This window comes from Homo sapiens, chromosome 12 (assembly GCF_000001405.40).
Source record: "Homo sapiens chromosome 12, GRCh38.p14 Primary Assembly".
In the NCBI taxonomy this organism is placed as follows: domain Eukaryota; kingdom Metazoa; phylum Chordata; class Mammalia; order Primates; family Hominidae; genus Homo; species Homo sapiens.
Genome location: NC_000012.12, coordinates 67,637,378 through 67,781,556, shown reverse-complemented (window position 1 = coordinate 67,781,556; position 144,179 = coordinate 67,637,378). Strand labels below are relative to the sequence as shown.

Sequence of the window (144,179 nt, the reverse complement as noted above, 5' to 3'; positions counted from 1 at the left end):
TATGCATCAAGCAAATATCTATTTGGCACCAGGCACTGTTCTAGGGACTGAAGATATTGTGGTGAATGAAATATTTTAAAATTCCCATCCTGGCCAGTCACGGTGGCTCACACCTGTAATCCCAGCACTTTGGGAGGCCAAGGCGGGTGGATCACAAGGTCAGGAGATTGAGACCATCCTGGCTAACACAGTGAAACCCCGTCTCTACTAAAAATACAAAACATTAGCTGGGCGTGGTGGCGGACACCTGTAGTCCCAGCTACTTGGGAGGCTGAGGCAGGAGAATCACTGGAACCTGGGAGGCGGAGCTTGCACTGAGCTGAGATTGTGCCACTGCACTCCAGCCTGGTGACAGAGTGAGACTTGGTCTCAAAAAAAAAAAAAAAATTCCGGTCCGTCCTATGGAGCTTGCCTTCCAATGGGAGAGGCAGATCATAAGAGAAATAAATAAAAGATATAGTATGCAAAATAGTGTTAAGTGCTATCGTGAAAGGAAAAACAGAGAGGGGAAAGGAAGTGTGTCTGGGGGAAGGGGGCTCATTTTAGACAGGCTGGTTGGAAAATGCCTAAACAGAAACTTGACATTTCAGTAAAACCTTCAAGCGAGGGATGAGCCACAAAGGTATCTGGGGAAAAGCATTCCAGACAGAAGGAAAAATAATTGAAAAGGCCCTGAGGCAAGAATGTGCTTGGCACGTGAAACAATAGCATGGAGGCCACAGTGGTAGAAGTGGAGGAAGTGAGGAGTGACTATGTAGAGGAAAGATGGGGAACAGGTTCAGCATGGCTAGGGTTTCATAGGCACCATGTGAACTTTATGACTTATTCTGAATGATATGGGAAAGACATTGGAAAATTGCAAACAGAAGATTTACATGATCTGACAGGTTTTAAGTGGGTAGCTCTGGCTACTGTGTTAACAATAGACTATAGAGGAAGCAAGAACAGAAGTAGAGAGACCAGTTAGGAAGCTGTTCCTCATAATCTAGGCAATACATGATGATGGTTTGGCCAGGATATTAAAAGTGAGTTGATAAGAGTAGTTAAACTTGGCGAGGCCCAGTGGCTTATGCCTGTAATCCTAGCACTTTGCAAGGCTGAGGTGGGCGGATCACTTGAAGTCAGGAGTTTGAGACCAGTCTGGCCAACATGGCAAAACCCCATCTCTACTAAAAATACAAAAATTAGGCCGGGCGCGGTGGCTTACGCCTGTAATCCCAGCACTTTGGGAGGCCGAGGTGGGCAGATCACGAAGTCAGGAGATCGAGACCATCCTGGCTAACACAGTGAAACCCCGTCTCTACTAAAAATACAAAAAAAAAAAAAAAAAAAAAAAAAGCCAGGCGAGGTGGCGGGCACCTGTAGTCCCAGCTACTAGGGAGGCTGAGGCAGGAGAAGGGCGTGAACCCAGGAGGTGGAGCTTGCAGTGAGCCAAAATCGCACCACTGCACTCCAGCCTGGGCAACAGAGCGAGACTCTGTCTCAAAAAATAAAAAATAAAATAAAATACAAAAAATTAGCTGGGTGTGGTGGTGGACACCTGTAATCCCAGCTATTCGCAAGGGAGGCTGAGGCAGGAGAATCTCTTGAACCCAGGGGGCAGAGGTTGCAGTGAGCCAAGATCATGCCATTGCACTCCAGCCTGGGTGACAGAATGAGACTCCGTCTCAAAAAAACAGTGGTTGAACTCTGGGAAATATTTTGAATGTAGAGCCACAGGACTTGCCAATGAATTAGATGGAGGGCATGAGAGAGAAAAAGAATGACTTTAAGAGTTTTTGTCTGTGAAGATCAACGAATGTGGTCATTTCTTGAGACAAGGAAGATTGCAGGAGAAGCAGGTTTTAGGGGAGAAAATAAAGAGAGCCATTTTGGACATACTAAGTTTGAAATGCTTATTCAATATCCCTATGGATAAGTTAAATGGGCATTTGACACATAAATGAATCTGGAGTTCAGGGAAGAGGTCCAGGATATGATATGAAATTGGAAGTAATCAGAGCACATAATATGGAATTTAAAGACATGAGGCTGGATGAGACCACCAAGAGAGCAAGAGTGGAATGCAAAGGGACAAGGTTCCTATGCTGACCCCAGGACTTCTCCAGTATCTGAGGTTGGGGCAATAAAGAAGAATCAGAAAGGGAGTCCCACAGGAGCTCCCAGAGAGGTAGGTGGAAAGCTAGGCAATCATGAGGTTTTGTTTGTCAGGTGAAGCAAGTGTTTCAGGGAGAAGAGCATGATAAAATAAATACTCAGGTAATGACAAATAAGAACGCTGTTTGGATGGAACAACTTAGAGGCCAGTCGTTGACCTCATAAAAACCAGTTTTGGAGTGGTGGGGAAGAAGCCTGATTGGAAAGGATTCAAGAGAGAATGAGAAGAGCAAAATGAGAAGGCATCGAGTGTAGCTTACTCTTTCCAAGCAATTTGGTATAAAGGAAGAAGAGAAATGGAATGGCAACTGGAGGAGAAATTAGGCCAAGAGAAGTTTTTGTAGTTTTTGTTTTTTTGTTTGTTTTGTTTTGAGACAGGGTCTCGCTCTGTCACCCAGACTGGAGTGCAGTGGCGTGATCTCGGCTCTCTGCAACTTCCTCCTCCCTGGCTCAAGCAATTCAAGAGTTTTGTTACTGTTATCTTTAATGGAAGAAGTGATGCATATTTGAAGGCTGCTGGGAATAATCACACAGAAGGAGAAACACTGATGATAAGAGATGAAAGGGCAGAATTGGCAGGGCCATGTGATCGACTAGGCAAGAGAAGATGGGATTTAGTGCAAAAATAAAGCAGCTGACCTTAGCCAGGCCCATGGACACCTGAGTTAACAGGACAGAACATTGGACACAGATTCAAGTAATGAGTCTATTCAGCTGTGTGCACCTGTGGATGTCTCTTAGATTATTTTGGTCTTCTATAAAACGGGAAAGTAAAATAGGAAGCGAGGTCATCAGCTAGAGTAAGAATGGGAAGGTGCTGAAGGTCCAAGGAGAAAAGAGAAAGTATGAAATACTCAGAGGTGTCCGGGCACAGTGGCTCACGCCTGTAATCCCAGCACTTTGGGAGGCTGAGGCGGGCCGATCACGAGGTCAGGAGATCGAGAGCATCCTGGCTAACAAGGAGAAACCTCGTCTCTACTAAAAATACAAAAATTAGCTGGGCGTGGTGGAGGGCGCCTGTAGTCCCAGCTAACTCAGAGGCTGAGGCAGGAGAATGGCGTGAACCCAGGAGGCGGAGCTTGCGGTGAGCCGAGATCATGCCACTGCACTCCAGCCTGGGCGACAGAGAAAGACTTCCGTCTCAAAAAAAAAAAGAAAAAAAAAAAAAAAGAAATACTCAGAGGCTTGGAGGGTGAATAAATGAGAGAAATGGAGTCTAAGTCCCGGGCAGCATTTAGGACATGCTAGTAGTTAATGATCACAAATTTAAAGTGAAGTCAATCAACATGTGTGTTTTTCTCCAAACCCCTTGAACTGAACCTATACAGGTGCCAAACAGGCCTAAGAACAGTTTTCAGTAGAGTAGTAGCAAAAGAAGTCAAATTGGGATGACTTTAAGGGGAAATAGGAGGTGAGGAAGTAAACAGCCCAAATTTAAACAACTGGTTCCATAAGTCACAATAAATCACAGCTAAGAAGGTCGGGATTGGTGGCTTACGCCTGTAATCCCGGCACTTTGGGAGGCCATGGCGGGCGGACTACTTGAGGTCAGGAGATCGAGACCAGCCTGGTCAACATGGTGAAACCCTGTCTCTACTAAAAATACAAAAATTAGCCAGGTGTGGTGGTGCACGCCTGTAGTCCCAGCTACTCGGGAGGTTGAGGCAGGAGAATCAGTTGGGAAGCAGAGGGTGCAGTGAGCTGAGACCGCGCCACTGCACTCCCACCTGGATGATAAAGTGAGACTCCATCTTAAAGAAAAAAAAAAAAAATCAGAGCTAAGAAATGACACAATATGTGGAAGGAAATGTGGGATTGGGAAATGTAAGGTATTTTTGTTAAAGGTAGAAGATACTGAAGACTGTTTGTACACTGATAGAATGATCCAGAAAAAAAGAAATTGACAACACAGAAGTGACAGAGACTCATGGAAGGGATAAAGTCCCTCAAAAGGGAACAGGATATAGAACACAGATGTACAGGAACTGGCCTCTGACGTGCATAGGTGTAGATTTATAGGGAAGATCGGCAGGAAGATCAGGTTATCTTCTCTGAGAGGTTTTCTTTTTTTTTTTTTTTTGAGATGGAGTTTCATTCTTATTGCTCAGGCTGGAGTTCAATGGTGCCATCTCGGCTCACTGCAGCCTCCGCTGCTCAGGTTCAAGTGATTCTCCTGCCTCAGCCTCCCAAGTAGCTGGGATTACAGGTGTGCACCACCAGGCCTAGCTAATTTTTTTGTTTTTAGTAGAGACAGGGTTTCGCCATTTTGGCCAGGCTGGTCTCGAACTCCTGACCTCAAGTGATCTGCCCGCCTCGGCCTCCCAAAGAGCTGGGATTACAGAATGAGCCACCACACCCAGCTAAGAGCTTTTCTTTTCTTTCTTTTTTATAATTTGTTTCTCACTGACAAAAAAATCACATGTATTTATTGTGTACAAAATGTTGTTTTGAAATATGTTTACATCATGAAATGTCTAAATGAAGCTAATTATTATATGCATTACCTCACATATTTATGGTGAGAACACTTAAAATCTATTCTCTTAGCAATTTTTAAGAATTCAACACGTTGTTAACTGTAGTCACCGTGTTGTAGAACAGATCTCTTGAACTTATTTCTCCAAACTAAAATTTTTTTGTCCTTTGACTGGCATTTCCCCCGGCAATCCCCCATACCCCCATCACCCAGTAATCACCATTCTACTCTCTGTTTCTATGAGTTCAACTTTTTTACACTCCACATCTAAGGGAGATCAGGTTGTATTTGTCTTTCTGTGCTTGGCTTATTTCACTTAACATAATGTCCTCCAGGTTTAGCCATGTTGTCCCAAATGACTAAATTTCCTTCTTTTTAAAGGCTGAATCATATTCCATTATGTATATATATCACATTTTCCTTAGCCATTCATCTATTGATGGACATTTAGGTGGATTCCATATCTTATCTATTGTGAGTAATGCTACAATGGACATGGGAGTGCAGATACATCTTTGACCTACTGATTTCATTTTCTTTAGATTTATACCTAGACTGGGATTACTGGATCCAATTTTCTTAATAATAAGACAAAGTCATTCATTGAAAAGAAGAGGGGAGATGTGGGAAGTTGGAAGAGAGAGCAGATTGTGTGAAATAACTATCTGAAAGAATAGGCAAGTACACTCACTATGGAAGCATAGTAGAATTCCCGGCCATTGTCAGGTGTTCATTTGAGGTTTATTATCCAGAATTTAAGGTTAAAGCATCAATTTAAAATTAATCAGCCTGGTTCTGTTATTTTCTTCAACAAGTAGCTACTGAGCACGTGGAGAGTTGAGTTCACCAGGGAAACCTACAAGCCTACAGGGCTCCATCCATTTAAATATCCTATCTTTAGAACCAAGGGAGGGTGGCAGAAAGGAGAACCAGAGAGTGACACTATTTGTTATTCAGACTGCCCATCCCTTTAAATGATTTTCTATTTTAAGAGCCTGGATGTCAATAGTGCTTAATTTAATCAGCTTCTTACAGGTTAAGAAGGAAATTGAAAATCTTAGTGAGTACTGAGACAAGTTTTCATCAGAAGCTCAGACTAATGAGCTAAGAGTGTTATAGGGCAAAGGAGGATGACTTATCTATTTATTCCAGAAAACAGTTATGACCCTGCAGGACAAATTCTTTACCCTGGACCCTGTTTACCTGGCTCTTATTAGGGTCTGCCAGTTGCTTGTCTTGGGATCTTTTCTTCCCACGAGGTATCATTTCTTAGACTGGCCTGCAGAATCATCCCACTAGCTCTGAGGTCAGTCCAGACCTTAAGACAAGGTGATTTTAGGAGCTCTTGTTCAGAACTCAGGGGGTTCTAATTTCCTTACTCTGGCATACAAGCCTTTCATATAACATGGCTTCAATCTACATTCTCAGGTTCATTTCCCACCACGCCAGGCTGGTTGTAGATCCTTGATGACTTCTACCTTCAAAAATCTCCCCTCTCCACCTGTGACATTCTTCATGGCCTTATTCACCCGGGGAGCTGTTATTGTTCCCTCCAGGCTCCTCAAATTTTCGGTCTTCAAGCTTTCTCTAATTCCATTCCTCCTTAGTTTTCCCATCAGCACTTAATATCTGGCTCTCCAAGCACTTATCACATCACGTTGTGATTCATGTATTTGTCTATATAATGTTTCTTCAGCTACTATGTCAAAAGTATCTCTGCAGGCCCAGCACTTAGCACAATGCCTTGCATATAATGAGCACTTATGTTTGACAACTAACAGCATCAGATCCAATTTGCTGTGAGAAAAACAACAACTCTAGAAAAAGAGCTTCTACCTTTTTCTTAAAATAAAACCCCCAACTGATTTTAAGATCTATAGCAGTTTGGCAGTTACTATAGTGAAGCAATTAAGTTTTGGGGTTCTGGTCAGAGACCTGAGCTTAAATCCCAGCTCTATCACTTACGAGTCAAGTACCACTTGGTGCCTCAGTTTCCTCATGTTTAACAATGAACATAAGAGATTGGATTTCATAAGCTTGCTGTATAAATTAGTGGAGACAGTGCATGCAACGTGCCCTCTCAGTGTTTGCAGTGCTTAGCATATAATGGGCAATCAACACTAGTTATAATGATCACTTACTATGAATTATAATTCTCTGGAAGTTAGATTCTTACTGATTTATCTCTGAATCTTTGCCTAGAAATCTTCACTATTTTAGTTCCTCAATGAATGCATCTCTGCCTTGCATTGCCCCTTTCCCTCCCCAACCCCCCGTTCAAACTACCACCCCAAGATGATGGTAGGAGCCTAGCACCTGGTTAGCCAATCTCACCATCTTCGCTGCCGGCCTGGATCTCTCAACACTACCTTCCGAAGTTCCCTAATGTCATACTCTATCTTCCTGCCTCTGCAGACACCATCATCTCTGGTGGGGTGTCCTCCTGACTCCAGCTTTTCCTGGGCTTCCCTCCCTGGCTATTTGTATTCCTTAGCCTTCCCGGTTGCCTTTCCTTGCCTCCTCTGTTGAATCTACTCCATCTCCAATATCTGCCCCCACCCCCAGCTTTTCCACCTCCCTCTGGGTCTGTACTGAGTGTCAAGGTTAACCCTATTTCCCATCTGTGGTCACTATGTACGTCTTCTATTTGTTGTGAACACTTTTGCTGAATCCTATCACTGCCCCCAAGAGAGTGTGCTGACCTAGCTAAATTCCTTGAGATTCTTTTCCAACAAGGATCCCCAGATAATCACACATATTAGATTACACTACACTTTGTTACTTTTAACCAGGGTTATCTAAATAATCCAATCATCTCCTCCTAGCTGGAGCTCAGAAGTGAAAGGATTCTGGCTGTAGTAGATGGTAGTGAAAAAAAACAAGGGCTTTGCCTTTTAGTCAGATGATCTTCCCAGCCAGAGCTTTAGGCCTATGTGATATTTTGACTAGAACTCTCCACTACCGAATAATCTGGGGAAATTAAGTAGATTTACAGCAGATGTAAATATGTGGAAACAAGGAGAACTCCATATTCTAAATGTTTACATGTTTCCCAAACCTCAAAGTTAGAAATGACCTTAGTCTATTCATTTAAACTAAAGTCTCAGTCAATTGAAATGGCAAATTTAGCCAAGACAGACAGACAGGAGAGAGAGAAACAGAAAGAGAGAGAGAGAGAGAAAGAAAGGAAGAAGAGGGAGAAAGAAAAAAAAAAAAGAGAAAGAAGCAAAGCAAAGTGAAATGGGCCCAAAAGCTGCCCTGGACTGATCATTTCTAGATAAACAAATTACCCTTAAAATAGAGCTGCCATGAGTCAATTAAATAGGCATTTGCTTCCATACCATTAAATGTGTTAACAACTTTATCTATAAGACTATTTTTCCTTAATTTTTACTCTCATAGAATTTTGTATAAATTTGCATAGACTTATAAGAAATCACTTCATACATAATAATTATGTCCTGATTATATAATTACATTCCATAAAGAAGACATTTCTAGACCTAAGGACCTCTATCACCTGAAATAAAATACTTCTACTACCAAAAATTCCTGCAAAACAAAAGGGAGGTGATTATTTTTATTTCCTAAGGGGAGAAATCATAGGGCAATAAAATTATTCCATTCATCCTATTAGTGGTTAGTTAACCAGATATGGGAAAGGAGGTGAGTTCTTAGGGGAGAAAAATCACTGTTCACAACATTTTGAGTGATGGTTCTTTCAACAATCACAATTCTCTTTCTCCATGTTAAAAAAGGAGCGGAGCCGAGAGGGACTGCATTATGCTTTCTAGACTTGCAAAGGATGCCATCCAGACAATGTGGAGAAGGTGGGGGGAAGAAGAGCCCAGATCTCTCCTAAGGCTTCAGCTTAAAGCTTCCATGGGGATTGGAGTAGAGATTCACTACACATCTGCATTCCAGCAACCCACTCCCACGTTTAAGCTGCTATTCCCAAGTGCCTGTTACTAAATATAGCTCCTGCCTTTCAGACTGACAGGAGAGCTCCCGCTGTGTACACCCAGAGCTAAATCTTCACACACTCCTAATATGGTTAGCCCAGCAGCCTATCAGCCCTTGAACGCAGAAGGGAAGCAGTGCTGCCTTTACAGGCTTCCTAAGGTTAACCCTTTCATGGAAGACAGGATGGAAGACAGATTGACCACTGGGAGCTGAAGATTCTCTGGTTACAAATAATAATGCATAAAATCGACATGACCTGGAAACCAGGATCCAGTCTGCTTTCCAAATACAAATACTTATGGATGGTAAGCATTAGATGGAGGAAGCAGGGCAAAAGGAACTGCCTAAACCCCATGGGTCATTGACATGAAACAGGTAAAGAAAAATAAAGGCGGGAAAGAAAACATTCTCAGGAGGGTGGTAAAGGCAGTAGAAACAAAGGGACTGACCAGTGTGTGCCACCCCTTCCCCAGAGACTGTTCTGTGGGAGCAGCTGCTGCCCAGGACAAAGAGGAAAACAGGTGTCCCTGCCTACTTTACAGCAGACCCCAACAGAGAGCACAGAATGGGTTCCATGGGCCGCTCAATATGCTTCCCAGTATTTATGAGACCCCTGTCAGGCCTCTGAGCCCAAGCCAAGCCATCGCATCCCCTGTGACTTGCACGTATACGCCCAGATGGCCTGAAGTAACTGAAGAATCACAAAAGAAGTGAATATGCCCTGCCCCACCTTAACTGATGACATTCCACCACAAAAGACGTGTAAATGGCCGGTCCTTGCCTTAACTGATGACATTACCTTGTGAAAGTCCTTTTCCTGGCTCATCCTGGCTCAAAAAGCACCCCCACTGAGCACCTTGCGACCCCTACTCCTGCCCGCCAGAAAACAAACCCCCTTTGACTGTAATTTTCCTTTACCTACCCAAATCCTATAAAACAGCCCCACCCTTATCTCCCTTCGCTGACTCTTTTTTCAGACTCAGCCCGCCTGCACCCAGGTGAAATAAACAGCCATGTTGCTCACACAAAGCCTGTTTGGTGGTCTCTTCACACCGACGCGCATGAAATTTGGTGCCGTGACTCGGATCGGGGACCTCCCTTGGGAGATCAATCCCCTGTACTCCTGTGTTCTTTGCTCCGTGAGAAAGATCCACCTACGACCTCAGGTCCTCAGACCGACCAGCCCAAGGAACATCTCACCAATTTTAAATCAGGTAAGCGGCCTCTTCTTACTCTCTTCTCCAACCTCTCTCACTGTCCCTCAACCACTTTCTCCTTTCCACTCTTCAATCTCTCCCTTCTCTTAATTTCAATTCCTTTCATTTTCTGGGAGAGACAAAGGAGACACGTTTTATCCATGGACCCAAAACTCCGGCGCCGGTCACGGACTGGGAAGGCAGCCTTCCCTTGGTGTTTAATCATTGCAGGGACGCCTCTCTGATTATACACCCACGTTTCAAGGGTGTCAGACCATGCAGGGACGCCTGCCTTGGTCCTTCACCTTTAGCGGCAAGTCCTGCTTTTCTGGGGAAGGGGCAAGTACCTCAACCCCTTCTCTCCTTGTCTCTACCCCTTCTCTGCTTTTCTGGGAGAGGGGCAAGTACCCCTCAACCCCTTCTCCTTCACCCTTAGCGGCAAGTTCCGCTTTTCTATGGGGCAAGAACCCTCAATCTCTTATTTCCACTCCCCAACCTCTTATCTCTGTGCCCCAATCCCTTATTTCCATGCCCCGACCTCTTATCTCTGCACCCCAACCCCTTTTCCCACTTTTCTGGAAGGTAAGAACCCCCGAACTCCTTCCCTCCATTTCTCTACTCTCTCTTTTCTCTAGGCTTGTTTCCTTCACTATGGGCAACCTTCCACCCTCCATTCCTCCTTCTACTCCCTTGGCCTGTGTTCTCAAAAACTTAAAACCTCTTCAACTCACACCTGACCTAAAACCTAAATGCCTTATTTTCTTCGGCAATGCCACTTGACCCCAATACAAACTCGACAGTAGTTCCAAATAGCCAGAAAATGGCACTTTGAATTTTTCCATCCTGCAAAATCTAAATAATTATTGTCGTAAAATAGGCAAATGGTCTGAGGTGCCTGACGTCCAGGCATTATTTTACACATCAGTCCCTTCCTAGTCTCTGTGCCCAGTGCAACTCGTCTCAAATCTTCTTTCTTTCCCTCCCGCCTGTCCCCTCAGTACCAACCCCAAGCGTCGCTGAGTCTTTCTAATCTTCCTTTTCTACAGACCCATCTGACCTCTCCCCTCCTCGCCAGCCCAAGCTAGGTCCCAATTCTTCCTCAGCCTCCGCTCCTGCACCCTGTAATCTTTTTATCGCCTCCCCTCCTCACACCTGGTCCGGCTTACAGTTTCGTTCCGTGACTAGCCCTCCTCCACCTGCCCAGCAATTTACTCTTAAAAAGGTGGCTGGAGCCAAAGGCATAGTCAAGGTTAATGCTCCTTTTTCTTTATCCCAAATCAGAAGCGTTTAGGCTCTTTTTCATCAAATATAAAAACCCGGCCCAGTTCATGGCTCGTTTGGCAGCAACCCTGAGACGCTTTACAGCCCTAGACCCTAAAAGGTCAAAACGCCATCTTATTCTCAATATACATTTTATTACCCAATCTGCTCCCGACATTAAATAAAACTCCAAAAATTGGAATCTGGCCCTCAAACCCCACAACAGGACTTAATTAACCTCGCCTTCAAGGTGTACAATAACAGAAAAAAGTTGCAATTCCTTGCCTCCACTGTGAGACAAACCCCAGCCACATCTCCAGCACACAAGAACTTCCAAATGCCCGAACCGCAGCGGCCAGGCGTTCCTCCAGAACCTCCTCCCACAGGAGCTTGCTACACGTGCCAGAAATCTGGCCACTGGGCCAAGGAATGCCCGCAGCCTGGCATTCCTCCTAAGCCGTGTCCCATCTGTGTAGGACCCCATGAAAATCAGACTGTTCAACTCACCTGGCAGCCACTCCCAGAGCCCCTGGAACTCTGGCCCAAGGCTCTCTGACTGACTCCTTCCCAGATCTTCTCGGCTTAGCGGCTGAAGACTGACACTGCCCGATCGCCTCGGAAGCCCCCTGGACCATCACGGACGCCGAGCTTCGGGTAACTCTCACAGTGGAAGGTAAGCCCGTCCCCTTCTTAATCAATACGGAGGCTACCCACTCCACATTACCTTCTTTTCAAGGGCCTGTTTCCCTTGCCTCCATAACTGTTGTGGGTATTGACGGCCAGGCTTCTAAACCTCTTAAAGCTCCCCAACTCTGGTGCCAACTTAGACAATACTCTTTTAAGCACTCCTTTTTAGTTATCCCCACCTGCCCAGTTCCCTTATTAGGCTGAGACACTTTAACTAAATTATCTGCTTTCCTGACTATTCCTGGACCACAGCTATATCTCATTGCCGCCCTTCTTCCCAATCCAAAGCCTCCTTTGTGTCCTCCTCTTGTATCCCCCGACCTTAACCCACAAGTATAAGATACCTCTACTCCCTCCTTGGTGACCGATCATGCACCCCTTACCATCTCATTAAAACCTAATCACCCTTACCCCACTCAACGCCAATATCCCATCCCGCAGCACGCTTTAAAAAGATTAAAGTCTGTTATCACTCGCCTGCTACAGCATGGCCTTTTAAAGCCTATAAACTCTCCTTACAATTCCCCCATTTTACCTGTCCTAAAACCAGACAAGCCTTACAAGTTAGTTCAGGATCTCTGCCTTATCAACCAAATTGTTTTGCCTATCCACCCCGTGGTGCCAAACCCATATACTCTCCTATCCTCAATACCTGCCTCTACAACCCATTATTCTGTTCTAGATCTGAAACATGCTTTCTTTACTATTCCTTTGCACCCTTAATCCCAGCCTCTCTTCGCTTTCACTTGGACTGACCCTGACACCCATCAAGCTCAGCAAATTACCTAGGCTGTACTGCCACAAAGCTTCACAGGCAGCCCCCATTACTTCAATCAAGCCCAAATTTCTTCCTCATCTGTTACCTATCTCGGCATAATTCTCATAAAAACACACGTGCTCTCCCTGCCAATCGTGTCCGACTGATCTCTCAAACCCCAGCACCTTCTACAAAACAACAACTCCTTTCCTTCCTAGGCATGGTTAGCGCGGTCAGAATTCTTACACAAGAGCCAGGACCACACCCTGTAGCCTTTCTGTCCAAACAACTTGACCTTACTGTTTTAGCCTAGCTCTCATGTTTGCGTGCAGTGGCTGCTGCTGCTTTAATACTTTTAGAGGCCCTCAAAATCACAAACTATGCTCAACTCACTCTTTACAGTTCTCATAACTTCCAAAATCTGTTTTCTTCCTCACACCTGACGCATATACTTTCTGCTTCCTGGCTCCTTCAGCTATACTCACTCTTTGTTGAGTCTCCCACAATTACCATTGTTCCTGGCCCGGACTTCAATCAATCCAGCCTCCCATATTATTCCTGATACCACACCTGACCCCCATGACTGTATGTCTCTGATCCACCTGACATTCACCCCATTTCCCCAAATTTCCTTCTTTCCTGTTCCTCACCCAGATCACACTTGATTTATTGATGGCGGTTCCACCAGGCCTAATCGCCACACACCAGCAAAGGCAGGTTATGCTATAGTACAAGCCACTAGCCCACCTCTTAGAACCTCTCAACAACATGCCCGAGTCAGGAAACTAAAATACCTCTTAATCTAAATAGACACTTTCACTGAATAAGTAAAGGCCTTTCCTACAGGGTCTGAGAAGGCCACCGCAGTCATTTCTTCCCTTCTGTCAGACATAATTCCTCAATTTAGCCTTCCCACCTCAATATAGTCTGATAACAGACGAGCCTTTATTAGTCAAATCAGCCAAGCAGTTTTTCAGGCTCTTAGTATTCAGTGAAACCTTTATATCCCTTATGGTCCTCCGTCTTCAAGAAAAGTAGAATGGACTAAAGGTCTTTTAAAAACACACCTCACCAAGCTCAGCCACCAATTTAAAAAGGACTGGACAATAGTTTTACCAGTTTCCCTTCTCAGAATACAGCCCATTTAAGCTCCTGTATAGACGCTCCTTTTTATTAGGCCCCAGTCTCATTCCAGACACCAGACGACCAACTTAGACTGTGCCCCCCACCAAAAAAAACTTGTCATCCCTACTATTTTCTGTCTAGTCATACTCCTATTCACCGTTCTCAACTACTCATACATGCCCTGCTCTTGTTTACACTGCCGGTTTACACTGTTTTTCCAAGCCATCACAGCTGATATCTCCTGGTGCTATCCCCAAACTGCCACTCTTAACTCTTGAAGTAAATAAATAATCTTTGCTGGCAGGACTATGCCGAATCTCCTTAAGCACTCTCTAATCAGACATCCTGAGTCGTCCCAATTCTTAGACCTTTTATACCTGTTTTTCTCCTTCTGTTATTCCATTTAGTTTTTACAATTCATACAAAACCGTATCCAGGCCATCACCAATCATTCTATACGACAAATGTTTCTTCTAACATCCCCACAATATCACCCCTTACCACAAGACCTGCCTCCAGCTTAATCTCTCCCACTCTAGGTTCCCACACCGCCCCTAATCCCGCTTGAAGCAGCCCTGAGAAACATCGCCCATTCTCTCTCCATACCATCCCCCAAAATTTTCCCAACACTTTACCATTATTTTGTTTTATTTTTCTTATTAATATAAGAAGGCAGGAATGTCAGGCCTCTGAGCCCAAGCCAAGCCATCGCATCCCCTGTGACTTGCACATATATGCCCAGATGGCCTGAAGTAACTGAAGAATCACAAAAGAAGTGAATATGCCCTGCCCCGCCTTAACTGATGACATTCCACCAAAAAAGAAGTGTAAATGGCCGGTCCTTGCCTTAACTGATGACATTACCTTGTGAAAGTCCTTTTCCTGGCTCATCCTGGCTCAAAAAGCACCCCCACTGGGCACCTTGCGACCCCCACTCCTGCCCGCCAGAGAACAAACCCCCTTTGACTGTAATTTTCCTTTACCTACCCAAATCCTATAAAACAGCCCCACCCTTATCTCCCTTCTCTGACTCTTTTTTCAGACTCAGCCCGCCTGCACCCAGGTGAAATAAACAGCCATGTTGCTCACACAAAGCCTGTTTGGTGGTCTCTTCACACGGACGCGCATGACAACCCCACCACCCCAAGGACAGGGACTGTAAACTCCCAACGGGGTAACCTTGCCTGCTGCCTAGATGGAGCTGATTTATCAAGATAGGGGAATTGCAACAGAGAAAGACTTTAATTCATGCAGAGCCAGCTGTATGGGAGACAGGAGTTTTATCATTCCTCAAATCAGGATAATTTAGTAGGTAGGGGGTCAGAAAGTGGGGATTGCTGATTCATCAGGTCAGAGATGAAATCATAGGAAGTCGAAGCTGTCCTCTTGCTCTGAGTCAGTTCCTGGTTGGAGTCCACAAGACCAGATGAGCTAGTTTATAGATCTAGGTGGTGCCAGCTGATCCATCGAGTGCAGGTTCTGCAAAATATCTCAAGCACTGTTCTTAGGTTTTACAATAGTGATGCTATCCCTAGGAGCAATTTGGGAGGTTGAGAATCTTGCAGCCTCCAGCTACATGACTCCTAAATCATAATTTCTAATCTTGTAGCTAATTTGTTAGTCCTAAAAAGGCAGTCTAGTCCCCAGGCAGGAAGGGGGTTTGTTTTGAGAAAGGGTTGTGATTGTCTTTGTTTCCACGCTAAACTATAAACTAAGCTACTCCCAAAGTTAGTTCAGCCTACACCCAGGTATGAACAAGGACAGCTCAGAGGTTAGAAGCAAGATGGAGTCGGTTAGGTCAGATCTTTGTCACTGTAATTATTGTCTCAGTTATAATTTTTGCAAAGGCAGTTTCAGGACCAGTCTATATTTCAGAGTGCTGATCAGAGGCTAAAGGTTCTGGAAGAAATAATAAGGAAGCAGCAGCCAGCAGTTAGGCAATGAATTTCCCTAATAACTCACTCAAGTGTTAGAGTGAAATACTAAAATCCTCTTCCTTCCTCTGGAGAAAAGAGAAATCTCTGTGCCGGCTTCCCAATAAGAGGACTGTTAGAACTGGTGAGTTCCTTTCTGAGACAGAGTGATGTATAATAAAATGAAGTTAAGTTTCAAGATACTGTTGCTCAGTGCACAGATTTTTGCTGCTGCTTCTCAGCGTTTCACGGGTGTCCATAATTTGGTAGAGGGGTTATATGAATGGAAGATGGAAAGGGTAAGGATTTTTGTAAAGAGCATCAAGTATTTATTCCCTCAAGGGTTCAAATGTGGGTGCTCTTGAAGGTGGGTCTGGTCCCACTCCTCACTGCAGGCCAACAAGGCTGTGATTATTTGCCTTCTGAAGTCCTGTGTTAGAAAAATGGTTTTCTACATTTTTATCAAGGCCAGAATCCCAAGAAGCACATTAGAGGTAATTCTAAATTAGAAGTGGCAGTGGTAGGGCTTATTTGTAACAAAAAGCATGACCTAAACTGCTGGATATCATCCTATTCCTAATGAAAAATGGTTGGGCACATGCAGTGAATTTCTCTGCTATCCAGCCCCGCCCAGGTTTGTGTCTGTTCCACTTACTACTGCCTCTCTTGGGTGGCCAAGGACCCCACCTTTTGTCCCACTCAAAAACCAGGGTGGTTTTTGAGCGGGACAGGTAGATGGGAGCTCTGCGGAGTCTCAGGTTGCAGACAGGTGTTCTTCTGCTGAGGGCTGAACCCCAGGCAGCTGTGGAAGAAAGCCTCCGTCCTGGCACAGGTGAGAACTGCCTCAAAGTCTCTTTGCTTGGGTAATGAAAAAAGAAAGAAAGACGGCCACCTGCAGCTTTGGCTTGGCTTCCATGTGGCTCTTGGCCACTGGCCATGCTCTGTCACCTCTGCATTCTTTTCTCCCCTCCTAGTAACCCAGATCTGGCCCTTCAAGGGCACCTCCCACCTAAGTCTTTCTGTTTTCCAAGAGGTAGGGTGGGCAAGATCTTCTACCCTACTTCCCCCCTCCCCCATAACACACACGGTTTTCTTCTTCACCTTTGTTGTTGCATAAATTCACAAGTGGGACACTTAGTTCCTCTCAAAGCCTTTACTTTTAATCCGAATGGACCCTACAAGTAAATAAAGAAACAAACCTGTAATTAGCCATTTATTTCCCTTATAGTTTTAGATACAGCAATCCCAATTCTTCTTGTATCAATGTGGAAGCCTCTAGCAACTACAAAGAGTATCAGGAAATATGAGGAAGGAAGAAAAGCATAGAAATTAATAGATCTCGTCTTGTACTATCTAATAGACACTATTACAAAAGGAAAAAATGGCATGCAATTGGCAGAAAACAAACACCAAGAGGCAGTTAACAGCATTACTTCAGGCTGGACGTGGTGGCTTACTCCTGTAATCCTAGCACTTTGGGAGACCTAGGCAGGAGGATCCCTTGAGTCCAGGAGTTCAAGTTTGCAGTGATCTATGATTTTGTACCATCACACTCCAGCCTGGGTGACTGTGTGAGACTCTGTCTCTTAAAAAATAAAACATTTTTAAAAAGACTATTTATTTTCAATAAAGCATAGATAAAAAAAAAGCTTTGTCAAAACTTCTTTCAATACCCATATTTGTAGCTCAAATGAAAAATTTAAAAAGAGGTTAAGAGATACTTCCCTCAAGTTCTTTCGGTGGTTACAGTTAATGTCACTAAATCATAACCTCAAAGCTACAACCGAACTTTAGCCAGCCTTCCCTACCCCATACAGGGTTGGGGAACATATCTATAGCGAAGGTTGGTACTGCTTTGGAGCTTTGCATGTCAGGAGTACCAGATCCTTTAAAAAATGTGGACCATGAACCTAGCATGTTCATATTTGTAAATGGTTTATATTAAAAATTAATATTAACAAATAAGGTTTCTTTACTTCATTCAACAATTATATTTTGAGTTCTGCTCCATGTCGTTCTTTATTGTTAGCTGATAGAGATAATGTAATGACTAAAGAGTTCCTACTCATTGGAGCTCTTAGTGGAGGAAACAGATAAATAAAAAGTAAAAATAAATACTGATTTTCATCATTACTATGAAGGGAATAAATAGGGTGATATGATGAGTAAGAGAATACCTGCCACAGGGGCATTATTTTAGAAAGTACAGTCTGAAGAGAAAGACCTCTCTGAGAATAGTACATTTTGAGTTAAGACAGGCCTGGAAGTACAAAGGTCCTGACATAAGAGCCAGTTTAGGATTAGGACCAGAAGCAATATCAGTGCAGGGCTTGAGTCTTTGGCAAAACAAGGGGAAGGAGGAGAGAGATAAGGTTGGTCAGTAGGGAGAGACCAGACAAGGCCACAAAAAAGTTGACATTTTAATTCTAATTTCAGTGGGAAGGCATGGAAGAGATTTTAGCAGAGAAGGAATGTGATCTGAATTCCAGGTTTAATGTCAACAATTTCTAAATTGTGCTCTAATTATTAATAACCATAGCTTTATCACCAATGCGATGACCATGTAGACACCCAGAAAACTGTGGCGCACCTGCATATCATCTTAGCCACTCAAGAGGCTCTTCCAAGTTTAGCCTCTTAAAGTTTGAAAATTCTGCATCATCAGGAACTGAGTCGTTTCAGAAGTTAACCTGTATCACAGAATCCCAGGTAGAAATGCTCCTTTCTTCTCCCTCTGGGTCAGCAGCTAGTAAGTGTCTTTCTCTCTGATTATATCCAGGAAAGTAAATAGCTCCTACAGCCAACCTAGGTACATGAACTGACCCACCAGGTTATACAGGACAGCAGTCACCAAACTTTTTGGCACCAGGGACTGGTGTCATGGAAGACAATTTTTCCATAGACAGGGTGGGGGGTGGCGGCGGTGCGGGAGGGTGTGATAGTTGAGGAGGGTGAGGGAAAGTGACGGTGAAATGGGGGTAGAGGGAGGGATGGTTTCAGGATGGAACTGTTCCATCTCAGATCATACCGGCCATTAGATTCTCATAAGGAGCACGCGACCTAGATCCCTCACATGTCCAGTTCACAATAGGGTTTGTGCTCCTGAGAATCTGATGCCCCTGCTGATCTGACAAGAGGTGGAGCTCAGGTGGTAATGCTCACTTGCCTGCTGCTCACCTCCTGTTGGGTGACCCGGTTCCTAGCAGGCCAGGGGCCAGTATTAGTCTGTAGCCCGGGGGGTTGGAGAGCCCTAATACGGAAGACCTGTTACCCTGATCTTGGTATCATATTCCAGGCCTAGGAAACTAAACTGGTAAAGACAAGCAAACTCCCTATTTCAGACATCAGGCCTGGGAATAGACTGTTTGTAAAATGGTACCTGAAGAATATAATGATTTCAGCAGCTGTGCTTTGGGTGAACTTTCTTCCCTCCGATTTTGGCTAATATCTTGATGGCTTTTTTACAGCTTCTGATACCACAGCTCATTAGCACTTAGTGAAAACATCTATACTGAATTCTTACCTTCCTGAGTCTAACTTAACTTCTGGTGACTTGGGGGTGAAGAGAGAGGGGGCTGACAATATTTAATTTGGAATGGGCTGAGATATATTTTTGTGGGTAGATATTTTTCTCTGCAGGATTGACCACCTAAATGTTCAAGAGCTACAAATGAAGAATGACATGCTTCCCATGCCATTGGCAAGGCCTCAAGGGTCTCAATAAAGCATCACTTAATATTCATGAGGTTTCTTTCATGCATGCCCTCCTTAGTCTCAGGCTACAGAGCGGGTTAGGTGGAGGTGCTTATGAAGTACTCTCTGATGAACAGAAGCATAAATCTTGAGTTTAATTAGTAATGCTATTCAGCTCCAAGACGAGCTGACATGCCCTTTGTAGGGCTTTGAGTTGGTAAAGCCAGGGGATCAATATCACTTTAAAGGTTGTTTCTCTCTGTTCACACATAGAGCACAACAAAGGAAAGAATTCTTCTAGGAAACAGCAGAGAGATCAGTTTCTTCAAAAGTGGGTGAAGATGTAGACAATGACCATTTTTCACAACAAACATCAGCAGAACAATTTTGTGTTTTAAACACAGATTTAATGGGTGGGTTTGTGTGAATGTGTGCATTTGGCAAAGTTCTCAAGAGCTGTTCTTTCTTCATGGGGGAAGAAAAGAAACTCTCAGCAAAGGCCAAGGAAACTATTTCAGCTAAGAAAGGAACTGCAATGGTTTGTAATGTAACTCATGAAATAATTGTAGCCAGAGCCAGAAAATGCAGTCATTGGGAAAGCCTCAGTAAGAATAAGACTGTGAGGGGCCCCAGACAGCTGTGCTTTCATCTTTACCATCTCTACTACAGGAAAATGACCTTACAACGACTTTCAAGACCTATATTTCTTTATGAAAGAAACTATTAGCGGGAATAAGAAAATTATAGACGGGGCCTAAAAATGGAATAGAAGAGGAAGTTCTTTTGAGTTTACTTAGAAAGAAAATAATTAAACTCCTTTGAAATTATCTTTTATCTTAAAGTACAAAAGAGGCCCTTGGGGAGGGAAGAGACCATAAGCAGGACACATGGTCAGATCAGGCCTTCACAGGCCAATTGCTGAAACAGATGAAATTAAAAGCCATTGATTTAATTAGGTCACCTTAGCACTTTGATCAGGGAGACCATTTACCAAGTGTGACGTTGCTCGATATTTGGCTATTACAACAGAAAGAAGAAAAGACGGATCAGTGGTTGAAGAAGCGCTCATGGATATGCACAGAGACAAAGTGTATAATGAGCAAGTGAGTGTTCCCTGTGGTTGCTGGGGTCTGGATTTGCGTTTGCTCTCCTCAGATGCCCTTCTCTGCCTTTTTCTGTCCTGTTCTGTACCGCAGAGGCGGCTAACTCCTACACACTGTCTAGGCTACTGGACCATTGGCTTTCTATTGGAATTGCGACTAGAGAGTGGGAGGAAAGACAGATATGGGTATTTTCCTCTGCTCTGCCCTCTACTTTCACTGCTAAGCTCTGACAAGGCAGCATCTTCTCAGGCCACTCTCTCCAGGCCTCTAGTTCTCAGTGGGCTCTGGGAACACCATTCCCCTACCTTTCAGCTCTGCAGGTGATAATGGTTTTCTGCTCTTGCTAATCTCTGGTTGCCTCACCATCTCCCTTCACCCTACTCACACCTTTCACAATAGCCCCTCTTACATTTGCTTCACTCAAACCTCTGGAGTTGAACTGTTTTTTTCTGCCAGAACACTGACTCATATAGTCCTAGATAACTTGTCACACACACAAAAAGACTACAATTGTAATCTAAGGCAAATGGCTACAGTATACCATTGGTACCTTATTTAAATGCAATGCCTTCATGTGGAAAATAACATGACATTAGTACAGAGGTCAGATTCGGAGTTTGTCGTTTTCTCATTGTTTTCAGCAGGGGTCCATGATCTTTCTATAGGCATAACAGAAGTCTGGGCCAGAGCTCCAGATATCCATTATAAAATCTACATTACTAGGAACCCAGAAAGATAAAACAAAACAGCAGAAGTTAGTTGTAGCAAGTTTTCTGAGTAGTGTTAATGTTACAGTCTTGCGAATGCACCACAATGTAGCAGTCTCTTGTTGTTTCAGGTATCCCAGGGTTCTTTGCCTCGTGACCAAGAAAATTAAGGAGCGTGGACACAAAGGGTGAGGTTGGAATGAATGTTTAATAAGCAAAAGAAGAAAGCTCCCAACCAAGGAGAGAGGGCCCAAAACAGGGTTGCCAACTATGAGGCTGAGTCCAGGGTATGAATGGACTGGGAAGGGGAGGAATGTGCTGACTGGTCTGCAGGCTGTTTTGGAGAAAGCACCACTTAGAAAGAGGTATCATAGTGTAAAGAACCAATTGGAGGCAAAGGCGAAGGTTTGGCTTGGGACCTTGGCCTGGGACCAATCAGAGGCTGAAGTGATGACTCAACCTATGTAAATGAAGACTTAGCCCACTGCCAATTACAGAAAGGTAGGCATATGTAAAATAGGTGAAAAGTAAGAAACCAGTAGGTGAAAATAAGTGACTAAGGCATGCCAAGGAGAGAGAAACATGTCCAAATAGGGGTAGAATTTGTTCATCTGGGTTTACCGAGTAAGTGTTTCCATTCAAGGATGCAGTCTCTTTCTTATCTGGGGCCCGCAGTTTGATTTTCAGGCTGTTCTTTGTTTGAATGAATTTTTACCAGGGACTCACCCTAACTGCCTGCCTGACTGGTTTCTTACTTTCTCCTCTCTCATTAAGAGAGTTTAGGACCCTACAAATATTTCCCAAATAACCATTTATAAAGGAATAGAGACATTGTGCATTTGCTTTTCCCCGGCTATAAGAAGGTAGTTAAGGCAAGACACTGGTACTTAGACAAAAGAGAGAGAGAAGAGGAGAAAGGGGAAGAAGAGGAGAGAGGAAAGAAGGAAAGAAAGGGTTGAGGGTGGGGAAAAGAGAGAACTATAAATTCTTTCTTAAATTTCAGCTAGGGCTAGTAAATTTTCTTTTTTTGAAAACTGAATAATTTTATTTGCAGAATTAATGGCAAGATTTTTGCTTTGTAAAAAGGGCCAGCCTACATAGATACTTAATTTATAACCTGGAACTGAGAGGCCTTTCCTGAACAACTCTATCTAAAATATTTCACCCTCTCCCATCCTTGGTCCTCCACCATAATCCACTGCCCCATGATGTGTTTCATTGTTTTCACCAGGCACTTGGCACCACCTAACATTACATGACGGTGCTTATGTGTTTGTTGATTGTTGGTCTTGCACCCAGAATACCAGCTCCATGAGGCCAGGTGTGCTGTGTGCTGGTTCACCAGCACCAGGTAGACCGTGGGCATCAAGGTTCATGTGAACAGGGGAACCCAGCAAGGCTGGACCCCTGCAGTGGTGATTTCTCCTGAAAGGCACGTGGATGGGTGGTGTTGACCAAACAGCTGTGATTACATTTTCTCTCAGGAAGTCTGAATCCAGGACACTTACTTACTCAAAGGCAATTCTCTCCAAAAATTACTTTTTTGTGAAAACCTGTTTCAGGGCTTGATTCACATGTTGTTCGTGGCAGAGAATGAAGTGTCTCTTTTCTCTTCCTTAGTGCTGTGTTTTCTTCCTATGAAAAGAAAAAAAGAAAAGACTCCAGATGGAGAGCCTCAAATTGTCGGCAGATTTGAAACTCCCCTGGAATTTGTATTGGTGATGCAGAGTTTGGTGCAGACTGACAAGTGAGTAATCTTCTATCTTATCGCTTCAATTTCAGGCTTCAGAGATGCCCAGCTCTGTTGTTCAAAGAGTTTTATTAAAAATTTGTGAGGAGGGGAAAGCAGTCTCTGTGGGCCTGTCTGATTTCATTATCTCTGACAGAGCATGCAGATGGAGCAGAGCCAGTGGAAGTCCACAGACAGCCATTCATGGTGCTGGGCTAAAGCAAAGGCCTCCGGAGCCTCCCCGCACTGATCATACATGTTCTAATCTGGTGGGATCTTAGTCCATGTTCCATTGCTTATAACAGAATGCCTAAAACTGGGTAGTTTATTTAAAAAAAAAAAATTTACTTCTTAAGTAATGAAGGCTGAGAAGTCCAAGGTCACAGGGACACATCTGGTGAGATGGGGACTTGCTGGTGGGGCCTCTCTGCAGCATCCCCAGACAGAACAGGGAACCACATAGCAAGGTTGCTCAGCATGCCGGCTCAGGTTTCACTTCCTCTTATAAAGCCAGCAGTTCCACACCTGTGATAATTCATTAATCCTTTAACCCATTAATCCAACGATGAATAGATTAATCTATTCATGAGGGCAAGCCCTCATGACCCAAACACCTCTTAAAGGCCCCATCCCTCAATACTGCCACACTGGAGATAAAGTTTCAACATGAGTTTCGGAGGGGACATTCAAACCATAGCAGGATTTCTCATACATGAATTCATGTCTGAGAAACATACATGAATCTCAATACATAACCCAGTGTATACTTCTCAGTTATTAAACTATAGCAGTCTAGTCAAAAGACACAGACCTACTAATCCCCAACCTTCAAATTGCTTCACTTAGTGCAATTTCTGCTGTTGCTCATCTCACTAGCAAAACTGCATTCTCTGATAATTTTTCCTATAAGTCCAGATTGAGCGACAAGCTGCCATCTGTTCCTCTGCCAGCTTGGATGCATAGTTGGAATCTAGCATTCCATAAAGGCATTCGGATTGCATTCAGACAATGTTTCAATCATCCTAAGTCTAGGTACAGACCTCACAGTACTCTCAAAGGCAAGGATTGGTCTGATAGCACCCACTAAAATGGAGGTCCTGGGGAGGGGGCAGACTGGCTTGCCTGTCCCATAAGAAGGAGCACTAGGTCACATGAAGGCAATTAGCCCAGCCAAACAATCTGCCCCTTCCCATACATATTGTTCTAGTTGCCAAGAGGGGTCTCCAACTTTAAGAGTGGCCATACTGAAAGATGTCCAATGGAGTTTTGTAAAGAATTGGGATGAATGAAGGGCTGGAAGGAGTGCACTGGTAATACAGAATGGGCAAGAATGCAGAATGGGCAAGTAGATAGTCAAGAGCCCCAGCCTGGCAGTCTGGATTTAAACCCTAGCTCACTCACTGGCTTCATCCTAGCCTTTCTCCACTCTCGAGAAATGGTAAGCTCAACTGAGAGCTTTATAAAAATGTCCATGTCTGGGCACAACCCCCAAAACAATTAAAATAGAATCAAATTAGAACCTCTGCTACTACCTAAAAGTTCTAGCAGAATGCATAAGGTTGCATGATTCAATATATTAAAAGTCTGGGAAAATCGGAAATGCAGAAAATGCAAAGCAAATGAAGAGGATAAGTTTCTTTGGTTCTCCTGGCCACACTCACTCTGAGAGATGGCCGTGGCATTGCTAGAACCAAAGGGTTTCCAACCAAAGAGAAAAGTAGAGCTAGGGTGACCCAGGGCAGGGAGGGCTACCTCCTGCTCAGGCCCCAGTACTCCCTAGCTGCCTTGAGGTCTTTGGATACTCCCAGACCTGTGCTCAGGCTATAAAACTACCTCATCTACCTAAGGCCAGGCAGCACTACTTTGATTCTTTGTTAAAATCCCACTGACCACCAAAGATAAAAACATCGCCACTTCCTCAATAGACCCCCTTCCATCTTATCTAAGACTTTGTTCTTGCTTAATCTAACCTATTTCCTTGCACAAGAGAAAGAGGATGGCTTTTTTTTCTTTTATGTTAGAGGCCGTATTAAACTTGGCAGTGGTATAGACTTTCATTCAAGGATTCACTGCCCTGTTACAGTGGGGTTGTGCAGGGCACTGTCCATAGAGCTATAGGTGATAGCCTTGGCCCTAAGGTCTCTGAGGTAGACACAGATTAGACAAGCATGCTACAGACACAAAGTGCAAGTGAGTGAATTAATAGCCACACACACACACACACACACACACACACACACACGCAGGAAGCCATTAGCATGGCAAAGAAAGGAACATCACAGCAATAACAAAACCAGGAGAAAACCCATTTTCTTTTTCTTTTCTTTTTCCTAAGTGAACTCAGCAAAGGTAGAGAATGACCCATTTTAACCTAGACAGTGATCAAATGGTTCGTGTAAACTGTGATTTTCACTGCTTCTTCCCCAGCCCAAGAAATAATGCTTTTCTTTGAAGAACTGATGTTGCACTCTAAATGATACATTTGGCACTAGAATTCAGCGTTCTGTTTCTCTGTAGGATGATAATGGAAACTGGATATATGTCTAATTCTCAACTTACATAATTAGTAACTTTATACCATGCAAAATTAAAAAAGAAAAAAAATGTCCTGCTACAAGATAGCATCTCAGGAGGTAAAGCTGAAGTTGTTCTGTAGGTTTAAAATTATTTAGTATGAAGACTTCTTTAGCCCTGAGTTATTACTGCTTGCTTCTTCTGTTAACATTGCATTATTATTATTATTATTACTACTACTACTGATCACTGTGAAGAGGAAATATCACCATAGAAACTTGGAGGCTAGAGAGTGGGAGGGAGAAGGGGAATGGCTCCGATACAGAGACTCAAAACCACAGCTCTCTGCATCTCCTGAGAAGCCTTTCAGAAAGGTGTTTTCTTCAAAGAGAAGAATTTAGGATTAGGTTTTCTATCTCTAGTTTTCATGAGACCCCAGTGCATGACACAATTCACTCTTTGGTGAATAACCCCATGGAGGGCAGAGCAGACCAAATAAGAAAAGAAAAGAAATGAAGATTAGCTAGAAGACACTGCATCTGTAATGGGATAAATCAACCAGTCCCCTTTTCTTCTCCTTTTGGTTCTTCAGGTATGTAATTATTATTTCTTATCCACAGACTCAATATGCCTTTTTCCAGAACATGTAATCTTAAGTTGACTTAATAAAACTATACTTTTGATCTCAAATCTTCTTAAAAGTTGGGTTTCAGTTCACTAACCACTTCAGGGGATTCACAGAGGTCTATGCCACAGTCAGTCGTAATTAGGAACTGACTTGGGCAACAACTGGAATCAGGACCTTTTTTTAAAAAAAAAGTATTTCCCCTGAACAAAGAGAAGTTCCTCCTTTGGTGAAATGCATCTTTGTAGAACTAATGGCTAATTTCTTGTTTTCTTAAAGGGCGTTTTATCTCCTCCCTGGAATCTCGATCAGAGAAGTAGGGTTTCTTCCCCACCTCATTCTCCCCTCACCCCAGACACACACACACTTGCTTTCAAATTCTTTGCTGCTGAAGGTGTCCCTTTGGCACACACACAAGGAGAGAACAGCCTCTCCAAGCATATCTTTTAAAGTGAGAGGAGCAGGGTCGGCAACTGCAACCACAGCAAACAGTCTACATCAAGAGTGCACAGTCTTGCCTCATAGGTGAGAATTCAGGCCAATTCAAATATTTCCAAAACACCTCTCAGAGCCAAACGCTCAGCCCCGTGCACTTAGGCAGCAAACACTGCAGTCCTCAACTCGGGGATGCAGTCCTCCCTGTTCACGTTTGATTAGGTTCACCTAAGAATATTGACACTCCCGATTTCAAGTTACTACTAGATCTAGTCTCTGAGATTTGCAGAACTCCATACCATAGCTGTCATTGGATGAAGTCTGTACTAAACTCTTAATAATAATCATTAATGTTTAATAGAACCAAACAACGTACAAGTTGCTTTTACATCCACTGTATCTGGTGCATAGTAGGCACTGTGAAATGAGAAATGGATGAATGCAAAATGACGTGATTTTTAAGAGATTAAAATGACCTACCAATGCTGAGGAAAAGGGGGATGATGAGAAGTCTCCCTGGTGTTAGAGTGAGCTTCACTTTCCAGAAGAAATTTCCAAACATCTATAGTTATGACAGCGTTCCATCTAAATTTCCAAAACAGTTCCCACTTTGATTAATGTGCCTTCTTGTTGCCGTAAATACCCTTGTACTTGCCATATTGGGTACCTTGTATTCTTAGTTTATAGTCAGCATAATTCAGACTTGCTGTGATTTTTGCTGCACAACCAGGCCTCTTAAACATAAAAAGCAGTCCTAGGTCACTCTCAGTTTCTGGGCTGCAAGCATACTACACATATATATGTATGTGTGTATGTGTGTGTGTGTATTGTGTGTGTATGAAGAATGCCAAATCAAAGTTACAAAAGTTGTGAGATGATTTATACATCAGCATTAAACAATTGAATACCTTGAAGCCCTCCAAAATACAGTGTAATATGATTGTGCTATTCACGTGAAATTTGTATAATTCTGTGTGTGCGCACACACACACACACTCACCCTCTTTGGATGGTGTGGTTTGTTACTGGGTCACCAGTTTAATGATATATAAACATCTTTTGGTCTTGTCCTTGGATCCCCATAGTTCTGGCTGGCTAGAAGTTCATTTGGATATCATATTAAACACCTAAATGGGGGATGCTGTATTGATACTAAATGCCCTTCTGGCTGCCAGGTGAAAGGCCTTAGGGTGCATGCTAATAAACCAGCCCTGAAGATTAGTACAGGTTCCGAGTAAACTGTTCTGCCTAAGAGGAGACAGCACATTCCCAGAAACAGACTGGGAGCATTGTCTGAGCTCTGTCCTTTGCTGTCCTTGCTTTGAGCTCACAGTTTAGGAAGAGCTGGGAAAAGCCCTGTGGCCTGGAAACAATTTCATAGGCTGAATCATTTTTAAAACTAACTGGAGAGTTGTTAGAACCTCCATTATGGGCTCTCTTTTCCACAGTACCTTCAAAGGGAGCGATAGGTAAAGCACAAACAGAATCAGCTTTCAAAAGTTCCCTGGCTTCCCACCTGCTGCTGCTGCGGGCTTCCTGTGGGAAAAGGGAACCGCTGGCCTGTGGGAGAGGAATCAGCTATTTCTCAAAGCCACTGGGAGAGCACTTTTCAAAGGCAAAAGGAAATCTTCCCATGAAGCTGTTAGTTACCAAGCCCGCACTGAGCAAGACAGTGGTGGTGAGTTTTAGGGATGTTTTAAAGCATAGGAAGGGAGAGTTTTACTTCTATGTCTGTTAGCATTCATAATCTGTGTCCTCACAGGCCCTATTCCTGGGGCATCAGTACTTACAAGTGTTAGGATAAAAAGATTTTTGGTCAGGCACATTGGCTCACACCTGTAATCCGACACTTTGGGAGGCTGAGGCGGGTGGATCACCTGAGGTCAGGAGTTTGAGACCAGCCTGGCCAACATGATGAAACCCCACCTCTACTAAAAATACAAAAATTAGCCAGGTGTGGTGGTGCACACCTGTAATCCCAGCTACTCAGGAGGCTGAGGCAGGAAAATCGCTTGAACCTGGGAGGTAGAGGTTGCAGTGAGCCAAGATCATACCACTGCACTCCAGCCTGGGCAACAGAGCGAGACTCTGTCACCAAAAAAAAAAAAGATTTTCTACTAAATTAAGGAACAGAAATATAACATGGCACGCAACAGGTTAAAATAAGACTTAGGAACTCCTGTATGTTCCTTCTCTCCTACCACCCTCCATGAATGCAGGGATTGGTGCTGGCTTTATGAAATATCTTTCCTCTATTAGGATTGCCACCTCTCCCCTCTGACTCTGTCCTTATCGATAGCTGTCCAGGGTCTGGGTCACTTCATTTGGTATAGCCTTGGGTCAACTTATTTAATTACCCCATATTTATTTTAGTGATTAAACCATGGAGAGAGTGGAAAGCAAGGGATACTGAGAGTTTAAATATTGTTTCAGCTCCATAGAGGCAGACATCACTGAAAAGTCTGAAAATGTTATATTAGCCATGCAGTCAGTATCTGTGAGCTTTCTCTCATATGTCTACTCACAGCATTGAGGAGTACATAAAATTGCTAGGTAACTAACAATAATAACAGTTTTTATTGAGCACTCGTATGTGCAAGGGAAGGTGTTAAATGCTTTTTATACATTATTTAATTCAGTCAACTCCTGAGAGGCTCGCATTATTTCTTCCCCTTTTGCAGATGAAAAACTGAGGCTTAGAAAGGACAAGTGACTTGTCCAAGGTCACACAGGAGTGTGACTCAAGATTCAGACTCACACTGCTTAACTCTAAAGACAAAGATGAGAGAGAGGGAAATATGTGCTGAAATTCTTACGGCATTTGTCACCTATTCCAGTCATCTGAGACTTAACATAGTCTAAAATGTGTCAGTTATCATTTCAAGTTTTATAATCACATTAAGATTGCAAATTCCTTGAGGTCAAAGACCGAGTTTTCTACTTCTTTATATTCTTCAGAGTCCCTAACATAGCAATTTGTACAAAACAAGCAACTAATAAATATGTACGTTAATAAATCTAAAAGAGGGGAGTTAAATTATTATCGTGAGTTGAAGAAAAAAATGAGCCTACTAAGATAAAAGAGGATGAAGATGAGGATTTGTCTTCCCCATTTTCCAGGATATGGGTCATTTTAAAAAGACAAATTCTGGGTCTCTCTCAAGCTCCAAAGGAGGGAACTATCCCAGGTTAATTAACTTTCTGAAATAGCTACCTTGAAAAGGAGGAGGGCAGTGGAAGCCTCCAACAGCCTCCTGAATATGTCCATGGGAAATGATTCCAGCAAAGCTCCAATGTAAATCAAGCTCGGCTCCCCAAAGCCCCAGATTCATACAATTTCAGAGGCTCATCCCTTTAATCTTTCTGCTGTCTCTTGAGGGCTTATAACTTCCGCAGTGGCTGGAGGGCCGAAGGAGTCACAGAAGCTCAGCCCTGATGCAAAAGTAAGCAGAAAGAGACTGTGAGCCATCAGGAGTGAGCAAGATAAGCAGCAGTATCCTCTAAGCAAAAACCCCCAGGCAGACATGCCAAGGACCAAGGTCCCAGAAAGTTTATAGATTCCAACAGGGTTGGAAAGAGAAGCACCCTTACAGCACAGCCTCAAAGAAAGCCGAGCAAAAGGGCCATGCTGTTCTCATCACAAGAGGGCTGTGTTGTCTACAGTCTCCTTTTGAGAAGTGTGTCTCCCATATGTGCACACGCACTGCATGCACACAGCTGCCCTAACTGTACTCAACTCTCTCTTTTTTGTCTACATCAAAGTACGCAGCTGTGATTCTTTTAAACAACACTGGACTCTAGGTGACCATCATGCTTCCTGGGGGCAGCTGCACACAAGTCAGTATAAAGCGGAGAAAGTAACACCAGTAGGTTAAGGTGAGTAAAATCCCCCCTCTCTTTGGTCTTCTGATAATTCAGCAGTAACTGTCACCTAGGTTTTGGTATTTCTCCTTCATACGTACAAGTAGCATGTGTTACTCTTTAAGACAAAATTCTGGGGATGAGGGGAGAGATATTCTCTTTTCAACATTTGTCTGGTGCCATTTCTGTATATGATCTGTGACTAAAGCCCAGTCCTGTGGCTGGGTAAGTGTCCTAAGGCTGGGCCCTCAGGACACCACTTCCCTCCCAGACCTACATCCTAGCCAGCAGGGTCTCCGCCAGCAGTGCACATCTGTGAATGTGGCCCAGGGAGGAGAGGGTTGCCCTTCCAAATGCTGCCTTTGTGGACAGCTCGCCACTCCTCTTGGGTGATGCCAAAGCCTGCCACTGAGCTCAAGTTTCCCCCACTGCAATATGAAACACTGCCTTTAGGTGCCTGGTGCTGTGTCTGCTGTTTTGAAAATGAAAATATTTGCTTCTAACTCCATCTACCATCTGTTTGTAACCTTTACGCCTATCCATATGCCAGCTTGAAACTGCCACTGTAGCCTTTGGGTCTCCCTGGACTTTCACAACAGACTAGACACCATATCCTCTTAGAATGGTTTGGACAGCCAAGAGCCATTGTCATGAGCTGTTCACCACCACAAGCACAGTCTACTTTTTTAAAGGGCTGCAGTTGTGTGTCACTTCCAAGCTACCATGGGGAGGACCAAGAAAGAGAAACAAAGGATTAGAAAGTAAAATATGAGAACATAACAAACCTATGGAATTCACTACATCTTTCAGAACATTACTGGCTAGACTAAAAAAAAAATTGTGCATGCTATCAAAGAAAGTAAATGGAAAAAGTAATACCAAATTTGTTTGATATTTCAAGATAACAGTGACACAGCAAAAGAGGAAGACCCTATTTAAGAAGTGGTACAACCCATGGGAATTTAAAAACAGGTGAGGATATGTAATATTTGACAACACTATCTCCAAGAAGAAACAAGACTCTAAGCAATGCAATAATGATATTGTTTCGGATGTGAATAAAGTAGGTCTAGCCTAAATGCAGGTGTCACACGCAAATATTCACTTGTGGGTAGTAGGCATCTTAGCAATGAGAACAATAGGAGATGTTTAGTTCTGGCATAGATAGAGGTCCCTGGTTGCCAAGCTAGTTGTTCATGATCATTACTTATTATTTCTTGCTTACCAAGAAAATTATCAAAATATGAGTTTGCTCTGTGATTTAGTCAGGGTTTGCCAGAGAGACAGAACCAATAGGATATGTATATATATAGAAAGAGGGGAAAATGAACTTATTAGGGGAATTAGTTCACTTGATTATGGAGGCTGAGAAGTCCCATGATAGGCTGTCAGCGAGCTGGAGAATGAAGGAAGCCAGCAGTGTGCTCAGTCCAAGTCTGAAGACCTTAGAACCAAGGAAGACAATGGTGTAAATCTCAGTTCAAGGCGAAAGGTCCAAGAGCCCAAGGGTCCACTGGTGTGAGTGCTGGGGTCCAAAGATGGGAGAATCTGGGGTCTAACCTCCATGGGCAGGAGAATATGGGCATCCTGGCTCTGGAAGAGAGAGTAAGAAGTCATCCTTCCCCTCCCATTTTGTTCCATCTAGGCCCTCAGCCAACTGGAGAGTGCCTACTCACATTGAAGGTGGATATTCTCCACTCAGCCCACTGACTTACATGCCAGTCTCCTCTGCAAACGTCCTCACACCTCGGGCAGCCCAATCATTTAACCAAACTCCAAGTCACCTGGCTTTGAGGAACAAGTTCAGTGCCTACTGAAGTAGTAAGAATAAATAATGTTTTGCCAGCTATCTGGGTGTCCCTTAATCTGGTCAAGTTGATACCCAAAACCAACCATCACACCCTGGCACAAAGCAAGCTGGGACCTCAATACCCTGTGTCACTGGGGAGGACTTAAGAGTTTTAAGTCTAGATTTGATGGGGCAGTACTGAAAGAGAGAAGGGACTAATGACTAATCCAGTCAACCCTTCATGAGCAACTGAATTGTCAGAGGTACAATGTAGAGAGGGCATGAAATGTGCAGATGGAATTCAGCAACCCTGGTGCAGAGGAGTCCGTGGTAGGAATCCAGGAATCAAGTAACAAACAAATATAGCAAGTGGCACCACATTTCTAGGCATATAAAGAAATAATAACACCTAGAATTTGTAAACAATTTGCTAAGCTCAGGGCTAAGGGCGTCACAAATCTTGTGAAGCTAGCCAGTGAGAGAGGTACTATTTTTATCCCCCATTTCTAGATGGATAAATTGCAGTTCAGAAATTGTAACCCCATTGGTACTTGCCAGGTAGGGATATAAACCAAAGCTCAAGCGTTTCACCCTGTACAGTCTGATTCTTCAACCTTCACCCCACCCCTTCCACATTAGATACCTGCAATACAGTTAGGAATGGTTTTTACTGGTCTTAGTCAATCATGGTGATTCATTAACCAGTGGTGGTTCAGGAACTTAGACCAGTCAGCATCTAGCCTTTCCCTACTAAAATTATTGATTCAAGAAGAGCATATGACTTAAATTGGTCCAAGGAAATGAACAGGAAGAACTTGGGCTCCAAAGATCAGTGAGAAATGTTGATTTTCCCTCTGGAAGTGAACAGAGAAGCACATGACACCAATTGTTACTCAAAGCAACCATACTACTAAGTAGAGCATTTACCTTAGGATGAAGTCTTCTTTGTGGATTGCTGTGTGGAGAGACAGAGGGACCATTGTTTATTGATGACATAATTAAGCAGGAGGATCAACAAGATTTGTGGCTGTCCTACCTCTGGATTTTGTTTTGTATGAGCCAAGAAATATCCTATCTGTTTAAATTGCTTTGAATTGAGTCACCATTTCCTGCAACTGAAAACACTGTAACCAATATCTACTCCATGGGACCTCCTCAGAAAAACAAGGGAGGAGTAATACAAACCCATATAGATGATATCCTTCATGTGAGCCATTCCTTAATACGCCCTTTCATAGATGAGAAGGGCAAAGTCCAGCAAAGTTGAGTAATTTGTCTTAGGTGACACAGCTAGTAATTGTTAAGGCTGGACTTTGTTCCTCTGAGTATCTGACACCAAAGTCTGTATGCTTTCCAATATGCACAATGAAAATCTTGGCCAGTAATGAAAGGTATGCAGATCATATTCCAGTCCCATGCAGAAGTTAGTCAAAGGTTCACTGAAGATAAAGTCTAATAAGTAATCTGGTTTTCACAGCAGAATGCCAGTCACAGCAAGGGACTTGTGTGCTGGGCAGAGAGAGCCTCTTGTATGGCTGGGCCAACATGGCAGGAGAAGGGAAAGGCTGTGATTCAGAGGCTAATCCCCAGCACATTGGACACTTGGTGGAAGGCCAAGCGTGACCTTCAGACTCTACCAGCTGCTGTGTGTGAGGCTACTGATCACCCTTCCTGCCCTGGTCAGGCCTGGCTCAGCCACCAGTGGGGAGCAGAGCAGCTCAAATGAAACATCTGGAAAAGACAGAAGATGGTAAAAAGAAAAAAGGAGAAAGAAAAAAAAAGGGAGGAGAGTGAATCCATAGATATTAGGAACATAGTGATTATGAATATAATAAAAAGTGACTCCAAACTCTTGGCTTATCAGGATGTACCAGTCCTCTCTTGCCAATACTGTACTATGTGCAAGTTTTGATTACCTGTTTCGAGGTGAGTTTTTACATATATTATTTTCCTAAAACTGGTTGCCATTCTGTCCTAATTTCTTGCTCAAAATTTATATTTGCATCTGAAAACTCAAAGTACCATGGCACCTGGCTACCTTTCCCAATCTGTTCCTGTTCCAGAGCTGCACATATGGCTGCTGACGTTGAAGACAGCACTTTATTTTAGGGGGTGCCAGTCACATGGCTTCCCCTCGAATGGTGCAGTGTACAATCTGCACAACCATACCCAGTAGTCTTGCCTGGTTCTCTTAGTTCCTTATGCAAAATTGGTCTAAAACTTTTTAAATGTCATGTTTTTGCCAGATGTGGTGGCTCATGCCTGTAATCTCAGTGCTTTGGGAGACAAAGATGGGAGGATCACTTGAGGCCAGAGTTCAAGACCAGCCTGGGTAACATAGCCAGGTCCACCCTCTGCCTTCCCACCCCCACCCCCACGCCCATCTTTACACAATCTTTTAAAAAATTAGCTGGACATGGTGGCACATACTTGTAATCCCAGTTACTCAGAAGACTGAGGTGAGAAGATCACTTGGGCACAGGAGTTCAAGGTTAGAGTGAGCTATAATCAGGCCACTGCACTCCAGCCCGGGCAACAAAGTGAGACTCTATCTCTAAAATAAATAAATTTTAATTTTAAAAAATTGTGTTTGTGCCTATTTTTACTGTTACATATGAGATAGGTTGGCTGATAGTTGCCACAGTTCCTCAAGCAGCCAAGTGGAAAGGAAAATGTTCTGGCTTTAGTTTCAAACAAATGTAGGCTGGAATGCTGGGTCTGCCACCTACTAGCTAGTTGGCCATGGCTAGGTTAACCAACTGAGCTACTGTTTCACTATCTATAAAATGGGAATAATATCAGCCTCATAGTATTAACAGAAGGATATGTACTAAATGAGAAAATTATGTCAATATATATTTTTGAAGTTCCTGGCATAGTGTCTGCAACGGAAGAGATTCTCAATAAATATTAATTCCCTTATTGAATTTCAATGTCAATTTCAGTCCCTTTTCCTGGCAGGGGATAAACTTAGTCCAGCAGATGTCTGTATCCTAAGTGAGGAGTACAAACATTTTGCATTTTGCATTTTGCAAATTGCGTCCGTTGAGAAGTTCTTTGTTGGGGGAAGAGGGAGAGAAATTCTTTGGTCAAACATCTAAAAAGTACTGCATTCTATACCTGCTCTTAAAGATTCTCATTGCTCATTTGCATATTGAAAGACTTGAAAAATCTCACTACAAATAATTTAAATGTTTTACAACATATTTCTCTAATTTGATCACAAATTGTTTTTTACATTAGACAAATTAATATCTCATTAATGTGTTCCACAGAACATACATTGGGAAGTGTTGGGTTAGGGCTAGAAGCTAGGGAAGTTGGATATCATCAGGGTAAAGATTGGTGTGACCAAAAGATGACACTAACCAGATGGGTAACAGATGGGCACAAAGTTCTTTGGCAAAGCAGAATCATATAAGGGACTAAGGTTATGACTTAGTAAATGTATATTATTCCCTCTGAGCAAAACAGGAGGAGTGTGAGGAAGGAGATGGATGAAAGAGGACAAAAAGGAAGAACAAAAGCATCCATCACTATATCAAGCATTTATTGAGCAACTACTATGTGAGGGATGTAGAGATGAATAGCATTGTCCCTGCATTAAGGAAATAAGGAAAACAGAGTAAAGAGAAACAGACAGAGAAGGGCCATAGGTAACGAAAGATAATAGATTTAAAAGAAGGAAAGAAGATATACTCAAAGAAAACTTTGTCAAGATGTACAGGTGGAAAAGATTCCAGTCTGTTCTGCCTCACAAAAGCTGGCTGGGCACCCAATCTTTAAGAACATGGCAATGAATTGATTATATCTTTTTTTAAAGTGAATTCTGCAAAAGATTACAATTTTGTTTAAGAAAAATTAACCATAACTAAGTAATTATATTAGAAATTTTCAGTTATTAAAGTGGGCAGCAAATTCTCCGAAAGCAATAATGAAATAGAAAAATATCAATTAATGTTCATGATACATTTCTGAAGCAAATATGTATAGGCCCTAAAACAGCTTACACATGATTCTAAAACTAGAGAAGATCTAAAACTCTTCAAGTATGCCATTGGAATATGCATTGCATTCTGTCATCTCATTTGCAAAAAAAAATGTGAACAAATTATCTTCTGTGAAGGAAGATGAAGGAAGGAAAAATAAATGGAAAATTAGAAGCTGCACTCAGAGGCAAGCTCAGCACCTGGGAGGCAAGCTTTGGAAACTCTGAAACATGAGTGTTCTTGGAATACTGGAGATTGTAATTGCCTTCTGCCTGCCTGTCCTTCTCCCTCCTCTCCACCAACATGTACCTTTGGTTTATCTCCAGCTCACTGACCTTCTTTATTCTTAGAAAAGGAACGTCTCAGGTATAGGGTTTGATACAGTTTGGGTATTTGTCACCGCCCCCAAATCTCATGTTAAAATGTAATTCCCACTTGAACCTGGGAGGCAGAGGTTGCAGTGAACCGAGATCAAGCCACTGCACTCCAGCCTGGGCGACAGAGCAAGACTCTGTCTCAAAAAAAAAAAAAAAAAAATGTAATCCTAATGTTGGAGGTGGAGCCTGGTAGAAGGTGTTTGGATTACTGGGGTGGATCCCTCACAGTATGGTGCTGTCTTCATGATAGTGAGTGAGTTCTCATGAGATCTGGTCATTTAAAGGGTGTGGCACTTACCCTCCTACACTCCTCTCTCTCTCTCTCCCTCTCTCCTGCTTTTGCCATATGAAGTGCCTGCTCCTGCTTCACCTTCCGCCATGATTGTAGGCTTCCTGAGGCTCCTCTAGAAGCCAAGCAGATGTTGGCACCATGCTTTCTATCCAGACTGCACAACTGTGAGCCAATTAAACCTCTTCTCTTTATAAGTTACTCAATCTCAGGTATTTCTTTATAGCAATGCAAGAATGGCCTGATACAGGGTTTTACCTCCTAAATATTATTTTCCCTTATGCTGATTTTTGTATTGGGTTAGCCCCTCCTTTCTGCTTTCATACATTCATTTTTCAGCAAATATTTATTTAAATGAGTTCATACCACACACTGTGCTTTGAGTGTGGGGGCACTCAGGGCATCTGCTAATCCCTCCAGCTTTATTGAAATAAGATTTATTTTCTTTTCTCAGTCATCATAGATTTTATAGGTTTTTATTTTGCATCTTGAAAAATATATATGATGTTTTTACTACCTCAGGAAAAGAAAAAGACACACTGATAAATTGTGTGTCACAATGACTGTGGCCGGTTCCACTGACTACCATGCTTCAGATTCTGCCACTTTTTTGACAGGTGTAATGTGTTCCCTGTCTGCGTTGTTGGGATTTTATTGGTGGGACTATTATAACTTGGTGTGGGGGAGGGTGCCATTTCTCCTCTTTCTTCTGTTTCATTCCAGCATGAGAGTTCGTGCACAGAGGCAATAGTTGAATCCATAGATTCAATGACTTGCCCAGAAGGAGCACACAGCAGGGAATGGCAAACTTTCTGCAAAGGACCAGAGAGTAAATATTTTTGGTTTTGTGAGACATAGAATTTCTGTCACATCTAGTCAGTCCTGCCATTGTAAGGCAAGAGCAGCCACAGCCAATACACAAACAAATGAGTGTGACTGTGTCCCAGTAAAACTTCTTTAATGGACACAAATTTGAATTTCATATAATTTTCCCATGTCACAAAACATTATCATTTATTCTTTGATTCTTTTCTGTAAAAACCATTATTAGCTCATAGGCTATAGAAAAGCAGGTGAGGGGGTCTGATTTGGCCCACAGGCAGTAATTTACCCATACCTGTTCTAGTGGAAAGAGAATAATCTCAGTGTGTGATCAGTGTGTGAATATCATCTGTGTCACCTACCAGTCAGGTCCATGGGAACTAATCTAATATATTTGGGCCTTTATTTTCTTATCTGAAAATGGAAATAATAAGTTTGACCTTACCTGATAGTTATAAAGAGGTTAAATGAGACTAGCAATACAAGTAAGGTATTTTCTAGGAATAAAAGAGGCTGATGTGCTGGCTGGAGGTGAGCTGAAGGAACACACTGGTGGGAGGAAGGACAAAGACATCAGGAAACACCGTTCCTTGCCTGCAATGTAACAGTTGCTTACCTAATGACAGCTGTTATTCTTCTTCTTCTTACTATTATTCAAAGAATAATAGAGAAAGAGAAGTAACAAGTAACAACAGATTCAGAGGAAGGAAAAGAAAGAAGAGCTAGAAAAATAAAGTAAGAAATAGTGACAGAGAGAGGAGGAAACAGCCATGAGAGCCTATTGTTCCAAAATCTTCCCCTTGCTCTGATCTCCCTCCCAAACCTCAGAAATGGGTTTTCCAATGCCCTCGATATATTCACCACTGTATCCTGCTGGCATCTCAAATTGAGCATGACCCAAGTGAATTTATCTCCCTCTAATCTTAACTTTCCTTTTCTCCAACAGTTTCCATTTCTATTAATAATAACCTCCAAGCTTCAAACAGCTAGGTCGTATTTGATTCCTCTTTCATTTTTACTCCTAGTCTTTTTGAGTTTACTTTGAAATGTTTCTAAGGTCCATATTCTCCTAGTCTTGACACTCACAATGTCTCCTTAGACTCTCTTGGTAATCTGCTGTCCATGGCAACCCTGCCATCCAGCTCTCAACATCCTAATTTCACCTCCAATACATCTTACCTACAGTTTACCCATAGGGGATTGTCCCAGTCAGAACTAAGGCACTGTGCTGTGTCCCCATCACTGCAGAATATGCCCTCCTTAATCAGAGGATCTGATCCTCCAGGATCTGCCCCAATAGCCAATCTGATGTGATTTCCAACAAAACTCCTAACTACTCCATCTGTACCTCAATTCCTTGGTATCTGCTGTTTCCTCCATCTGGAATGCCCTCTTAATTGTATTTCTAAATCCTGGGAATTCCTCAAGGCCTAATGTAAACACTTCCTTGCCCAGCAAGCCTTCAGCTGAAAGTGATTATTGCCTCCTGTGAATGTCTACAGCGTTTGTTTATCTGTATTTCTTTCCTGTCAGTCATCATTTGCTATCTTTGTGTTAAGTGTGCATATGTTTTATCATTTGTAAAAGACCAGTGGTTGTCAAATGGAGACAATTTTGTCCCCCAGGGAATATTTAGTAAGGTCTGAAGATGGTTTTGGTTGCTACAACTCAAGACGGGGGGTACTACTGGCAGCCGGTAGGTAGAGGCGAGGGTAGCTGCTAAAGATCCTACAATGCACAGAAACCCCCCACAACAAAGAAATGACAACAGTGTGAGGTTGAGAAACCCTGGACCAGACTCTAGGTCAGCAGGCCCCAACGTTTTGGCACCAGGGACCAGTTTCATCAAAGACAATTTTTCCACAGACCAGGAAGCGGGGGATGGTTTCAGGATGATTCAAGTGCATTACATTTGTTGTGCACTTTATTTCTATTATTATTATAGTGTAATATATAATGAAATAATTATACAACTCACCGCAATGTAGAGTCAGTGAGACCCCTGAGCTTGTTTTTCTGCAACTAGACGGTCCCATCTGGTGGGTGATGGGAGACAGTGGCAGATCATCAGGTGCTAGATTATCATAAGGAGTGTGCAATCTAGAACCCCCGCACGCACAGTTTACAATAGGGTTCGTGCTTCTATGAAAATCTAGTGCCACCGCTGATCTGATGGGAGGCAGAGCTCAGGCAGTAATGCGAACCATGGGGAGCAGCTGTAAATACAGATGAAGCTTTGCTTGCTTGCCCACTGCTCACCGCCTGCTGTGAGCCCCAGTCCCTAACAGGCCACAGACCTGCACCCATCCACAGCCCAGGGATTGGGGACCTCTGCTCTAAGCTATTGAAGAAAGGCGTCCATAACCGATTCCCTTGTGTTTCCTACAGTTCCTAACTCAGTCCTACATATGGTCATTGACGAATACATATTTGTTGAATTAATGAAACAATAAGAATTTTTAAAGAAAACATACAGTCCTGAGGGATAACACATCCTATCCGTTTCCAGTGGTATATGGGTGTATGTGTACAGTATATCTTCTTCATTGCAGATGAGGAGCCAGGGCTTTCCAATATCTGCACATTTTCATCATCTCGCTTGGTGCAGAAAGTACAATTGACTGCCACAGAGGGTCTCCTGAGCATTGTTAGTGGATGATTCAGGTTTTGAACACGTCTTTCAAAATGATGATTCTTGTATAAAACATGTAAAATGATGCTTCATTTTCTTCTAGCATTTTAGCATTCTAGGCAAATAGCTTGATTCTGAGTGAGTTGCATGATTTTAAGCAAAACAAGGTCCTGACACCATGCAAAGCTGGCCTCTCTCCTTCAGCAAGGCATGCAGTTCAGACATCCCAGAAAGACTCACCTTTTGAAGACTTTCAAAGATTATGTTTCTGAGGTTACCATTAACTCGCATATTGTTTAAATAACCATCTATGTTTTTTTAAAAAAAAATCCTTGCTTGGTTTTTTCCTAACTTAACACTCACTGGTGTTTAAACCTGCTTTTTAAAAATCTGCTCTGAGAAATAGAGACTCATTCATGGTAATATAATACAAATAATAGTAACAAATAACAACAAATTCCTTTGGATTTATAAAGCACTTTCTACCATATGTTTGCTTTCCCATGTACTGAATGAACAATGCATCACCCCTGCGGTGCCAGAGCTGCTCCAGACTCATCCATTTTCCTCCCCTCTATTGTTTCTTGGCACTTTCTCCACAGTGGGAACCAGAAAAATAAGAGGAGATCTTTACCAGTCATTTTTGCTAAATCCTGGTTTTAAGTAATGGTTAATTTCAGATTTGTTGATAACCTAGGGACTGCTTAACTTCTTACCCATTAACTTAAAAAAACTGCAAGCTGTTGGTAATCACACTTAAACCCAATTATATCTTGAAAAAATCTGAATTTGTTAAATAATTTTTCAGCTCCCAGATCTCATTTATTTCCTATCAAATCATTTCCCAAGTATTTTTTACATTTCACAGGAAGTAACATGTTTACATTGGTATTTCTAATATAGGATATGATATTAAAAAGTAAAATATAGGCTGGGCGCGGTGGCTCATGCCTGTAATCCCAGCACTTTGGGAGGCCAAGACAGGCGGATCACGAGGTCAGGAGTTCAAGACCAGCCTGGCCAACATAGTGAAACCCAGTCTCTACTAAAAATACAAAAAATTAGCCGGGCGTGGTGGTGGGTGCCTGTAATCCCAGCTACTCAGGAGGCTGAGGCAAGAGATTCACTTGAACCTGGGAGGCCGAGGTTGCAGTGAGCCGAGATCGTGCCACTGCATTCCAGCCCAGGCAACAGCGCGAGATTTCATCTCAAAAAAAAAAAAAAAAAAAAAAAGTAAAATAATTCCATGATTCACATATTTTAAAAGTTTTTAATGCAAGAAGGATTAAGTCTCTATAAGAATTTCTAACCCATGTCTTCATAAAACTATGAATTGTGTATACCATTATTGCAGTTTGCCTATGAAAATATAAGTAAAATTAATATAAATTAAAGATAATTTTCAGTATCTTGGTGACCTTGATTCCTAAATACGAAAGCCTACTCCCTTTTAAATGAAATTTCTATTCCCAAGTGTCACTTGTGATGGCTCTGCCTGTGACTGAGAGTCATTAAATTTGAGGCTATTGCTAAGAACATTGTGAAGTTGTAGCTCATAAGAGAAATCGATAACTTAGGGAGAGGCTGGGTTTTTTTTAACATACAAATCTGGAAAGCAAACTTTTCTGAACTTGATCTTGATTTATTTCTCTTAAAGATATATTATTGTCAACACTAAACAAGGATTTTCACTTTTTTTTTTTTTTTTTTGAGATGGAGTCTCACTCTGTTGCCCAGGCTGGAGTGCAGTGGCTCGATCTTGGCTCACTGCAACCTCCGTCTCCCGGGTTCAAGCGATTCTCCTGCTTCAGCCTCCCGAGTAACTGGGACTTACAGGTGTGCACCACCACACCAGGCTAATTTTTGTATTTTTTTAGTAGAGCAATATGGGGTTTCACCATATTGGTCAGGATGGTCTTGAACTCCTGACCTTGTGATTCCCCCACTTTGGCCTCCCAAAGTGCTGGGATTACAGGTGTGAGCTGCTGCACTCGGCCTGGCTTTTCACTTTTTATTTCAGAGTTGCTAGCTAAGGTTGTGTATGTTATATGCATAGGGTACCATTTCACAAATATTACCACACACCTTCCAGCACCTTACATGCAGTATTATTTAATCCTCTAAACAACACTATGATATAGATACTGCTATTATTCCCATTTTATAGATGCAGAAACTAAGGCTCAGGGTTAAGAGGCTTGTCCAAGTTCGCATAGCTATGTAGTGCCAGGGCCAGACATGTATTCGAGCCCAGGTATGTCTAATTCCAGACCCCATATTCTTCAAGCCTTTCTGGTCCCCTCAATCTTGGCACCAGGATAATGTAATTAGACTCTCCCAGGTCCCTTAAAAATACCTGAAGACGGCCAGGTGCCGTGGTTCATGCCTGTAATCCCAGCACATAGGGAGGCCGAGGTGGGCAGATCACTTGACATCAGCAGTTCGAGACCAGCCTGGACAACATGGCGAAATCTCGTCTCTACTAAAAATACAAAAAATAGCCAGGCATATTGCTGCATGCCTGTGATTCTAGCTACTCAGAGGCTGAAACAGGAGAGTCGCTTGAACCGGGAGGCAGAGGTTGCAGTGAGCCAAGATCACACCACTGCACTCCAGCCTGGGCAACAGAGCGAGACTCCATCTCAAAAACAAACAAACAAACAAACAAACCTGATGAATTTAACATAAGACTCTATAAGGACAAAAGAAGTAACAATTGAGGTAAACTGAATTATATTTTGGATGAATTGTATACATAATTTGACAGTTTATTAAAATGTATATTCATATGTACATGTGTATATATACATAATATATGTAATTATAATTGCATAAAGTTTGTATTTTTATATACGTATATAATATTCATTATTCATGTTACAAGCCCAGGATTTTGGTTCCAGTCTTAACAGTGTCATTTGATGTTTATCAAATTGCTTAAAATTTCTAACCATTCTCATTCTCTTCATAAGTAATGGAGATATTAGTAGGATATATTCCATTGGGTTGTTATTGTGACAATAAAATGAGATAACTGTTTGAAATGTAGTAAAATTAAAAATAATTTTACCTGCCTCACGCCTGTAATCCCAGCACTTTGGGAGGCCGAGGCGGGTGGATCACAAGGTCAGGAGATAGAGACCATCTTGGCTAACACGGTGAAACCCTAACACAGTGAAACCCCAACACAGTGAAACCCCGTCTCTACTAAAAATACAAAAATTAGCCGAGCGTGGTGGCGGGCGCCTGTAGTCCCAGCTACTCGGGAGGCTGAGGCAGGAGAATGGCGTGAACCCGGGAGGTGAAGCTTGCAGTGAGCCGAGATTGTGCCACTGCACTCCAGCCTGGGCGACAGAGCGAGACTCCGTCTCAAAATAATAATAATAATAATAATAATAATAATAATTTTACCAGCTGGCACCAGAGTCATACTACCAGACAGAACTATCTGGTGTAGGAAAATGATATATATCAAGGGGCTTGGGATGGGGCTGGGGCCAAGGGCTGGAATAATGCAAGAAAAATAATGAAAATGATCAACTTCTCTGCACCATACATAAGCAGGACTTGGAAGGAAACATTGAAGGGAGGAAAGGAAAGAGGGTAAAAGGAGTAGGGAAGAAAGCTGCACAGCTTGGGAGGCTTAGGAGAAAGGCACCAGAGAAGACTTTCTCAAAGGTGAGGAGGCCAAATAATTTTACAAAGAAAATCAATGTCTACTGTCTAATGTTAGATTTTCTGTTTTTCTGTGATGTAAACTCCCTCTGTTACTCCAAAGCTTCAGAAAAGTCTGGTGCACACACACACACATTCATGCAGAGTAGCTTGAGAGGGAAGTCAAGGAAAGGAGCCACGTGCCCCCATCTGGGTGGGTGCAGAGGACACAGAAGGCACCAGCCACGGAGACAGGGTGTGGGTGAGACAGAGATTCAGGCCAAAGGGTCCCATGGAATGTGAATCCCTAGAAAGTCATAGAAATCTAAGGAGGACCCTGGGTATTTCCTCAAGATGTGGGAGAGGGGCTTCCACCAATTTCTATTAAACCTCAGAGTAACTAGAATCCGGATTACACATTCATTCAATCAACATTTATTAAGTGCCCACTGTGTACCAGGATATTTTACAGGCACTGGGATTTCTGTGTTGAAGAAGGCAAACTTCCTGCTCTTTTACCTGACTTTCTAGGTGGGGAACAGAACAGGAGCAGATGAGGAACAGACAGTAAACAAATAAAAAAAAAAACTAACAGGATTGTTTCAGGTAGTGGGTGTATTATGAAAAAAATAACTAAAATAGGGACTGTTGGGAGTCCTTCAGTAGAGGGGTAGGGTGCCCAGGAGTAGAAGTGGGGTGCTTATTTAGATCAGGAGACCAGGTGCTGTTGACCTGGGACCTGAAGGACAGGAAGGAGCTGGCCATGGGTGAACCCTGGGGCTTTTGCTCTAAGCAGAGGGCCTGAAGGCATGTATAGAAGAGAGCAGTGTGACTGACCCTAACGGGCTAGGGAGAAGGAGACTGTAGTAGTGCCCTAGGGTTTTGCCATAAGAAAATACCACAAACTGGGTGGCTTAAAATAATATTTATTCTCACAATGCCAGAGGCTAGAAGTCTGACACCAAGGTGTCAGAACCAAGGTGGTTCCTTCTGAGGGCGGTGAGGGAGAATGTGTTCCCAGTCTCTCCCCTAGATTCTGGTGGCTTGCCTGTCATCTTTGGTGTTCCTTGGATTGTAGATTGATCACTCCAATCCTCTACCTCACGTGGCCTTCTCCCTGTGGCTTATCACATAGGCCTCCCTCTGCGCATATCTGTCAATGTTCACATTTCCCCTTGTTATAAGGACACCAGTCATATGGGATTGGGTCTACCCTAATTTTAACCTTGTTTGAATTAATTATCTCTTTAAAGACCCTATTTCCAAATAAGACCAACATTCAGAGGTAGAGAAGATTGGGACTTCAACAGATCTTTTTGGAGAGACCCAATTCAACTCATACCAGTAAGATATGGAAAGGAGTTGGATTTTATTCTAAGCACCCATGTGAAATGCCTGGCACAGTGCCTGGCACATGGAAAACAATAAATTTTAGTATCATTATTATGCAGAGAATTTATTTAAAAATACAAAATTTAACAGGAGAGTCTTTAAAAACATGAAATTGGATTATGTCACTGCTCTGGCTAAAATCTCTCCAATGGCCCCCTTTTGTACTCCAAAAAAATTCCAAGTCCTCACAGGGCCTTCAAACCCGCTACGGTCTGAGCCCTTGGTGATCTCAGACATTGTCTCCCACCAGCCCCCACCTGCTCCGTCCACTCCATTCACCCTGGTCTCCTTGCTTGTCCTCAATCACCCCAAGCTGCCCCTCCCACCTCAGAGCCTCTTCCTGTTTGTTGCTTCTGCCTGGAATGCTTATCTCCCAATATTGGCAAGGCTGGCTCTGTAATGTCATCCAGGCTTCACCTCAAATACCTCCCAACCTCGCCCAGAGAGGCTGTCTCCAAGAGCCCTCTTTAAAATAATGCCCACATCACTTTCTATCTCCTTCTCTACTGAACTTTTCCTCATACCTTTTACAACTACTTATAATTATTCTTTCTTTCTGTCTCTCTCTCCACACACACACACACACACACACACACACACACACAACTACACTATATCTAAAAATATATAATTAATTAATTGTGTCTGTCCTTGCCACCATAATGTCAGCTCCATGAGAACAGGGAAAGGTATGTTCGACGACAGAACCTTAGCCCTTAAGAACAGTGGAACAGTGCCTGGCACCTAGGAGATGCTCAATATATGTTTGTTGAATAAATGAATCAAGGGTGTGGATACAATCAGGAGTAATGAAGTGGTTGGTGAACCTATTCTCATTCAAGTGCAGTTTTCCCTGTGTCTGTGCCTGCAACCCATAAACTTCCCATTATATTTTTGTTTCACCAATGATGAGTCTTGGTCCCCTATACATTTGTCTTTATTCATTGTAGAGCACTCAGAGATGCATATTTAAAAGACAGATTTTTATCTCAGGAACATGGAGTTCAACAGTGTGTTTCTATTTTATTTTGTAGTTTTCATCTTGCTGTTGCATAAATCTGAGTTATGCAGGGACGGGGGATGAGATGCCTTTAAAATACACCTGAATATCTGCAGATGCTCTTTTCTGTACTGCAGTGGTAAAGGGATTCCTGAGCTCCAAAAGAGTAATTATGTCAGATGATTACTGGGAATCTAAAACATTTTCCTCTATAGCATAGAAGTAAATTAAACAGCAATCAAATAGGAAACAAATATTTATCGCAATTCGAAAAGTGACTTCAGATGCACTCTGAACCACTCAAGAAAATTAATGAAATAGCTTTAAAATCCTATGTTCTTGTATTGCTATGTCTACAGTTCCAAAGATTATAACACAAGTTGATCTTTTATTTTATAAAACTGATTTAAGAACAAATACATTTTGACTATTTCCAACATTCAAATCAGTCTTTGATGGAAGAAAATCTGCCATTAACAATATTCAAAAGAACATGCTATAAGTTCTTAATTACAAAGACACAGCCCAAAAATATTTTGGAAAATGCAACATTGCTGAAATAAATTAATAGCTTTCCAATGTGACTGCTCAATTAAATGCAAAAATTTTGCTGAGATTTCTAAAATACACACACATCTCATGATAAACTTACACATATTTAGTTTGTGGTACATTAACTTTTCCAGTATACATCTTAGCCTATTTAAAATGGTTCTTTACAACTTTTACAAATTACAGTAGTTATGACAGAACTACATATTCTCCAGGAAAAAGAAAAAGAAAAGATTATTTAATTTGAAAATGCATGGTACTGGTCAAACATTTTAAACTATGCAAATAGTTATAAAATGTATTTCATTATTATATAACTCCATTAATTCCCTTGAAGTTCTTACTTTTAAAGAGGCCTTCCTTAAGGGTATTTATTCAAAAGACATCCCTGATTAAATGCCATTATAAGTAATGAAACTATTAAGAGGAAGGAGGGAGGGAGGGAGAAAAACAAAAACTTCTGCGTGACTTAAAGATTTCTAAATCCCAGCCAACATACTAGTAATTTCAAATAGTATTCACTACAAACGTTTTAGCAAACCAAAATCATGAAGCCTTTAGAATTTCATTCCCAAACTTGACTGGCAGTGAATTCAGATGTGTATCATGTGTATCTCTTTTGAGCTATTATTATATTTATCATTTGAATTTAGTAGCCAGTTCACCCAGGCTGGCCCATTCCTTCAAGTCAACACTCTAGTATTTTTCCGCATGGCCTGGATAAGCAACTTCAAATTATTTACCAGCCAATTCAGCTTAAAGAGGCAAATCAGTAATATACATAAGCTCATTCATTATAATCTCAGAAAAAGTCACACTGGTATATTATAAGTAATTGCAGCCTGGGAGACTAATAAAGAAAGGCAGCCTTAGGAAGTTCTCTGCATCATAGAATGCTCCCCTTTATTACTTTGCTAAGGCTTGTTTGGGCTTCATTCTATGTGACAAAAATTTTTCATAATGGGCTGGTAAATGCCCCATGGCGTATTTCAAGGAAAAGAAGATAATGATTAATGGTAGGATAGCTTCATGCTAAGGTCAAAACCCCTTTTGTGGAGGCAAATAACACACAAGTTTCTACTTACTAGAGAAGAAATGGGAGGGAGGAGGGGTTCCATCATAGATACAATAAAACAGAGAATGTGTCTTACTCCAAATCATTTCAGAGACGTAGATTGCTCTAGAAACCTAGAGCTAGTTATAGAACACTGGCCTTGAAATGAAACTGCCACTGGGGAAAAATGGAAACAGAAAGGCTTAAATACATTCCCTCAAAGCTCCCCAGGGCTTTTCTTTATGCCCAAGGCATTTCTGGTGGAAACAGCCTAAAGAGACAAGAGCGATGTTTTAAAAATTATCCTCGTTTCTTTGGAACATTGAGAAAAATACTTACATACTTTAGTTCTTCCACGCCTGCCTGCTTTTTGAGTAAAATTTATATTTAAAATATTTTATTTATCTCTCAGTTGGCAAAATCATTTAATTTTGCCACTCTTCTAGAATTTATGTATTTATTCAATATTTCAGCAACTTTAAAACTTCATAGCTAAATATATTACTTAATCATTTATACAAGATGTAATTACTGAGCTCCTACTAGGTTCTAAGGATACAGCAATGAAAAGACTGCCAAGTTCCTTACTCTTCTGAAGGTTACTTTGTAGTTAGGGGAGAGGAAGAACTAAAAAATAAATAAATAAATAAATAAATAATAAAATAGCAGGTGGTGCTAATGCTGTAAAGAATCAAAGTAGGGCAGTATGATAGAGAGGGACAGGTGGCTACCCTAGACCGACCGGTCAGGAAAGTCCTCTCTGATGAGGTTAACAGCTGACCTGAGAATTGAATGACAAGAAGGAGCCAGACATACAAAGATCAAGAAGAAAAAGCATTTCAGGCCGGGGAAACAGCCAATGCAAAGGCCCAAATGTAGAATCATTGTGGTCTCTTCTGGGGACAGGAAGAAGATCAGGGTGGGCAAGTGGGACGGAATGAGTTCAGAGGAATAGGCATGGACTAAATCCCAGTCCAGAAATTACGATCTATGGCTGGACGCTTGATTGAATTGGGAAACATCAGAGCAACACATTTTAATCTGATTCTAGCCTCTTGCAATTAATACTTCTTCTCCTAATCTGTCCCCTTCCAAAATAGCCTGCACTTCAGTGGCACATTAATTGATTCAACTTCCTTGTTCAAAAATTGTCTTATAGACACCATCTGCTCTATAGAAAAAGTTCAAATTATTTAACTTGACATTTACAGACCTCCAAAAACTTACACTAGCTAAACTATCCACCTTTATGTCCCCTGCTCCACTAATGAATACTCTCCTCTAGCCAAACCTTTTCTCCAACACTCCTTTTATTTTATCCTCTTGATTTTTTTCTCATGCCATTTTCTATTGTTCAGCAAGAGCTTTTCCTCCTGTCACCAAATTCATATCCACTTTTATTCATTAAAATATTTTTGTAACTAGCAAAAGAAAACCCAACACAAAGTGGATTAAACAAAAAGAAATTTCTTGGCTCAAGTAAACTAAAAGTCCAAAGTAAAGCACATTCAGGCACAGTTTGATTCAGAAGTTCATGATGTCATTTATTTTGAGATGATCTTGGCTCTGTGTGTTGATTTCATTCTCAGGCTGGTTTCCTTCAGAATAGCAGAAATGGCTGCAAGAGTTCTAGACCCTGTGCTCAGTTGAATCGTGTTCCCCCCAGATTCCTGTCCATCTGGGACCTGAGTATGTGACCTTATTTGGAAATAGGATCTTGGCAGTGTAATTGCATTAATATGAGGTCATATTGAATTAGGATGGGTCCTAGTCCGGTGACTGGTGTTCTTACAGGAAGAAAGGAATATGGATTTAGAGACACAGAGGGAGAAGGCCAGGTGAGGACAGTGGCGGATATTTGACTGAGGCAGCCACAAGCCAGGGAACACCAAGGATTGCCATCAACCACCAGAAGCTAGGAAGATGGAAGGAAGAGTTCTTCCCTAAAGCCTCAGAGGCACCTCAGAAGGCACATCACCTGTCAGCTCCTCGATTTTGGACTTCCAGCCCCGAGAACTATGAGAGAATAAATGTCTGTTGTTTGCAGACAGCCAGTTTGTGGTGATTTCTTACAGAAGTGTTAGGAAACTAACACAGGCCCCCGTTGCTCATGGGCCATCCAGGAGAATAGAGAACCATGTATCTGGCAGCTCCCATGCAAAAGAGCAAAAACTTCTTTTCAAAAGCCTCAGCAAATTTTCCTTGTTTCTCTTGTGCCCATGTCTGAATCAATCACTGCATCCAGAGAACTGCCATCTGGAGCTGAAAGAACATCTCTCCTGTTCAAACCACATGGCAAAATGGTGGAGGAGGGATCTCCAAAATAAAACCAGGGTTCTGTTGCCAAGAAAAAAGGGAAAGAAATGCCAAGAGGGCAACCGGCTTATGTCCACTCTACTATTGAAGACAGGATGATTTTGGCTGAAAGTTACAGAAAGCCTTTCTCTCACTGGCTAGAGCATTGAGAGAATATATTGTTTCACACAATAGGTGATCTGGAGGCAGATCAAACTTCAGGCACCACAGGAACGGGCTCCAGATCTGCATCTCCCCTGTTCTCCAGCCTCAGCCTTCCTGCAGGTATCAGCTTTGTCTTCATGCCATCTCTTAACATGGTCACCAGAAGAAACTGGGGCAACTGATGATGTCTTTTTCATGTCCAGTGGGAGAGAGTACCAATCTGATGCCCAATCATGAAATAAACATCTTTCCTCTTAGACTGCTTGGACCCAAACTTGGATGGAGTTTGCTTTTCCTGAGATAAGTGTGCTGCACTCCTGTGCCCATTCCTAGATCAATGCCAATTGCTAAGGAACTACAATTTACTGATTGGCATAAGCCTAGTTCTCTGAATGAATCATGAGGGAAGAGATGTTACTATCACTGGCTTGGCATTAGACTAATTAGGATTCTCCCTTGGAGCTTAAGAGGGAGTTTGCTTTCCCTGAAACAAGTGTGCTGTATGTGGGATGGTTTCTAAAGTATGAAAAGAAGAGTGAATAGATGCTGGTTAGGCAACTAATTCAGCCACCACACCATCCTTCCCAGTACATATTGGATCCTGCCTCCTCCATGAAGTCTCTCCAGATTACCCAGAAGCAAACTCTTAGTCTCTGAATTCTTTCAGCACTTACTGCTCATACTAATATTTCACATTTACCTTATATTCTTTTCTTCTTATTCTCCATCTGCTTTGAATTACCTTATATTCTTAATAATACTTTTATGTACATATTTCTCATCTCCTGACTTAAATTCTTAAACGTGGGGTGTTACCCTTCCCACTATGTTGCAATATATCTAGCACATTACCTTGCCCAGAATATTTTATGCTCAATAAAAACCTGTTGCTTAATTGACTTTTAACAAGCAAAAAGAACCAGGCAGCCTTTAAATTTAGCAGGAGACATGTAGATCCAGCTCACTAGTTCAGTTCTTTCTTCTTCCTAATAGAAATCTCCCCTTGCTCATTATCTCCCAGGAGTCGTTCATGAAGACATATTGGTAATTCATCTGTACTTAATAAAATGGTTAGATTTTGGACCTAATTAAATAGTGAGAAACAGTGAAAATACATGACTTGACTAATATTTTGAGTAAAAATCTGGACAAGATACAAAAACTAAAGCAGGAATACAAATTTCATTATGGAAGCTGAATACGGTAAAGGAAACAAGACCTCTCCAATTGGAAAAAGATGTTTTAGTCACTTTTTCTATTTTAATAATAAGAAGCACCATTGTGCCTATCCACTCAAACTATAGATTTTTCAGCATCTTCTAGGTCTAACCTAGCACTCAGACATGAATGTTATGAGTTCCATTGCTCAACACTATACTTTTAAATTTGTATTCTCTCTGAAAAATGATTTTATCAGATTTAGTAGGAGAACTTTTAGAATGATTTCTTAACTAAAATCTCAGTGATCTAGCACTTTGATTAATAATTTATTAACAGAATTGTGACCACCTTGAGGATATCTTGAGGACATCTGAAATTTTCTCTACAAATAAATTTCAGTAATTCTGATGGTAATAGTTACCATTAATGAAAAATGTAATGTCCTGATTTAGACATTTACTATGGTTTGAATGTTTTTCCCCTCCAAAATTCAAGCTGAAACACAATCCCCGGTGTAACCATATTAATAAATGGGGCCTTTAAGAAGTGATTGGGTCATGAGGGTTCTGCTCTCATGAACGGACTAATCCATTCATGGATTACTGGATTAATGGGTTAATGGATTAATGTGTTATCATAGGCTTGGTTTAGTTATCAGAGGGCGGGTCTGTTATAAAAGCCAGTTTGGCTCTCTGTGATGCTTTCTGCCAGTTATGACACAACACAATGCCCTCACCAGAAGCAACCAGAGGCAGACCCTCGACCTTGGACTTCCCAGCATCCAGAACTGTAAGACATGAATTTCTTTTTTAAAACAATTACCTAGTCTCATGTATTCTGTTACAGCAACAGACAATGGACAAAGACAATAGACAACCAAAAGCGATAAAAGAGGTCAATGTTTTCAAAAAGAATTCATCTTCCAAAGAATGAGAACAAACAAATTATTTACTAAAAAGTAGAAAGAGTTGAGGCTCAAACGTCTAGATGAAACCACCTTATTTCCCTCAATGGGAGCAGGAAAATTGGATGCACACTCTCATATTAACCTTTCTCTAGGTTAGTGGAGATAATCAAGCCTGACTTGAGTGCTGAATATGCATTACCACTTATTTACTACCTGCGTAAACTTTGTTCTTATTTTATAAAAGAATTTGAACCAAGGATGAGTTGGGCTTTAATAGTGATTCAAGTCTCCAGGAACATTTAATGTCCACTGGCCATCTTCAAGTCACTAGACTGAGTAAGGCAAGAATACTGCCAGTAGGTTCAAAACCCAAATTTTAGTTCTAAGCATTTCCAGGGCCATCCTTCCCTCTTGTTTTCAAATTAGGTAGATATTTAATTCTTCTGTAGACCAGCTTTAAGAACTAGGGGAGGTGGGAAAGGAGACAGGTGGAAGGAGAGTATTTCAAACACAACAGCATAAAAATGGTCTTGGCTTGACAGTGACTATTTCTAAGCCATCAAATTAGAAAAAAAGCGGCTCAATTTGAAACTAGAGGATGAAGCCCCTGGTGGATTATAAATAATAAGGCCCTTCTTACCTAGCAAGCTTTTAGAAACAATAGAATGTAGTGTGTTCAGGAGGCCGTAGGCCTGAGTCCAAATGCCAGCTCCGCTCCTTGCTGTGTGACCTTGAGAGGTTGCCTAACGTTCCCAAGCTTCAATTTTCATATCTGTAAAATGACAGTGATAATAGTACTTACTTTGCAGGATGGCAGTGAAGATTAAATTACATAATCCATGTGAAACAGCTAGGAAAGGGCCTGGAATATATTAAACATCCATAAATGCTAGCTACTATGACAATTACTAGGGGGAAGCCAGCCTGCTTTGGGCCCACTCTACAGCCTCTGGCCCAGAGCTGTCAGCCCACCCTGCAATTATTTACAGACAGAAAGGGCTGCTTCACTCATTTCTCACTTCCTTGCTTCATTTTGCTTCTAGAATGGTTTATGTCAACGGTTTCATCCAAAGAGATGAAAATAATAATGTCTATTTACATAACATTATCCTTGTTTTCCTTCTTCCCTCAGAAATGCTCTGGTATTATCAAATTAGTTGCATTTTGAAGATGACATCCACTAGAACTAATCAAACTCAACAATCTTTGTTCCTTGATATTACCCTGGATCCTCACCCATTAATGTAACAGCTGCAGTATTTTAAGGGAGACCGGGAACACTCCCACTGCAGACTGTCTGCACTTGGTGACTGCAATCATGATTATTTACTGAATACTAATATTCTGTATGTGTTCTGTGGTTTAGCTTTCTAATGCCAGTGCTTATTCAAGGCAGAGAATAATAAATCGTCAGGGAGGAGAGTTGTTCCTGCTTAATCCAAAATCTAGTTCTCTCTAGTTGTCTGCTAATCTTTATAACATTAAACTCTTGCAGACCAAATTTCTGAATAGATAAAGTGAAAGATAACCATTTAAATCTTAAACCTCTTGAGATATTGTGGTTTCTAATAAGATATATATCTTTGGTCTTCCTCCCGGCTTCCTGACACACAACTCCTAGAACCTCTGGGGTCTCCAGAGTGACAATAGTGTCACTGTATGCTAATGAGATGGCCAGTAGCTGCCAGCCCCTGGGTAGCTTCAGGATGGGCCTGCTCACTGAAAAGACCAAAACACAATGAGAGGGTTAGGACTTTCAGCCCACTCCCCAACCTTTGGGGAGGAGAAAGGTGCTGAAGGTTGAGTGGATCTGCAATGGCCAATGATGGTAATCAATCATGTCTACATATAAAGTCTCCATAAAAACCCCAAAGGACAGGGTTCAGAGAGCTTCCAAATAGCTGAACACATGGAGGTTCCCCAAAGGTGGTGCGCATGGGGAAGGCATGGAAGCTCCCACCTCTTCCCCCAAACCTTACCCCACGCATCTCTTCCATCTGGCTGTTCACCTGTGTCCTATATTATATTCTATATCAATAAACCAGTAAACATAAGTAAAGCATTTTTCTTAGTTCTGTGAGCTGCTCTAGCAAATTAATCAAACCAAAGGAGGTGCCATGGGTCAGAAGCACAGGTCACAACTTGCTCGTGACTGGCATCTGAAGAGGGGGGTAATCCTGTGGGACTGAGCCATCAACCTGTGGTATCTGATGCTATCTCTAGGTAGATAGTGTCATAATTGGATTGAATTAGAACATACCCAGCCAGTGCCCACAGGAGAATTCCTTGCAGACTTGTTTCGGTTGGTATGTTAGAAAAACACCCACACACCTGGTGTCAGAAGTGTTGACTGACTGCGAGAGTACAGAGTAGAGAGCAGGAAGCAACAGTTTGGTTTTTTCCCTATATCCTTGTATCTCTTGAGCATCAAACTGGGATTTGAGCATTGGGTAATCTTCTATTTCTAACAATGAAGTGCTGTTTGAATTTTGTCACTAGGTCTGAAACATATATCTGATGATGTCCTGTGCATTGAAACTTCCTTTGTGTTTGAGATGTTACTGACCCTGTTACTTCTTTTGCTTACAAATGTCTCCAAAAAAACAGGAGCAAAATAAAACGCCCTTACCTCATTCCCTTCCCTCTGGGCTGTAGCTCGATAATTCTAACAATGTCTGCATGACAAATGAAAACTTCATTATTTATGTACTTTTCGTACATGATAGAAAACAGATAAACATTTGGTATTATTTAGACTAAGGTTTCAGATGTTTGGCTGAAATTTCATCTTTATATTCTGCTTTTTATCTTAATATCTTGGTGGAATTCCATTCAGAGCCTATATTTATACACACCATTCAAGTGGTAGAAAAAATAATTTAACACAAGGCCACCAAATTGAAGTGCCTTTACAAATCTGTTATTCTGTTGAGAAAGGTTTTTACTTTTTCAAACCAACTGCTGCCACTACTGCTAATGATTATTACTCTGCTTTTTTTTTTTAATGCCGTCTAGCTTTCTTTCTTCCAAAATGTGATATATGCTTCATATAAAAATTCAAATAGTGCAGAAAAGCACAAAGAAGACAGTAGAAATCACTTGAACTCCCCTTCTCTGAAGACAGCCACCATTTATTTATATTTTGCTGAAGACAAAATCTTGTCCTGAAGATAAGATTTACATTTTGCCTTTGGGACTTCTTTCTATGAACATGTACATGTAAATGCGATTGGACATAATGTCCTCAACTTGGCCTTTCTAGTCAACAATACTTTTGGACATTTTTCTATGCGAATACATGTAGCTCTGCATCTGTGATTCTCATTAAGTCCTTCTTTCTCTTCTAGATAAGAGTATGATGCATAAATTGAATGACATGGAAACATGTATAAAAATAGAGAGACATCAGCATCATAATTCATAATATCATATATCCACTGAATTGATATGCCATACTTTTTTAACCTTATTCCTTCATGGTTGGTGTTTGTTTTCAATAATTTATAATTAAAAGTTTTTTGGGTCTTTACTTCCTTCAAGTTTTTAATTTTTTAACCTATTTGTAGATACTACTTTTATCTTTACCCTGACTCTTATCTATGGTCTGAAATATTTTACACTTGAGAAAGCAAATTCTGATAGCACTGGATCTGTTCAATTGTAAACCCTTTGTTTGATGCCTTTAATCTATTAGAAAGGGAGTGCCATTCCTTGATAACATGTAAAGCTACCTATGCGAAGTAAAATCTTTATTAGAATATGAAGATTTGTTCTTAACTGACTTTCCTATCTAGCAAACAATTCAAGCTAATGGAAAATTGTTGGTTTGCGTGCCAGTTTTCTTTTGGTAATTCTGATAAATTACACAAGCTTATGCAGTTTCCTTTTTATGCTGGTAAGCTCAAGATTTATCAGGGCATGTGGTCACTCATCATTATATTCCAGTCCTCAAAAGTTAACACTTGAAATAAGGTTGAAAAATTTACCTAAGTTATAGGAACAATCTAATTAGTTAGATCAAAATTCATTTTCAGAAAGGAAGGCAAAGGGATCTATTCGAAATTAGCATTTCAATTTATGTTTAGAAATATTCATTCTTTTGGACAAACTTCCATATATTTACTCTGCCTTCCAGAGAGAGAGGCAAATACATGTATCATTCACTCATTTATTCAACCCACTAGGCTGTGATGTGCACATCATTGTCCCAGCAGACGCTGTACAATTAATGGTCCCAATATACACTGATGTCTTGAGGCTGGGCTAGCCTCAATGTTTTCAGTCTTTACCTGGTTGGTTTCTTGACTTGCTCTTGAGCCAAGTCCATTCTCTTTTCACAGCCATGCCTCTTTCCAGATGAGTCCAGAAGCTGAGTAGTGGCTCAAAATATATCTGACTTGAAGTGAGGAGACCTGAGTGGGATCCCTAGGGAACCTTGACATACATCTCAGAGTTGCTATAATATATTCACATCAAAATGGGGGCCATTTCACCAATCTCACAGAGCTTTTGTGAGTGCTAAATAATGTATACGAAAGACTTGGACACACTGAGGGCCTGTAGGAAGTGTTGTGCTGAGCTACTGTTTCCAGTGTCAAAGCAGAATAATAAAATTCCTTTCTGCTTGCTATACTGGATGGTTCAAGCCACAAAAGAAAAACAATAGGTAAATCCATCCAGATCCATGTAACTCTCACCTAGCAGAGAATTTTAAGACTATTATTTTCTTGAAAGCCAGACTCCCCTTTTTCTTTTTTCAACACATTGAAAAATATGACGTAGAAAACCAGAAAGCAGACACCTTCATTTAGATGCTTCACGGCAGTGGCTAATGTTTAGTTCCTGATTCTTACATCTTCCCTGGTTCTGAATCACATTTCATAGGTCCATGTATGGTGATTGCATGTCCTTTATTTAAGAGGAGAATCTTAAAAATCAAGGATGGAGAATCTGCAATCTTAGACTTGATTTTATCTTGCCCGTGGCGTGATGGTGCTTTGGCTACCTCCACCAATAACCAGAAAATCATTTCTCCTTGTGGCGAGTTGCTGCTGTGACTGTCTCATTCAGAAGAAAGCTTCTCAAGAAACAGATATTAGAGCTGCAAACAACATTGAATCAGCTAATGATTGTGGCAAAATATGTCCCTCATTCCACAGCCCCAAGGAATGGGAGAAGCAATAAGAGGATATTTTTGACTAAGGTTCCTCTTATTACCTACCTATCTTCCCATATTTCCCATGTTTCTCCAAGTATTTCTGACATCTTAAAGTTTTCCATCTCCAGTTCAAGTCCCGTCCTAATCCTGTATCTCTCATAACAGAGTACATTGTAGATATAAATCATTTTAGTCATTAGACTCACACAATCTTAGAGGAAAAATCATTATAATCATTTACTCTGACCCTCTCCTTTTCAGATGAAGAAAGGATGTCAGAACTAAAATTTATTTTATTTTGTTTCATTTTTATTTTTTGAGATAGGATCTGGCTCTGTTGACCAGGTTGTAAGTGCAGTGGCACGATCATGGCTCACTGCAACCTCCGCCTCCCCGGCTCAAGCCATCCTCTCACCTCAGCCTCCCAAGTTGCTGGGACTACAGGCATCACCATGCCTGGCTAATTTTTGTATTTTTTGTAGAGATGGGGTTTCACCATGTTGCCCAGGCTGGTCTTGAACTCCTGAGCTCAAGCGATCCACCCGCCTCAGCCTCCCAAAGTTCTAGGATTACAGGTGTGAGCCACCACGCCTGGCCCAGAACCAAAATTAAAATCAGGTTCTGGGACCTCGAGTCCAAAGCGTTTCAAATTTGCTGTATTTATGAAGTAAATGTTGAAGTTACCCATAGTTAGTTTTAAATTAGGTGAGCTAAACATTTCCTGTTTGTCTAGGGAAGAAAAGAAAAGACAGAAAGGCTTCTCTGCCTACCCTGTGGCATCATGCCTCATCTAGGACAGTGTATCCAGCCTCCCACAATTCATGTCCACTCCAGCAGTTGGACCCTTTTATTGATGGGCTATATCTACACCTGATTAAAAAGTGGAGAAATTCAACCAAGTGACTGATAGTCCTGAGTACCCTTTTTTCTGTCTAACTTAACAAAATCTAAACCTACTGTCTTCACTTTCCAGGCAAGAAATGTCTGTTTATGATTCCTGCCCTTCAGTGACTGGTAATGAATAACCATATGTGGAAATCAAAGTCTATATTGCAGTGTTTTGACAAGCATCTTTGTCCAATATCTTCTTCTCATAGGATATTAGATTTTATTTGAATTCTCATGCCAATTTTTTGGCCTCTGTTAGAGTATTGTATATTTAAGAAAGGCATTATTTTAAAATTATGGTTTTTATTAAAAATTACTTAGGTTTTTTCTGTATTTGCTATTTTTTTGCAGTAAATTGTGATATTTTCCTATTCTTATTATAGGAAGACAAATTCACTTTGGGAAGGTAAATGTTACATTTTAATAAAAGTCAGCTTACAGTTTAGATGGGGATAGTGAACCTAAAAGGGGAACAAACAGTTGTAAACTTTGACATTTCTCATTCTTCTTAACTGCAGCATAAGATTTACCTTTATTTTTTAATATTGGAGAACTTGCCATGTAAATCCTAACATGTGGATGAACTAAATACCTGGGGAGTTCATCATCTCTCACAAACTAAATCCAGAGAAAAAACTTCCTGACACAAGAAAAAACTGCAGTTAAATGGAAAACAAATAAAGCAAATGAAAATTGGAATGTGGAGCATTTTGCATGCCAGATAAGAAAGGGCATGTGACAAAGGAGAGCCATTTCTTCCATTTGAGATTGGAGGGGGAAGAGTCCAAGGCTAGAATCATGTGGCTGACCAGGCTCCTGGGACTTCCACATCTGCACAATGGATCATGCAAAGGTGAGCTACATAACTAAATGAAGTTTTTACTTATAAATTCGCATAGTTCATACAGTGGACATTTATCATCTTTTTAGGTGCTCAGCATCTGCACTTGTTTAGGGATTTTTTCTATTGTGAGTCATGGTGGGAAGCAGGGCCTACCTTCCACTACAGAAGTGGAAGAGAGCAGATAGCAAGCTTCTACTCTCCAAGGAATAAAGTGCAGGTGTGTTGCCTGTGCTGCCAACCAGGTGCTCTCACTCAGGTCTTAGAGACTGGAACAATTACGGTAATAGGGATTCACTCCAGCTGCACAGACCACAACACCCAGTGACCATCAGTAGCCGTGGAAGCTGAGGGCCTGAATCTCTAGAAGCCCTCGCTACTCAAAGTGTGGTCTGGGGACTTGTTAGGAAGGCAGAATCTGGGACCCACCCTAGACCTACTGAGTCAATATATTATAGTGCCTTGCACATAGTAGGGCCCTAATGAATATATCTTGATGTATAGACATATGAAAATATATTGAAATTTGATCTTGTGGAAGCTATCTGAATTATATTTCTTCAAAATATAATTATGTAAACAGCCCTTAACCCAATGACTGTACTCTTGAAAACATATTACATGATATTGTGTATAATAAATTGCATTTTACTTGCATTTCATTGATATTTAAAAGACTCTTCCAGTGAATCCTTCTGTAAATTCATTATGCCTTTTTAAAGTGAATAATCACTCCTTCATTTATCTGTTGTTAACATATGTTCCCTAAAGCAGGGCACACCCACAGTAAAGATTACTGTAATCATATGAGTTGTCACTGAGATGACCAGTGGAATTCTCTGCATGGCCCTTGTTATTTTGGTCCTTGTCTGTCTTTCTTTCGGTTCCTGAAGTGCCAGCTCCACATGATCTTGGTGTGTACTAACACATAGCTAAGCAACCAAAATGGATAAGGAAAACAGTTCCCTTTACAAGGTCAGCCAAGTGCTGTAATTCCAAAGCACTGCACTGTATTCGGCTACCTACAATTCCTGGACATTGAGGGCAACCTGCCCTTCCCGTTGGCATTGTGCCAGTCTTAAGAGCCTTCAATGGCCATCGCAAGCCCATGTTGGTAGAGTGCCACTAATACAGTGCCTGAGAGAACATAAAGCTCTCCCACTCTCACCTGGAAGAGGATGGCTCCTGAAAAGCAAACTTATTGTTTAAAAGCATTGTTGAAACAAGCTGGAGAAGCAATAGAGTAAGAATTGTGAGGAGGGACAGGAGCTGTTACAACTTTGCAATCAGACAATCAGCCAGTTACCTTCTTAACTGTGTTCTCAGGGAAGTTCCTTAACCCCCTAAGACTTCAGTGTCCTCCTAGATAAACTGCAACTAGTAAGGATGCTTATCTAATAGGTACCATGGGCAGTAAGTGTGAGAATGGATATAAAATACAGTATCAGACGCATCATTATTGCTCTAAAATTATTAGCTATTATGATGGTTATATTTCTACTGCACATGCCAGCTCATCGACAATTTATGAAGCCTTTAAAACCAGGCTTGACAACACATATGGCATAGATAACAGGATGATTTTCAGTGGCTTAGAATTTGACCCCATCCTCCTGCTCCCAAAACCACAACTTTTAAAAGCTGTAGCCACCATAAATTTTAAGAGGTGTCGTGTTGCAGATAAATAAACACAGACTTTGCCCTCAGATAGATAGGGATTCAAATTTCAGTATCATAGATGAGACTTCCCTTTTCCCTTCCTAAAGATATCCAGATTTTTTATTTAGACATCAGTCCCTCCTCCCCACAACCCACATGCTTCAGGGGAACTGGCCCAGACAGTAGACTTAATGGGCCTATGGGAAATTCCAGCCCCCTTGCCAGGGTGATTGGCTCAAGAATTCAGGCCTCAGCCAATGAGGTCATTAATCCCCTGAGACAAGGACTGATTTAATAATAGACCAATGATACGTGAGGAGGGAAGTAGCAGTCACGAGAATGCACCCAGAACACCTCCTTCTATGGCAGCATAATTGACCAAGGGCCCCAGCTGCTGCACTTTGGAATCCATCCCCAAGTTTGTGAATCCTAAGGAATACTAAGACAGACTAATTTCTGGGAGACACAACTCCTTTGTCAGCTGATTTGGGGTGAAGGATTCCCCTAAGATTTGCTTCGACTGCACAGTATAAGGCACTTCCATTCGGCCTTTCTCTCCCTTTCCTTTAATTGAAGTCAAATTTCCATCAGTGCCTGACGCTCTTGCAGCCTTCCCAGCTCCCTGCCTATTTCCATTTACACATTCATTTTCCCTAGTAAAATCCGAGCACATATCAGTCCATCTTAACATCTGCTTCTTGAAAGACCCTGACTAACACCAAAACTTTCCCGGAAATTTTGAGGAAATAAGTTTCTTTGTTCTTAAGAGGTAGGCACTGGGGAAATGCTCTTTTTTGCTCTGGATTTTATGAATATCATGGAAAGCCTAGAATTGCTCCAGCCATTTTCCTAACAAGAGTTGTCTTCTCCAGGTTAAATATTCCTAGATTCTTCTACCTTTCTTTATACTAAATGGTTTTCAAACCACTTACTATTGACAGGTGACAGCGTGCTGGCAGTCCTCACAGCCCTGGCTCGCTCTCGGCGCCTCCTCTGCCTGGGCTCCCACTTTGGCGGCACTTGAGGAGCCTTTCAGCCCACCGCTGCACTGTGGGAGCTCCTTTCTGGGCTGGCCAAGGCCAGAGCCGGCTCCCTCAGCTTGCAGGGAGGTGTGGAGGGAGAGGTGCGAGCTAGAACTGGGGCTGCGCGCAGCGCTTGCGGGCCAGCTGGAGTTCCGGGTGGGCGGGGGCTTCGCGGCCCCGCACTCGGAGCAGCCGGCCGGCCCTGCCGGCCCCGGGCAATGAGGGGCTTAGCACCCGGGCCAGCGGCTGCGGAGGGTGTACTGGGTCCCCCAGCAGTGCTAGCCCACCGGCGCTGCGCTCGATTTCTCACTGGGCCTTAGCTGCCTTCCCGCGGGGCAGGGCTCGGGACCTGCAGCCCGCCATGCCTGAGCCTCCCACCCCCTCCGTGGGCTCCTGTGCGGCCCAAGCCTCCCCGATGAGCAACGCCCCCTGCTCCACGGCGCCCAGTACCATCAACCACCCAAGGGCTGAGGAGTGCGGGCGCACGGCGCGGGACTGGCAGGCAGCTCCACCTGCAGCCCCTGTGCGGGATCCACTGGGTGAAGCCAGCTGGGCTCCTGAGTCTGGTGGGGACGTGGAGAACCTTTATGTCCAGCTCAGGGATTGTAAATACACCAATCAGCACCCTGTGTCTAGCTCAGGGTTTGTGAATGCACCAATGGACACTCTGTATCTAGCTACTCTGGTGGGGCTTGGAGAACCTTTATGTCTAGTTCAGGGATTGTAAATACACCAATTGGCACTCTGTATCTAGCTCAAGGTTTGTAAACACACCAATCAGCACCCTGTGTCTAGCTCAGGGTTTGTGAATGCACCAATCGACACTGTATCTAGCTACTCTGGTGGGGACTTGGAGAACCTTTGTGTTGACACTCTGTATCTAACTAATCTAGTGGAGATGTGGAGAACCTTTGTGTGTAGCTCAGGGATTGTAAACGCACCAATCAGCACCCTGTCAAAACAGACCACTCAGCTCTACCAATCAGCAGGATATGGGTGGGGCCAGATAAGAGAATAAAAGCAGGCTGCCGGAGCCAACAGTGGCAACCTGTTTGGGGCCCCTTCCACGTTGTGGAAGCTTTGTTCTTTCGATCTTTGCAATAAATCCTTCTGCTGCTCGCTCTTTGAGTCCACACTGCCTTTACGAGCTGTAACACTCACTGTGCAGGTCCGCAGCTTCACTCCTGAGCCAGCAAGACCACGAACCTACCAGAAGGAAGAAACTCCGAACACATCCCAACATCAGAAGGAACAAACTCCGGACGCGCCACCTTAAGAGCTGTAACACTCACCGCGAGGGTCCGCGGCTTCATTCTTGAAGTCAGTGAGACCAAAAACCCACCAATTCCAGACACACTATCCTGGGGGTACGTAGAAATGAGAACAATTAGAGAAAACAGAAAGTGTAGCGAGACTATTCTCCTTTGCTTCTCATATTGCAGCATTATATGGCTTGAGCTTTTGGAGGAACTGTAAATCCTTTTTTTAGGAATTTGGTAGGCATCTCCACATATTTGAAAAACTGACACATACAATGCAACAATCAAATGTTGATTCGTTAACTCTTTGGTAAATAGAGCAGCAGAGAACCTGGACTCCAGAGCCAGACTGAGTTTTACTCACAGCTCTGCCTCTTGCAAGATGCGTGTGCTTGGAAAATTTAATTAACCTCTCTGTGACTCAGCATCCTTCCCTGTAAAATGTTCTTCTACCTCATAGTCTTCTGTGCGTTACTTGGAAAGTTCTTAGACTAATTGTATCATGTAGTAAGTGCTAAGTTAGTATTAATTTTTTTTTTTTTTTTTTTGAGATGGAGTCTCACTCTGTCACCCAGGCTGGAGTGCAGGGGCACGATCTCGGCTCACTGCAAGCTCTGCCTCCCGGGTTCACGCCATTCTCCTGCCTCAGCCTCCGGAGTAGCTGGGACTACAGGTGCCCGCCACCACACCTGGCTAATTTTTTTTTTTTTTTTGTATTTTTAGTAGAGACGGGGTTTCACCTTGTTAGCCAGGGTGATCTCAATCTCCTGACCTCGTGATCTGCCCGCCTTGGCCTCCCAAAGTGCTGGGATTACAGGTGTGAACCACTGTGCCCGGCCCTTTTTTTAGTTTTTTGAGACAGGGTCTTGCTTTGTCACCCAGGCTGGAGTACAGTAGTACAATCACAGCTCACTGCAGCCTTGACCTCCTGGGTTTCAGCGATCCTCCTACCTTTGCCTCTCAAGTAGCTAGGACTACAGGCAAGCACCACCACACCTGGCTAATTTTTTTATTTCTTGTAGAGATGGGGTCTCCCTGTGTTGCCCAGGCTAGTCTTGAACTCCTGGCCTTAAGCAATTCTCCCACCTTGGCCTCTCAAAGTGCTGGGACTACAGGTGTGAGCCACTGTGCTCGGCAAATAATTAAATAGTTTAAAGCACCTATTATTTGCCAACCCCTGGCCATGCTGAGAGTAAAACTAGGACAAATAAATGAACATCAGAGGATTCCCTTTTAAGTAAATATTTCTAAGAATAGAACAGCTGTACAAAAAATAAGACTGCTGACTTTAGCCAGGTATGTGTCAGGGATGTTGACAAGAGGCATTCTAAATAGTCTTTCAGCTCTCAAATTCCAGAATTCAACTTCTGAATTCCAAAACTAAGATGTCACATCATACTAGATCCGAGGTTGGCAAACTTTCTCTGTAAAGTGCCAATAATAACTATTTTAGGCTTTTCAGGCCTTGCAGGTTATGTTGCAACTATTTAACTTTGTCACTGGAGTGTGAAGACAGCCATAGACAATGTGTAAATGAACAGGCAAGGCTGTGTTCAAATAAAACTTTATTTATAGACTCTGAAATGTTAGCTTCATATAATTTTTGTGTCACAAAATGTTATTCTTTTTTAAACTATTTGAACCATTCAAAAATATAAATACCATTCTTATCCCACAGACTGTGGTCGGGCCAATGGGCCATAGTTTGCCACCCCCTGTGCTAAATGAAGCAAAGGAAAAAGGAGGGTCCTAGTTAAGGATGAGATGTGAACTGTGGCTGAGAGTTCCCAATGACAAGCAAACAGCTCAGGGGAGGAACTAATGCAGAACCATTCTTACTATCATTGGCATAAAAGAAGTTCTAGGACACAAGAAAAAGCAAAAATTGCAGTGAGCTGGGGTTTTGCCATATTTGCAACAATCTTTGTTGAGTTTGTTTTATCTGAATAGTAGGGTATACACTCTTCCTGTCTTCTATTTTTATAAATTTTGAATAACAATTCTTTGCTTATGAGACAGTCTTGTATTTTTTTTCCTGCATTCCCTAACCTCTTTGAAGGATATCTACTTGGAATATGTTTAATTCTCAACTTCCTTCTTCTCTTCTCAGAAATAACTATCCTAAAGGGCAGAACTTATTATGAATTCCACCAGCTCTCTTAACTGGCTTCAAATAAAATATATTTAAGGAATTGCTGACATGTTACCTTTTATTACTTTTTTTTTTTTTTTTTTTACTGCTAACAGGAGCAGCCTGGCCCTAAAAGAGACTTGTGCGTGACCCCAGGAGACCCACTGACATGGATCAGGAAACTGCTTTAGAATCCCAGGAACAGGGCTACGACCAAACTCCGTACTCTCCCATTTGCCTATCGTGTCAGTATCTCTGTATTGTCACTGGTGTATTAAAAATCTTGGCCTAAACAAAACAAACAAACAAAAATGAAATCCTGCTGTTTACCTAGTTTAGCTGCAAGGACCAGAAAACTCAAAATAACAGTGGCCTAAACAAGATAGACATGCATTTCTATCTTACCTAAATGAAATCAGTAGGTGTAAAAAGTCCACAACTGCTGTTACGGCAGTCTCAAAAAGTCCTCGAGGGTCTAGACTCAGCCTCCCTCTTCCCTCTTTGCCATCACTGGAGTGGTCCATGTTCCAGTCCACAAAGTGGGGAAAGAAAAAGGACACGGTTTTCTCTTAGAAAAGGTGTGAGAAGCTGAGAAACATTTCTGTTTACATCTCATTGGCCAGAATGTAGTCACAAGATCAAAATCATACCTAGCCACAGGGAAGCTGGAAAAACCTAGTCTCTCAGACGAAGGAGTGTCTTTGAGGGAATGACAAACTGTATCTGTCTACCATGCTTGAAATGCAAGAGTCCCATCAGCTAGGGTTCATTCTTGGGAACCACTTCAACTTGTCTTCTTCAGAGAAGCACTTCAGTGGGACCAGAGAGAACACTGTGCATCCCAGGATTGCAGCCACTGGACTCCAGCAACTCGAGGAAGAGGCAGCCATTGATACCAGACCTAGAATTCACTAAAGGTCAATGCCTTCAGGAATTTTCATCTGATTTGATGATTGATGCCCTCCCCATCATGAGCCCCAGGAAGTCTCCCATGCCACGTGAGTCTCTCCCCTTCAAACCTCTCACTTATAAATCACAGAGGGATATAGTAGGCATATATTCTTGTTTTGAAGGGAAATATTTACAACTTCTTGTAGGTAAGTCACATAAGTCCTGTGAATAAATACACATTCTTTTCTCCACTTTCCCCACCTCCAAAATGTTTCTAAAATTCTTCTGGAATCTCTTCTGGAATCTAAATGTAACATCCGTTCATTTTCTTACTATATATTTTGCAAGTGTTTTTCACTTATGGAATCATCAGCTTTGGCTTTAAATAATAAAAAAGGAACCATCAGGCCTTTTCTTTAACCTGAGTGTAAGGTTAACCTGAGTGTAAGGTACAGTGAAACAAGCAAATACCTCCAAGACATCTGGACACCATTAAAATCACATTGCTCTGGCAAGGGAGGGTGAAGAGGTGAGAGGATGATTCATGTACTCAGATAAATAAACCTGCCAGAGAGACAAAGCTTCTTGTGGTTTAGATTATCTGATGGTTTGTTTACAACGAGTAAACAAAGAGGTTAATTCCCTAGTTTTTCATTGTTATGTTTTTTGTTTGTTTTTGTTTTGTTTTGGTTTTGGTTTTAAGGAGCAGAGGGTTTAATAGGCAAGAGGGAAGGGAGAAAACAGAAGGAAGAAGCTCCCCAGTACAGAGACAGAGGGTGGGGGGCTCCAAAGCCACGAAAGGAGGTGGCAAGTGTGGTGGACACCAGCCAGGTATAATATGCAGAGGCTGGAGGAGGTTGTGTCTCATTTGCACAGGGCTCAGGGGATTGGTTTGACCAGGCATGTCATTCACGTGGCCCTGGAAAGAGCTGGCCCTCCCACCCTAGCCTTTTAATATGCAAATGCAGGGCACCATGATGTTCTACACACGTGGGGATATGTGGGGGCGGTCATGTTGCCAGGAACACGTGTGCCAAGGGCAAGAAGGCTGCGGGAATCACCATGTTGGGTAGACCCAGTTTCTAAGGGTCTGCTTAGATTTTCCTTTACTATACTAGAGATGTTAATCCAAAAGCAGCATGTTTCATTTAAAAGTGCATCACTAGACCCAAAAAGAAGTCCTAGCAGACTCAGTGATAGTAAAACTTTCATGCTTCCTTTTTGTCCATAACTATTATCCCTGCTATAAAGATAATAAGCAAAATACAACAGCAATGGAAACTTTGTCTAATATCTCAGTTAGAAGGTGCTACTGTGTATAACCCTATTGCAAATAGTAGAAGGAGTATAGCAATTCCCACAAGAGTGGTGTAGTAGATAATTTCCATGTAAAGTTTTATTTGCCAGATACAGAATTTCCCGTTGGTGGTTTATGAAGCCTTGGTTTTATTTTCCCAAACAAAGAAACCTCCGGGTTATTGGTACCCTACTTACTTTTATTACCGAGCAGAATTTGCAGGATAATTGCCCAAAACTAGTATATTGGTCCAGATTTTTACATTACCCATCCCTTTTTCTTTCTTCCAAGCTGCAGGAGATTACCACTTGATTCACAGGAATAAGCAGGGTTAATCTAAAATGTAGGCAAAAAAGCTTAAAAACAATTAATGAGACTAGGATTTAATGACAAATGCATGATAAGCTTTGGAGCGAAATTTTTCTCTCCAGTCCTCATTTTTGGTAAAAACTAATTATGAATGAACTTTAGTCTTATACTTGGCTTGATTATTTGCATGAAGTGCAGCAAGAATGGTTATTTCCACATAGGCCTTTTGGATTGGCTTTGATGAAACTCTGTTCCATCAGGCAATCTCAGATAAGACCTTTAAAGCCGAGCCCATCCATGGGTTTGTATCCTCAAATACCCATGAGTTGGGTGATCCTCTCCGCTTGAGGTCCCAAGATAAATTCCGAGCTTCCACACCAGTCTGATGATTGAATTTCCTTTCCCGGCCAACACACCAAAATGATAAGGCTCTGATAAGTGGAGGAACACCAGGGTTCTTGGTCCTCATGTCAAATTAGAAAAAATGACACGGACACACGTGGAGTGGTTTTAAGGAGTGGAGAGTTTAATAGGCAAGAAGGAAGGGAGAAGACGGAAGAAGCTCCCTCGTACAGAGACAGAAGGAGCAGGGGGCTCCAAAGGCGAAAGAGGAGGTACCTCCTTGCTGTTTTTGTTTAAACACAGATTATAGTCCCAGAGAATATACTATACAAATGACATAAACTAGAGGACTTAAATGCACACTTTTACACTAGGTTAGCACTGAGCTTTCTTTTTTTTTTTTTTTTGAGATGGAGTTTCACTCTGTTGTCCAGGCTGGAGTGCAATGGTGCGATCTCAGCTCACTGCAACCTCTGCCTCCCAGGTTCAAGCAATTCTCCTGCCTTAGCCTCCCAAGTAGCTGGGATTACAAGCACGTGCCACCAAGCATGGCTAATTTGTGTGTGTGTGTGTGTGTGTGTGTGTGTGTTTATTTTTAGTAGAGATGGGGTTTCACTATGTTGGCGAGGCTGGTCTCAGACTCCTAATCTCAAGTGATCTGCCCGCCTCGGCCTCTCAAAGTTCTGGGATTACAGGCATGAGCCACCGCTCCTGGCACTGAGCTTTCTCTTTGCTGTTTTCCTTTAAAATGTCTGCACAATGGGTAGTGTAAGGAATAGCTCTAAACTGGGGGAATTTTGCAGGAAATTATCTTTACCAGACCTACATAATTAGATACTAGAATGGTGATTGCAAAGCTGAAAGCAGTTGATTTAGGTACCTTACTTTAATCGTAATCGCAAATATTCTGCTACATTATAGTTGATAAGTTTAATAAATAAATGGTTAATGTTTATCTGCACCCATCTTCTGTAATGTCATATACAAATTTTTTGTTGATAAAAATTAAATCTACATTAGAGCATAAACTATATATTTTTGCTACCTTTTAGTTTAAGCCAAAAGTTCTAAAATACAGAGACATAACTACAAAGTAGTTTTGAGACTAATTTCCAATCTTCCCCAACAATTTTGTTTTCTTCATCATCTTTTCTATCTATTTATCTATCATCTATTTTTTTAAGGCTCTTCCATTCCACATATATAGTGAAAGCCTAGCTAGGCAAGATTCCTTTTGGTTGACTGAATCTTCCCCACCAGCATTCCCTCACCCCATAAGATGTTCCTGGTCCCTCCAGAGGCAAGCTTCTTACAGTTCTCAGGCTCAGATGGCCCTGTCCCCCAAAGCTCTACCTCCTCAACTTTTCTCCTGAGGATTGAGTCTCTCTCCTTTCCCCATGCAAGCTCTCCACGGAGGAAAGTCTTGGTTTCTCTTTGATGACTTGGCCTTCCTATAAAAATTGTAGAGAAGCTGATTAATAACAGCATGAGGGGACTTTAATTAATTCACTTTCTCCCACCAGGCATTAGACATATGCAGGCTGTGCTACAGCTAAACTTTAAATAACCAAGAAATGTCAAAAGAGAGATGTGGCATCCACATTCCCAAGATGATATGGTGCAGGAACAAGCATTTGGCTGGGTTTTAGGAACCTTGTGTTCCATCCTCCCTTCTTCTGCCACAAACACACTGATGGCATGAGGTGGGTCCCACTGATAATGTGCATGGCACATTCTTTACAAAGCATCTTCAGATCCATAAGGAAATCCCATCTTCTGCCTGAGCTTTATTTTGTCCCACATCCACTCCCCCACACCATCCCACACACCATCATTATCCCAATTCCTCCAGCTTGCCATCACTCTAAGCAGAAGATAATATTTTAAATTAATCTTCCGAGGCAGGCGGATCACTTGAGGTCAGGAGTTCGAGACCAGCCTGGCCAACATGTTGAAACCCGGTCTCTACTAAAAATAAAAAAAAAAAAATAGACGGGCATGGTGGCAGGCGCCTGTAATCCCAGCTACTCGGAAGGCTGAGGCAGGAGAATCACTTGAACACGGGAGGTCGGGAGGTGGAGGTTGCGGTCAGCAGAGATCATGCCATTGCACTCCAGCCTGGGCAACAAGAGTGAGACTCCATCTCAAAAAAAAAAGGAACTACAACTTATAACTACAACTTATATAGCACCTACTACATGCTACCTATAGCAGTATTTAAAGTTACCTCCTTTAACACAGTGTTCTAGAGAGGTGGGCATCATCAACCCCATTTCACAGGTAAGACCTGGAGCTTACATTTGTTGTTTTAAGTCACAAATCCACTTCAAGGTGGAGCCTGAATTTGAGCCTATCTGTCCATGCTGTCTACACTACACTCTCTAAGCAGCAAATGTCACTCTGGTTTTATTTTCCACACTGTGATTTGGTCCTTCCTTTCACATTCTTGCCTACATAATTATTCTGTCTTCTTTAAACTGCCACTCTCGTCTCCAAAAGAGAAATCACTTTTTAAACTTAAAGTAACATAGAGCAAACACTACCATTTTGAAACGGGAGCACCTCTCCCTGGCTCCCACAGCACACCCTGAATCTGGTCTATGCTGGGTTTGTCTGGAGAACTAGAGGCCGGGCAAAGATTGTGGACAGCTGTGCCTTTATGAGGGTCAAAGTCTGCCTCCTAGGACTGTGAACAGAAAGGAGGAAGTTTACCCATGGCCATATGCTGACTACACAGTGTCCTCCTTCCCTCCTCTCATTCTGAGTCACCAGGGAGTCCCGTCTGTTTTTCACAGGTTCCAGCTGAGGCACCCAACAGCAATGATGTTTTGTGAAAATAGTGTGTGATTTGGATGCAAATGATCCTGGGTTCAAGACTTGCTTCTGTAAAGAAGAGAATACCACACTCTCCTCTCCCAGTCATGTGGGGAGTTAATCGAAACCCACGGAAAGTGCATTGCATAAGGTGGGTGTCTGATAAATGCCCACACCTTTGGCTTCTCCTCTACTGATAACTCTTTTTCCCTCATCTTCCTGATGTAAAAGGTGAGTGGGAGCCTTTATGCCTTTCCCTGAAAGTAGAAGCCAGCCTCACCCCAGCCTGTGAGGCTGCTGAACCAGCCTCTTGCCCTTTCCTGCGTTTCTCAGGGCTTCCACCCTCCCCTCAGGCCCTTTCACCTCTCCATGTCATCTCTTTATTCAGTTCTCCACCAAGCCTTCCCCGCTACCTTCAGGAAGCTTTGCAAACTGGCACGAAACCCTAAATTCACAGTATAGAGTCTGGAATGCACTCCCCACTGCTTGGTGATCCGTCATACCATACTGTTTTCTGCTTATCTTTCTCTAAGACAACCTGTACCCTCAATCTGGTGCCACTTAACATGGCAATAAGAGTGTAGTAAGTAGGGCCACTTCACATGGTCTCATTTATGTAGATGCTTGTTCTTTCAAGCTTGTCACCCCCAATTCAGTATCTACTATAGATACATTGACAGGGCTTGGAAATTGACCAGAGTATGGTCTTCCGTGCCTTCAAATTGCTGTGTGGGGCTTCTGAGAAGACAAACTTTGGAAATTGCCCCTCTTTTGCAGAGGATTCAGCGGAACTCAGGAATATGCCAGTACCCACCTACCCTGTGATAGCCAGCCTCTAAAATAGTCTCCAGCGATTTCTGGCTTCCAATACTCACACTCTAATATGGTCCCCTCCCACACTGTATCAGGGTTGGTGTGTAACCAGTAGAGTGCAGGAGGAGTGGTAGATACCACTCTGGAAGAGAGATTATGGATGTCATTTGGTCCTGTCTTGCTTTCCCTTGGATCACTTGCTCTGGTGGAAGCCAGTGGCCAGTCTCATGGACAGTTGGGCAGCCCAGTGGACGACCTAACAGTTCGACTGCCACTTCATGGAAGACCCTGAGCCAGAACAAGTTAGTTAAGCTGCTCCCAGATTCCTGACCCTCAGAAACAGTGTGAAAGACAAATACCAGACTGACACATTTTTGGCAAGTTTTTGTGCAGCTATAGATAACTAACACAAACTTTCTATTCCAAATTGCCACTATTTACCTCCCCCTGCAGAAATGTCCACCACTTACAAAGGTATAGCTGAAGCCCATCTAAGGTGAGCCAACTTTACTTATAATTGAAAACAAATTATATGTACTTTAAAAGTATTTGAGCACCATTTTATTGCCAAACAATACACCCAACAAAGTCAAACAACCTAACTTCCCTTAACAAGAATATCAGGTTTGTCTATATTATGATTGGAAACAAACATAAATTATATTTGTTTTCCTAGACAGTCTAAGGTTTCAATGGGTTGCTGTAAAAGAATTTGAAGAAAGCTGCACCAACTGGTGTTTTGAAATTCAAATACCCTTAGTTTAAGCCACAATAAATGAAATAAAACCAGTACATGAAATAAAACCATCACCCTATAAGATTGTTTTTATCATCCAAAGAGAACGCCTCTCACAATAGATTGATGTCATGTACATGACGTAGTTCACACATTCCACTGTCTTCTCTTGACTATTCACAGTGTGCTTGGCACTTGTGTTACCGATAGAAAGAAATATTTCCTTCAGAAATTCAGAATCAAGATCATTTAGAGGGAAAATAGTAGTAATCCCAATCACCAAGTCACTATTTTGCATTCTGCTTTACCTAGAAACTATTATATATTATATACTTTAAAATAGTTCATATACATAAAGTATTGTAACCAGAAATATTAATTTATAACTATTTGCTCCATGGAGATCCTCAAAGCAAAAGATTAGGAATGAAGCAAATTTCAAGGAATTTAAAATCAGGGATTTTATTCTAAGTTAGAAAGAAATGGCAGCCATCACTGGTTCCCTAATCTGTAAGGCCCAGTCCAAAATGAAAACACAAGCCCCTTCTTCAAAAATTATTAAGAATATTAAGAGGACAGCTAGAGCATTAAACTAAGCCCTGGGCCTCTGAGCATGGGAACCTATGAGATTGCACAGGTCATATGCCCATGAAGCTGGCCCTGGGGGCAGGATACATTTTGTAGCTTCTTGAAGAGGTCTCTCCAGAGGTAGGTGCTAGAAGCAAAGGACAGGTAGGACCAGAAAGCATCAGTGTATGGTTACTGAGTGACACAGATAATCCTTTATTTATTTAACAGTAACTAATATTTCTATTGTACTTTATAGTTTACAAAGCTCTTCTGCCAGATCCAGTATCTCATGTATTGAAGCAACAATTCTATGAGATATTCATGTCACCCCTCTTACATACAAGGTGAAGTTGGGTCCAAAGAGGTCAAGTGACTCATTGAAGGCCACTCAGCCAGCCAGCATGGGACCTAAATGCAAGTCATTTGACCTCAAATCCAATTTTCATTCCACATGCTCAACACAGCCTGGTGCTAAGAGTTGTGGGTTACAAAGAAGCACAGAACATGAGGTCTGCAGTCTAGCAATTATTCACTAATGAAAGATGGAAGGTACACAGATGGGCATTGACAGTTTGCGTTTATGGGTTGTTTTCACATCTGTGGGTGTGACACAACTTCACGGCAAACACCAACCAAATTCCAGGTTCTGATTCCTAATTCCTTCTCATCTAACCAACTACCCTCCCTCCAGCAACAGCGTCAGACCTTAGTTCTCCAACAGTTTCTGGACTGGACAAATACAATGTCAGCCTAGCAATCTCCAGCTCGTATTGGCCCTATTATGTTACAAGATCCAGGACTCTGAATTTTCTCTTTGACCATTGCACAAAGTCTTTTAAAATATAAAGCACACGGCTTTATCTTTAATAGAAGCTTAGGCTGGGCATGGTGGCTCACGCCTGTAATCGCAGCACTTTGGGAAGCTGAGGCAAGCAGATCACCTGAGGTCAGGGGTTCGAGACCAGCCAGGCCAACATGGTGAAACTCCGTCTCTACTGAAAATACAAAAATTAGCCAGGCATAGTGGTGGGCACCTGTAATCCCAGCTACTCAGGAGACTGAGGCAGGAGAATCGCTTGAACCTAGGAGGCAGAGCCAAGATCACGCCATTGCACTCCAGCCTGGGCAACAAGAGTGAGACTCCGTCAAAAAAAAAAAAAATTCTTTATTAGTACTACTCTTAAATGGCATTATTTATGATGTTAGCTTTTAATTGGTAACTATATAAGCTTGATTAAAATATTTCCTCAATTCTAATTTATAATTTTTCTCATTTCATAATTTTTCTCATTTTATATCTTTGCCAGGATAAGAAGTCCAATGTCCAGTGTAAGATATTTCCCTTAAATTCCAGCTTTATTTCTGACTTGCTCTAAGGCACTGGCTCAAGCTCTTAACTTCTATATTTCAGTTTTTCACTGGTGGGTATTGCTTGCCTGGCTTGCAAGAATGCTTGAGAAATTCTGGCTCTAAGAGCATGGGGCACTTTAAAAGTACAAAGTATCATTATATTTATGATTACAACTTGCTTGACAGTTTCATAGTGCTATAATATAGGAAATATGTATTTCAAAATAATAACAGAAATTGTACTGTTTTGGGAATGGGTATTCTGAGATCCAGCAAGAGTTAGAATGCCTTTAAAAACACTGCGAATCTTCAAGTGCCAAGTTAAAACTCAAATTCAGGGACCATTCACATCTCACAATAAAACAGAGAAGACTCTCAAGAATGGTATATGCTTATTCTCAACTGTTAAACTAATAGTAATATACTGTGCATTAATATATAGAATATAGAATAATGGTATATATTATATAATAAATCATATACCATAATACATGTAATATCTAATAATATATGTTATCACCTTTGTTTTTATTACTATTATTCTACTTCCTATGGCTATTCCTATGGCAACTGGATGGGAGTAAGAAATATCAGAAGGGACAAGATGGGAAAGCTTCATAAAATAATGGAAAAAGCATGGCAAAAATTGAGAGAGAGGATGAGAACTCAAAAGGACAGAGAGAGAAAGACGGAACTCTCTTGAGAGACTGCCTCTGGTAGGTTTTGGGGCCTTTCTCTGTTCAGCACGTGGCTGTTTCTGCTATTTTCCTGGAGCCAAATCTCAAGAGAAATATCCCAAATATTAAATGAAGAAGTCAAGGTCCAAGCCTTTGCAGAAGATGCTTTTCTAGTGAATGCTCATGGCCCCACCCCCACCCCAGCAATTACATGTGTTTAGCTTTTTCTAAGCTCCTTTTTTTTCCACATTTTTCCCTGGCTTGTCCCCAAGTAGCCGCTTCCTCCCAATTCATCATCTGCTTTATCCCCTCCCTATTTCCCTTCATTTGTTTTTCTTAGCATTCTCCTACACTCTGTTTTGTTTATCTTCTGAGCCATCACATCCTCTATTAACTGATGTTATCTCTGGGTGTTGACTCCCACGTAGACAGCATTCATATTCTTCTGACCCTACTTTAAAAGGGAATTTTAATTAATTATTTATGCATTTTTTTCTCCCAAAGGGGTGATCACTCAGATTTTCTAAGGTCCCTGCTGCCCTACTCTATGACAGAATTCCATCAGCTTGAAGACAGCTGGCAGGAAGCACTGCCCATCCCTGTCCTTATCTAAGGATAGAGATGACTGTCCAGCCTGCCTCCACACCTGCCCGTCCCTTGGCTCTCTTTTAAGATACTCCTTTCTCAATCACTTGGCATCATCAGTTGCAAATTCAACCATGAGAGAAAAAAAGTAAGCTGAACTCTATGCCTTCCTAGGACACTAAATATTATCAAGTTAAGCTCAGCCTTAATCTTATGGTAGCATTAACTTGTGGCTTTTAATTTTATTTTGTACAAACGACTTCTTATAAATCTGTGTTCACCCCAGGCTGCTGGAGCAGATGTGGAAGTAACCATAGAAGAAATGGCATGAAAGCAAAGTGACATTTGCCCTAGATATCCTTCCTCAAGGGATTATTTCTCAGTAGCTTTTGGTAGTATGTGGCCCTGTGGGAATTTCTTCTGCCTCCTCATCTTTAAAACAAAACAAAACAAACAAACAAAAAGTGATTGTCTTGATTTTTCAAGCATACACACGCCATTTTTTTTTCTTTTTTCTCCCCGCTTCTACCCCTTCCCCAGCCCCTACGCACCACTTTAAATGAGTGAAGGGAACCTCTGTGGTACCTCTTTTTAAATGGGCCAAGTTAGTCAAAGGTTGCCTTTTGTTCCAAGGGTTTAAAGCACGTAAGACAAATCTTGCCACTAAGATGAAGAATAAATGCCAGAACCAGAGAAACTGGTGCCTAGAGAGGTTAAATTACTCATTACAAATGAAGGGCTGATGGGGGAAGTGGAATTAGGCATTTAGCTGCTGGCTTCTTTCACTAATTCTGTGTCTATGTGCTGAAGGCTCAGGTATGATATTGATAAACTACAGTGTTTCTACAGAACACAGTGAACTTGAGCCACAGACTCCTAATATTCCCTCTTATAACAGCACTATGGGTTTTTTTCCTTTATTACTTTACATAATTGCAATTTAAAATGTTTCCATTGTTCCAGGTGATATGGAGTCACTGTGCACTGTTACTCCACATCACCTGGAACTACAGCAAAACAAGAAAGCCCAAATTAAATGCAGAAATCACCTGTTTGAAGGCAGTGGTGGGCTGTCAAGGCTAAGAGAATCGGAGGGGCTAAGACTTGAGAGAGCAGAGAGGTGAGCTGATGGCAGAGCCGAGAATCTGAGGACAGAGAAGCCAGAGAACTTCTAAAAGAGACCTGAAGGGTTTCAAACACACAGTTGGCTTTCCCTTCAAAGCATGTGCTGAATTGGGGGTATATAAGGAGTGGAGGTTGAAAAACAGAAGTAGAAAGCCTCTGAAAATCATCAGAGTTTCTGGCAGTCTCAGGAGATGAAAATAGGAACTCAGGACCTGCCAAGGAAGGGATCCCAGTGAAGACACCAGGTTCTCCGTTGGGCCAAGGATAGACAGTAACCTGGCCTCACTGCCACACCAAAAACTAAATCAAGATGGATCATGACCTAAATGCAAAAGATAAAACAATAAAACTCCTAAAGAAAACAGGAAAAGATCTTCATAATCTTGGAGTGAAATTTCTTTTTTTTCCTCCCAGTTTTAAAAACAGCATACTCTACTTTGCTTCAAAAGCATTTCAACATTCTGAGAGAACTCAAATCTATGTATTAAGAGTAGGATGTAGGTTGCCTCTGGGGAGAAGGGGCAGCTGGAGCTTCAAGGAGCGTGCATGGGGGCTTGTCATCACGGGTGGTTGTCACCCAGGTGTGTTCATTTTGTGGAACTTCACAGTGCTCTATGCCTCCTCTATGCGTTCTTCTGTGCTATGCTGTGCCTCAATAAAAACATTAATAGGAAAGGGAGTCTTAGCGTTCTAATGATACCAAAAAAATAACAGAATGTTGCAAAGTGTGTGCTTGAGGTCAGAAGGCTTATGCACCTTCCTTGAAGCAGTACCTATGCAGTTTTCTGACAACGAAGACCTCTACAGTTTGTTTTCAAACTACTAGATTTAATTAAAAATAATCAGAACACTTCCCATGCCAGCCAGTGCCCCTTTTCCACAGCTAAGAATGTCAGCAGAATGTTATGTCACTGTATAGAAAAACAAGACAGCCGGAAGCAGTGTAAAGAGGTTTAGCCTCATCCTTGAGCTACAGCCCCCTCCAAAAAGTGCCACCTTCTACAGCATTACACCACCAAGCACAGACCATAAAAAGTCATCTAGTTTGTTTTGTTCTTTTTACAAATTACAGCTGATGTACAGTTGATAACTCAAGACTTCTAATCAATAACACTACCTTACACATAAGTTTTTTTTTTTTTAATTTCAGGAACATTTTTAATTGCCTTCTCTCACAGATCTCTAAATTCATGGAGTGAGGATAACAAAAGAGTTTCTTTTCATTTTAAAAATGTTTAGAAATATGGACAACTTTGATTGAATTTCTGGGTGCTTGTGACACCCATGAACACAACATAGAAACCACTTGCATTTCCTGGAGCGCTTCAAAAACTACAGTGTAATTATATTTCAATTGCGGAATGAAACCCAGTGAGAACAACAGACTCTCAAATAGGAGGTGGTCAGTTACTGCAGTTGTCCTGTATACATACACATGGAGACAGACATGCAGTTTTCCTCATTATTCTCTTTTGCATCCTCTTTTTCCCTTTCTCATACTCCTCACCTTACTCTTCCATCTTTTTTTCTGGTGTGTGCTAGATGATCTCTTTATTCCATCTGTATCAGGCAGTTCTTGCACTGCTATAAGGAAATACCTGAGACTGAGTAATTTATGAGAAAAGAGGTTTAATTGGCTCACAGTTCAGCAGGCTATACAGGAAGCATAGTGGCATCTGCTTCTGGGGGGGTCCTCAGGAAGCTTCCAGTCATGGCGGAAGGCAAAAGAGAAGCAGACGCTTCACATGGCAAGAATGGGAGCAAGAGAGAGAGCATGGGTTACAGGGGAGCTGCCGCAAACTTTTGAGCAAGCAGATCTTGTGTGAACTCAGAGTGAGAGCTCACTTATCACCAAGGGGATGGCCCAAGCTATTCATGAGGCATCCGCCCCCATGATCCAAACACCTCCCACCAGGCCTCTCCTCCAGCATTGGGGATTACAATTCCACATGAGATTTGGGTGAGGACAAATAGCCAAACTCTATCACCATCCCTTTGCTTTAGATTATAGTTGGCCACCTACTTCCCATACATCTCCTTCAACTTTGTTATAAGGTAGCTTTTCACCATCACTAAAATTATCCTGCATGTTTTATTTTTCTGTCACTGTATAACAAATTACCACACACTTAACAGCTTTTAACAAAGTCCAGCACGATGTCACCTGGTTCTCCTCTCAGGGAATCACAAGGCGGGAACCAAGCCATCAGCCAAGCTGGGTCCTCACCTGGAGGCTCTAAGTAGACATCACCTCCAGGCCCACACAGGTTGCTGGAAGAATTCAGTCCCTTGTGGTTGTAGGACTGAGGATCCTCTTTCCTTGATGCCTGTTGGCCAGGGCCTCTCTCAGGTCTTTTAAGGTTTCCTGAATTCCTTCTCAGGTGGGCCTGCTGCAACTTCAAGCCATAACCCCTTTACTCTTCAAATCTCTCTGACTTCTTCTGCCACCAGCTGGAGAAAGCTCTCTGCTTAAAAGGTCTCATGTGATTAAATTAGATCCTCCAAGATAATCTCCTATCTTAAGGAGATTACCTAACCCTGCCATGAAATATGATAACCACACTAGTGAGTGATGTCTCATCATATTCCCAGGTTCCTGGGATTAGGGGGAAATATCTTTATGGGGGCATTTTAGGAATTCTACATACATAACAGTCATCCAGGTTTTTGGCGACATCTCCGGTAGAAATGCCTAAATTTGTGGATTTACTATTGGGCAGAGATCTAAGTAGAAGAGGAAGGTGGGGCATGAGGGGAGGGTGTTATCATCTTTCTTCTTGCCTCCCTTAGTTGGTCTATAATCCTTTATTTCCTGCTCATAGTATACCACACCATTTCATCAAATTTGTATTTCTCTTTCACCACACATTGTATTCCACCTCTCAGTGTATTTCCACTTCTTGGAAACTGCAGTTTACAGAGGCCTCTGGATTATTATTTGTATTTTCCTCCCAGCATTGTCTTCATAAACAAGGCATGAGCAGACATCTTGCCTTTTGGTTTCTTGGGGTCACCTTTAGCTATCCTGACTGTGCTGTTTGTACTCTAGGCAACATAATGTACAACAGTTTCTCAGTGTTGCACTAGCTGTTTCCACAAGAACTGTCTCAGGCAAAGATTTCTTAAAACACAAAAAGCAATAACTGTGAAGGGGAAAAATATTGATCAATTGGACTGCATTAAAATTAAGAGCTTCAGTTCTCCAAAACCATTAAGAGAGTAAAAAGTCATACACTGAGAGAGAGATTTTCAAACATATATCTAACAAAGGACTATTATCTGGAATATTTAAAGCACTCCTTCAAATCAATGAGATACAGGAAAATAACTCGATAGAAAAATGGGCAAATGTCAGAATAGATACTGTATGAGAGAAGATGTTCAAACAGAAAATAAACATATGAAAAGGCACTCCATTAGTCATTAGGAAAGCACAGATGAAAATTAAGATGGAAAAATCCCAGTGACTCAGGAGAGGTTGAGCTGGGAGGACTGCAGTCCCAGTAACTCAGGAGGCTGAGGTGGCCTGAACCAAGGAGCTCGAGGCTGCTGTGAGCTATGATCACACCACTGCACTCCAGCCTGAGAAACAGAACAAGTCCCTGTCTCTGAAAAAAAAAATGTTTTTAATCATAATGCAAAAACTACAACATACCCTCCAAAATGACTAAAATGAAAAAGACAGACAATATAAAGCAACCAGAACTCTCTTATTCTGCTGACCAGAGTGTAAATTGTTACAACTACTTTGGAAAGCTGTTTGACAGTATCTACTAAAACTGAACATACCCATACCTTATACTCAGCAACTCCACTCCTAAAAATATGCCCAACAGAAATACATATGTATATCTAACAAATGGCATGAACAAGAATGTTAACAGCATTAATAGTAACATAAGCAGTATTTGTAATATTCCCAAACTGGACACAACCCAAATGTCCATCAACAATAGAATGGATACAAAAATCATGGTAAATTCATACAATATAGGAGAACAATATGCAAGAATGAGAATAAATAAACTATAGCTACATACAAAAAAAGGATGACTCTCACAAACATAATGTTGAGTGAAAAAAAAAAGCCCATTACAAAAGAGTACGTCAGGATTCCTTTTTCATAAAGTTTTACAACAGGAAAAAGTAATCTGTGGTTGTATTATTTTGGTGCAAAAGTAATTGCGGCTTTTGCCATTACTTTAGAGTTTGAATCCTGGCAGTGAATACTATACTGACTTTTATTAGGTTGGTGCAAAAGTAATTGTGGTTTTTGTCATTAAAGTAATGTGTGCAGGAAAACTGCACATTACTTTAATGGTAAATGCCGCAATTACTTTTGGACCAACCTAACAGAAATGAGTATAATATTTACCCTTGGAAGTGACTGTGAGTGGAAGGAGGCACAAGAAGGCATCTGGGGTTCTGGTAAGATTCCGATTATTGGACTGGGTACTAATTATATGTGTGCATTCGTTTCATGAAAATGAGTTGAGCTGTGCACTTATTTGTGCACTTTCTGTATGCACTTCATACTGCAACAAAATGTTTACATTGTGCAGAACAATGTATGTATCCAATATCTTTCCCACCCATGAGTACAGAACCACACCTGGTTTGTTCACTACAATATCAGCATTCCCCGAACAGTGTCTAACACACATTGTTGCTTGTTGAATGGAAGATTAATGACTTTTTAAGAGAATTTCCTTAATACAGCTGATTTTTTTTTGTCCTCATCAGTGGAGCTATATTTACCCGTTTTATCAGATATCTTTTGATATTGCAAGGCAGTTGTTTCAGGTAGACCAGCTTGCAGACAGGAGAGCTGAGAGCAAAATGCAGTGAGGGAGATGGAAATTAAGCTCCCTGAGGTCAAGAACTTTTATACTGCTTGCTCACAGTGCAAGGTGGTGCTGTTCAGATAACTTTATGTGGGTAAGTCATTTAATCCTCATAACAACTAATGAAGCACCTCACAAATGAGCTAACTGATGAGAAAATTAAGGCTTAGAGAAGTTTTATAACTCAAGTAGGGAATAACACTGCCAGGATTTAAACCCTAAGTATGAGTTTAACTATGGTACTATCTTCTTACCTCTGCACATAGTATGCACTTGAAAAATATTTGTGTAAGAGTACATAATGGACCTCTCCATCATACCTTGTGTTTCTCCTCCCCACTTCCCCACACAGGCATAATTGTGTACTTACGATCTGGTCTCAGTGGTGGCAGTGGGTGGGGGGAGCTGGGAGAAGGAGGGCAAGGGAGCCTTTTAGCCCAGCCTCCTAGTTTAGACAGGGTCGCAGACATGGACATTTGACATCATCCCCAAGTGAGATTATATGTGCAGTAACTTTCACTCGTCTGACTGGAGGGAGTTGTCCCTCACACAACCTTAAACTTGGGTCCCACTGCCTATAGTATACCCTGTAGAAATGCTTCTTTATGTTGAAATCTTTTGAAAAGCAAAATAATTACATTGCACTTACTTAAATGCATGTGTTAAGACTACTAATTTCTTAAACATAAACATTAAAAAGTATACCACAGTGTTTGTAAGTCTGTCTTGGCATTTCTTCACTTTCTAACACATCATGAGTATTAAAAATAAAAAAACGGAAGTGGCTCAGGCACTTCTACTTCAGAGAGACCCTGACTAATGCCTAAGAAGTTGGTTTCTGTGTGCACGGCAGGATTTTATCTCATGCCAACCAGGGGTGTAACTACTGCTACATGGGGAGACACAAAAAGCCCTTGGGCTAATGTGAATCAGTGAAACCCACAGAAAACTGAAAGCCTCATTCAATTTCAACTCTTTACCATGCAAGGCTTATTGCTAGGGTGGCTTTAAATAGTCACAGAAATGCTTGATTTTACTTTCACTTCCTTCCTTCCCCATCTCAAACCTCTGTAGAGGTTCTTAGGAGGTTTCGATGACTAAATCAGATGATAACAGCAACATCTTTCACTTAGACAGACTTTACAGAACCTTTCGGTTTGGTCTCCTTTGGTCCCCTCAAAAGCCCAGGCAACAGCAATGACTACTGTTGTTTGATAGTCCTGCTGACTAACAACCCCTTCTCTACCCCAAAAAATGTGGGAGTGACTTTTCCTTTCATTACAGAATACTAAACAGCCAAGAATGGATCTCATTCCCCGTGATGGGGAGAAGAAAAGCAATACAGTCCAAAGGCTGAGAACCTTAGTATTGCCTTAAAAGTGCTTTGCTTATTGATGCCTTCACCTTCAATTATATGGAAAATTTTTTAATGCAGTTTAACAATTTTACTGTTTTCATCTACTGAAAAAAAATCAATCCAACACTTCTTTCAACATGCACTATAAGCTTGTGAAACTGTCCATGTGAACGAGGTGAAGGAATCAATTTTTATTTATTGAAGAAACCAAAAGTGGGGTAGGGGTGGGAAGGAATACATTTGGCAGAGGATGAAGCCATGTTACTTCAAAAGGGGAAAAAAAGAATATAACATAAAAGGGAAAATATTTCAAATTTGTAAGGAAAAATTGTTTTCACCAGAAAAATTTCCTCATGCTCTCATTTTTGTTTGGCTTTGTCTACTCATGGCATTCCAAGCAATCTGTCTCTTAGCACCACAGCTGTGAAATATATGCACTTACGGAGACTTCCCGGTTAGCCTCTTCACATTTCACTGGGTTTCATTGTGTGCAATGTCTTGCCATTGACTCTCACACTGTGCTGTGTATACTGTTTCATAATTCTGTTTTACAGAATAGCATTTTCATCTAATAGAAGTTAACATAATAAGGGAAATGGTGACAATAATATATGGTCACTAAACCATATTGCCATTTTGGAACAGTTTATTATGTACACTATGATCCATGTTATTCTAAAAGAATGGATGCATTCATGAGTAAACATAAGTACAGACTTTATAACAGAAATTTGCCTCTACTAGATTAGGAGTTGGCAAACTTCTTTGTCAAGGGCTAGAGAGCAAATATCTTAAGCTTTGTGGGCTATGCTGTCTCTATCTCAACTACTCAACTCTGCCATAGCAGGGAAGGCACCCAGAGACAGTACACAATATATGTAGACAGTAGACAGTGGACAATATGCAATGAATGACTGTGGTTATCCTAAACTTTATTTACAAAAACACACGGCAGTCGTGTTTGTGACACAGAGATGTAGTTTCCTGACCTCTGATCTAGAAGATAGGTATGTTTGCAACCACAACACAAAGGCTGCCCTGAGACTCTAAGCACTAAACATCTGTTTGGCAATTTACCTGAAAAGTTGTGGTTTTTTTTTTTTTAAGTTAAAATTAAAATGACTTTTCTCCTGAGAAAATATTTAAAAGAGTAGGTTTTGGCAAGTAAGTTGAAGGACACACTAGTTATTTTTCTACATCACAATAAAATTAACATAAAACAGGTCATTGGAAATAAAAGAATTTTTTTTATACATTGAATACACTGCCAATGCCTGGATGAGCCTTGAGCATCACAGATCTTTGGCTTAAAGCTTTGCCCATGTCCAGAGTCTCCCTCACAGGAAATCGATTGTAGAAGGTCAAGTTCATGTGTTTCCAGACTCACCTCCTCCTTTAATCTTGGTGCCATCGTTGGCCAGTGTACTGACTATTATTAAGGCAAAGCCAAGACTTGTAGAGATTCTGTATGATTTTTCAAGACATTGAAAAATGATTTAATTTTCAATTTGAGGTTGATGGTGATAGTCCTTTCCTTAATTTGGGAGTCTTCCTGATGTTTTAACAGACATTTCCCAGTCAAAAATTTGTTTGTTTATTTTACTGTATCTTTCTTGAGACAGGGTCTTGCTCTGTTGCCCAGGCTGGAGTGCAATGACACAATTACAGCTCACTGCAGCCTCTATCTCTTGGGCTTGAGTGATCCTCCCATCTCAGCCTGCCAAGTAGCTGAGATCACAGGCATGCACCATCACACCCGGCTAATTTTATTTTATTTATTTATTTTTATTTTTGTAGTGACAAGGCCTCCTTATGTTGTCCAGGCTAGTGTCAAACTCCTGGGCTCAAGTGATCCTCCCACCTCGGCCTCCCAAAGTGCTGGGATTACAGGCATGAGCCAATGCTGAGACAGGAATTGGTTTAAATTACAAACAAATGAACTGAAAAGAATCCCATGTCAGGTGGCACATTGTTGAGCATGAAGGGAAAGCAGTGTTATTCCCTTGCCTACCTAAATTTCTTTCTGCACTGAGCTGCCGCCTTAGACATAAAACACTGGCAGGAAGTAGAAATGATTGTATTACAGTATTAGTGCTTGCATATTAACAGAATTTATTCTAAAATATGCAAGTCACATAAATTGAAAGATTGTCTTGTTAAAGAACAGGGCTGCCCTGCTGAGTCCCAAGATAACAGGAATAGACCTGCCTTCTTATTTCTCAGAAAACAGGAGGCAGCATCTTGGGCTGGAGCAGAGGGGAAGGATTCTGTCTCTAGAATTCCTTTCCTATCTTTCCCTGGCTGACCCTGTCTTACAGATCTTTCCTTGTCTTAAACTGGGCTTCTCCAATGGCATAGCGATTAAGACAGCAATTTTACACTACTTTTTATTACTCAACATCTGACTGCAATATTTATTTTCATATTTGGCATTGGACTTTTATTAGCCTTCCTCCTTGAGGTGTTCAAACAAAGCAGGCAGGAGGACAGGCAGCTCATCTCCTGTGTGGTCAATGTCTCTTGAATAAATGAATGAATGAAAATCTGCATTTATTCATTCATCCATTCCGTGAAAATTTATTGAGTACCTACTGTATACTAGTAAAGAAAACAGGCAAAATTCCTGTCCTAATGGAGCAAACATTCTTTAAATTCAGAAAATTTTAAATAATGATATTAATTTAACAAGTGGAAAGTTCTACGGAGAAAAGTAAAACAGGAAAGGGGAAAGGGAATCCTATAGGAACTGAGTAGCCTAGTTATGGTAGCCATGGAAGCCTTAAATACAGTAGCCAAGGAAGCCCTCACTAAGGAGACATTTGAGCAAAGACTTGAAAGAGGTGAGAGAGAGAGAGAGCCTTGTTGACTTCTGAGGGAGAGAGCTCCAGGTGGAGACAATAGGGGTAGAGCAGAACCCTGAGGTAAAAGCTTGCCTATGGGAGAAACAGCCTGGGGCCCGGAGGCTGAGAATATAAAAAGGACAAAAAGGAAGAGGCTCAGACCATGGAAAGGACTCGGGCATTTATTCTAAATGAGGCAGATCAATCGCTTGCTTTTTCAGGTTTTCAAGAGTCTATTAGGGCATGACCTGTTCAATGGCTTTAACCCCTCATTCCGATAAAACGAGTTGACCCTACATGTCTGTTATTCTTTCATTGTCTATGTTTAATTTTCTGATGCATGAAATAGGAATAACACCTAGCTTTCCTTACAGAGGTGGTTGAAGGGATCCAATGACCATCAATATGGAAGCATAAATTTAGACTGTTCAATAAATTGGCAACACAACTATTTCAACAACTTTCTATTAAGTGCCTACTATGGGGAAGGCAAATTAAACCTTTGTGTAAGAGAGGAAGGAAAAAAGATAAAAGAATTGGAAGGGGCTGGAAAGGAAAGCAAAACCAGTAAGATGGGGGAGGAGGAATAAGAAAAGGGAAAGAAAGGTGATAGTTTCATGTGTCTAACCACAGGGATAAAGAGCGTGGCATTTGGGGTTGGATTGACCTGGTTTCAAATCTCAGATAGTCCACCTACTGGCTGTGTGACCTGGAGTAAGTCCCCACTTTGAGCCTATTTCCCTCTATGTAAAATTGGGGTTTGACATCTGCCTTATGGCACATTGTCAGGATTAAAAGAGAGATTGCACTAAATACCTAGCACAATGCCAGCACTAATTTACTTAGTAAATATTAACTACCTTCTTATTATAATTGTCATCATCATCAGCAGCAGCAGCAGCATCCCAGGAGGACAGGAAACTAGAAGCAGCTCTGCATTTTCTGACAGGGGAAGATAAAAGTAGGAATAGGAAATGCCTCTTGAATGGAAACTCAATTGAGTTTAGAATTCATTTTAAAAGCAGCTGACTGTAAGATTATGCACTGGGACTCAATTTATTACATGAATTGGGATGAGCCTAAAGGGACATCTTTTCAGTAATTCAAATCCCCAGGAAGTTGGCTTAGCTGGGAAACAGGAGTTATCCTGGAGAATATATATCTATAGGAAAGAACATAGAATTCTGGAAAAACTTGGTGATGATTCCAAATTAAAAACAAATATAGAAGACCTTGTGTGACTTGGATAAAGACTGTAATGTATTAGCAGTTCCAGGAAAAGTAAAAGACAGATTTGGAACTGAGCAATACAAAAATGAAATAGTGCTATGCCAAGGAAGAAGGGATTGAGTTAATCAGCTGCCAAGTGCCTTTCCATTTGGGACAGACAACGATTGTAGCTGGCAGCAGGAACAGCCAAAGACTTGATATACATGAATCTCACAAAATTGTCTGAATATATTTTGTTCTGTAATGGGCATCTGCCACTTTTTTGTTTGTCTGGTGTTCCTTACTGCAGAAAACTGCCCCTCCCGAACTCCAAATCATTCTCTTGAGTCTATGGATCAAAGGGCCCTGCTTCTCCCACTACCCTGTGATCCAGGGTGTTCAATCAGAACACCCCATTTCCTGAGTCACAGTGATTGGTCCAGAGGAATACACATGACCCAAGCATGGCCAATCAGTGCTCTCTGGAGTAATTGTCATGGATGCTGGCCGTTGAGTTTCTCCTTTTGAGACTGCTAGCTGTCAGTACCATACAACCCTGGAGCTACCTGAAGCCTTCTTGCCACCATGTGGAACAAGACTAAACATCAGGTCCAAACCTAGGCAAAAAGAATCAAAAGTGAGGGGAGAGGGGAAATGAGAGAGCGGAGAGGGCGGAGGGGAGATTTTGCTACTTTAACTCGAATTGGGATTCTTTTCATTTGATTAAGAAAAGCATGAAAGATAAAGCTGATTAGGGAAGGACCCTGCTCTGGCCTCTGGATTTCACCTTTTCTAAATCATTGTGATCCTGAGGATTTGCATGAATGGAATACTTTGGGTCTAATATGATTTATTGACTTGTGTTTTACTTGTATTTTCATCAGTAAATATTTCTGAATATATCTCTAAAAGATAAAGACTCTTAAAAATACCCATGATACCATGATCACCCCTAAAAGAATGGTGAACAGTAATTCCTTAATGTCATAAAACTCCCAGTTAATGTTCAAATTTTGGATTTGTACACAAGATTTAAAGTCAAGCTGAAAAAAAAAATGTGAAAGAAATGAAGACTTTAACCAAGTGATAAAAGCAATTTGTGGCAACCTAAATAGGGTACACAAATCTCCACCTAGAAAAGATAAGATAATTAATGTTTTAAGGTGTTATAAAAGATTTGGGAAAAAGTATAATGTGGGGTTAAAATGGCCAGGAGACATTGTCTGCCAAATCAATCCCAACAAAAAGACAGGATCTTGGCCCCTCATGGACACAGCATATAGAAAAAGACTCAGTGTGTCTGTCTGTGGCTTGGGCAGAATCATTCTAGAAGTTTGTAGCCTATGAACCATGTTTATCTTAAACATCTGATAAATAAGTAACTATATCACAGCCCCAGGTCTTTCAACCGCGTAACCTCAGCCCAGCTGGGATGTAAAACTGCTCCCCTTCATAGGGAAATGATTTTACAATTATAGGAGTGCTAAAAATTGAACATAAAGATCATGAAGTAAATTGGACCCACCCAAAGCATTAATACTGTTTAATAGGTTTAGAAACAGAAGTTATAATTTTTGTGTTTAAAGTATTAGTAATGTTTAATAAAACCTAACATTAGGAAATCTGACAAATTGATCTTCATAACTTCTATGTGAAATTTATAATCAATTTTATTCTCATTATCTTAAGTCACAGAGTTGATAATTTGATAATGTTTATAGACAGTATTTGAATATTTTGACTCATTATGGTTTTAAGGGTGAATTATGAGATTTACAATTTCTTTGATTTTGCCTTTTGAGGCTTAAGTTGGCCTTGTGAGGCAACTCAGTTGCTTGATATAATAAATTAGAAGTGTTTTTAAAAATTTAGGGGAACTTAATTGATGGCTTATTACTATGACTATAAAGGATTTTAATCCGCTAAAATTGAATTAAATAAGTGGAAGGATGATTTCAAATTATGTAAAAATTACTTAGTTTATAAGTAAAATCAAAATCACAAAGTGAACTTAAAGTCCTAAGAAAATTATAGTTTCGTTTGCAACTTAAATTAATTAAATGTTATTTTAATATTCAAATACCTATACATGGTTCCTTTCTATGCACAAAAGCCTCCACTTCCCACTTTAAAAACACATCAACACACATGGTAAGGAAAATCACTATGCATATAGAAGCCCAGGATGCAACAGCACTTCCTGTATAGTAAGAAATGTGTGGTCTTTGTGGGGCATAAGGTAATGCAAACTACATAAAAATATGCACCACACGCAATGCTGATCCAGGCAGACCAGCTTCCAGGAACTAAAATAAAAGCAAAGAATCAACAACTGAGGCGATAATTACCAAACAACCATTCATTCATTTATTGTTTTCTTTTATTCAACAGATATTTACTGAATGTGTACTACATGTCAGGCTCTATTTTAACAGTTTAAGATATAGCTGAAGAAAGGAAAATATAGATTACAGGTTGGATGTGAAAAAGGCAAAAAAGAGTAGATAAAGTAATTGAGAATGAAGGACAGCTGCCCGATGAAGGCAGCTTTGATAGAGGAAAAAGCAGCTTGTCTTGTCGCAGATTCTTAGTTTTGCCCTATGTCAGCAAACATGGAACATAAGAAGCAAGAACATCTCAAGACATCCACTGAAGGAAGAAGAGGAGAAAATAAAATAAGAAGACAAAAACGACAATAACGTATTCAGCAATAATAGATGGCAGACACAAAAGAAGGAACATTGGAGGGAAAAAGTAGTAGGGCCTGAAACAAGTGGCAGAGGTGGACAGCACAGTCATCACCCAAAACAAAAGCAAGTGGAGGTGGGGAGTTCAAACACAGTCTTATGGAACTGATTAAAATGACATAAATATGGGTAAAACACAGCATAAAGTAGGAACAGGCAGTATAAAAAATAAGAAGAAAAAAGTAAAAACCCCCAAAGGGCTAAACCTATGGAATTCTGAGAAGAAAATATGGATATGAGTTGAGACACAAGAAAGAACATTGAATACTAGCAAATCTTATTCCAAAGGACTGCGGTCGGGATCTTCCTTTTGATCTGGAAGGGAGACTCATGGTACAGTTGCAGCTCGAGAGGAGAGGCACACAGTCAAGCCACAGAGGAAGGAGATGTGCTTTTGGGAAGTCCTGATGACCACACCCCTGGCCGGGCCTTCCAGTGGTCCATAGGCTGCCAGCCAGAGAAATGGAATGAGTAATGAGAATGATGATAATTGAGGAGAGCAGTTGTGTTCTGATTATTTAAAAACTATTCCTAATATACAAGTAAAATATTCATTCTAGAAAAATTCTTTGAAAGAAAGATAATCGAATCAAATATGAGTAAAAGAAAATTCACGATCCTAAACAGCGATGTTTCTGAGGGAGAAAATGCCACTGACATTTCTAATTAGTCATTTGAAGTTTTTGCAGGAACTGCCCACCCAGTCCCATCCCCCCCCGCTAAAGTTGGCAGTGATATTCCATATACAGGACAGGTAGTAAACAGGACTGCCAAGTACCAATCAAGAATAAATATTTCAATCAGCTAATGCAAGATATTCTCTATGAAAAATATGATGGCAAGTTCTGTAAAGGGATCCTCTCAAGTATTCATCACACTACTGATTATCACATGCATAAGAGGAAACAACCGCAGATAAGGAAAAGAACCATCCCACAGGATTAAGGGGAACAGTATCAAGTTCTTACACATGACTGGAAAAGGGCTTACTTTCATCAGCCAGACTAGAAAATCTCCTAATTCATGAATCACTTGGTAGAGTACTCAAAGAAATCTTGCCTCAGTAGTGGAGCATAATTAGCCCTAAACTAAACACTTCTCTGGTCCTGATTAACAAATCATAAAGGTTTGATCCCCAAACACAAACTGTTTCCAAACAACTCAACTGCTCAAGAATATTTATAGAAATAAAAAAATTCAACACTCAATAGGAAAAAAATATACAATGTCTGGCATACAATAAAAAAATGACCAGGAAGGCAAAGAAGCAGTAAAACATGACCATAATGAAGGGAAAACAATCAACTGAAACCAAACCAAACCTGAGGCAGATGTTAAAATTAACAAACAAGGATATTAAAACAGCTATTACAGCTATATATGTTCAAAAACTTAAGTAGAGACACTAAAAGATATTTAAAATGTATACATCAAACTTCTAGAAATGAAAAAATATGTTTGAGATTAAATGTATTTTAATGTATCCCTTTATCTCAAAATACAGTCAAATTGGGGGTTAAGGTTTTGCCATATGAATTTTGGAGAGACACAATTCAGTCCATAGCAGCATGGTGTACCTTTTCCAACCTTTTACATTTAACCATTTTTTTTTTTTTTAGTATGGGAAGTATTTTTCTTTTATAGGAAGAATAGAGTTGAATTTTGCTTTTTTATGCAATCCTGACAATCTCAACTGGGGGAGTCAAAATAACGTGTGTGTGTGTGTGTGTGTGTGTGTGTGCGCGCGTGTGTGTGTATCCATCAAAGTTGTAGTTAATAAACCAACAGAGAAGATAAAATGAGTTAATAAAAATAATCCAAAAGAAGGCAGAAAAAGTACAAAGGGAGAACAAATAACACTTGGAATAAATAGAAAGCAGATAGCAAGGTGACAAATTTAAACCTTAGCATATCAATAATCACATTAAATGTTATTATTTTGACCCCCCAACTGAGATTGTTAGGACTGGGTAAAAATGCAAAATTCAACTCTACTCTTCCTATAAGAAAAACACTTCACATACTAAAAGAAAATGAGTTATATGTAAAAGGATGGAAAAGATATACCATGCTGCTATGGACTGAACTGTGTCTCTCCAAAATTCATATGATGAAATCTTAACCCCCAATTTGACTGTATTTTGAGATAAGGGCATTAAGGAAGTGATTAAAGTCGAATGAGGATATAAGGGTGGGACTCTAATCCAACAGAACTGGAAAGGAAGAGACACCAGAACTTGCTCTCTTTCTCTCTCTCCCCACCCTGCTCTCTGCTTGCACACAGAGAAAGCTGTGTGAGGACACTACAAGAAGGTAGCCAGTTGCAAGACAAGAAGAGAGACCTCACCAGACACCAATTCTGCTGGCACCTTGATCTTGGACTTCAGTCTTCAGAACTGTGGAAAGATAAATGTCTGTTGTTTAAGTTACCCAGCCTGTGCTGTTTTGTTATGGTAGCCTGAACAGCCATGTTAACATGCTAAGACTAATCAAAAGGAAGCTGAAGTGGCTATATGAATGTCAGAGCAAGAGCAAACAATATTAATATCACTGGGAACAAGGAAGTTCGTTTCATAATGAATAAGGGGTGAATTCATTGAGAGTACGTAACAATCCTAAATGCTTATGTACCTAATAAAATCAATTTAAAATACAGGAAGCAAAAATTCATTTAACGGCAAAGAGAAATAGATGACTCTACAACTATAGACAAATATATCAATACCCCTCAATAATAATAGAACAATATCAGTAAAGATATAGAAGACTTGAACCAAACTACCCACCAACATGACAAATTGGCATAGAACACCTCACCAAACAACAGCTGTATAACACATTTTTTTTTCAAATGCACATGGAACATTAAAATGATAGTCTATATTGTGGACCATAAAACATGTCTCAATATGTATGAATGAATTGAAGCCCAACTGAATATTTCTTCTAACTATAATGGAATTAAATTGGGAATCAATAATAAAAAGTTTTATGGCAAATTCCCAAATACTTGCCAACAAAATAATACACTTCTAAACACCCCCATTGATAAAAGAAGAAATCAAAAGGCATATTAGAAAGTATGCTGAACTAATTGAAAATTTAAAAAATAACATATTGAAATTTGTGGATGGCACTAAAGAAGTACTTCAGGGGAAATTTATAGTACTAAAATTTATAGTACTAGTATTACATGTATAGTACTAAAATTTATAGTACTAGTATTATATTTATAGTATTAAATACCTCCAGTAACGGAGAAGAAATTTCTCAAATCCATGATCTCAGCTTCCCCTTAAGAAGCCAGAAAAAGAAGAAAAAATAAAATGCAAAGTAAGCAGAAGAAAGGAAATAATAAAGATCAGATTGGAATTCAATGAAATAGAAGTCACAAAAACAATAAAGCTTAATGAAGCCAAAAGCTGAATATTAGAGAAGGTCAATAAAAATAATAGGTGTCTAGTCAGACTGATAAGGACAAAAATGGAAAACAGAAATTACTAATATCAGGAATAAAAAAGGTGAAATCACTACAGATGCTATAGATATTAATAGGATAATGAGTATGTTGTGAACAACTTTATGCCAAAATTATTATTTTTTAATTTTCACACTATTGGAAGTTCAAATGCCAAAATTATTGACAACTTTGATGAAATGAAATAATTTTTTAAAACTTTGGGGGGTACATAGTAGGTGTATATATTTATGGGGTACATGAGATGTCATACAGGCATGCAATGTGTGATAATCATATATGGAGAATGGGGAATCCATCCCTTTAAGCATTTATCCTTTGAGTTACAACCAATTGAATTATACTCTTTTAGTTATTTTAAAATGTACAATTAAGTTGTTATTGACTACAGTCACACTGTTCTGCTTTCAAACAGTAGGTCTTATTCATTCTTTCTATTTTTCTATACCCATTAACCACCCCCAAGTCCTCCACAGCCCCCCACTACCCTTCCTAGCCTCTGATAACCATCCTTCTACTCTCTCTGTTTGAGTTCAATCATTTTAATTTTTACATCTCACAGATAAGTGTGATGTTTATCTTTTTGAGCCTGGCTTATTTCACTTAACATAATGATCTCCAGTTTCATCCATTGTTGCAAATGACAGTATCTCTTTCTTTTTGATGACTGAATAGTATTCCATTGTGTATATGTACCACATTTTCTTTATGCATTCATCTGATGATGGTTACTTAGGTTGCTTCAAAATCTTGGCTATTGTGAACAGGGCTGCAACAAACATGGGAGTGTAGATATCTCTTTGATATACTGATTTCCTTTCTTTGGGATATATACCCAGCAGTGGGATTGCTGGATCATATAGTAGCTCTATTTTTAGCTTTTTGGGGAACCTCCAAACTGTTCTTCATAGTGGATGTACTAATTTACATCCCCACCAACAGTGTAGAAGGGCTCCCTTTTCTCTACATCTTCAACAGCATTTGTTATTGCCTGTCTTTTGGATATAAGCAAATTTAATTGAAGTGAGATGATATCTCATTGTACTTTTGATTTGCATTTCTCTGATGATCAATGATGTTGAGCACTTTTAATTTTTCAAAGGACACAAACCACCAAATTTCGTTTAAAAAGAAAAAGATAATGTGAACAACCCAATATCTGCGAAAGAAATTGGATTTGTAGATAGAAACCTTCCTACAAAGAAAACTCCAGACTCAGGTTCAGTGGAGAATTATATCAAACATTTTGAGAAGGAAATAATATCAATTCTGTATAAACTCTTCCAAAAATTTGAAGACAAGGTAATAACTCGCCACTCATTCTATGTGGTGAGCTAAATACTCTAAATACCAAACAAAGACATGAAAAGAAGTAAAACCACAGAGCAATATATCTCATGAACATAGATGTGAACGTTCAAAACAATATTTTAAGGAATCAAATCCAACAACACATAAAAAGGGTAATACATAATGACTAAGAGGGGCTCATCCTAAGAATGCAAGATTGGTATAATAAAAAATCAATGTAATTTATTAACATATCAAAGAAGAAAAACCATATGATTATATCAGTGGATTTAAAAAAATGACAAAATCCAACAGCCATTCCTGATGAAAATTTATAGTAAACTAAAATAAATGGGAACTTCCTCAACCTGATAAAGGGCATATACAAAAAAGTATAACTAATACCATACCTAATGGCAAAAGACTGAATGCTTTCCTTCTAAGATCAGGAACAAGACAAGGATGCTTGCTCTCAAACTTCTATTCAGTACTGTATCGGAGATTGTGGCCAGTGCAGTCATAGAAGAAAAAGAAATAAAGAGCATCCAGATTGGATAAGAAGTAAGACTGTCTTTCCTTGCCAACAACATGATCGTCTATGTAAAAAAACTGAAGAAATCTATAAAAACAACTTGCAGGACTAATAAGTGAGCTTAGCAATTTCACAGAATATGCCATCAATATGCAAAAATAAATTTTATTTCTTATATTCTGTCAACAAATAATTGGAAAATGAAATTTTAAAAATAACACCATAGGATGAAATTATGAAATATTTAGGAAAAAAATCTAACAAATATAGGCAAGATCTTTTCATTACAAATTACAAAACCGCTGAGAAAAATTAAAGAAGGCCTAAATAAATGGGAGAGATGTACATTGGTATGGGTGAGAAGACTTCATATTGTTAAGATGTCAGTTCCTCCTGAATTGATCTACAGACCCAATGCAATCCCAATAAAAATCTCAAAAGGTTTGTTTGTAGAAATCAACAAGCTGATTCTACAATTCATATGGAAATGCAAAGGACCTATAAGAGCCAAAACAGGCTGGGCACAGTGGCTTAAGCCTGTAATCCCAGCACTTTGGGAGGCTGAGCCAGGCAGATCACCTGAGGTCAGGAGTTCGTGAGTAGCCTGGCCAGCATGGTGAAACCCCATCTCTACTAAAAATACACACACACACACACACACACACACACACACACACACACACACAATTAGCCAGGCATGGTGGCTTACGCCTGTAATCCCAGCTACTAGGGAGGCTGAGACAGGAGAATTGCTGGAACCCAGGAGGCAGAGGCTGCAGTGAGCTGAGATTGCGCCACAGCATTCCAGCCTGGGAAACAGAGCAAGACTCCATCTCAAAAAAAAAAAAAAAAAAAAAAAAAGAGCCAAAACAATTTTGACAAAGAAAAGCAAAGTTGGAGAACTAACTGTGTACTTTCAAGGCTTATTATAAGACTAATCAATACAGTCTGATATTAGAATCAAGATAAACAAATATATCAATGGAACAAAATAGAGTCCATAAATAGACCAACACATATTTCAGCAACTGATGTTTGGCAAAAGTACAAAGGCAATTTGGTGAAGAAAGGAGAGATTCAACAAATGGCATTGGAACAATTGAATACATGTATGCAAAAAAAATTAATTTTGTTTCAACCACACACAAGGATTAGCTTTAAACTGATCACAGACTTCAATACAAAACCTAACACTAAACCCAATAGAAAATCTTTGTGATCATAGGTTATGCAAATATTTGGTAAACATAACACCCAAGCATAATCCATGAAAGGAAAAAAGGTAAAGATTGAGCCTCACCAAAATAAAAAATTTCTATTCTTCAGAAGGCACTGTTAAAAGAATAAAAAGTCAAGCTACAGATTGGAAGAAAACATTTGTAAATCATATCTTTAATGAAAGCTTTGTATCCAAAATACATAAAGAAAACTGAAATCTCAATAAAAAGAAAAAAAAACAATTTTTTAAACGACCAAAATATCTGAACAGATACTTTTCCATAAAGATATACAGATGACAAACAAAAACATGAGAAGATAGTCAATATAAATAGTCACCAAGGAAATGTAAAATAAGACTGCAATAAGATACCACAACATAGCTGTCAGAATGGCTGATAGAGTTGACTGCCAAGATAAGGATGTGGAGAAACTGGAATTCTCATATACTGTAAAACACTTTGGAAAACAGTTTGACAGTTTCTTAAAAATTTAAACATATGCCTATCATATAATCCAGCCATTCCACTTCTAAGTATTTATCCCAAAGAAATGAAATCCCAGCCCATACCAAGACTTGTACATGAAGGATCACAGCAGTTCTATTTGTAATAGCCAAAAACTGGAAAAAGCAAAACAAAAACCAGATTTCCATCAACAAGTAAATTTGTTAATTGTGGTTTATCCACAGAATGAATGTATTGTTACACAGTATAGTGTGAATAATCTCAAAATAATTATGCTGAATGAAAGAAGTCAGATGTAAGAGTACATACTATATGATTTCATTGATATAAAATTCTAGGAAATGCAAGCCAATTTATTGTCACATAAGCAGAACGGTGGTTGCCTGAGATTGGGGGAGTGGGAAGAGGTAGGAAGAAGAGATTATCAAGGTGCATGAAGAAACTTTAGAGCATGATGGTTGGTGGTTATGTTCATCATCTTGATTACTGTGATAGTTTCAGGGGTGTGTACCTAAGTCCAAAATGTATCAAACTGTTCACTTTAAATATGTGCAGTTTATTGTATGTCAATTACACCTCAGTAAAATTGGTAAAAACTAAATAAAAGTAGTGCTTGCATATGAATTTTTAAAAACCCTTAAAATAGGACAAAATAGAAATTTCTCTGAAGATTGCTTCCATAACACTGAATATGGTTATGCCTCTCTTTACTAACTTGTCAAGTTTAAACATTCGTTGATCTCTCATTTTAAAAAAATTGAAAAAATAAATTTTCTCAAGCTACTACCTCCCTTTTCCGATCTCTGCCCATTAAATTTTTATTTTTTAACTTTTTCAATGTTTTGTGTTGTATTTTCATTTAACTTTGTACCTGACAAAGAATTGTATATATTTATCATGTCAATATGTTGTTTTAAAATATGTATATATTGTGAAATAGCTAAATTGAGCAAATTAACATATGCATTAGCTCACATACTTAACATTTTTATGGTGACAACACTTAAAACCTATTCTCTTAGAGCAACTTTCAAGAATATAAAACATTGTTATTAACTATAGCCACAATATTGTACAATAGATCTCCTGAATGTATTCCTCCTGTCTAACTGAAACCTTGTATCCTTTGACCAACATCTTCCTAATCCCCCTCCCCGCATTTTCTTTACCCATTCATCCACTGATGGACACTTACATTGATTTCATTTCTTGGATACTGTAAATAATGCTGCAGTGAACATGAAAGTGCAGATGTCTCTTTGGCATACTTATCTCATCTTCTTTGCATATATACCCAGAAATCCCATTTCTGGGTAATATGTAGATTTATTTTTAATTTTCTGAGGAACCTCCAGACTGTTTTCCATAATCAATGTACTAATTTACTTTCCCACCAGCAGGGTACAAGGGTTCCCTTTTCTCCAGATGTTTAGTTGTTTTCCATCATCATCATCATCATCGTTATCATCGGTAACATATGATGATATAGAATAATTTTTTATGTGCCAAAGACTGTTCTAAGCACTTTATATATATCAACTGTTTTTATTTTCAAATAACTTTGTGAAATATTAACTATTTATTTTCAATTTTTGCTGAGAAAACCAAGGCACAGATAAGCAATTTGCCCAAATTGAAGTGTGTGGCAAAAATTCAAACGCAGGTGTTCTGGCTCCAGGATCCATGCTCTTAACGACTATGTTATAGTGCCTCAGTGTGATATCACTACAATTAACAAATTTATATAAGATACTTGAAACCCTATTTTGACTTCTCAAATGTAGACACAATATCTCTTAATTCTTTTTATTTCTGATGAAAAGAATCCAACATCATTACATCTTGTTCCTTTGCTCCTTCCCTCTCTCCTAACCTCCATTCCAGTGTACTATTGTTTTCACACTTGTCCTATAACTACAATTAATCTTTGATGCATTGTCTATAAATTGATTTTTTAAACTGAAAACTGAAAAGTAGCATTCATAATATTCGTAGGGAGATCATTGTTCACTGCAGAACCAAGCACAGCTGTGCCCTTGAGCCTATAGAGGAGACGTAACTCTTGTCAATAAACCTTTGCTATTGGAAGAAGAAAATTACTTCACAGTTTGGAGAGTGTTTGGATGATACCTTATCACAATGACCTACCATGCCTTTGCCTTGTCACAAGACCACTCAGCTTCTCAGTCATTCAATTTATAGAAGAAATCCATGTCCTCCTGAAAGAGATTCTTCACAGAGCATCTGACTTCTGGTTCTAATTCAGACTGATGGCTTTCTAGGCCTGCCTCAAGGTTGTCATCCTGGAATTATATTTCATTACAATCTTGGGTGAGATCCACTGTTCCTTAGAGGCCATGGCTTCCTCCTACTTGGATTCTTTTTTGTTTTGCTTCAGTAATTCTTTCAGAAATAGTCTGTGGGTGGTAAATGGTCTGAGTTCTTGCATGCTTGAAAATGCCTCACTCTTGATCGATTGATAGTTTGGCTAAGTAGAGAATTTTAGGTTCAAAAAACTTTATTTTACACATTTTGAAGGCATGCTTCTTGTTTTGTTTTTCTTAGCATTTACAGTTGCTGATGATCTATCTAATACCAATTGGATTCTCACTGAGTAATCTATTCTTTTGGCTTTTAGACTCTTCCCTTTATTCTCAATATCTAAAATGTCACAAGAATGTGCCTTGGGCTAAGTTTGTTCATTCATCCTATTTTGCATTCTCTAGGGTTCTTACAATCTCAAGTCCTATTTCCTCACTTATGGAAAATTCTCTCTTATTCTTTGTTTTGTCTCTTTCTGAACATCCCTTTGGATGCTTCTCTAATCTCTTCACTTTTCTCCCACATTTTCCATCCTTTATCTTTTTGCACTACATTTAGAGCAGTTTCTTCAACTTTTTCTCCCAGGTCTTCCCTTGAATTTCTAACTTTAACAATTACTTTTTCATTTTAATAACTATTTATTTTGTTTTAGTTGTTCTTTCTTAGCAATCTAATTTTGCACTAAAAATGCTTTCTCTCGACTTTGTTTCCATGAGGATACTACATAGAATAAAGAATTTTCTATGTCCTGAATTATCTATTTCCTCCAGAGTCAGGGTATTTTTTCTCTCAACCTGCTCTTTTGTCCTCATTTTTCTTCAGGTTTTCATAATCCTTGGCTATAGATTCATACCTACAACTGAGGTAAGTCACCTCATTCAATGCAGATAGCTCGGCCTTGTCCAGCTCTCTCTTGTCTACACAAGTGGCTGTCACTGGCAGCCTTTGCTTTAGACCTTGTAGTGAAAGAAGAGGAGGTTGGAGGTCCCCCTCCCTACTTCTCCCACTTCCCAGCAAAAGTGGGAAGAAGTTTACTCAGATGAGGCATCACCCCAACTAGGGCTCCTTCTCACGAAGACTATTCAATTATTTTAAATATTAGTCCTCTGGTTTTAGCCTGAGCATGTGATGCAGGGAAGGAGAACATGGACTATGACTCACGCAGTTATTCCACAGTTGATTTCTTTCCAACTCTCCTTTCATACTCCAAGTGTTGAGCTTCTCTCTGGGTCTGTTGCCAGGAAAAATAGCTCTAGCCTCTACTGCAGCCTTCTCCTGTGAATGTGATTTAAGCTGTTAATACAATTCCAAGTATTCCCACTTTCAAGAAACTTATCTATATCCCTAGTTCCTGATGCCCTTTCTTCTGTACCGAGTAGTCTTTAATTTATTACCCTTAGTTCTTCTTTGCTGACATTTCTATGAGATTTAAAGTAGAAAGGAGATATGTGCTGTGTCTGCCATCTTGAATGAGAATTCTCTTTGCCTCTTTGGACATCTTTGTGCTTTTCTCATTTTGAGGCAAAAGACTCCATATAGCTTCTTCTCAAGGCCATAGGACAATACAAACAATTCCTTAATTTATCTTCTACTTGTCAGCTCTCCAAATATTTGAAACTAGTTTTATATTCTCCTATGGTGTCCAGGATAAATATTTCTAATTCCACTAACCATACCTCACTGAAATTTTGGTACTATCATTCCAATCATTTTCTTCTGAACTTTCCCCACCTTCTTAAATAATTCAATGCAATACCTAAGGTACTAATGCTCGAAACTACTTCAGAGTAACCTAGTCTTCCCTACTACATCACATACACACAATGGCCAGCTACTTCCTTCCCTTCCCTAGGCAAATAAAATTAATATTACATCTCTACCAGCTGCTGTGAAAACTCTATGCAATGGCGACATATTTAAAAGCCATGAAATTATGAGAAAATAGAATTTCTGTCCGAGAATTTCCAGGCCCCCTAGCATAACTTCTAACTTGTACATAATTACTTTATCACAGAAATAAACGTTATTCAAAAATTCTTAGTTTTAGTCACTTTGGAAAGAATAATACTATGTGTTAAGAAAGAAATTTGGGATAACTGTTCCTAAGCTGATTAAAGTATGCAGTTGAAGCCACTATATACATATATACATATATTTTTTTCTTCAGTTATTTGAACTGGAACTCCAAAACTCCAACACATTTCCCATTTCTCATGAGCAAAAATGAACACTTTTCTAAGAGCCTCACATTATTGTAAAATTGCCACTAATTAAAATGTGTGTAATATTTAAAAATCAATAAAAAGAGGGTAAAGGTAAGTATTATATCCACCTAAAACAGTATCACTATAGTGACATCCCTTTATAACAACGTTTAAGAAAATTAAATAAAATATTGTCTTACAAAGTTACATGGTACAGTTCTCAACTAACACAAAGATTTTTCTAATACGTGTAGCTTCCTTGGAATTTTCTTTGCCCCAGTTCCTTGGAGAGACTACTTGTAAACCCCAAAAGAAAAAGGTTTTTTAATATGTGTAGGGAAAGATTTATTTCAGATGTATTTTTAAAACGAGATATTTAATAGGAATTTAAAAGATGTTTTCAAAATCTACATATTTGTTTATCTGTTGAAAAGAATTAAGAAACTATTTCACGCTAAGCACTAGTGATTTATTAATATAATGAAAAAACTTTCAGTCTCTATTCTCATAGATCTTGCACAGGTGAAAGATATATTGATTCAAATTTGTTAAAGCACTTTTTTTTCTACACTTTGTTTAAGGGAGATTTAAATGCGCACCAAATATATGCCGGCCTGGAGAAGGCAAAAAGCCTGGCAGCGGCCGGGCGTGGGGGCTCACACCTGTAATCCCAGCACTTTGGGAGGCCGAGGCGGGCGGATCACAAGGTCGGGAGATCGAGACCATCCTGGCTAACACGGTGAAACCCCGTCTCTACTAAAAAAATACAAAAAATTAGCCGGGTGTGGTGGCGGCCTGTTGTCCCAGCTACTCAGAAGGCTGAGGCAGGAGAATGGCGTGAACCCGGGAGGCGGAGCTTGCAGTGAGCCGAGATCGCGCCACTGCACTCCAGCCTGGGCGACAGAGTGAGACTCCGTCTCAAAAAAAAAAAAAAAAAAAAAAAAAAAGCCTAGCATCTTTTCCATTCTCTGGGTCCAATGCACTGTGTCAATAACACTTGTGCAGTGTTGGCTATGAAGATTCAGCAGTGAAAATTTAGTTGGAAGTTAAGAATACACCTCAGGAAAAAATTATTTCATTACCCCATTCTTATTTTCTCTGATCAATGAGAATTTGGAGACCAGACATTCCCGTTTCTACAGTTGCATGGCGACACCTGCATGCCCAGTATTGGTGGTCCTGTTGAATCTCCTACTTGTAATACTGGGTCTCCTGCAAGCCTCGTAAAATGCATGCTCTGCCCTGGACAGCCATCTTTAGTTCACAGGGCACACCTGCTCATTCACACTTCCTTTCCTTTGCCTGAAATGCACTTGCTATTCTCATTTACCTGGAGTCTTCTTACTTCTGTTTCAAGGCTCAGCTCAAACACTGCTTCCTCGGGGAAGCCTTCACTGACTCCCGGGGTGGTGAGTCAGCTCAGTGGCCTTGTAGCAACAACTGTGAGAAAAGACAGAGCAGGAAATGGATCTCGGCTCTAGTTCTTACCAGATTTGTAGTTATGTAAACTTTCTGAATCTTAGTTTTTCCCATCTATAAAATACAGATACTTACCTTGCAGGGCTGTTTTGAGGATGAAATGCAATGGTGAAGATAAAGTCCCTACACAGAGAGCTTGGCATGACAGCACACAGTGTTTTCTATCCTCCTTGTTTTTAGCCACACCTTTGAAAGGCAGGAACTTAAAATCTCATGCTTAGATCCACCATGGTCTCTATTATGGAAATCATTTGGAAAACAATAATATGAAGTTAAAATTAAAGCCAGCATTATTAATCAAAGCTTGTTAAAGATTTTCCAATTATTTACAAAGCTCTTTCATGTAAAGTATGACTATGAAATAATTAGAATGATCTTTTACTTGAAATGTATACAAGCAATACTTTCAAAGATGCTGATCAAAAGCCTCAGCACTCTGTGTGAGAACCTATAAATTTTACATAGAGGTCAATGCTATATTCTTAGCAATCACATCTGCTCTTTTACCTACTTTACAAACTCAGAGGTAGGCAGGAAGTACACAGTACACCGATAGCAAAGATTCCCAGGGACAATAACAATATAAAAACAATAACTTTTTTTTTTTTTGAGACGGAGTCTCGCTCTGTCCCCCAGGCTGGAGTGCAGTGGTGCAATCTCAGTTCACTGCAACCTCCACCTCCCAGGTTCAAGTGATTCTCCTGCCTCAGCCTCCTGAGTAGCTGGGATTACAAGCATGTGCCACCATGTTTGGCTGATTTTTGTATTTTTAGTAGAGACAAGGTTTCACTATGTTGGCCAGGCTGGTCTCAAACTCCTGACCTCGTGATCCGCCCGCCTCAGCCTCCCAAAGTGCTGGGATTACAGGTGTGAGCCACCACGCCGGGCCAGCAATAACTTTTGTATTTTATAAGAATTTGCATTACTTCAAAGTCTTTCACTCATGTCTTAAACATTCCACAAACTTTCATTACCCCTCACAACATCCCTGAGGCAGGTCAGTAGTGCTCAGTTGTCCCAGTTTCCAGAAGTGTATGCAAAAGTCCTTCAACATCAGTATAACAGAGTAACAGAGTGATGCTGGGTGTGGTTTTTTTGTTTGTTTGTTTAAATAGGAGGTCAGGAAGATGGAATACTCCTCAACAGGTGAGAAGCTGTTATGCCTTTCCAAGTAGTATTTGTTTCCCATGGGCTATATGTTTTTCGTCAACATTTTTACTCTGTTTCAAGAAATTTGGGAAACATAAGTGCCTTACTCACTCACTCACTCATTCTGGTTAAAAACAGACTTTCAAGTGTGAATCCTTGGTTCAATTCCAACTCTACCACCTTTTAGCTATGAGGCCTTGGATGAGTTACTTCCTCTGTGTTATGGACTGAATGTATGTATCCCTCCAAAATTCATATGTTAAAGCCCTGTCCCCACTGTGATGGTATTAGGAAGTGGGACTTTTGGGAGGTAATTCTGTTTAGATGAGGTCATGAGGGTGGGAACCCAATGATGGGATTAATGTCCTTATAAGATGAGCAAGAGACCACACTCCCTCTATTTCCATCATGTGAAAACACAGCAAGAAGGCAGCTGTCTGAAAGCCAGGAGGAGGGCGCTCGCCAGAACCGAATTTGCCAGCACCTTGATCTTGGAGTTCCCTGCTTTCAGACCTGTGAGAAATAAATGTTTGTTGTTTAAGCCACCCAGTGTATGATATTTTGTTATAGCAGTCCTAGCTAAGACACTCTGTCTATGGTTTAGCTTCCCCATCTGTAAAATGGGGATAACAATAGTACCTGCATCAGAGGGCTATAGGGAGCAGTGCCTGGCACATAATTAGTGATCCTAATTATTAGGAACTATTCTTGTTAGCTCTTCTTCCTATTCTAGGCACTGAGATGCAATGATGAACAATGGTACTCAAAAGATATTTAGCAGATGAATAATGCAAAACCATAATACAGTGAAACCATAAATATAGGTTTTGGATACCCAGGTGGTTTTGATGAATGACTGATGTCAGAGGAGAAAAATTTAAACATTCATATGAGTAAGCCTCAACAACAGGCTCATTTGCCCAACAGCAGAAATTTTAAAAAATGAAATTATTTGCCTAATATCACAAAAGACAACCCAATGAAAGTAAGCCAAGTAGCTTTGTGCCCAAGTGTTACTTTTTCAACTTGGCTGTAGTATGCATCCCTTTTTGTAAGCTTATAAACTTTATTTAATTGTCAGCCAAATACACTGACTCTCCAATGAGGTCATATTTGGAAATATATGTATCAACATTTAAACAACTCAAAACCATAAGAAAATCTTAAATACTTCAGCCAAATTCTGTCTCAGAATTGAAACGTGTGATGTAAAAATTAGGGGAAGGCATATTATGAATTGGATCATTGTGTTATGCTACCTTTTATATATAATGAGTACAGAGTACAGGCATTCAGGATACCGTCACTAAAACCGTTTGCAGCACAAACCAGTTCTAACCACTGCTGAAAGTTCTAACACTACTAAAAAATACTCAAGAGAGTATAACTACAATATTTACATCTGCCTACAAGAACATGATCATCTTAAGTCTCAATTTTAAATACTGGTATTTTCTTTTAAAGTTCTTCAAAGTGTGTGTACTGTGAAAAGGGGAATTTAAAAAGAATTACTATCGAAAGCTGCAGGGGAGTTGGAGCAAATTACGGAAGATGTTTAAAGAGTAAATGTAAGTAATTGATACAAAGTGAAAATAGCACAGAGGGCTAAGGAACAGAGAGAGGCTGGAGGGAGAAAATTACTTCCAATTGAGAAAAGGAGAATGTGTGCATTTGACTATGCACTCTCTTCCTTTTTATTTTTCCAGAGATGATAAAATATTAGGAACTGTGAGTATTTCAAAAGTTAATTGGTATTAAGAAAGGCCTTTTCAGAGATCAGCACAGGTAATACTGTATTTACTGTGAAGGAAATTAAGGGTTGGTTTATTTAATAACTAATAAAAATGGATTGTTGACAAGAGAGAATAGAAAATCCAGAGAGAACAGTGAAGTCTTTTTACAAAATACAGTAATGGAAAGCTGCCTTCAATGGCTGTGAGTCCTGAAACCACAAATGGTTTCTCAAAATCTCTGAACAAGCCACACACACAATATAGTACAATACACCACACACACACACACACACACACACACACACAAAAGCTCTTTCTCTTTCTCTCTCAAAAGTAATGATTATAAAGGTGAGAATTAGCTATTACTCAAAAGTTCCTTTGCAGGTAGGTATTACGTTACCCTCAATTTTGCTTTATTTAAATAGCGAATTAAATTTAAATACAGAGTTCTTTAATATTTTTGCTTCTGGTGGGTTTTGGTTTTGGCAAAGAAAGAAAAATAAACTGAAAGGGCAAATTTGTGCTCTTTTTTATTCCATTTACTCAGTGTTCTCATAGTGGCAACTTATAGGGGCTACAGATAGAATAAAATTTGTCATTTTATTGTTCCCTATATCAATGTTTCTTTCTGGAGGAAATGAATCCCAAGTATGTGTGTATATCCAAAATATTCATTAAAGTGTTATTAAACAGAAAATATGCCCTAACATGTTTATACTGATTTTCTCTTGATATTGTAATAAATTACCAAAAATGTAGTTGTTTAAAATAATGTGAATTGATTATCTTACAGTGTTTTAGGTTAAAGATTCAATACAGTTCTCACTAGGTTACAACCAAGGTGTCAATAGGACTTCATTACCTTTGCCTTCTTCCACTTTTAAGGATTACATTGGACCCACCTAGATAATCCAAGCTCCTCTCCACATCTCAATGTCAGCTGATTAGCAACCTTAATTTCCATCTGCAACTTTAATTCCTCTCTGTTATGTGTACTCAGTGCTCTGGCTACCATAACAAAATACTGCAGGCTGGTGGCTTAAGCAACGGACACTGATTTTCTCACAATTCCGGAGGCTGGAAGTCCAAGATCAAAGTGCCAGCAGGATCTGTTTCTGATGAGGCCTCTCCTTGGTTTGTAGATATCTGCATTCTTGCTGTGTCCTCACATGGTGTTTACTCTGTGCACATGTAGAGAGAACGTGAGCTCTGATGCCTCTTCCTCCTCTTATAAGGACACCAGTCCTATTAGATTAGGACACTGATATGGTTTGGCTGTGTCCACACCCAAATCTCATTTTTCATTCCCACCTGTTGTGGGAGGGACCTGGTAGGAGGTAACTGAATTATGTGGGCAAGTCTTTCTTGTGCTATTCTTGTGATAGTGAATAAGTCTAATGAGATCTGACACGCTCTCTTTGCCTGCCGCCATCCATGTAAGATGTGACTTGCTCCTCCTTGCCTTCCTCCATGATTGTGAGGCCTCCCCAGCCATGTGGAACTGCAAATCCATTAAACCTCTTTTCTTCCTAGTCTCAGGTATGTCTTTATCAGCAGTGTGAAAATGGACTAATACAGTACATTGGTATGGGTAGAGTGGGGCACTGCTGAAAAGGTGCCCGAAAATGTGGAAGCGGCTTCAGAACTGAGTAAAAGGCAGAGGTTGGAACAGTCTGGAGGGCTCAGAAGAAGACAGGAAAATGTGGGAAAGTTTTGAACTTCCTAGAGACTTGTTGGATGGCATTATGCTGATAGCAATATGGACAATAAGGTCCAGGCTGAGGTGGTCTCAGATGGATATGAAGAACTTGTTGGGAACTGGAGCAAAGGTAATGCTTGTTATGTTTTAGCAAAGAGACTGGTGGCATTTTGCCCCTGCCCTAGAGATTTGTGGAAGTTTGAACTTGAGAGAGATGATTTAGGGTATCTGGTGGAAGAAATTTCTAAGCAGCAAAGCATTCAAGAGGTGACCTGGGTGCTATTAAAGGCATTCAGTTTTACAAGGGAGGCAGAGAATAAAAGTTTGGAAAATTTGCAGTCTGACAATGCAATAGAAAAGAAAATCCCATTTACAGAGGAGAAATTCAAGCTGGCTGCAGACATTTGCACAAGCAACGAGGAGGCATATGTTAATCATCAAGACAATGGGGAAAATATCTCCAGGGCATGTCAGAGGTCTTCACAGCAGCCCCTCCCATCACAGGCCTGGAGGCCTAGGAGGAAAAAGTGGTTTCGTGGGCTGGTCCCAGGGTCCCCATGCTGTGTGCAGCCTAGGGATTTGGTGCCCTGTGTCCCAGCCATGGCTGAAAGGGGCCAATGTAGAGCTCAGGCTATGGCTTCAGAGGGTGCAAGCCTCAAGCCTTTGTGGCTTCCACGTGGTGTTCAGCCTGCGAGTGCACAAAAGTCAAGAATTGAGGTTTGGGAACCTGTGTCTAGATTTCAGGAGATGTATGGAAACACCTGGAGATGTCCAGGCAGAAGTTTGCTGCAGGGGCAGGGCCCTCATGGAGAACCTCTGCTAGGGCATGTGGAAGGGAGATGTAGGGTGGGAGCCCCCACACAGAGTACCTACTGTGGCACTGCCTAGTGGAGCTGTGAGAAGAGGGTCACTGTCCTCCAGACCCCAGAATGGTAGATCCACTGACAGCTTGCACTGTGTACCTGAAAAAAGCCACAGACACTCAATGCCAGCCAGTGAAGGCAGCCAGGAGGGAGGCTGTACCCTGCAAAGCCACAGAGGCAGAGCTGCCCAAGACCATGGAACCCACCTATTACATCAGCATGACCTGGATGTGAGACATGGAGTCAAAGGAGATCATTTTGGAGCTTTAAGATTTGACTGCCCTGCTGGATTTCAAACTTGCATGGGGCCTGTAGCCCCTTTGTTTTGGCCAATTTCTCCCATTTGGAATGGCTATATTTACCCAATGCCTGTACTCCCATTGTATCTAGGAAGTAACTAACTTGCTTTTGATTTTACAGGCTCATAAGCAGAAGGGACTTGACTTGTCTCAGATAAGACTTTGGACTGTTGACTTTTGAGTTAATGCTGAAATGAGTTAAGGCTTTGGGGGACTGTTGGGAAGGCATGATTGTTTTGAAGTGTGAGGACATGAAATTTGGGAGGGGTCAGGAGTGGGATGATATGGTTTGGCTGTGTCTCCACCTAAATCTCATCTTGAATTCCCATGAGTTGTGGGAGGGATGTGGTGGGAGGTAGTTGAATCATGGGGGCAAGTCTTTCTCATGCTGTTCTCGTGACAGTGAATAAGCCTCATGAGATCTGATGGTTTTAAAAAGAGGAGTTCCCTGCACAAGCTCCCTCTGTCTGCCTGCTGCCATCCACATAAGATGTGACTTGCTACTCCTTGCCTTCCTCCATGATTGCGAGGCCTCCCCAGCCATGTGCATCTGTAAGTCCATTAAACCTCTTTTCTTCCCAGTCTTGGGTATGTCTTTATCAGCAGTGTGAAAATGGACTAATACAAACAGCATCCTTACAACCTCATTTAACCTTAATTACTTCCCTAAAGGCCCTATCTCCAAATACAGACACATTGGGGGTTAGGCTTCAACATATGAGTTCTGGGAAAACACAATGCAGTCAAAACATCATGCAACCTAACCTGTTCACATATTCTGAGGATAAGGACATGGACATCTTTGGCCAAGCCATTGTTCTGTCTGCTGTGATGCTGTACTTTGAATTGCAAACCCCTGATGGTGATATGCTCGAGGTCAAATGAGGGAATCATGGTAAGTCTGAGCTCAGACTGGGTGAGCAGGAGGAGGAGAAAGACACTGTGTAGGACAGCTGCTCTTTTGCCTTTTTTCCCAAAGTGGTTATAATAGAAGCTTGGGCCACTTCCAAACAGAGAGCCAACCTTCCTCTCTGGCACTGGTTCACAGAATAGCAACATGAGCGCTTAATCAGAGTAAAAGGTGGAAGTGGCCATGGTGTCAGGGCCTCTAAACCATGGGATTATCAAAATAGCAGCACTGTGGTGGCTCGCAGGTGCCCAGAAGTTAATCTGAACACTATTAAATAGTGTGTGCTAAGCAGATCCTGGTCAGGGGCCTGGGAGTCAAGTACTCCATCCTTGGTTTTAAAATTCTCATTTCAAAATATCAGGATGCATGGATCAGACAAGAAATAAGCGCAATGTACTATTTATTGTAAGGGAGCATGTCTTGAAAAAAGTCCAGAGAGAAGCTGATTCCCAGAGTGGGAAAAACCTCTCATCTTTATGTTCCCTTTTTATCATTCATGAAGGTCACTGGGCTAATCAGCCCATTACTCATCATTTGTGCGTCAGGACACACAAGAATGTAGCCATCTTGATAAAAGGCCTCACTGCTCTCAAAAGGAAATAATTAGCCTAGAGGGTAAGAGACTTGCAGATTCCAAACCTAAAAGGAGATAGGGAGTATCTGAAATAGGAAAACAACTCAACTGCAGCTCCCTTCTACCTTGTCATCCCAGGGAGGCCACCTCTTACTGCTGGCCAGAGGGCTTGTTAATGATGTTTACCCAGAAGTAGCTACCATTCTGATATCACCCAAAAGATCAAGCACTGAAAGTATAAAAGAAAGGAGACTAAGATGATTAAGAAATACTTGCTGTCCTTTTCCCATACCACTGAAGGCATACACACATATGGACAAATATCACATTAAAGAACAAATTAGTAAATTATACTATGGCCGAGTGTGACAGCTCATGCCTATAATCCCAGTACTTTGGGAGGCTGAGGCAGGCGGATCACTTGAGGTCAAGAGTTTGAGACCAGCCTTGCCAACATGGTGAAACTCCGTCTCTACTAAAAGTACAAAAATCAGCCGGACATGTTGCCACATGCTTATAGTCCAAGCTACTTGGGAGGTTGAGCCAGGAGAATCGCTTAAACTCGGGAGGTGGAGGTTGCAGTGAGCCGAGGTCTTGCCACTGCACTCCAGAATGGGTGACAGAGCGAGACTCCATCTCAATAATAATAATAATAATAATAATAATAATAATAATAGGAAGAAGAAGAAGAAGAAGAAGAAGAAGAAGAAGAAGATACAAAAGCATCTGTGCTCTTCATATTATACAGGTTTGTAAAGGAAAAACCCAACAACCTATACATTAACTGAGATCTAGTCTCAGCCATATCCTGAAAACAATGTCCATGTGTCAAGACAAGAATTGAAGCAATGCACACTGAAATAGAAGTCTATTATTCAACCACTAAACTGCCCCTTCCTATGCCTATGGAATTTGCTAATTAGCAATAAGACATTGTTAATCAATTATAGCGTTGTTTTCTGCTGAACCCTGAGGAAACTGCATAATCCTAAGGCAGGGTTCTAGGCAGCCACTACCAAGCATTCAAGGTTGGCACTAGAAATGATACCTATTTGCCTTCCTGGCATATAACATTTCTAATTTCTCCCTCTCCACTGGCTTCTTCTTTACTTCCTCCAACACACATAAGCCTTTATATTCAATAACAAACAGTTGTGGAATGCCTACTGCATGCCAGTGCTGTTTAAGGCAATAGGAAATACAGAGGTAACAAGAACTAGCATAATGTAACTTACACTTATTGAGGGAGACAGACAATAAACAATCATTAAACAGATAAATAAGGTTTTTCCAGACACTGATCAGTGTCTTTTGTAAGACACTTAAAAAAAAAATAAACAGGGTAACGTGACAGAGAAGGACTAGGGGTGGGGGAAATGGGCACTGGTAGAGTGGCCAAGGAAGTACTATCTAAGCAGATAGTGTCAGATCTAAGTGATAAACAGTAAGACACCAACCACACAAGGAGAGAGCGCAGAGGGGTTTCAGCAGAGGGAGCAGGAAGTACTAATGTCCTGAGGCAGGAATGAGACAGACATTCAGGAAACACACAGAAAACAGATGTGGCTGGAATGCACTGAGCCAGGGAAGAATGGAACCAAATGACGTTGGAAAGAAGCAGGAGCCCAATCGCAAAGGGCTTTGAAGGACATGTCAAGGAAATTACCCATGTTATCCTTAGTGTGATGAGAGGTCAGTGGAGAGTTTAAGTAGAAGAAAGTACTAGACTGATTACTTTTGCCTACCTGGAAAAAATACTCACTTGCTCCACCTTTGCTCATCATCTTTCTCTCCATCTCCCCACATTCACGGCCGACGTTCATGAGCGGGCCTGTACCCACCACACCATTTCCTCACCACCAGCCTCCAGGCACTGGGTAATACGTTCCATTTCCTGCACTCTCTCCAAAACTCCTTCTCAAAGCCATCTCAAAGATGCCTTCCTTTGTGCACATCTCTCTTGAACCACCCTCCCCAAGCAATTTACTCACTCACAAACTTTTACTGAGGCCCTGTTTTGTCCCAAACTTTATGTCAGTCCCTGGGGATCGTCCCTTTATGTCAGCAAGAAAGACAGTCCCTGGCCCTCAAGGAACCCAAAGTGTGATAATTAAACCAGCCTGACCACTCAATTCTAAGGTCTAGAAAGTAGTCACTGAGATGAACATGGGAGATGGCAGGATCCTCTCAGTTCATCTGATGAAGGCTGAGTGAGGGAGACAGGCAGGGCAGAGGGAGGAAGCACAGCTACTTGAGACATGGGGACAGCAGGAGTGAGCCAGGCCAAGGAGAGGGCCATATTCCAAGTTGGTGGAAACCAGAAGTGAGAAAGTACCTGGCAAATGTAGGAACTGGTTCACATGGTTCAATAGGCCAGGAAGCAAATTTCCTCCCTATTATTAAAGTGCTCTGTTTACTTAGTCCATAGCAGTTTTCTTTTGGTTTTATTCATTCCTTACAAATGTTTTTCTTTATAATAATGTATTGAGTTTTTAAATATATTTTTAAAATATGGTTATTGTGAAAACTGATGAAAAATATATAAGAAAATTAAAATTAGTATCAGCTACCTGTTAATACTTTGCTGTATTTCTTTCTAATTCTTTTCCCAATGCCATCTCTGCCTCTGCCTTTGCCTGCTTTGGTAGGGAGGACATTCACTTGTGTGCCCCCCTTTTTTTCTTTAATATTACACTGTAAACATGTTGTTCATAATTGATATAATTTATTAAGCAAACCTCTGTTAATAGATACAAGGTTTTTTTCTAAGTTTGTGCTAGTAGATATGATTATTCTTGTACATAACTCTTTGTTTACATCATGGATTCTGATACCAATTTCTGGAAGTAGAATCAACAGGTAAAAATGAATGAGCATTTCTAAAGCTCTTGGTACAGATTACCAAGTGCCCTCCAGAAAGGCTCTGCTAATTATGCCCCAGCAGCATCAAACGAGTGCTTTATATCACTCCACACCCTTGCTAGCAATAAAAATGGTTGTTTAATTAATTGTTGATATTTTGTGGGTTAAAAATAAACTCATGGCTTTAATTTTTATTACTTTGATTTATAATTTATAATTTTTTTGGTCCATTTATGTTGCTCATGTAAATTTTTTGAAGGTATTATTGTCTCTTTTTTCCACTGGAATATTAGCATTTTTCTTACTGGTTTTAAATGTCCTTTATAGATTAATTACATTGCATCTGTAATTTTTACGTAGTCACGCTGTAAAAACACTTTTTTTCAGCCTACATTATTTCAATTACAAAAATAGCAACACAAATGGTATCCTCAGAATCCTGCGTAGCCTTATCCCCACCTCACTTCACTTCTTAAACAGAACTTCTGGTGGAGGACCATTCTTCCATCAAATGATCTCTCTCAACTCCTCCCAGATGGTTAGAAGTCCTCTGTCTCATAGAGTGGCACCATCTCCATATGGCTCCCCTCCAGTTTTTCTCCATAGGAAACCAGAATGATTTTTTTTTTGTTTTTTTTTTAATTTATTGTACATGCATCAATGGCTTCCTGGTGTAATCAGAATAAATTCCCAGCTCCTCCAAATGGTCTGTGTGGCCTTCTCCAAGGTCCGGCATTGCATTTCTGTCCCTCCTTATCCTGCACGAGCTTTCCCCTGGCTCACCAAACTCCAGACTTGGCAAGCCTCCACCCCGTGCTCTGGCCTGCTCTTCAGCTCCTTCCTCCTTCAGAACACCACATCCACGCCACTATGCCAGAGCGGCCTTTGCTGACTTCCCAGTCTGTTATTCTTTCTCACGAATCTAGCTGCTTCTTCTCATGCTGGGCACTGCTTACAAACTATAAACATTTTATGATTGTCTGGTTAACAAGTACCTCCCTTACTAACATGGTATCTTCATACATCACTTGCTTTTTGTTTTTCTTTTCTTTTTTTTTTTTTTGCCAGTGTGTGCCCAATGGGAAGGATGGAGGGAAACAGGGGAGAGGATTCTGCTGCCTTCTCAACTCAGTTCTACTCACCTTGCAGTTAGCAGAGAGATTGCCAGTGTTACCTTTTGGTAAGGGTGATCTTGCTCAACCTCAGCTTAAAGAGGACTTTGTAGGGGCAGTGACATCTGGTCTGGGCTGAATCTCACAGGATGAGGCAGAGATTGGCAAATGCACTCTAGACAGAGACAGCACATGTGTTGTGGCTACAACAACATGGCACATTTGAGAAAAACCACAGGACAAGGCCTACCTTCCGAAGAAATTATTCTCCCTTCTTCACACTGCCACAAACCCAGTCTCTTTGCCCATCCTTTGCATTATGCCAAAAATTATACACGTAGGTGCTCAGTAAATACTGGATGACATACGAATGAATGATTCATGACATCCCTCAGTTAAAGCAATTTGCTTCTCCTAGAATATCCTTTTTCTCTCTCTCAATCTGAATTCCATCAAGTCCTGGCTGGAGACCCACCTTCTGAAAGCTATTATTATCCAAGAGCAACACAAATGACCTGCACTTATTCTGAATTTCATCTTTCAATGTTCTAAACTTAATATTTTCTGTCCAATCTTGTCTTCCTAATTAAACATAATGTCCTCAAAGGCAGGGATTGATCTCCTCCTTCTCCTCCTCTTTCACTTTTTATAATTTTTTTTTTGTTTTGGTAAACTCAAATATGCCAAATCCAAATATACCATCTTAGAGAGTAAAAGTTTAATTTCTATGAAAGGAAGGGAAGAAGAAAGGCAGGGAGGGGGAGAGGGAGTTTGCCTTGCTTGCTCTTGAGCTCCTTCCTCCTTCAGAACACCACATTCAGCCACTAGGCCACAGCAGCCTTTGCTGACCTCCTAGTCTGTTTTTCTTTCTCACGAATCTAGTTGCCTCCCTCTCCCCCTCCCTCCCTTCTTCCCTTCATTCATTTTAGTCTTAATATAAAAACTTAATATGTAAAATCCCCCCACCCCATTTTTATAATCTTTTTAAAATTTAAAATTTCCTGAAAAGAATTTGAATGAATGAATAAACAAGATTCTACTCAAAGGCTTCAAATCTTCAGCAAAAGATAGTATACCAGTGCTTCATACTTTGTAACCAAAGGCATTAATTTGCAACCCTTTCTTTTCTTAAACAAGTAAGATACTGTGATTCCTTTTGATGCAATGTAGCAAACCAGACACAAATAGCAACAACAACTTTTCAGACACAAAGAGACATCACTGTTATTTCTACCTTAATGCAGATGGGCCTGGACTTATGAAAGGGCTACTTCCTGATAAACCCATCCGAAGTTGAAAATGTTGTAAACTGAAAGTGCATTCAATACCAGATAAACCCATCACAAACTCAAAACATTTTAAGTTGACCTATTGTAAATCAGAGAGCATCTGTTTTTCTGTATCCTTATGAGCCCTCAAATCCATTTTCTTTAAATGTCCATCCCCATCCTGTGGGCCAGTCTGCCATATCTTGCAAACACTTCCAGTTGGGCTTCCTTCATCTACTCTTACCCTTCTCAGTACTTTCCTATAAAGACAGCCAGGAAGAGCCAATCTGCTCATGGCATTTCCTCCTCAAAAATCTCTTGGTGGCTTCCTTACTTATAGGGTAAGGACCAAAATCCTTAATAGCACCTACAGGGCTTGGCATGTTCTGGTTCACCTCATCACTTTCGTTTCACACCAAATTCTCTCATTCTCTGGGCTCTGGCCAAGTGGCCCTGCCTTCAGTTGTTCACCTTATTTCCTCTAGCTAGCTACAGGGTCTCTATTCATGCTCTTTGTTCCTCAGCTCAAAAGCTATTTGTTTCCTGGGGAAGCCATCTTTGATCCATACAACATTGCACACACACTCAGCACAACATGCTTTTTCTTCACAGCACTTACTACTTTGCAACTATGCAAAGTATTTGTTGTATAAAATATGTATTTGTTCATATAATTACCCATGTAATGTCTGCCTTCCCAACCAGTCTAAAAACTCCCTGAAAAAGGCACTGTGTGTTTTGTTCAGCATTATATATCCCTAGTGCCTACAAGATTCTGGGCTGTAGGAGGCTTATTTAATAAATATTTGACAAATAAATGCCATCTGCATTTTCTATATATATATTTAAAGCTACCCTAGCCAAAATTCTGATAAACTCAATTTTACAGACAAGGGAAATTAAGTAGGGTATTCCTCTTCAGATAAAAAGATGACAAATTCGCCCAAATGTACTCATACATTTATTTGCTGCTGGTCCACATAAATTGCTTATAATTAGTTACATTTCTCCCAAAACAATTGAAAACAATTCAGTAAGCTTTACTTAAATGATTTGGGGCTTTTCATGGGCTTTTGCTTTGCAAATAGCATACTTCATTTTTACAAATGAAGAAATAGCCTTAATATATAAAACTCCTCAAACTTAGGAGGGGAGATAAATTGGGATAAAAAGCAAGGAAAGACACAATATTTTAGTTTGTAAAATTGGTTTATTTACAAATTGGTATTTTAAAATTGTATTTGAAATTTTTATTTTTATATATTTCCCTGGCAGGCATTCTATATTTTCTTAAATATGGAGGCAAAGGATAGGAAACCTGAGTAAATTTAAGAGATTTACCTGCTGCTACAGTCAGTAAAATTTAACTTTTAATCCCTGAGTATCAGTAAAGTGTCAAAAATAGTATTTTCATACTTTCAAATGTAAAAAAAAATTTAAGAACACAGAAAATAAAGAATGAAGCTACTATAATTAGCCTCTCCACAAATAACAATGAGAAGTCACTCTCTTACAAATTAACTGAGGGTGTGTGCACATGCATTAAGTTATTAGGTGCACTTAGACACTACGATGCTCTAGTCCTCAACTTTTTAGTTTGTCCCATTTGAAAAATATTCCTGGAAACTGATATGTAACTTAAATAATAGAAATGCCCATTGCTAGCTCAACTTCCCCCCCTTTCTAAACTTTTGTGTTTTATGTATTATGGATTTTCCCTTACTGTCCAAGACCAAAATTACCTGATTACAACCTAAGCCTCAAACTGCAATGTTTTTGTAGTCAACTTTGGAGCAAGTCACTTCAGTTTCCTCAAGTATCAAATGAGGATAATTATAGCTCATAGGGATGTATAAGGATAAACTGATGTTCATCCAACATCATGAAATCTCCAAGGAGCTTTCTATGTAAGGGGTAATGCTCTTCTGGAACATGTGATACAATCATAATATATTCTTGCTGCTCCTTAACGACAGATGACTTAATACTCCTAAAATGTCAGCTTTCTTCAGAAGAGTTAATATTAACTCATTAGTTTCCTCATTAAGCTTCCTTGAGACACATGGGAATGGCAATTATGCTCCCACCCCATATATATATATGAAATGTACCGCAGATATTAAGGATATGACCATAGCAAAATAGTAAGTCAAAGTCAAACCAAATAAGGAAACAAACCAAAGACTTCGCAGTAAGATGTAATTTTCTTATGTATGTGCAACACACTGGCAGTCATTTTTCATTTTGGACAGTGCTAAGTATTACTAATGACAAGGGTTTATCTGCCTAATAACCCAAAGGAAATCAAGTGTAATTCAAACTTAAGAAAAAAAAAGAAAGCCACATATACCTTCCTCAAATCCCTCTTAATGCTCTTTTCAAAACATGAAGCAGTCAAATCAATTTCCCCTTCTAACAGACCAACACTAATGTCAACTAGGGACATTTTCTAGAGCTAGTTTGAAGACAACTTCGAAGTTCCAAGAATATTTATTTGTGTAGCTGTTCATTCCAAAAGGGATAGGACTGTAGAGACTCAAACAGAATTGCACATTGATCAATTTTAAAAAGCGCTTTTGAAAGATCTGATAAAAGGAAAGAGAATGAGTAGGAACTATAATCTCCTGAGTCAGTCAGTCAGATCTGGACAAGAAATTTTAAATTGACATTGCCACTTTAGCACCAATTTTCAATTTTGTACATAATGCACATCTCTTAACACTTACATTTCTAAATATATTGGATTTTGGGGTTAGTTTGCTGATTGGGTTTTTTGCACTGGGTGTGAACTTTAAGAAGCAAGATTAGCAGTAACAAAAATCTATGGCCCAGGCTATGACGAGGCAATTGGGAACTCTTATGGCATTCCCTTGTTTAAGCATATCCCAGTATTGATGCAGGGAGCCACACTAAGTAATTCCTTGGCTGTTGGTAACAGAAGGGAAATAAATAATGATGTGAGGTAGTTCTTTCCACAAGAGGGTAATATCTGACTACACAATATCCCTGCAATGTCTGACGAATTACTAGAGCATCTGCTTGCTGTCATCTGTAAGTAAACTCTTAGCTTGGTACTAACTGAACTTGACAAATCATGAGCTAATTGCAGTTCCTAGGCCTTATTTTCTGAGCCAACCGAGGCAGGAGACACTACAACACAAAAAAATGTGAACCACAGAGACCACCAAGTACAAAAACTGCAAACTCATAAGCATTAAAAAACATTGGGTGGAACTGGTTAGAGCACATTAGAATAATTTACCAGAACTTGTGCAGAGAAAAGAATGAAGACTGGTGGGGAATAATTGACAGGTTCTGCTCCCCCAGCTTAACTATCATTGTGAAGGTTAAAATAAAAGAAGATATGAAGCTCTAGCATAATAAAGAACACAGCAGAGGCTATATATAAAAAAGTTAACATAAAAATCTGACAGGTGAAGGAATAGAATATCCTGGGAAAAGCAAGAACTACTTACTAAAACCTTTGTTTTTCCACTTGGAATCTGCATACTTATATTGAACTAATAAAGTATTGCTATGAACAAACTAGTAGAATGAATTATTTTAACTTCTCAAGACCCTGATATAGAGCTATCCATTTTGCATTCTAAACCCTCTCCAGGCTAATTGACAAAGGATAATACCAGAAATAGATCAGGAGTTAAATTATAGTTAGAAAGGGGAGAGAAGTAAGGTAGGACATTAAAATTTTATTCTGAAATTATCTCTGGCCACAACAATAAAATTTAACAGATATTCACTAAACAGTCTTACTCCTGTCATCAGCTGTATAATACATACAGTATCATAGAACTGGCCACTAGGATTAAAATCCACTAGAACATATTTAATGTTAAGTGGCGACAGCAGCATCTCACAGAAATTTTTACATACATATATACACAGTCCACATTCAACCATTTTCACATATTTTCAGTACACACAGTTGCAGCATATTACAGTCACGTGTCTAAGTTGTTGCTCGATAAAAACCCAAGCCACTGCCTAGACAGAACTGTAGCAGTTGAGCTGAGTATAATTACAATTAATTTTATGTATGTCCATAGCAGAGAGATGTACAAGCCCCTAAGAAACAGAGTTCACAAATACTTTTTTTAATGCTATTACAGCATTATGTTGGGCAATATTAAAACCTTTACCGAGACCAGATCAGTTTTTTTAAAAAGTCTTCTGCTTACCAGAAATATTTTTGATGAAAAAAATTACAAAAATGAATGCTCTCCTTAAAATAATTCACACTTTAGGATTCCAATATGGCCCAATGCTACTGATGCCTAAAGTGTTTTCTAACATTCTGATGGAGTCATTTAACACGACCCCAAACCACCCATTAAGTTTAAAAGTGGCTTAAGTGCCTTGCACCCAAATTGTAAAAATCCCTGGCCATCCTTACTAGAGCCAGGCACATATAAAAGGAATGCACTTTGGTTCATACCAAATGCCCTGGGATTAATCACACTATAAAATTAAATGGTTTGAGGTAAATTTTTACAAATACAGTTGATTTTTGTCTAGTGTTAGCATAACAAAAAAAAAATGTAAAAATCAGTCTGATGTTAAGATACAACAAAGACCATCTTTAACCCCTTAAATATAGGAAGTCCTTGTGTAACACTACCTGATGGTTATCTTTTTTCAGTGCCTGAAGATGAGTCATGCCTTATGGTTTCTATTAAGGCCTGTAACTAGATATTTAAGACAGATGTATCTTTGCAGAGATGGGTTCCATTCTTACTGACTAGAATTCGAAGAGTTAAAGAGGCCAAAAAATGCATGCCCTACAACATGGCATTCAGAACAAAAGGCACATTGTTAACACTAAGGGCACAATTTCTCCTCTACCGTTAATCTACAGTGTCTTGCACCACTCTGTTGTTCCACTGCTGTAGCAATATATTTAAGTGGTAATGAACACGCTGGTGGTGCAAGAAACAGAGCCAAATGAGACTGCCAAAGACAAGACAACACTGTGCTATTCCTAGATCTGAAAACAGCTCAGACATCCCCAAACAATGGTAACCTGTGAGACCAAAAACTGTTTCCAAGCCAACTCCTAATAGCCTATCAGAGCCTTCATTAATTTATGTTTTAAAATCACAAAGATGCAACATTTTTCTTTTTTTGACATGACAATCAAACTAGAATTTTATTAAAGCAGCTCTATTACTAAATGCTGAGATGTGGCAGCTCTTGTGAATAAAAAAATTTCACTGTATTTGGAGGGAAAAAAAAAAAAGCCCTACAGTGCTGCACATTATTATAGTTTGGTATAAAAGTTTCCGGTTTCCATTTATAAATAAAGATAGTCTCAAATTCATTGCTGGCATCTTAAGAACCAGTTTTGTGCGGTGGGGGAAAGACAAGCAGTATTAGTCCATTTATAAATGTTCACATGTATCGTCATTTTATAGGGAAATTAATAATGGCAGGCTCAGGTTTGTATATTTAAATGTAAATGTGAAGATAACTGGAAATGGAAGAGGAGCATTAGAAGAGCAAAACAGCATTATATGTTTTTATTGATTTAATGACCTAAAGAAGCTAACCATCATTAAGAGGCTGGTGGTCTTACAAAGCCACCAAACCAAGTCTTATACTTCTCATGCCTTTAAGCCAAAATCTAATATACAGATCTTTAAATTCTATAAGCCATTGATTGGGAGTATTGTCACATGAGCATTATTTAAAATGTAACTTACTAACATATTATTGCACTTCCACAGATTACACAGAAATGTGTATAATATGCTAAAAAATTTGACTAAGGGAAAAGAAGCTATAATTTCTAAACACAGAAGTACAAATTAATTTATCAGTGACACCTTAAATAGTAAAGCAAATATCACTATTTTAATAAGGTAACCTTATTACTGGTTTTTTGGCAAATATCTGAAATATTTCCTGAGCATTTTTTTCCACCATCAACCAACGAAGCCTAAATTAAAGTGTTTTTTTCAAACCTTTTTTTTTTTCTTAAGATAAACTGTAGGATTATTATTAAAGAACTTAACCGGAAACTTTCTTGGCCTCACTGGGGACCACGCTTTTAAGTACTTGTAAATCAATTTACAGGTAATACAATAATCTCTGTGCATATATAAGCTTACTTATCCTAATCTGTACTACCCAAAACCTATTGTCCAAACAGGCAGAAATCTTTCTATATTAAATTGCACATACTAAAAAATTTTTTTCACGTGCCTTGAAATTGATATAGATCATTGCTCATACATTAGTGATAAAATACTGAAATTTTCACTGTGAAAATAATTATTATTCAGAGAAGAAAATATTCTTTTACCAAACTCTCAGTTACTTTGCCAGATAAAGTGTCATTCCCACAAAAACAATCAGTGCAATCCAAAAGAAAGTAAAATAAAATAGAGGAATGCTATCTCTGGGGTTCTTCTAATGATACGAAGAATAAGTCAAACCATTTAACTTGAGGTTGAACTTTTCCTCCTCTAAACGTGTTGTTAACATTGGCCTTACTGAACAGCCAAAGTGACTTCTGTTCGTCCAGAGGATTTTCAACCCTCTTTCTTTTTAAAGAAAGAGTTGATAGTTTCCCAGGCTGAGAGAACCTTACAGTGGCACCTGAAAAGTGTGAACTCACTCTAATCTGCTAAATCTTCTTTGGAACTATGGAAATCCCCACCTTAAGTAGCTAGGCTGCTGTTCTTTTTTTAATTGGAATATGAAACAATGGTCATAATCACAGCTGAAATGTCTCTTTTCTGTATTAACAGTCTGGGATACACAGCTGAAGGAAGAAGACAAACTAAATGCAAGCAACAGACGTGTGGTATTAAAAGAGGAACAGAGAGGAGAAAAGCAGAGAAAAGGGAGGAACAGTTCATGGAATACAATTCTAAATTTAGGTGCAAAAGCAACTCTGTAATATGAGGCTTCTTTACAAAACAGCTCACCGATCATACTAGAAAATTTGGAGGAACACACACGTTTCCATTCCCATTTATCCACTAAAAGCTGCTTTGCCGGCTTTTAGAATGTCAGAATGCTAACTGGGCAGTTTAAACCTTGGGGATCTTATTTTGTATTTGTTTGAGCACTAGAGGAAAATCTCTAAGGTACAGTTTTTCTTAGAATGTCACTTTGATTCTGACCGTTCTCCTCCCACTACCCCCAACACCCAGATTAATTTATGAAAAACGGAAGCAGGACATGCTACACCTGTGCATGGACCTGGAGCATGGAGGGAAAAGGAGGGCCTTAAGGGGCTGTCACCCTGGGGAGGATATAACATGAACCATAAAAACATAGTGAATGTCTTTGACACCAATCTGTAAATGCGTGGCAGTCATGAAGTAATCAGTGGCCTGCCACTGATGTTATTATTCTGCCACACTAAATACAGTAAGGCTCATTGTACTTTTAGAACACAAAAAGTTTCTGAAAGTATAAAAACTTAAAGCATTGTCCTCATGTATTTTATAAAAACAAAATGAACAACTTTCTTACATTAAAATTAAGTGCTGAAAAGATACAAATGAGTAGAGTTATTGAGCAAATAAAAACAGGTCTGAGCTACTCCTTTTCAACCCAGTAAGGCTCAGCAATGTCGTATCTTTCAGGTTACCAGCATCAGGGGACGTGAGCTCAGCTAACAAGTTTTGGCAACACTGTCCTCTGCTGAATATTCCCATTGGCATCTGTCATCTGCGCCAAATTAGTCCTCAGTTTGGAAGCTGAGCTAGAAGGTGGAGGTAACTTGGATATAGATGTGATAGCACCGGTGCTCTCAGTTATCCTTTTCACTGACGTTTTCTCCCCGGTGGGAGGCTTTGGCAACCGCCTCCTCAGCCAGGGGTGCCGCAAAGCCTGGCCTGGGGTCATGCGCACTGCAGGATCCCACTCTAAACACTGTTTTAAGAAGTCAAGGAAAAGGGGATCATCACACCCCTTCAGCGCGTTCCCCCACTCTCTGCTCTCCGGTGGGCCCCTCAGTTTCCCCCTCCGGGAACGGCCTCCGTTTAGGACCACAGAGCCATCTGAGAGAGTCGTGACAGTGCAGTAACGGGGATAACCCTTGGAGCTCACAAAATTTTTGGCTCGTTTGGATGCATCCAGCAGTTTCTGTGAGGGCATGCCCAACAGTTCAATCATACAGGCCAGCTGGTCCCCTTCATCTTCCCCAGGCAAGAGGGGGTAACCCGTCAGGAGCTCTGCTAAAATGCAGCCCAGGCTCCACATATCAATGGGCATGCCATACCTGGCCCCAAGGATCACTTCTGGAGCCCGGTAAAAACGCGACTGGATGTACGTGTAGACACGCTGATGCTCGTAACAACTGGAGCCAAAATCAATTACTTTAATACCGCTTCTACCCTGCTGCTTTAACAAAATGTTCTCGGGCTTAAGGTCACAGTGAATTATTCTGTTTTTGTGCAAAGCATCCAAGCACTGCAGAATCGAGTGGGCAAACTTGCGAACCAAAGGCAGACTGAAGCCCTGGAATTTATTCTTCTTGATGAGCTCATAGAGGTTCATGCTCAGCAGCTCAAACGTCATGCAGATGTGGTTGCGGAAGGTGAAATTCTCCAGCATATGGATGACATTCATTGTGTTATCCTTGTCCTGCTTCCGCAGGTGTTCCAGGATTCGGATCTCCTCCGCTGCTTGCCGGTGGAAGCGCTTCTCATTCCGCACCATCTTTAGGGCCACGTGCTGGTGGACTTTGTGATCGTAGGCCTTGACCACCTGCCCAAAGCTCCCCTTCCCAATGACCTTGAGGACCTCATACCTGTAAGCCACGTGATCGTGGGGCACCTGCACATATGATCCCTGGTCATCATCATAGCCACCATTGTTGGGCCCACCTGTCATGCCCTGGCGCTTCTTAGCATTTAGACCCAAGAAATATATTTCAGGGTAGCTGAAAATCTCATGGTGTTCGAAGGCTGTGAGTTTTTGCATGTATTGCTTCATTGCTTGTTCAGGTGTCATGGGGGTGGCTTTCACCTTCCCCATGCCTTCCATGGACTTTAGAGAGGTGGAGCTCCCCTGCCGTCTATGAATGCTGTCCAGCTGCCGCTCTGGCACCACTGGCAAGCCCGTTTTGCCCACTGTTGTAAGCCCATTTGGTTGTGTCGTGAGCACTGTCCGCTTGTTACTGTTATCCTCAAACAACTGTTGAACCTGGATCTGTCCGTGAGCGTGGCTGCCGACATGCAGGTGATCATTCATTGTGTGCTTACTGCCGCCAATCTGGAATTCAGACAGGAAATATAAATAGAAAAGAAGTGGTGTCTGTTCAAATGGTGTATAAGTAACCCCCAACAACACCACCGCCCCCAACCTCACATTTACAAAATCCCATTTGGTTTGAGTAAAAGCCACAAAACATGTGATCCTGAAAAATGGACCTCATAAATGCCATGCCTAACAGACAAGATGGTTTGCTGTACATATTCAGGGTTCCCCACGGAGACAGAGACCTTAACTTTATCATTCTATATCTAACACTTAGTATAGGGCCTGGCACATCATAGGTGTTCCACTCAATCCACATTTGATACAAAAATGAAACAGGATACAGAAAAAAACATGCACACATAAGACTCTATGTTGGCTCCTCCACCCCCAGATCACAGCACCTTTCATATTTCATCTAGTAGTTTATTAACATGAAGACAGGGACCATGTCTGTCTTGTTCACTACTCTTTCCCTAATACCTAGAGCTCTATCCTGAAAACACTTCATCACCAGTATTTCCCCTTTCCTTGAAAATCTGATGAAACCTAAGTGCACACATGATCCAGTGACAAAAACAAAAACCCTGTGTTTTTAGACTTGAAAGATTCCCATGTAGATGTGTACCATAGTATCTTATGGACCCCTGACCTATTTTTAAAAGTTTCCAGGCTTTACTAACTGTAATAACCATTTAAGGCATTCAGCCCAACAAACCAAGCAACGACCACACTGTTTGGCCTTCCTCCGGAGGGGTCAGTGGCTCAGCTCTCTGAAGATGTCCATTTCTACAAGCTGCTGGGATACTCAGATTTCCAAATAGGAATCCAAAGAAGCAACCTCTGTTTCAGGTATGCATGCCATCCCTGAACATTCCTGTCTAAATTCTATCAATGGTGTGAACCAAGGGACCCCAGCCCTCTACTGAGAATCTTCTTGGGATTTCCTTTAAGCATTATGGCTGCTGAGAGGTAAGGGGTAGGAGAGGACTGGCAGCCAGGATCCTCTCCCAGTTAGGAATTCCTGCCTTGGACAACCCCTAGTCTTAAAGCAGCCTGGCAGGTGATTTCTGTATGAAATCTTACACCACCTTGTCATCACAATCCACCTCATTCAGTCAACTGGTATTAACAGGAGGCTGGCTGCCAAAGTGACAGAGTCCCTGCCCTCCAGGAACTTACAATTAACTAGATGAAGTCCACTGCCATCAGTATTTTTTCTACTATCCCCTTTTAAATCCTACCTTTGGGGCTTTACATACTACTGAAAGAGCAGAAGGGCTCTGTATATGTAACACAGTAATTCAAAACATGATTTGGGAACACCTGGATTACAAAATGAAATTCCAACTCCTTCTTACTAGCAGACCAAGACGTTCACATTTTCTTTATTGGATACATAATATGCACAATGACTATGTGGAGTGTGAGCTTCCTCTCTGCCCACTTCTAACTAAAACAAAACAGAAGACAATACTTGGGGCCTGTCTGACTGTGACTTCATAGGCTCAGGGATATCATTTCTTAGACTTATAACTGAGCTTTTTTATCACACTCATAGATGATACTCCATGCTAGGTGACCTTATATTCAATAAGAGTAGCTAGAAAGGTTATTTTACCCTTGTTCTATGCCAAAAGCAGGGCAGTCCATAAAAATGAATCAGGCAAGTCTTGGGCATATATAAAAGAGGTACAGGCTTGTCCAATGCTTCTCTTCCCCAGCCTCGCTCTCTGCACCCTCTCCTGTCCACTGTGGTCTTTCAAACACCAGACAATAAAGGGGCCTGAATCAAAATATCTCTCTCCTATAGAATCATTTTCTTTAGAGTGGAGTGGTGATATTTCAGCAGAAAAATTCACATTACCTGTATACATGCTATAAAAAGCATAAAGCTCTTCATTAGGACAAAATTAACCTTGGGGCTTTAGAGATTTCTAAAAACACAGCAAAGTAAAACCAAGCCTCAGAAATTTACTTCAAGCAATTTTTGTGTTTCGCATAATTTAATACATGATCACAAATGTTTTAGTAACTAAAACTAACGAGACTGACAAGAAACGACCATCTTCTATATCTCCAACTGCCTTCTCTTGGTCTCCTTTGCAGCATCAACTACTACCTAACCTTAGGTGGATTCAAGAGTTCCCCAGGGTTCAAATCTCGATTCTCTTGGCTTCTTACTCCCATAACCCCCTGCAACTGATCCTGAACACAGCCAGGGCTTCAGCAACTGCCCATGGCCTGATGTTTGCGCATTTGTTCCCTGAGCTCAGACCTTCCAAGGTGCTATCTCCTGAGTGGAAGACACACATATCCAACTATCGATCAGCTCCCTCTCCCATAAGCAACTCAAACTTAACTCATGATTTTTCTAACAAACCAGTTTCCCACTTCCATAATCCTCCATTTTTGATAAAAAGAAGGCTTCCCCTCCATGTGTCACTCAGGCTATCCACCTGCGAATGAATCCTCAGCACTGTGTGCCTGGAAAATCTCAACACCTCCCTCACCTTCCCAAGTCACCAAGAAGATGCATCATTACTATCCCAGGCCCTTTCCATCAACACTGCCTCATCTCACTCTCCTGATGTCTTTCACTGGGACAACTGAGGCAGCATCGTAACATGCCCCCTTGCTTCTAAGTCTAGAATTCCTCAAATCTCTTCTCCATAGTGCTTCTAGAGTCTGATTTAAAAGTCTCAACCTGAGACCACTCTTGCTTTTGCCCAAGGCCTGTGGCTGTAACCTATTTCCATAGCTAATGCAAGAACTTACCAGTAAGAACACAAGGCTCTAAAATGTAGAGGCTAAATGATCGGAGTCCTTCCATTCTCATCAACTACTGTCACTCTTCTCTCCAAGAGAACAAAGCTAGATAGCCCAGGACCCAAAAAACACCACACACTTTTACACTCCTCTGCTTTTAGTGAGGTCAGGTTTCATAATGGTAGATTTTCAGTTAGACACACATTAAATGATCCAGCTCCACCATTTACTAAATGTGTGACCCAGGGCAACTTATTTCATCTCTGTTAACCTCAGTGCCCTTGTCTGCAAAAAGAAGGTAACAAAGTTACCTCATTAGGGCTTTTAGGGGGATTAAATAAGGTAATATGTGTAAAGTGCTTAGTAGTCAGTCAATGAGAGCATTATTATTGTCCTTTCCAGATATTTCTTGTAATCTCCTTTCTCATACCTAGGTGATTCACCCTTTTACTTATTTCTCTTTATTGCAATTGTTTTAACATCAGATGTACTCATCTGGCTGTGAGCAATTCCAGGGCTGGGTCCCCTCTTATGTTTCCAAGTCCTCATTAACATAAACCCAGGCATATAGTAAGCCCTCAATAAATATCTTTGGGATGGAAGAACACATGCCAATAGATCCTCCTTGTTAACTCTTGCCTCTCTTGGAGTTGTTCCTGAGAACTACATTGTGTACCTTCATAAGGAAACATGAAGTCAAGGCCCAGGGAATTAAGAAACGTCCCTGGTGACCTAAGTCACAAGACGTTAGGCTTGCAGTGGATCCGCACAGACTTGGAGGCCAAGGACCTCCAAGCATAAAGTACCTGTAGCAGACACATCAATCAAACCATGTATAAAACACTTGCAACAAACACATCAACCAAACACCTAAAAGCAACACATGCAATCTTAAAAGCTTTCCAGATGTTAGAGATTCATTTGAGAAGCTCTAGCAAAAGAAGACTTTGAATCTCAAACATTGCAGGACTCTAAAATCACAATCAAGCTCAAAAGCACAATTAACTGACTTATAAAAAATGGGGCAGAGAGCAGGGTGGGGGTGCTGAGGGACTAGAAATGCCAGAACATTTCCAGAATACGTATGTCAAGACTACATCATAAACTTAAGGATACTAAAAACCTCTCCCTCCAGCTCAGCCTCTTGAAGTCTGAGATCATGGCTTATTCCGATATGCCAATGTATAGCACAGTGTGTGTCACATTTAAAAATACATACTGAGGCCGGGCACAGGGGCTCAATCCTGTAATCCCAGCACTTTGGGAGGCTGAGGCAGGTGGATCATTTGAGGTCAGGAGTTCATAACCAACCTGGCCAACATGGTGAAACCCCATCTCTACTAAAAATACAAAAATTAGCCAGGCATGGTGGCGGGTGCCTGTAATCCCAGCTACTTGGGTGGCTAAGGCAAGAGAATCGCTTGAACCCCGGAGGCGGAGGTTGCAGTGAGCCGAGATGGAGCCACTGCACTCCAGCCTGGGCAACAGAGTGAGACTCCGTCTCAAAAAAACAAAACAAAACAAAACAAAAAATAAAAACATAATACAATTGTTAAAATAGCTACAATTTATGGGTTCGAATTGAGAGACCTGCAAAGGCTTCTTTGATCATCAAGTACTTTGGTATTAAATATTATATAAAAACAATAGTCTAACCAGTTTGGTAGTTTTCATTTCTTCCAATAAGAAAATGGCAAACAGCAGATATTCCACTGTGATAATAGTCTTGGGCGTTTAAAAACTTTTCTGAAGTCATCTTAGAAATGCTGTATAGTATTATGGTAATAGAATTGAGTCCAAAAAGACTGGAATTTTAGCTCCTCCTCAAACATTCTGACAGTCTGTGTGGCCCTGTCAGAAAGAAAAATGTCTACTTTTTCTTCTTCAAAATACTGCCATTTTTTAAAATGTGTATTTCAATTTGAATTATTTTATAAAGGTAAAACTGATAACTGGAGTGTTTTACATAGTAAAACAGTTACAAAAGTTATACATATTTTAATATTTTTGAATTTAAAAATACTTCTATTAATAACTACCAATTAACATTAATAGAAAAATAATAGGAAGTAAGACAGTGATTGGGCACACTTCTCTCTCTCACACAAACAGAAATAACTAAAGTGTAAAACAACTTATACATGGAGATATAAAACAAAAGGGCAATGGTCTAGATAAATTCCAAAGTTTATAATCTTTATAATCATATATTTAACCTGCCTACTATATCACCTGTAAGAGAAAATGTGGGCAAGCTCCTATGACAAGATCATTTTTATCTCCTTAATGCCCTCCCGCCCCCCATTCATTCTAGAAGTTCTTCCTAGGTGTAATTACTCTGGAAATAATAACTAAAAATTTATAAAAATCTGACAGACATATGGGAATATGGATCTACAAAGGTTCTTGCATTTATAATGAGGCTAGTACAATTTCCTAGAATTAGCAGTCTCCATCAGTATATTAAAACTAGATGCAGGAGGATGTAGGCTTTCACTCTGGCCTTGATATGAACTGGCTGGGGAATCTTGATGAAACCAGTTACCTTGTCTGAGTCTGTTTCCTCATCTATAAATTGAAAGAATAGAACCAGATAAACTCTGTGGTCCTTGTAACCTTTCCTGTACTATGAAATCTGCTATGTTATAGAAATAAAATCAAAACTAAACCACCATCGAAACCCAAATTCACACCTTCAAAGTCAAGCATCTAATAATTAACAGCATACCGAAGTTTACACACACGTTAAAAACAAGTAAATCTGGCATATGCCACAGCAAAATACAGGCCTCCATTATGAGGAGTACTGAGAAGCACATTCGCATCCTTCCTTTTCTGGTGCACCACAGGCTCTCCCTCCAGTGGAGACTTGTCGTTTCATCTACTTTCATTACATGTATTTCAATTGCAAAGAGGCTCTGATCAAGCAAAGCCCATCCTTACAAAATTGGAATCCACATGCAAACCAAATAGTTCTTTTTCCAGCTCACACCATGTCATGTGATTACATCAACACATAGCAAAAAACTGGGTATTATATTTTCCAAATTGTCAGATGATCCCAAACAAAAAAATCCAAACCCCTAAAATCAATGGCAGTCCCTTAAATATCACTGTGACAAGAACACTTAACAGTAATATACAGAATCATCCATCCTACTATACCATCCACAGTCCAACACAGGTTAGTTAACCTCTGTGCAATGAATTCCCAGCCCCTGGGACCAGATGTGTCAGGATAGAGAGACAGACAGAGGGAGGGGGAAGATAGTAACAGCAACAAAACATTTTCCTACGAAACTTGCACACATCTCTCCAAGTCTAACAGGTGCAACTACAGTCTAGACATCCCCTCACAGTTCTCTGACAAACAAGTTTCCCCATAACATATGTCCCCAGAGCTACTCCCCTGTAGACCGGAGATGGCCTTTTCTTCAAGAACTCAACTTTCACTTAGCAAATAAAACCAATCCCTAGCAAGCCTCCCTCACACAGAACCATCTTAGGCTGTTCCTGTGGAAAATCCAATTGGGAAAAAAAGACCTCCAAACCATCACCTCCTCCAAGTGCAGACCTCCTCCAGGCTGGCCATCACCATCCAAGGGTGATCCCTGGGAGCTGAGAAAAGGTACATGCTTTAGTCGAATCCAGCTTGCCAGTCTCCGCAGCCACCAGCAACCAGTCCCACGCTGGCCTCTCCCCTCCCAGAGACCACAGCACCTGTTAGGTGCTTTTTCTTTCCCACCTCCAAAGCAACGCTTGCCCTTTCCTTTTGAATAATGTCCAACTGCAGAATCCTACAGGGGTGGCTTGTTTTGACTGCTGCGGCGGCCCTTATTTTTGTTAATGTTGATTACAATTTCTGCTGTGCTCAAACCTGTAGCACTCATAAAACATGCTTACACACGCGGGGGACAATTGGCGATGCTCCCTGCTGGCTGGAGCCAGGCCTGGGAGGCTCTTTGGGGGATCGATTTTCCGGGCAGGCCGGTCTGGCTGTCCCCTAACACGTATCTGTTTCTATAAATACCCACTACCCACGGGGAGGTGGGGGAAGGACAGAGATGTTTACCGGGTCAGGGAAGGGAACTCTGGGATGCAAGGACGAAAAATGAGGAAAGAAGGAAAGCAGCAAGGAGGAAGTTCCTAGGAAGAGGAGGTCATGGGTGGGCGAGCTCTGGAGGGGAAGTAAGGGGCCCACGCCACGAATCTTCCTTTGTGGCTGCAGCTTTGGGCTCGCCCAACTTAACCAGGGCGGCGTCGACGAGAGACCATCGGCCCGAGGCGTGGGGCTGCTTGTATCTCGACCCCTCTTCTCCCGGCGTCAGACCCCTCCAAGTCCGGGTGCTTCGGCCTGGGGCCCCTCCCGCCCCCACCGCCCGGGCCGCCCGCGGGCTGGGTCTCACCGTGTGGGCTGCGGCGGCAGCGTTGCTGGCCCGGAGAGGCGGCAGGGCGATGGGGGAGGGCGGGCCAGTCCCCACTCCGCTCCGGGTGGCCCCTGCACCGAGCCCCGGGGAAGCCTGAAGCTGACGAACGGCGCTGTCCCCACCTCGGCCTGGAAGCCACGTGCGGGAGGAGACAAAAGAGGGTCAGGGGGGAGAAAGTCACCCAGACCCCCCCTCCAACCCCGCTGGGCAGCGACAACCCTCTTCCAAAGAAAGACGGAGGAAGAGACCGGGGCAGTAAAAACGGGCGTTCGGGTCACGGCTCCCCAGCGCACACCCACGGGCGGGGCGCGGGCAGCTGCAAAGTTAAGTGGGGCCCTGGCGCGCGAGTTCGCGACCCGGCGGGGGAGCCGGGCCGCGCCGGGGCTAGGCGGCCCACGTTGCAGACGGCCAGCAGCCGGGAGGTGGGTTTGGACAGCTGAGCAGGGAGCCACGGCCACGCCAAGCCCCGGGCAGCGCAGGGCGGGGCGGCAGGCCTGGACGGTCCCCGCCCGGGCCCCCGGCAGGCAGAAGCCTCTTCGGGCCGAGGGCTCCCCGCGGAGGGGCCTTCGGGGCCGCGCACAACCCTGCATGGAGCCCGGGGCGCGTCGTCCGCCCGGGGGCTCCCCCGCGCCGCGCCGCCGACTTTGTTCGAGGTCCCGCAGGCAGCGGCCGCCCGCGCCACAGGGGCTGCCCAGGGCCGGCGGGGGTCCGGGGATGCGGCGCGGCGGCACGGCCTCCTTACCGGTCGGGTAGGCGGCGGGAGCGGCGGCCGAAGGTTTCCTGGTTAACATGGCCGCTGGAGAGGAAAATGCATTTCAGGGCTGCCGTCGCCGCCGCCGGTCCTGCTGCTACTTCTGGCGGCCGCCGCCGCCGCCTCCCGGCCGCCCCTCGCGCGGGTCCCCGGCGCCTCGTCGCCGCCTCGCGTCTGCTACAGCCAGACACACACAGTCCACTGCATCCCCTCGGCCGGGGCCCGCCGCCGCGAGCCCCCCGCTCTCCTCCTCGCCGCCGTCCTCCTCTTCCTCGGGCGGCTGCAGCACCCTCCGGCCCGTGCACATGCCTCGCCCTCCCCTGCGCGCCGCGGGCCTCCCCGTCTCCCTCACATAGGGGCGCGGGGAGCTGGAAGCGCTGCGAGGACCGAAGACCGCCTGGCTCGGGAGCCTCTCCCGGGCCCGCGCGCGCGCGCCCCCGCGCACTCACACACAGGCGCCGGCGCGCGGCCCCGCCCCCGCCGCCCTCCGCCGCCCTCCTCCGCCGCCGCAGGCCCCGCCCCCGGCTCCCCCGGCCGCGGCCACGCACACCCCACCCCCACCCAACCTCCCGCCCGGCTCCTCTCAGTCCCCCGGTTTGCGCGCAGCCGCCCCTCCGCTCCCCGGAAAACTCGGCGGCCTCCGCTCGCCCTCCTCCGCCCCCTCCGGCCATCTGCACTGCTTCCCTCGGCTCCACTCCGGCGACCTTTTCCCCTCCCCGGCCCCGCGGCGCCCCTTCTCTGCCCTACAGCTCAACCTACCGCTGCTGCCCTCCGGCCGAAAGCGCCGCAGAGACCCCTCCCCTGCCATGCGCACCCCTAAACATAAATGCATTTTCAGCTCTTCGAACTGAATGGCTGCTCACAGACAGTACTGCTTCCCCGTCCCCCCATTCTTGGTCCCAGCGACTTAGCCACTCCCCTCTCCCCAATTCATCATGTAGATAACTTAGTTGTGCGAGGGTCACCTCGGAGAGGCAAGTCCCGGGAGGGGCGGCCGCTGAGCTCGTTGACCCTGAGCAGGGGCGAAAGAGGGGGCTGCCCTCCCACCTCCACCACACACCCTCCCCGGTTTACTGACACCAAGTGACCGCTCGCCAGTCGCTAGGACAAGGGGAGGCAGAGAGGCGCGTGTGGACGGCAGCTGGGGAAGCAGTTGGCTGTGGGTTGCTAGGCAAAAATAAACATCAGAGACATCTCCTATTTCCTTACAACTCCGAGCCTTTCCCCTGCGCGGCCACTGGGAGAGACACACCTTCCTTTCAGCTCTGCGGTGAGGGAGCGACACCTCGAATTCCTCTCACCCCACCCGACACATCTCTTTCCCCCTTCCCTTCCAAGACACGTGGAGAATTTCCCTGCCTTTTTTATTCGCCATATACAACCTCTCTTTTCCTTGAAGACCAAAAAAAAATTGCTTTCCCGTCTCACATCCGCGCCTCGTCGTGCGTGGCACACAGTGCGCCTCTGTTCAAAGGTCACAGGTTTTGCCACTTCAACTGTGAGAGGAGGTGGGGTGGGAAAGCCCGACAAATCCCGGATGACGGGGCAGAGTTATGCCATGCACTTCCTTCTCGAGAGGTGCCTAGTTTCTGAAGTTCTCTTGGGGCCAGGGGTCCATTATGCTCTGCCCCGCCCGAGTATCTCTGGCTCCTGGCTGGACCTACTGTGCAGGCCCGAACTAGTGCAGACTCCAGTCGGAAGGGAGCCACCTCCTGCGGAGTTTCATCCACTCTACTGTTTGCAAATTGTCATAGCAACCTCCTACAGAGCGCATCCGCAGCTTTATACAAACGCCAAAAACTGTTTCAAGGTACAGTGTGACCCTCTCAGAGTCTCTGGGACTCCTAAAGAGGCCTCCAAGTTAGGGTCACTGGGAGAGGGAACCTGTGACAAAAAGAATTTTCCCTAGTATTACGTCCCTCCAAACAAAACAAAACAAAACAAAACAAAACAAAACACCCTTTCGGGGCCTTCTCCTAATAAAGTAGACCCACAGTAAAATAATCCAATAATATGCCTTTAGAGGAATCATGACCTGAACTGACCCTAGCAAGAAATATCCCCCTATGCTTGTCACTGGCGACCATCACATTTAAATCCACATGCGGAAGCATATTTAGTGTTTAGAATCGACTAAAAGAAAAGGGCTACTAAGTAGCAGAGATGACACTAGAACCGGTTTTCTGACTCCCAGTCTGATTTCACTATGACTTCCATCACACTACTTTCCTTACACTTTCAAGAAAGCTCACACCTCTTTTTTCTCCTTTCAAAACAATTATTTTCATACCATTTTCCTTTTTAAAATGAGTACTCCATACAACTGATGTTCAAATAAAAAAATGAAACAAAAAAATCAATTTTAATATAATATGACACCCCTTTTTGCTTAAGTTATTCGTACAATACTTCAGTAGAAGCTAAATATGCCACTGTTTTCTCATGAATAAAATAAATGCTAGTTACTGGAAGCCATAGTTTACGATTTCCAAATTAGTAATATTAATTTACTCATTTAACATGAGGAAAAGGAGCACTGATTCTTTTTTTTTTTTTTTTTTGACAAAGGATCACAATCATTAACTTTAAGAAAGAAAAAGACAATAGGGAACTTTTTGTAGTATATTGTTTTATATCATGACAAATATAATTTCAATTTTGTATATTTTTTGTGGCTTAACATAAGGAAATATTGCAGTTGACCTACCCCATAGCTATTTTGATTATAAATGGTACATCTTTGAAAATTATATTAATTTTTACTGACCTCTAAGTGACTATTAACCATTGCTTAGATTTTCCTCATTCTGTTAAATATTCTATTAAATATTGACATCTCCCTGAGTGAATGTTAAATAGAAAAGCTGTACAAACACACTCCTGGGGCTTTGGGGAGAGTGAAGTGGGTAAATTTGGGGAGTTATTTCCCTCAAATTTTATTATCATAATGCATCATTATCAATTATCTCATATAATTACACATATTTTGATCTCTTTATAAAACACTTTCACAAATATTACCATGTTTAATCTTCATAACTCCACCAGAGCAGATTTCATTTTAAATAGGAACCTCCTTAAAAGCTTCATTCAGTTAGCAAGAGACTGCTCTTTGGTTTTCACCCATTGTAAAAACTCTGTGTGTTCTATATGTTTAAAATCCAGATTCAGATAACAAGGAGGTAGGCAGGATCTAGCAGGAGTAGAGAGAAACAGGAGAACTCAGAATAGAGCCTTGAGGAAGAAAGTTGATTTTTCACTGGGCAAAGTACTGATCACAAGGAAAATTGGAAATGAACATAAAAATTGCTGGTTTCAAAACACATTTACTCATTTAATCCCCTTATCCCAGAAACATTTACAAAGAATTTAGTATGTGCTAGGCCTAGGAGACATGATGAATCATCAAATGCAGTAGACTACACTTCAGTCTGGCAATCTATTAGGAACTCATTCTTGTTTTGTTTTGTTTTTGTTTTTTTGAGACAGAATTTCACTGTGTTGCCCAGGCTGGAGTGCAGTGGCACAATCTCAGCTCACTGCAACCTCTGCCTCATGGTTCAAGTGGTTCTCCTGCCTTAGCCTCCCGAGTAGCTGGGACTACAGGTGCCCACCAACACGCCTAGCTAATTTTTGTATTTTTTGTAGAGACGGGGTTTCACCACGTTGGCCAGGCTGGTCTCCAACTCCTGACCTCAAGTGATCCACCTGCCTCGGCCTCCCAAAGTGCTAGGATTACAGGCGTGAGTCACCACACCTGTCCAGGAACTCATTCTTTTATTCAATTAAGCAATAAGCTATAAGAACCTAACATATTTTTGGCACCGTTGGTGGAATGTTATGGTCTGAATGTTTGTGTACGCCCCAAATTTATATTTTGAAATCCTAACCCACAATGTGATGGTATTAGGAGGTGGTTAGATCAAGTGACTGCAGAGAGTTAGTAGCCTTTTCCACCATGTGGGGACACAGAGAGCAGGCACCATTTATGAACAAGGAAACAGGCCCTCACCAGACACTAAATCTGCCAGCACCACGCTCTTGAACTTTCCAGCCTCCAGAACTGTGAGAAACAAATTTCTGTTTGTTACAGTTACCCAGGTTATAGTATTTTGTTATAGTAGCCCTAACAAACTAAGACATGGGGCTACACAGTTAAATAATCCCTGGCTCTGGTCACTGCTACTAGGAAGTTCACAGTTCCGTACGGGAGACCAGACATTTAATGAAGTGAAAAGAGTGGTAAAGAAGGCATATAGGAGTCACAGAGATAGCACACAGGAGAGAGGGACGAGCTCCACTTAAGTGGTGTCTGGCAGGGGCTGTGCTTCAGTGGAGGTTTTAAAGACGCGTGGGAATTTGCAAGTTAGGCGAGACAGGTTAGGACATTCCAAGTGGAAGAAATAGGATGTTCAGAAGCGTCAAGTTGTAAGAAAGCATGATGTGTCCCAGGGGAAGGGGAAGCAATTCAGAATAGAGGAAACTTGGGGTGCCAGGCAGAGGGGTGGTACTGCTATCTTCCTAGGGTTAGGTTTATGGATAGATCAAGTCAGGTTAAGAATTATCCTAAACTTGGCCAGGCATGATGGCTCATGCCTATAATCCCAGTGCTTTGAGAAGCTGAGGAGGGAGGACCAGGAGTTTGAGACTAGCCTGGACAACATAGCAAGACCCTGTCTCCACAAAAAAAGTAAAAATAAAGAAATATTCTAAACTTTATCTGCTATGGATATGTGAAAACAAGGTGCAGGGGCTTTTGGAGCAGCTAGATAAATTATTAAGGAACTGACTCATTTTGGTGAAGGTGGATCTAACTCCCTTTAAGAGAACACCAGGCCAGGTGCAGTGGCTCATGCCTGTAATCCCAGCACTTTGGGAGGCCGAGGCGGGTGGATCACTTGAGGTCAAGAGTTTGAGACCAGCCTGGCCAACATAGTGAAACCCTGTTGCTACTAAAAATTCAAAAAAATTAGCCAGGCATGGTGGCGGGCACCTGTAATCCCAGCTACTGGGAGGCTGAGGCAGGAGTATTGCTTGAACCCAGGAGGTGGAGGCTGCAGTGAGCCAAGATTGTGCCACTGCACTCCAGCCTGGGAGACAGAGTAAGACTCCATCTAAAAAAAAAAAAAAAAAAAAAAAAGAGAACACCACTAACTGGCGGTACCTTCTATGTCTCCATCACCAAGGTCCAGAACTACCTAGAAAAGAATATGAAGACCTTATGGCCTAAAGTCTACTAATGTAAACTTTTCAGAAGTAGGAGGCATGGCCGTCATAACCAAATGGCTACAAGGTATCTGAATTTGCCTCTGGAGTGTGGCTCTGTGGCCACTACTGGTGTGGAAATCAAGAGGAGATTTCTATACCGCTAGAAAGTTGGTGATATGAGGTGTTTGGGCAGGTTGGTTATATGTCGGTCAGGGCACTTGCAGAGCCAGTTTCCTCCATTCTAGGTTGGGGGGTACATTTGCCTCCTAAGGCAATCTAGGTATTTGGAAAGGCTGCAGAGTTAATTCAGCAATTTCTTGGGAACAATACATCTGACTTTTCTTCCAACTGCATCCTAAGGACAGAGTTAATGTTTAAAACCAGTAAGCAGGGAAAAGAGAAAGCTACATCCTGGAGATTGGAGTACTTTAATAAAAAGCTCATAGACAAAGCCCAGTGGGACCTCTGCTGAAACCTCTTCCTTTGATCCAGCAGGACAAATGTCAGAGGAGTGGTGTCCAGTATATCCAGGAGCTTCAAAGGGACAGGAGCGCCATGACTAGGTAGGGTCCCAGCAGCTGGCTTCCAGACCAGTCTTCTCAGGCTAGTGGCCACGCAATTGACACAGCTTATAAAGTAGGTGCCAGTGGAGTCAGCCTCTAGGAGATAAGCCCATGGGGCTGCACGGGGAGCAGCCAGCAAAGAACAGGCTGATTCCTGGGTCCTGGGGATCATGCTGGACCTTGCACCTGGTGAGGAATGAACATGTAAAAGGAGCAACAGAAACTCTGAAATTCTCTACTAGGGAATCTGTTATGAGAGAAGCCATGGTGCAATTTTGCAAACCAGAGAAGAGTAAAGGGAAAAAGTTCTGTGGTGTTCCAGGTCATGGGGTCTTTGGTGCCACTCTAACCAAAAGTCATGCCATCCCCTAGCTAAGAAGTGGTGAGTGAGAGGAGAAGTATGTGCCGTGAGCACTGTGAGAGCCACACTGGACACTGCTGCTGGTCTGCCTTAGCACAGATTCAACAAAACCTTACTGAATGGAACTGAAATTATTTAGCTAAGGATGGGCTAAGGGCAATCACCTACATTCAAACTGTTAAGACTGTTCATACACAGTAAAAATGGACCCAACTTGACTGGCGGCTTAATCCATTAATTCTATATGTATTGATTAGCAAGCTCCTATTATGTTATGTGTCAGGCACTAATCTAGGTATTCAGAACAAAGCAGATCAAGTCCTTGCTCCGTGGATCTTCTATTCTAGCACAAGGAGAATAACAATTAACAAACAGTGCCTATATCACACATCAGGTGGGGATAAATACTAGGTGAAGATGAAGGGATGTAAGAAGATAGGGAGACGCTGGAGAGGGCACTATTTTACTTAAACTTACTTACTGTGAAGGCCTTTCTGATAAGGTGATATCTCAGCAGATTTGAAAGAAGTGAGAAGCTTATGGGAATCTCTGGGCAGAAGGCCTAGGATATGCAAAGAAGCAGCAGATGCAAAGGCCCTGAGGTGGTAACATGTTTGGGGCATGCAAAGAGGGCAAGTGGCTGGAGCAGTGAAGTCAGCAAGAGGGAAAGTCATAGAGATGAGGCCAGAGACATAATCAGGTACCAGGCCACATGAACAAATTTGGATTTCATTTTGAGTGATTTGGGAAATCGAGGTTTAAATATTTGAAGAGACATCAGACCACATGTGGTGTCTTCCACCTGTAATCCCAGCACTTTGGGAGGCTGGGGTGGGAGGATTGCTTGAGCCCAGGAGTTTGAGATCAGCCTGGCCAACATAGGGAGACTCTGTCTCTACAAAGCAAACAACAAACAACAAACAAAAATTAGGCAAGTGTGGTGACATGTGCCTGTAGTCCTAGCTACTTGGGAGGCTGAGATGGGAGGATCACTTGAGCCCAGGGGTTCAAGCCTGCAGTAAGCCGTTATTGTTCCATTGAACTCCAGCCTGGGAGACAGAGTGAGACACCGTCTCAAAAAGGAAAAAAAAAGAAGAAGAAGAAGAAAGAGAGATAGCAAACCCACATGCCTGTAATCCCAGCACTTTGGGAGGTTGAGGCAAGCAGATCACCTGAGGTTAGGAGTTCAAGACCTGCCTGGCCAACATGGTGAAACCCCATCTCTACTAAAAATACAAAAATTAGCCAGGTGTGATGGCAGGTGCCTGTAATCCCAGCTACTCAGGAGGCTAAGGCAGAATTGCTTGAACCCGGGAGGTGGAAGTTGCAGTGACCCAAGATCACGCCATTGCACTCTAGCCTGGGCAACAAGAGCGAGACTCCGTCTCAAAAAAAAAAAAAAAAAAAAAAGCGGGGGGTGGGTAGCAAACCCAAGGTGAGAGATTACAACAGACTCTTAAAAAGAAATCCTCAGCCAGGCGCGGTGGCTCACACCTCTAATCCCAGCACTTTGGGAGGCTGAGGCGGGCGGATCACAAGGTCAGGAGATCAAGACCATCCTGGCTAATATGGTGAAACCCTGTCTCTACTAAAAAAAAAAAAATACAAAAAATTAGCTGGGCATTGTGGTGGGCGCCTGTAGTCCTAGCTAATCAGGAGGCTGAGGCAGGAGAATGGCACGAACCCGGGAGGCGGATCTTGCAGTGAGCCGAGATCGCGCCACTGCACTCCAGCCTGGGCGACAGAGCGAGACTCCGTCTCAAAAGAAAAAAAAAAAAAAAGAAAGAAATCCTCAATGTATATGCATTTTTACACCCTTTCGAAGTCACATTGAACTAAGCACTGTGGAAGATAAAAACCAAATGCAAGCCATGGTCTCTATTCCCAAGGAGCTTTCAGCCTAGCTCAGGAGGAAAGCCACACCTCTGGAAACATTTCAACAGCACAGTAAACAGCATGTGCTGCATATTTTCCTTTTGCTCATCAGATTCACTCTCTACTCTTTTCCACCCTGCTCTGTGCCACAGGAGGCTTTTTAAACAGTGTCACTGAGCTCCCTTGCCCACTGACTTCTAGAAGGATTTGACTAGTGAGAGACGGAAGCCAGTGAGGACAGGCTATTTATCTCCCTGGTTCCCTTCATGATGGTTTGCCAAAGATTGGCTATGCCCCTTGCCAGAAGACCTCAGCTCCTGTCAGGAGGCCCTCTCCTCCAGCTGTAGATATTCCCTTGGAGTTTTGCAAACCATCCAGTCCCCTTGACCCTTCAAGCCTAGAGGTAGTAAGGATTTCCTGCTGCTGCTAGCTCCAGGGTGCTTCATTTTCTCTTGTCAATTTCCCTTCATCCTATCCATACTTTAGCACTCGGTCTTTACATTAAATTCTGATTGTGTCCTGTTTGTTCTGCCAGATCCTGACTGGTACAGAGGATAACATATATCTAAGTACCATGTAATGTAGATAATGGGATCTCCTGAGGGCTAGGAGAATTGGGTTTGTTGGAGGAGTGAGAGAAGAATTCCTGGAGAAAGTGGAATTGATCTGAGCCTCAGAAAATGAGCAGGCTTCTCTTAAGCAGAAGAAAGTCACTCCACACTAAGGGAGCAACAGAAATGAAGGCAGAGAAGTGGGAATAAGCACTGCAGAAGGTCAGGTGGTCCTTACGTAGAGAATAGGAACTGAGGACTGGAAAATAAGGTGTCGAGGAGCACAGCGAGGTGAACCCAGGTCACGGACTACAACGAAAAGCCAGGAAGAGGTTCACATGTGAGGTGGATGGACACAAGAGGCCACTGGAGATTTCTGAGCAGCGAGTTGACCTGAGGAAAGTGCTAAGTAGGGAAGGTGCATCATTTTGGCTGCAGAGTGTTAAAGAAACCGGAGTGAAGAGAACAGTTCAGAGGTCATTCTCAGGAGCACCTGAGGGTGGTCCCAGAGCAAGGCAGAGGCAGATACTATTTATTTAGATGCTTCCCCTAGAGCCCAAAAGAGGAGACTTCATTTTGAAGTAGAGAGAGGCCAGAAGGGCCAGATGGTTTTCTTGCTACCTTTGGGTTTGAGAAGCATACACAATTCTTAAACCTGCTTATCAAGGCATTTTGTAATAAAGCTTATTAAAATGATCAGCTAAAGTGAGATATAATTAAGAGATAATGGGTCAGGGAAATCTGGAATCCAGAAAGATTCCCTCCTCAATCCTTTCCCAGTGGTGTGTAGACAGAATTTATCAATCACTCAGGAAGAAAATAAAGTATTATAAATGAGGAGTAAATAGTGTGCTCTGGAGCCCACTTTAATAACTGATGTCTCATCTGTGGAGAGAATTGATACACTGGCTGCTCGCCAATGTTGGATGCCAACGTTTAAATTTAAGCTAAAGTGTACATGTCATTAAAAGAAAATGCAAAAATCTAAAGACCTCTCTTTCCTTTGTTATCCTCTTTTTAAAGAGCTATTGTAAAGAGATGAAGGGGAGAGACACTCAAACACACCAACAGGATCCAGAATGACCCATTGCCCTGGTTTACTGGCAGCCCTGGGGGTCCCATACACCTTGGGGATATGAGCCAACCCTGCTTATTTGGCCCCTCTAACTCCAAGCCTCCATGGGCCAAGTCCAGGGATGTAGACTTTCATTCTCCCTTCAGATGTAGGTCTATTATAGGGGAAGTTTAGAAGTGTCTGGTTCAGGATAGCCGTGCTCACCAGGAAAACCCAATGACCCTAAACTATCACTGGGGCTTCCTAGACCTGGGTTGCATGGAAAGAATGCAGAAGAGTCTCAGGCTAAGGGACCCTTCCAATGAGTAATAGTATCCTTACATCTTGGCTGCCTGAGTACCCTCAAAATAATAGCTAATACTTATAGAATGCATTTATCATGTCAGTTAGTGTTGTAAGAGCTTTATCCATGTGGACAAATATAGTTCTCACAATCATCTTGTGTGGTAGGTCTATTAGTACTTTTTTAGAGATTAGGAAACTGAAGCACAGAGAGGTTAACTAACTTGCCCAAGGTCACCCAGCAAATCAAATGCCAAGGCAAGTAGTTTGGCGCTACAGTCTATGCAGATGTTGCTTTCAGCATTAGGTAAAGATTTGACTAGATCACCACCATGACCACATCAATCTTGTTATTACCATCAATAACATTTCATATCACAAAATGAGCTGTTCAGTGAAGCCCCTCATGTTGATATGGTCAGGCCACTCTCTGGCTTTCCCCAGTAGCCTGTTACCCAGGGCAAGCTTACTTCATAGATGGAAACAGTGAAATAAAAATATCTAAGAGACATGTACAGAGACATTAGCAGGGGTAGACAAGGCATTAGGTTTAGAATCCAAATTTGTTGACTGCTAACAAATTTCTCCTTTTCTTTTCCCCCAAACCCAATTATTACAAAATTTCCCCCATTTTAGAGATGAGGGGTAGGTACTCCCAAAAGCACATGCCATATAATGGGCAAGCTTTGAGGCGTTAGGACTGCAGGGGAAAATTCTTACTGTCGCCCCGAGAATGATTTGAATCTGGTGTTTCAGAATAAACTTTGCCAAAGTCACAAAAAGTCCAAACGTAAGTTAATTATTTCTTCTTTATCTTATTGCAACAAATCTACCCCTCTGCTTCAAATGAATGAAAAAGAGGAGTCCATGGCAGTAGAAATAGGTCCTGTCTACTGATATTGCCATTCCACAGAGGAATCTAGCCACGCAAGGGCCTTGGAAAATTGCTTTTAATTAAATCATACATTTATGCACATCTGCACTCTTACTTAAGTTAAAATCTGGGGTGGCAATATGCTGGCTCATTTCAATAGTATAAACAGTCAGTGGGCAATCTAAGGCCCAAACCCATGTTTGTCTTTAATTAGCTAGGCGAAGGCAAGAGAAATCATTTTTGATGATTGAATAATTTAGACAATTGTTCTTAAATTGTCCTGGAAATTTTTTAACACTTTTACATTCGAAAATGTCTTTGATTGAAGAAGAGCTACTCTAAGTATCATTGTAGACAGTACATTGTGCTTGTTATTTATCTCTCATAAGTGATATTGGACATATCCATTGTTCACACAGCACTGTTCTCTAATGAAGGTTTTGAAATACAGAAACTCTAAAGGCCTGTAAGCAAATATTTGTATTTAGCACGTGTGCAGGTGACTGGCCATTGATCAGCATTTCCAACTGGCACAAATAATACAAACTAGCCAAGAAATAATAAACTATTGGTAGGCAGATAATAACAGTTACGAAAACAGAGATTACAAGGGATTTTGTTAATTGGGCAGGAAAAAGAGGTTTGCTTATTGGAAAAAGAAAAAAACAGCTTTCTTGTGACCTGGAAGGGACAAAGAAATAGAGAGATCAATGCTTTCAAAGAGCAGCAAAAGATAAATAAGTCATAGTGAAGGTACTAGAAAGGATGACGAGCAAGAAAATAGGTGTGGGATTTGACTCAGCAATCCCATTACTAGGTATATACCCGAAGGAATATAAATCATGCTATCATAAATACACATACATATGTATGTTCGTTGCAGCACTATTCACAATAGCAAAGATATGGAATCAACCCAAATGCCCATCAATGGTAGGCTGGATAAAGAAAACATGGTACATACATACTGTAGAAGACTATACAGCTATAAAAAAGAATGAGATCAT

At 41.3% G+C, this 144,179-nt stretch overlaps 1 protein-coding gene and 3 long non-coding RNA genes across 8 annotated transcripts, besides 7 other annotated features; 2 read left to right on the top strand and 2 right to left on the bottom strand.

Moving 5' to 3' along the window:
- Window positions 8,504–9,026: an enhancer, noted in NCBI's record as "OCT4-NANOG-H3K27ac hESC enhancer chr12:68166311-68166833 (GRCh37/hg19 assembly coordinates)". NCBI's record gives its function as "activates a minimal SCP1, AML or CMV promoter by ChIP-STARR-seq in primed H9 embryonic stem cells {active_cell/tissue: H9 hESC(primed)}" and the evidence as "EXISTENCE:reporter gene assay evidence [ECO:0000049][PMID:30033119]".
- Window positions 13,801–14,524: an enhancer, noted in NCBI's record as "OCT4-NANOG-H3K27ac hESC enhancer chr12:68160813-68161536 (GRCh37/hg19 assembly coordinates)". NCBI's record gives its function as "activates a minimal SCP1, AML or CMV promoter by ChIP-STARR-seq in naive H9 embryonic stem cells {active_cell/tissue: H9 hESC(naive)}" and the evidence as "EXISTENCE:reporter gene assay evidence [ECO:0000049][PMID:30033119]".
- Window positions 52,082–72,510, top strand: LINC02421 (long intergenic non-protein coding RNA 2421). Its single transcript, NR_110063.1, has 5 exons — window positions 52,082–52,161; window positions 58,844–59,178; window positions 63,016–63,214; window positions 65,354–66,235; window positions 70,872–72,510. It is a non-coding gene; the product is annotated as a long intergenic non-protein coding RNA 2421 (long non-coding RNA).
- A 14,844-nt stretch (window positions 72,511–87,354) lies between these two features.
- LOC124902958 (uncharacterized) lies at window positions 87,355–92,528 on the top strand. Of its 2 annotated transcripts, none has more exons than XR_007063355.1 (2): window positions 87,355–87,605; window positions 89,388–92,528. It is a non-coding gene; the product is annotated as an uncharacterized LOC124902958 (long non-coding RNA). The 2 variants fall into 2 exon arrangements; XR_007063356.1 differs by having other exon boundaries at window positions 87,557–87,633.
- Window positions 92,529–96,406: 3,878 nt separating this feature from the next.
- LOC105369816 (uncharacterized) lies at window positions 96,407–110,637 on the bottom strand. Of its 2 annotated transcripts, XR_945052.3 has the most exons (3): window positions 102,809–110,637; window positions 102,585–102,694; window positions 96,407–100,325 (listed from the first exon to the last, which is right to left on the bottom strand). It is a non-coding gene; the product is annotated as an uncharacterized LOC105369816 (long non-coding RNA). The 2 variants fall into 2 exon arrangements; XR_945051.3 differs by having other exon boundaries at window positions 102,585–110,637.
- Window positions 110,638–116,150: 5,513 nt separating this feature from the next.
- DYRK2 (dual specificity tyrosine phosphorylation regulated kinase 2) lies at window positions 116,151–132,812 on the bottom strand. Of its 3 annotated transcripts, NM_006482.3 has the most exons (3): window positions 132,375–132,812; window positions 131,612–131,760; window positions 116,151–124,451 (listed from the first exon to the last, which is right to left on the bottom strand). In NM_006482.3, exons 1-3 carry the CDS (start codon window positions 132,421–132,423, stop codon window positions 122,844–122,846), a joined length of 1,806 nt encoding a protein of 601 aa, NP_006473.2. In that variant the 5' UTR covers window positions 132,424–132,812; the 3' UTR covers window positions 116,151–122,843. The 3 variants fall into 3 exon arrangements, with proteins under 3 accessions (NP_006473.2, NP_003574.1, XP_016875521.1); NM_003583.4 differs by lacking the exon at window positions 131,612–131,760; XM_017020032.2 differs by lacking the exon at window positions 132,375–132,812 and having other exon boundaries at window positions 130,763–131,680.
- Window positions 130,290–130,339: an enhancer, noted in NCBI's record as "active region_6630". NCBI's record gives its function as "activates an Ori minimal core promoter by ATAC-STARR-seq in GM12878 lymphoblastoid cells {active_cell/tissue: GM12878}" and the evidence as "EXISTENCE:reporter gene assay evidence [ECO:0000049][PMID:35858748]".
- Window positions 131,420–131,809: a silencer, noted in NCBI's record as "silent region_4644". NCBI's record gives its function as "represses an Ori minimal core promoter by ATAC-STARR-seq in GM12878 lymphoblastoid cells {active_cell/tissue: GM12878}" and the evidence as "EXISTENCE:reporter gene assay evidence [ECO:0000049][PMID:35858748]".
- Window positions 131,970–132,629: a silencer, noted in NCBI's record as "silent region_4643". NCBI's record gives its function as "represses an Ori minimal core promoter by ATAC-STARR-seq in GM12878 lymphoblastoid cells {active_cell/tissue: GM12878}" and the evidence as "EXISTENCE:reporter gene assay evidence [ECO:0000049][PMID:35858748]".
- Window positions 132,640–132,939: a silencer, noted in NCBI's record as "silent region_4642". NCBI's record gives its function as "represses an Ori minimal core promoter by ATAC-STARR-seq in GM12878 lymphoblastoid cells {active_cell/tissue: GM12878}" and the evidence as "EXISTENCE:reporter gene assay evidence [ECO:0000049][PMID:35858748]".
- Window positions 133,040–133,149: a silencer, noted in NCBI's record as "silent region_4641". NCBI's record gives its function as "represses an Ori minimal core promoter by ATAC-STARR-seq in GM12878 lymphoblastoid cells {active_cell/tissue: GM12878}" and the evidence as "EXISTENCE:reporter gene assay evidence [ECO:0000049][PMID:35858748]".

Excerpts from the sequence above, each read along its gene's own strand:
- DYRK2 (NM_006482.3), bottom strand. The coding sequence starts at position 132,423 with ATGTTAACCAGGAAACCTTCGGCCGCCGCTCCCGCCGCCTACCCGACC. Across the intron at positions 131,761-132,374 it reads TCCCGCCGCCTACCCGACCG|GCCGAGGTGGGGACAGCGCC; the intron begins GTAAGGAGGCCG and ends CGTGGCTTCCAG. Across the intron at positions 124,452-131,611 it reads CTGCCGCCGCAGCCCACACG|ATTGGCGGCAGTAAGCACAC; the intron begins GTGAGACCCAGC and ends TCTGAATTCCAG.